Genomic DNA, 141,435 nt, shown 5'->3' on the forward strand with positions numbered 1-141,435 from the left:
CTCTCTCTCTCTCTCTCTCTCTCTATCCTTTAATCACAAAATCCACAGAGATAAGCCTGGAGTTCGCCGGTGAATTTCACAATACTCGTGCTTCTTGGCACCAGCTTCGTGAGAAACCCAACCCCGGGTGGGGCCAGGCCACGGGGCGGGGAGCCGGGAGCACTATTTGTGGGGCCCCGGCCCCTTGCCCCAGGTGCGGTGAAAGCCCGCAAGCCCAGGGCGCCACATGGGGCATCAGGAGCCAGGCCTGGCCTCTGGCAGCTCCAGTGGGCTCCGAAGGCTCCAAAAGGGAGACGGACACCCACAGGACACCCACAGGAAGGGGGGAAGCACTGGTCCCCGGAGACCGAAGGTTCTCAGTGGGGTCGATGCCGCCCTGAATCAAAGCCCCCGGGCAAACGGATCACACCCGCGAGCGTTGGCCCGGGCCCTTTCTGCCGCTGCGGGAGGACTCCCATCGCCATGGTTACCCACATGTTTATTTTGCTGAGCTGATGGCAACTTGTGCTACCGCCCAGAGAGGATCCATAGACACTTCCGGGAACGTGTCAAGCACGAGGCAGCCAAAACGCCCGAGGGAAGCTCTTCCCGACTCCTCAGCCGGTGCCGGCTGTCTTCCGCGGCTGGGCAGGGGCCGGGGCCGAGCCCCACACTCACCCCTGTGGTCCACTCTGCCCGGGTTTGGGGCGACCCCCCCCCCGCTCTGGTCTCTCCGGGACGCCTCCCTGGGCCTCTCCTTTGCCGATTGCCCAATGCATCCTTGTGTTATGAGATATTAAACCTCTTTAGTCTTTCTAATAGCTCACTGAGCCTAAAGATGGTCTTGGGGCCCCTGGCACATCCTCCTCCCCCCAGAAATGTCCCCGACTGGAGCCTCCGCTGAAACAGGATTGAGACGATTCCTGCCCTTTATGGGAGAAAGGGATTTGCCTTTCAGCCTTCCCACAACAGGGCCGGGATGGGTGGGAGGGGAATGACCCACAGGGTCCCGTCTCCCTGACCTTCCTGTTGCGATGCACAGGAGCCCCCCGATGGGGACTGGTCCGTGCAGGCAGGCGCAGACTGGGAAGCCCTGGGAGCTGAGGGCCAAGACACTGCACAGAGCAGGACAGTGGACACGCCCCGGGACAGCGACCTTCGGCATCACCTCCTTCCAGGCGTGGGGTAGCAAGTGGGGGAGCTCTGTGCAAACCTGAAAAGCTGGGCCACCCCAGCACCCGGGGCTGCCCAGAGAGAGTCCCGGTCCTGCTGCCCCGAGGAGGACACTGAGGGACCAGCTTATGGGTCAGCAGCCTCTGTGAAGGGACAGGCTGCTGAGAAGGCTCCTGCGGGGTGTGGGTCCTGCCCTTGAGGGGCTGAAGAATCACACCAGGCTCCCCGGGAAGGACAAAGGGTGCTGGGGGGCTGTCCCCCTGTCCTGAGCAGCCAGGCCCCCAGAGAGGCCGGTTTATGTGGGTCTGAGCATGGGCGGAGGGCGCGGGGACCTACTGGGGACATCAGGTCACCGTGGCCCTGCTCAAGTGCAGGCGAGAGCGTGAGGGAGGCCGCCTCGGACAAGGAGCTGATGGCTCTGAGTGCGGCCCTCACGCTCGAGGGTGTTGGGTGAGCCAATTCCTCCCCAAGGGGAGGCCGAGCCAGCCAGTCCACGGGAGTGGAAGGCCACACGGGCCACGTGGACGCAGCTTCCTGCACGGCGTGAGCAGCGAGGTGCCCCCTTCGCCTGTCCCCAGGGCTCCACGGCCAGGTTCCTCGCCGGGCCGCCCCCTTCCCAGACCAGGGGTCCCCACTGTGGCCAGGTGACGGGGCAGGGGGGCCAGGAGGACGAAGTCTCACAGGCCCCGCTCAGAGGGAGGCCGGGAATTGTTGTTTTGTGGGTCCTGCCCCCCAGTTCCAGCTCCTGTGGGTCATGCCAGGTGGTGAGCCTCCCACTCTGCCCAGGTGCCCCTAAGGGAGGAAGGTTCTGGAACAAAGGGAGGTGTGGGGTGGGGCTGATGTTTACCCAACCCCTCCTGGGGGGACCAGGCTCTTGTGCTCGCCCCTGCATCGTCTTAAATATTCTCCTCTGCTGGACAGAGAGTGAAGGTCAAGGTCAGGGCCTGGCCAGGGCTGGGATGGAGACCGCAGCCCCCATGCACTCAGGCAGCTAAGAGATCCTGCCCCAAACCGGCAGGGTGGCCTCGTGCAGCCAGGCTTCCCAATGTTTATTGGAACATAAACCCTCCTCCCTCTTTCCAAGGGTGCTCCTGGGCGCTGACCCTGGGACCCTGGGTCCTGGGTGGGACCCATGTGTGGCAGTCCACACTCTGGGAGGTCTGGCCCAGCTCCTGCACCTGCTGCTTGATCGGGGGCAGCTCACCGATGCCTTGGGGCCGCCTCTGTTCTCTTCCTACAGCTTCGGGGTGCCAGCGCTGGCCTCCCAAGTTAGCAGCAGCAAGAAACGGGCCATGTGTGTGTCCAGTGCCAGCCATCGGTGCCTCTTGGTGAGTGTTCTGGAGTCATCATTGCCCAGAGCCCCTCCTGGCCTGAGTGACTGGCTCAGGATTGGGGACACGATCCAGGATGTTTCAACCAAGACATAACTTCAGCCCCTTCAATCAGCAGTTGGGGGAGACACGATCTTTCTTGACCGTGAACAAAGGCGCACCTAGTCCTGATCACTTCTTGTAGTTATCGGGGGCCTAAGAGGGAACCATTGGTTGAGGCTGAAGCCATGGAAGGAGAGCAAAAAAGGTCCGTCCTTGAGGGCTGCAGGAGCGAGCCTCACCTGAAGCCCACCCTGCCCTGGACTTTTAATCTGCAGGAGGCCTTGAATCGTCTTTATCGTTAAAGCCTGTTGGGTAGAGGTCTCCACTGCCTATAGCCCAAAGCTCCCTGACCCTTGCAACCACCATCCCCACTTCTCAGGTGAAGATACAGGCTCAGAGAGGTTAGGTGACATGTGGGAGAGTCAGTGCCTATAACCCCCACACCACCCTGACTCCCACAATTCCACGCTACCCTGTGGGGTGACAACTCTCAGGAACTCCCCTGCTAAGTCCTTACCATCAATTTCTTTCCATCAGAATCACTGTGGCTCCCAGGCCTCAACAAGCAAGACTGTCCAGTCCCTGGTGTTGGGAAGGATCCCTCCCCATGCGGCCGAGACGCAGTGTCCTGAGCGCTGGGACCAGCCCAGGGCACCCTGGTTTCCCTCCACGCTGGGCAACCCCTGCCCTGCCTGACCATAACCCGCCCCCCCCCCCAGGGAACTTAAACCCAGAAAGATGCCCACGCAGCGTCCAGGCTGGAAGGACTTCTACCCTGTGGCACACACGCTGTCCTCCTCCAGCCCGCCAGCTCTCAGGCTTTGCTGGAGGCCCCAGGTCCCCGGGGCAAGCGGGCATCGGAGGTCCCCCCTGGGGTGTCCCCCTTTAGGGACGCAGGACGCTGGCTCATCCCCAGCGGTTCTGCGGCACATAGAGACTGTCTCCCGGTGGGGCTGCCCTTTCCGCCCCAGACACGGGGTGAGAGGAAGGGGTGAGGAGGCGTCTCCCTCCCCTGGGCAGTCCTGGCGGGAAGGCAGGGTCCACTCGGGTCACCGCATGGAAATAACTCACTTCTCCAGGCGCCACGGCCACCCTGGAAGACGGGCATCCTTTCCTGAGCGGTTTCCAGGACCCCTAGGGCCGCACCCCAGCAGATTCGTGCTCTAGGACCTCAAAGCCCTGAGGGACAATTCCAGATTCCCCTCGTTTGCAGGCAAATGGTTCAAAGGGAGCAAAAAAAGAACCAACCGGAGAAGCAGGGCTGTGGCTGTGCGGGAACGAGGACCTCCAGCCCTGGTCTGCATCGCCATCTACTGGCCGAGCGACCCAGTGCAGTTCGGGTGCAGGGTGCACCGGAGCGGGGACGACTCTCGCCTCCACCTTCACCTCCACCGGACCCTCCAGCTCAGAGGGAATCAGCCTGGAAAATCCTGGGCCAGGAAGGACGCTGGGCTCCTGGTGGCTTCTGGACGTGAGAACCGCTAGCGAGCCAGAGCCTCAACCAATCGAAGCCCACCACCTGGCGGAGACCTCCTGGGTGGCCTCTCCACACTCCGGGGGACTCTGGGTTCTCCTTAGAGCCCTGGAAGGTTCCCATTCCTCACCAGTGAGCCAATCAGGTCTTCTCCGGAATCGCAGGAAGAGCCTGCACTAGGAGGGACAAGATCAGGGTGTCCGTGGTGAGCTGCCGACTGCAGTAACTTAGAGTTTTAGCCCCAAGTTTGCTCATCTGTGAAATGGGACCAGTGACTTCTAACTCATAGGGCTGTTGTAACAGTTAGATGAGCACCGGGAGGACGTTCGTGGTCGTGCTCACGTCCCACCCCAGCCTGCTGCGGGAGCACGGACCTTACAACCAGCCAGGCTTGGGTCTAAGTCCAGCTCTGTCCACTGATTCGTTGTCCCCCTGTGGGAACGTTGCACGGTGTCTCCATTCCTGCGGCGGTAAAGTGAGGATAATCATGTGGGACCCACACGGTCATGGGTCTTGAAACCTGGATTTACTGAACATGTCGCCTTCATTCAAGAAAGGTGAGTGACAGGTACTGAGCCAATTATCAGAACAGATGGAAGCAAAACACACACACACACACACACACACACACACACACAAAGCTAACAAATAAACAAATGGATGCAGCTCATGAAGAGCCAGAAACACATGTTACCTGCCCTCCGTGGACGCAGGTAGGCATGGGATGTGCCTGAACCAAACAGAGCAGCCAGCCCAGTCACATTTCAGCATCACATGAGATTTATTCTACTTGCCCAAAACCAGTTTAGCCACACACGTTACATATTGTAATTCTTTACTGACTCTGAGAATATCCGCTAAATCAAAATAGTCACATTCTCCAACTGTCCTGTATTCATGGCAGTTAGTTACATTCAACAAAATTAATCTCATTAATTAAAAGCTATGACCGCATTCCAATTCTAAGTTCGTCAAGGAAAAACACTATACTTTCAGGCATTTTGCTATCACATACAATTCAACTTACTTTAAATAAAGTAAAAAGCACTACTTGTCAGTAGGGTGTCATGGAAAACATTTTAAAATAGAAGTTTAGATTCTACACCCGATTCCTCTTTAATTCATTTTGTGACCTTATGTAAGTGACTCACCTATTTCTTCTCTGGTTTCCCATTGTGTAATGGGTAAATAGTACCTTCCCTGGGGTAAAATTATATTTTTAAATGGGTGTGAAAATGCTTGGAAAAATATTAAAATAATGAGTATATATATATATATGTTGTTTCTACTTTTTTCATATTAATAGAGTGTCTTTTGAGTCACTGTTGTGTAAAAATGATATCCTGGTAATGCAGGAGAAAAGGTAAAGAGCATATATACCCGCTAGAAATAATATTAGCAACATATTTATGATGGATCTATTATTAAAAGAACTTCAAGGATAGAGTCAAATATACTTAGAAATGTGAAATATTAAATATTTAACAGTGTTGGATGAGTGGATGGAAAGGTGGATGGATGGGTAGGTCTGTAAATGTATGGATGAATAGAAAGGTGAAGGATGGATGGATGGATGAGTGGACAGTTGGATGGAATGGATGGATGATGGATGGATGGATGGATGAGTGGACAGTTGGATGGGATGGATGGATGATGGATGGATGGATGGATGGATGGATGGTGGATGGATGGATGGGTAATAGGTGACAGATGTCAATGGTGAGCAAAACCAAAAAGGGCCACTTGGACCAGTCAGGATGGTAAAAAAGAGTCTGGGAACTGGGGGCCTGTGGGAGTGATATGCGTGATGGCAGAGCTGCATTCATGCTTGGTTTGAATATCCCCATGTCTGGGCATCCCCCTCACCCTGCCTCCCTCTCCAACAGCTCCGCTCAGCCTCCTGGAGGGCACTGCTTATCTGGGACCTATACAGATGACGGGTCTCCTGGGTCAGTCAGAGGCTGTGTTTTCACCTCTGGGACTCATCCAAGCTCTGGATGTGGGACAGAGCAGGCTTCCGTCAATGCTCGATGAATTAAGAACTGAGTTGGAATCACAGCTACCTGCATGGAGAAGGAGGAGGTCACCAGGGTCAGTGTGCAGGAAAGGAGAGGTTCATGCAGGAATACTCCCAGAGCGTGGGTAGTGAAGGGGTCCCATCACCCCAAGGACAGGACTTCTATGCTTCCTGGACAGAGAGAGACTGGGCCCAAACAAAAGGGCTCCCAGGAGGCACAGAGGAATAGGAACCACGGTGGCTGAGGCCCGGTCTCCAATGAATGAAGCTCTAGCTTCCCACCAGCATACAGGTGTGTCTGGCTCAGACACCTGAGCCAGGTGACCACACCCTGGGGGCCTTGGCCTTTGTACTATCCGCAGAGAACACACCGAGACACGGTGCTTGCAGGGCAGCAGGGCTGAGCCAAGTGCCACCCTGGTGGGGATGGTGTGGTGTTTGCCAAAGAACAGATTTTTGCAGGAACTTGAGAACCAGTTGCAGATGTTTTTCACTTTGGAAACGGAAGCCACTGGAGAAGATGAAAAAGACGAGAGGCCAATTTCCCCCCCAGTGTTTTCATTTTCAGGAGGGAGGACACTCAGGGTGACCTTGGCACCAACATACCAGATTTCCTCAGAAAGTTAGCAGGACATGCACTGACATCATCATCGTTGGGGTTCATGTTGCAAGTATTAAGTAAAATTCACTAAATTCCTCCTTGTAACTCTGTCTAGGGCGGTGACTGGCCTTCAGTGCTGGCCCTCGTCTAGTCTTTCCCATCTGAACTGTGACAGTTCTAAGAACCCAGGGAATGCGCACCTAAGCTATCAGGTGTCCCGGGAGCCAAGGGGGCTGAGACAAAGCAAAGGCATGGACCCCCGGTGTCTGCAGAACCAGCTCCTGGAGCTTCTCTAAAAATGAGAAGTCACAGGGAAAAGGACATCGCCTTGTGGACAAGTGTGCTGATCTGGCCTCTGCTGTGTGACTCGGAGGATTCCCTTGAGCTCTCTGGGCCCCATTTCCTGATTTAAGGATGGGACTTATCGACCACACTTTGCTGGGTTGTTTCGAAGCTCTGTTATCTCAAGAAAATAAAGAGCTGAATGTGGGGAAGGCAGCCTTGGCTAGGGGAAGACCCTGAGACGGAGGCCTGTCTACTGGACAGTGTCCCCTCCCGGGCAATAGGATGCAACAGGTCGGTAAATAGGAAGGCCTCCATGACTCAGACCTCATGGGCCCCAAACCAGAGACCAGAAGGCACCACGCTCAGGAGTCTTATTTATAGTTAGTGTTAAGTTGAACGGGAACTTACTGCCAGTCCCCCACCTGTCTGGGGCCCTCAGGCTGGCAGAGAACCCTGAGCAGTGGGAACAGCACCTGCCTCCCCAGGGGCTTCAGGGTCCCAGGAGGGGCCTCACTTCTGACCCAGGAGCTGCTGCCCACACTGCTGGGTGCCCGTGCCCCACCGAGAGAATTGTGGGTTTCTTACATCATTGCTAACATGCAACTTCTCCGGGTCTCCAGTGAAGGAAGAGCCCGGGAGCCTCGTTCTAAATGCCTGCCGGTCAGGCGCACGCTGGTCTAGGGAGGGCCAGCCGGTCGCGTCCAGGCTAAGGCACTGTGGCTCAGCAGCTAGGACAACGGACGCCAGACCTGAATCCCAGCTCTGGCCCTTCCTAGCTGCGTTCCAGGGCACCCCTTCACCTCCCTGCCCCAGGTCCTCATCTGAAGAAGTGGTAATAACACAACCCCACACGGTTGTGGGGAACCTGGATGAGTTAACCCGTGCCCAGTGGATGAGTTAACTCATATGCAGCAGAGGAGTTAGTTCATGCTCAGCGGGTGAGTTAACCCGTGCACAGTGGATGAGTCACCTCATCGTCCCTAATGACGGATGGTCCATTTCCCCTCCTGCGACTGCTCCTGTGGCTTCCCACTGACGGACGTCAAACCTGACAGCCCCCACCTACCCTCTCCCAAAGCCACCAGGACACACTGTCAGGTCTCCACCAGCAGCAAGGGTAGGACGCGCGCACCGGAGGCTTCTTGTTCCTCACCCACCTTCGTGCCAGCTGCGACCTCCTACTCAGAGAACACCTGGTAGCTGAAGTCATCCGGGCGGGCTCTGAAGTCGTATTTGCCCGTCATTCTCTGGTACTGCACGATGACAAGCGCAGCTGCCCCTGCCACCGAGGCAAAGACGGCCACCGCGATGAGGACGAGGTAACCGGCCGCCAGGCCTGCCTGGGCACCTGGATGCTCACCTGCAGGGAACGAGACGGGCACAGGTGGGAGGCCCACCCGAACCAGGAGGGACGCGTCTCCTGTGACCCCAGCACTCCGACCTTGCCGGTGCAGGTGGAGCGGAGGTCTTAGGACAGAAGGGGACCAAGCTGTCCACCGGTGTCCACTGCCTTGTGACATTATTATCTGTATCTGATGGGCCTGGAGTACATGTGGGTTCCCAAAGGTGACCGAGCGGGTGTCCCGACCCCGAGAGAGCAGCGCATCAGCCTGCCCCACGTTCTAGATTATCACTAGCCAGGGGGTAGGCCGTGTGGGAGCAGCAGGGGCCACCGGAGCCTCGGCTGGGCTCTGCACGTGGCCACGAGGCCTTCCCCAGACCCAGAGGCCCAGCGACCATCCAGGAAAGCACAGACCCAAACAAGCTGGAAATTGGGACTCGAACACCCAGACGCCCACGTTCATAGTATCCCAACAGCCCAAGTGTCCACCAAAGGATGCTCAGATGGGCAAGTTGTGTTCCGTCCACACAGCGGAATGTCGTCGGGCCTCGAAAAGGAGCAGAGTCCTGATGCGTGCTACAGCACGGAGGAACCTCCAGAACATCCGGCCCAGCGAGAGGGCCCGGTCTCAAAGGACCACACGCAGTATGACCCTGCTTGTAGAACTATCCAGAATGGGCAAAACCATAGGCAGAAAGCACACTGGTGTCAGGTTCTGAGGGAAGGGGGCCGGGAGGGACCCCCAACTGGTGCAGAGCCGCCTTTGGGGGCAATGAAAACGTTTTATAACCGGGGAGAGGTGGTGGTTGTACGTCGTGGTGAGTGTGTGAAGGGCCCCTTGGGTTGTTGATTGGTTCCCTGTTTGGTGTGTGAATTTCCCCTGGTTTCATGGCAGATGAAAACCGAAGGGCCAGAGAAGGAAGCAGGCCCTCCCCCCCCGCCCCCCGCCACCAAGGAGAGAGACCCACCCCCCTGTGAGGAAGTCGGGCGTCCTGAAGCACAGTGCGAGTGGCTGTGAGCCCTGACAGGGCGTCTGCAGCAGGTGCCAGAGCCACCCCAGCATCACGCTCACCTCCATCCATCCTCCTACATCGTGTCCGCCCGGGTGACGGGGAGCATACTTGCTCCAAGTAGACGCTGCACCAGGTCTCCCAGGGCATGGCACAGGTGTGCACAGTCGGCAAAGTGGTCCGACAACAGCACTAGGAACACCACCACCACCACCCCTCCCCCCTGGCTGCCTGGAACACTGGTCATCCCCTCCTCCAGAGGGAGGAAGGCCCTGGGGACAGCTGCTCGAGCAGCTAACCCTCCCAAGTCATCCAGACTCTGGGCAGCCTGGTTCCCCACCAACGTTGGCATGGCTGGTCCCTAGACCCAGCCTCTGGGGGGTGGGGGTGCAATAATCGGGCCGCTGCCCTCCTCCCGGGGCTCAGGTGCAGGCCATCTTGCTAGGACAAGCAGGGTGGACCACCCCGGGGACATAGGGTCCACAGTGGAGTCCAGTGCCAGCCCCATACTGCCAGCTCCGGGGACAAATGAGCTGGTTTGGTTGCTGCCCTGCCCCGCTGTGTTTCTGTTACCTGCTGCCAAATGCTCCTAACTGACCCCCTGACCCAGAGCGGCGCCAGGTGGGGTCCACAAGCCTGCACTGTCCACTGGTTCTGTGGCCCAGGATGGTCACCTGAGTCCACGTGAGATAGCTAGGAATGGGGAGTGAGTGCGTCCTGCAGCATGACCCTCACCATCGGGGAGCGGGGAGGTGACCACCCGTCCAGGTGAGACCAGTCATGTGGCGTGAGCTCCATGAGGGTCACACAGTTGGACCACCTGCCTGTCTTTTAATAAAAAAAAAAAAAAAAACTGGTCGTCCACCCTGGATAGCTCAAGCAGCCTGCACCCATGTGCAGGACGGTCGCCATGGTCACTGGGCGTAGCTCACACAATCAGTCATTTTGCAAAGACACTGAGCTGTCAGAGCTTTGGTAAAGGAGACACATGCCCTGTGAGGGATGTGACAGAGAATCTTCTAGTACAGGTACGACCCCAGGGAAAACAGCCCCTTCCAAAGGTCTGCATTCCAGCTCAGCCAACTGGGGACCCCCGTCTCCTCACTTCAGAGTGGCCTCAATGACGGCTCCAGACCCTTCCTGCTGAGACGTGTGAGCCTCTGGCAGACATCACCTAAACGTTCCCTTCCTCTCGGTACGAAGAAACTCTAGTGCGTGAGAAGTCACGAGTCATCTAGCGAAGCAAATGGCCATGGAAGAGTTCCAAAAATTAAATCAGAAATTGTGATGCTGATATAAGATATGTTGGCAGCACACATTCAGGGACGATGCCCAAATGGATTCTCCCTTAATATTGCACGACGTGCGGGACGCCGGGGTGGCTCAGCGGTTAAGCATCTGCCTTCAGCTCAGATCGTGATCCTGGAGTCCCGGAATCAAGTCCCACATCAGACTCCCTGCATGGGGCCTGCTTCTCCCTCTGCCTGTGTCTCTGCCCCATCTGTGTCTCTCATGAATAGATAAACGAAATCTTTAAATATATATATATATATATATAGCACGACGTGCAACATGCGGTGCTGTGTGTGTCCTCCATAGAGATGTGTTGGGGTCCCAGCCCCTAGTACCACAGCATGTGATGTTATTTGGAGCCAGGGTCACTGCAGATGTAATAGAGTCGGTGCAGGTTCAGATGCGGTCACACTCAGCAGGAGAAGCCCCTGATCCAGTTGGGGCCCACGCCCATCCAATCATTTGGGGGCCTTCTAAGGCCCACGCCCTTAGAAGAAGACGGCCGTTTTGAAGACACAGAGGACAGGGACGCCATGTGAGGACAGAGGCAGAGATCCGGTGACGAGATCCCACAAGGCAAGGGGAGCCAGAGCAGCAAATGCCAGAAGCTGGGAGAGCCTGGAATGATTCTCCTTCACTGCCCTGGTGGGAATCAGCCCGGCTGACACGTTGCTTTCGAATTTCTGGCTTCCCGAACGGTGAGAGAATATTTTCTCCCGTTTTAAGCACCTCCTCAGTCTGTGCACTTAGTTTCCTGGAGCAACAGCCCCAGAAAACTAACACAGGTGGTGTGAGGGCTGGAGTGCGGGGGTGGGGTGGGGGTGGGGGAGCGGGGTAGAGAAGGAAGCCCCAGGAAAGGAAGGCAAGGGGTCTAGGAGAAGCCAGGAACCGCTCTGAGAGGCCTCACCTGTCCTGTGAGCTTGGCCACGTTCCCTGAAATCTTCAAATACTCTCATTCTTCCCAACAGTGGAAGTGATGGTGATTGCAGAGCCAGAGTGTGGGTGTGCATTGAGGGGGAAGACTGTGGGTGCATATTGCAGGGGCAGAGCATGGACACACATGGGGGGCAGGGCGTGGGTGAACACGGGAACAGAGTGTGGGCACAGGATAGGAGGGGGCAATCCTGAAGGATGTGTCTGCCAGTCTATCTCACCCCTGCACTCTCCAGCAATATTTCTGTTCACGTACACAATCAAAACGTCAAGTTTCCCCCAACTGGGAGATGCCATGTTTCTAAATGCTTTTTCTGCATATCCGTGTGGCACAGTCATGGAGCAAAGAAAAGCTAAGAAAACCCTGAGAAAGAATGATGAACAAAATGAATAATAATAATCCTTGGTTTTGAGCCCGACAATTTATACCCTTATTACACTTGGTGTTGTCTGGAATGGTTGTTAGTGTGTGTTCTACTGATTTCAAATGATGACAACTAACTCTTATTCAGTAATTTCTATGGACAAGGCACTGTATGAACTAGAAGTTATTATTGTTCCCATTTTGTAGATGAAGGAAATGAGGCACAATGTAGTCACCCATGTTGCAGAGATAAAGGAGAGTGCTGGACACTTAGTAGAGATGTATGTCTACCATGTAGACAGATGAAATAATGAATGAGTGGGTGGGTGAATGGAGAGATGGATGGAAGCTGAGTGGATGGATGGATGAATGGATGGATGGATGAATGCTGCATCAGTGGATGGATGGATGGATGGATGAATGCTGCATCAGTGGATGGATGGATGAAGGAATGATGGATGAGTGATGGATGGATGGATATATAGATGAATGGATGGGTGGATGGATAGAGGAATAATGGATGGGTTGGTGGAAGGGTAAGTGGATAGATGGATGGATAGATGAATGGATGGATGGATAGATGGATGGATGGATAAAGGAATGCTGGATGGGTGAATGGATGGGTAAGATAGATAAATAATTGGATGAGTGGATGGAGGAATGATGGATGAGTGAATGGATGGATGGATAGATAGATGAATGGATGGGTGGATAGAGGAATGATGCTTGGGTGGGTGGAAGGGTAGGTGGATAGATGAATGGATGGATGGATGGATAGAGGAATGATGGATGGGTTGGTGGAAGGGTAAGCGGATAGATGGATGGATGGATAAAGGAATGCTGGATGAGTGAATGGATGGGTAAGATAGATAAATAATTGGATGGGTGGATGGAGGAATGATGGATGAGTGAATGGATGGATGGATAGATAGATGAATGGATGGGTGGATAGAGGAATGATGCTTGGGTGGGTGGAAGGGTAGGTGGATAGATGAATGGATGGATGGATGGATAGAGGAATGATGGATGGGTTGGTGGAAGGGTAAGCGGATAGATGGATGGATGGATAAAGGAATGCTGGATGAGTGAATGGATGGGTAAGATAGATAAATGATTGGATGGGTGGATGGAGAAATGATGGATGAGTGAATGGATGGATGGATAGATAGATGAATGGATGGGTGGATAGAGGAATGATGCATGGGTGGGTGGAAGGGTAGGTGGATAGATGAATGGATGGATGGATGGATGGATGGATGGATGAATGATGGATGGGTTGGTGGAAGGGTAACTGGATAGATGGATGGATAGATGGATGGGTGAATAGATGGATGGATGGATAGATGAATGGATGGGTGGATGGAGGAATGATGCATGGGTGGATGGAAGTGTGTGGATGAATAGATAAATAAGTGAATGGATGGGTGGATGGGTGGATGGGTGGATGGGTGGATGGATAGAGGAAAGATGGAAGGACAGATTGAATCCAGAAGACTCAGCAATTTTCCCAAGACCATGCAACTAGAAGCATGAGAGTCTATATTCAAATTCAGGCCCCCAGCTCAAAGCCTAGTGCTTTTTCCACTCCAGTAGTTTTGACATTACCTGGAATATCCATAAATAAACATAAGTTCTATTTCTATAAATGAAAATGCATATTAGGGCCCCTGGTCAGCCAGTTCTCCTAAGCAATCTGAGAAAGTGAAAAAAGTAGAAGTATGTGGTCCTTGGGTGGGTCCTGCAACTGCCTGATGACCAGTGCAGACACCGGAGCCTGGAGCCCAGCTGGGGTGCACCCCCCAAACCTTTTAAACTTCACAAGCACATTGGATGAGAACCAGCAGTTGAGGATCACGGGGCAGGAGGCCCTCCCTCCTCCTCCTGCCCCCTCAGCTTCCTTCCCAAGCCCTGATCAGCACTCGGACCCTGGCTCACACCCCACAACCAAAACCCCAAAGTTCTTGTGCAGGAAGATACAGAGAGGCCAGGAGGGCCCTCAAAGTTGGGGGAAAAAACAACAAAAAAGGAAAACTAACTAGGATTACGTGTAGCTACAGAAGGAGAAAAAGCCAAAATAGCAGTGACCAAGAAACGTGGAAGTTTCTTTCTTTCTGGCACAAAACTCAGAGGTCAGAGGCCAAGCCTGGCCTGGCACACTTGCTCTGCGGTGTCCTTGGGAATGGGACTCCCTCCAGCTCCTGTCCTCAAGGCCCGCAGGGTCCACCAGGCAGCTGGCCACACCCCCCGCGCCCCCCTACCAGGCAGCCAGAAGGGACATGATCAAGAAGAGAGGGACACATGATGGGCACCCCTTCGGGAGCTGTCACTTGACCTCCCATTTGCATCTCATTGGCCAGAACTTACTCCTATGGCCACATGTAGCTGCCAGGTCAGCTGGAAATCACAGTTCTTATTCCCAGGAGCCACGTGCCAGCAAAACACTGGGGATTCTATGACTATGAAGGGGAAGAGAACAGCTCCTGGGGGACAGCTAGTGATGTCTTTTTTTTTTAAGTTTTTTTAAATTTTTTTATTTATTTATGATAGTCACACAGAGAGACAGAGAGAGAGAGGCAGAGACACAGGCAGAGGGAGAAGCAGGCTCCATGCAGGGAGCCCGACGTGGGATTCGATCCCGGGTCTCCAGGATCGCGCCCTGGGCCAAAGGCTGGCGCTAAACCACTGTGCCACCCAGGGATCCCTCTGTCTTTTTTTTAATTTATTTATTTTAGAGAGAGAGGGAGAGAGAGCGTGAGTGCACGCAAGGGTGGGGAGGGGCAGAGGGAACCTCCAGCAGACTCTCCGAGCAGTGCGGAGCCCGACGTGGGGCTCGATCTCCTGATCCCGAGATCATGACCCGAGCCGAGACCACGAGTCAGATGCTCAACCCATGAGCCACCCAGGTGCCCCGAGGTTTCTGTCTTAATACCCAAATCACACAATTTCCCCCAACCAATTTAAAAACAACAACAACAATAACAATAAAATCGATCTCAAAAGGAATAAAATGTTTTTCTGGAGAAGTGACGGCGGCCTTTGAAATCACATGGAATGTAAGCAGCTGGTGGAATATTATACCATGGAGGAAGCCATGCCTTTTTTCTCTTTCTTTTTCTTTCTTTTTTTTTTTTTTTTTTTTTGCATCTTCTAGTTTAGCCAAGCCCAAAATAAACAGCATTCTCATGTGTGCACACACAAACACACGCATGCACACACGTGTGCCTACACGGACTCCGCCCTGGCGTAGCCTGAGTTCCTCCCTCCCAGCAACCAACCCACGTGGTATATTTATTCCAGGTCAGGAAGCTTGACTGGTCTCGGTGACACAGCCCAACATACTGCTTTATCTAACTAAGCGTGTGCTGACTTCCCGAAGCCCCAGCCTTCTCTTCTGCAGCGTTGGGACGGCAGAGCTCCTACCCCCAGGCCTGCCGGGTGGGGTGGGGGGCAGCCCCACTCTGCACCAGAAGGATTTGACTGCAGGCTGGAATCAGGGGTCTCCACGCTCGCCAGCTGCTGCGTCCCCTGTGGCGAGGCTGCAGGACCGTCCCGGGTCCCCCGGTTCCTGGTAGCAGCACCCTGGTTCACGCACTGGGGAGACGGAACCAGCGGCATCTGTTCCTTAGCTGACTAATCCAAGTCACCAACTCACCTTCAGACCGAATGAGGGGTCCCCAGGACGTCTGGTGTGTCGCAGATGCTTCACCGCTCCTGGGGGACCGGATGCCATCGCAATTCTGTTGTTTTCGGAATGAAAGAAACGTTCAGATGAGTTGGATGGAAACTAATCAGAGCCGGGAAGTGGGGACGATGAAGGCTTGGGGACGAGGTGGGAACTGCTCGCTATGTACCTGCCACCAGCTGCATTATTCCCCCTAAGAGATGTTGACGCCCTAGCCCCCAGGACCTGTGGATGGGACCTTATCTACAGACAGGGTCTTTGTGGATGAAGGCAAGGTGAGGTCACTCAGGTGCATCCTACGTGACTGTGTCCTTATGAAAAGGGGACGTTGGACACAGACAGGCACAGGGGAGAGCAGTGAAGACACGGAGAGGAGCCGTGTCTACAGGCCAAGGACAGAGCCTGGATGCGTCTCCTGCACAGCCCCAGGGGGAGCCGGCCCTGCCCGCGCCCTGAGCTTGGACGTCCAGCCGTCAGCCCCTCAGAGGATGTGGGCCTGCTATCTCGGGTGCCCTGTGGTCCTTGCAGCCACAGGACACCAAAACAACACCGGCCCTAAGAGAACCTGGAGAGGAATCTATAAAGCCATATTATAAAGAATCCGGGAATTGGCAGCTCCTTGCCGAAGTGGTTGGGGCTACAAACACTCTGTATTTCTGAGGGGCTTTTGGAACAGGTGCAGGCGCATGTGCACCCTTAGCTTCCAGTCATCGGGCAGGGGGGTGGAGGGGAGGCTGTGTTCCTCTCAATCCTTTTTTTTTTCTTTCTGGAAGATCTACTGTGTGAGAAAAAGTGCCATCAACAAAATCAGTTCATCTCCTATGCACGTTCTGGGGGTGCCGGGGGCGGGTCACCCAGGGAGCCCACAGGTCTGTGAGCAGCGCAGAGGAGCGACAAACACGCAGGAGCTGGGCCCGAGGCCAGCAGAGCTCTGCACACCGTCCTCGGCGCAGACAGCGCGTGACAGCTCACGCACCTGTCTGGTATGAAGAACAGCTTTCAAACCCTAGACTGCAAAGCATATCTCACATTCAAAGGTCTCAGGAAATGAGAATGTAAAATTATTCAAGATCCCAACACGAAGGATGAACATGGGCGGGGGGACCCCGTCTTATTAAATATCACAGTGGTGGGATTCAGGAGCGTTCCATCAATGTTGCTAAAAATAACACGAAATTCAAGTGATGTTTTTACACCTGAATATGCATTAAAGCACCTGGAGGAGCACCGCAGCGTCGCGGCCAGGGATGGGATGCGATGCGACAGCCAGCAGACGGCGCGGCCTCCAGGATGCAGCTTAGCCATCCGACCACAAGGGTCGCCCACCCCGTGGGCCCACACCATCCACACCTCACGTTGCCCCTTTTCGGGGGCTCGGTGTGTGGGGCCTCGTGTCTCCTCCAGGAGTCAGGCCCCCAGAGCTGCCCAAGCCCTGGGCTTCAGACAACGGAGCAACCCTCCTCAGAGCAATAAGGTGCGCGAGTCCAGACACGCGTTCAGAAAAGCGAAACACCTACTATTTTGCACGTGGTTCCGGGGGAGTCCATGCAAATGCGAAGTCTGCAGTGCAGATAGACGATGGAGTTGTTGATGAAAGAGAAGATTTTCAGCTTGAACTGGGCCTTGCTGGAATCCCCGTTCTCGATCACGTTCGTGTGCGTGTTGGGGATGGGGCAGCTGGGAAGGAAGGGACGGTGACTCCTTAGTCGGGAGCCGGCCTCCTGTCCCCTGGCCGGGTGGGCTTCCCGGCAGCGCCTCTGTCTGCACACACCAAGTCCACCTGCTGCCCGTGGGACGCAAGGCCCGTCAGCTCTCCCGTTCCTCAGAGACTCGGGCGTTTCTGCAAACCCAAGCCCGTAGATCCGGGCGTCTGGGAACCCAAAGGCCCCGCCGAGCGGGCTACCCGCGAGCCCTACCTGTTGTTGATGAAGCCGAACGTGACCGGGTCCCTGGCGTTGCTGGACGGCGTCGCCCAGCACTCGGTCAGCACCACCTTGAGGTTGCTCTTCTGCTTATAGAGCCCCACTTCAATCTTGACGTCGTCGCTGGCAGACACGCTGTAGTTTCGAGGTATTGGGGAGTCCCCGATAAATAACTGCATTTCGGTGACAAAATTGCCAGCGCCGTGGAGGTCCTCGATGATGGTGTAGACCCTGCAAGAGTGAGTGGTTTCGGGGGCTGCGCTTCTGTGACCCACCCCCTGCCCGTTCCTCCCCGAGAAGCAACTCCAAAGAAGTATGGAAGTAAAGGAAAACCACTCGAAGGAGAAGAGGCAAAGAAAGTCCACCTATTCTGAGCTGGCTGGAGTGGTGTGTTAGCGCCACCACTGGGGTTTGGAGGGGACTCAGGGACAGGCAGGGGCGGGGGTCAGCTTCACAGTGGGACTGGGCGGCCCCAGGCAGCCCCAATGGAGGCCTCGTCATGGGGAAGCCAAGGGCATCCTATGTGGTTGGCTAGGGGTGCATATCTGGCTTTCTTTGGTTGCTCCTATTTTGGAAGGAAAGACAAAAATTAGGGGAGCCGGCAGTTACCAACCAAGCCCTGGCCACTGTGCGCCTCACAAAAGGGTCCTCGAGTGGTTGAACCCTCCAGAAATCCAATGTGAAGGCACGAGAGAGGAGAGTGAGCTGGGGAGGGATGGGCAGAGACGGCTCCACTCACCCCCACTCTGGGGTGTAGCCCGACGACGTTAGGAGGTCGTTCTGGAAGGCACAGTGGATGGGGCTCAGGATCTTCAGGTGGTGGATGATGCCCTCGGGGGACAGGTCATTCCTCAGCATGGTCCTCACCACCGTATTTGTCACATTCTGGACACAAACAGGGCGTCAGCGTGCTCCCGGGCCCCTCGGCACACGTGCGGACTGTGCTTCTGGGTGCCCGGGGCCAGGAGGGATGGCTCTTCTCTAAAGCTTGTCCCCCAAATACCAAAACCCTGATGAGCTTTTCCTAACATCAAATGCCAAAGAGGGCGTGAAGTCCTGACCCCTGGTTTATGTAGCCTGTGTTGTTTGCCCATTTTCCTCATTGGAAGAGAACCGGAGACAAACTGGATCATCGGCTGACACCCCCCAGATAATAGATCCGATTCCTCCCCAAATCATCCCCCAGAACATTTTTGAAAACGAGAGACGACTGGGAAACGAACTAGGGGTGGTGGAAGGGGAGGAGGGTGGGGGGTGGGGTGACTGGGTGACGGGCACTGAGCGGGGCACTTGACGGGATGAGCACTGGGTGTTATTCTGTATGTTGGCAAATTGAACCCCAATAAAAATAAATTTATTATTAAAAAAAAAACGAGAGACGAGAGCACAAGACCCTCCCACAAAGAAATCGAGGTAAAATCAGTTGATTGAAGTCTACACTAGACCACCAGCATTCTCTCCAGGCGCCATCGTCTTGGGGGGCAAAGCAGGAGCTCAGGGACCCAGAGGACAACCTCCAGAGAGCAGAGGTCATCGTGACCTTCACCTGAGCCCCCAGGGAACAATGCTGAGCCTGCCCCTGTCATGGAGTGAAGCCCCCTAGACCCAGGGGCAGAGCAGACCGGTTTGGACCTACAGAAACCACGTTAGAGTCCACCGGGATTGAGGACTGGTTGCTCGCCTGTGAACGTTTAGCAGGAGAGGCTCCCCAGACAGCTGTGCAGGGTGATGCTCCTTCCGAAGCGCACGAGGGTTCTGGAATTTCTCCAGAGCCCACCACGGGGACGGAGAGCCCGAGGTGGGCAGGTGCGCGATGTGCTTCAGTGGCGGGCATATAGGAGGAGACGGATATTTCTGTGAAAATCTCCGTCCTCATACTGGAGCCGAACCAAGTCTTCTGTTTGACGAGATGCCTGAAGTTTCATTCGTTTGCGGTGCTCGTGGCTTGGAGTCTGATCACCACGGGGGTGGGCTTCCCGAGGCCAGCGCCCCTTTACGGACACCTGCTACGCTGTCACCAGAACAGGGCACAGCGCCAGCCAAGGACGCCTGCGGATTGTTGGTGGACGCCTAGTGGCGAGCGTGGCACCTCTTCGGCTGAAGTCACGGCCTAACCAGCTTGGGAGTCGACACGAGGCAGGGGAAACTGTGAGAAACGGACGACCCAGACCACCGACGAGGAGGAAGCCGGGGGCCTGGCTGAAAAGTAAGCCGATGGGGACCCATCGGGAGCGTCCACGGAAACTCAACCACCGAAGCAGGACATGATGGGCAGCAGGGTGGCGCCCACGACGGCGGCACAGCGGAGGGCCTGGTCGCGGTGAGCCTGCCAGGCAGCGATGGCTGAAACTAGACACCTGGACAGCAGCCCTGATGGCACCCCCGAGTCTGACAGAGACGCGGAGTCCAGCGGCCAACCAGGTTCTGGCACGAATGGGTCACAGGTGGTGCAACGCTTGCAGGAGCGTGACAGGGAGCGGCTGCTTTTGGACGGTTCTGGACTGAAGAGTCGCCGCGGGGAAGACGTTTTGAATGCTCCTCTGCCTCTCCAGCTCCCACACCTACTCCTTACTGGCCACTCGCTTATGAGAAATTACGGCAGGTGTATGACCGTGAAACAGACCCGGTAAGCACAGGTGAGTTGACTACATCAGAGAGTCATTGGCTTATATTGGAAGCTACTGGATTTGACCGGGGGGGGGGGGGGGGGGTCTCTAGGTTTTTATATACATAGTGAAATTTGGATTTTGGAAAACCCGGTTAATTCTTGGAATTCGTTTGCCTTAGTAGAGACTGGTGATGCTTTAGCTTCTAGGGAACACACCTGCCCAGGTTCCTCACCGAAAATGGAAGCACTGAAACACTTTTGAACGTGCACCTGTCTCTGCGTCTGCTTGTATGGGCATCTCCCTACATTGCGATACTTATCTACGTGATGTTTGGGGGTCCGGTGGCTTCTTCCCGCTGAGGAGCAGAGGCTCCCGTACACGTAGGGTCATAACAGACAGGGCGTCAAGTCTCTGATGCCCCCCGCCCCCGTCCGGAGCGCATGCTCACCATGGTGCACATTCGGTGCCTTTGAAAATCGCTTTGAAAAGTGTCTCAGACAAATTGGACGGACCCCTGCCACCCCCACAAGAATCTTGGAAGTGTTTGTGAAGATGAGTCCGTACGCTGGCGAATCCCCTGGGGTGTGTGCATCACTTTGGGTCTCTTAGAGCATCCTCTGCACAATCTGTATGCGGCCTATCCGACTTATGGGGGAGCCTTAAAGCCTTAGATTTAACATCTAAAACATTAAGGGGTCAGTAACATTGAAAGTGCTGAACCAAAAAAGGAAAAAAAGAAAGAAAAGGAGGAAGCAGATCCTGCTAACTCTATCTATCCCGTTGTATTTGTATAAATAGTCCTTGGGAAATCTTAGGTTTGGGCAAATGTCAAAAAAGATCAAGAACTTCCAGGACGCCTGGGTGGCTCAGGGGCTGAGCATCTGCCTGTGGCTCAGGGCGTGATCCTGGGGTCCTGGGATCGAGTCCTATATCAGGCTCCTTGCATGGAGCCTGCTTCTCCCTCTCCCTGGGTCTCTGCCTCTCTCTATGTCTCTCATGAATAACTAAATAAAATCCTTAAAAAAAGAAACTAAAAAAAAAAAAAAAAAAGATGGAGAACTGTTGATTCCAGGGCTGGGATGGCTCGTTAGAGACGCATTTCCCTCTGCTCTGAACGGGCTCTGAACCCTACTGAACGTGACAGCTGTACCAGGTGTGTGTGTGGCTCAGGGAAACAAAGGCAGCGAGCCAGTGCGCCGGCTGGCCCCCGGGGCCCCCCCACCCGTACGAGGCTCCCCCCGAACAGCTGCCCACATCATCTCCTGCATCGTTCAGTTCGCTTCTGCAAGCCTGCAGGCTGCTACCTTGGACCTGAGACCCTCGGGGGCAGCTCTGCCCGGGCCCACCCTCCAGCCCAGGGCCCGCGGGCCCTGGGGCTCAGAACCGCAGGCTGCTGAGAAGCTGCTACCACCCCCCCCAACCCCCCCACCCCCTCAGTGCGGCCCGCCTCCAGGGAGCCCGAGGAATCCTTAAGAAAGAGAAGCAAGCCCCCAGGGTCATGTTTAAGCTGTGCTGGTTGGACGGTGGGAGGGGGGCTGATGAAGGCTCTGGGTCCCTGGGGACATCCTGGTGGCTCCTCCCACCCACAGCCCCCGAGGAGGCTGGAGTCACACTCGAGAGAGGCAAGCAGGCTGACTGTGCAAGTGCACTGCTCGGCCATGGTCCCCCGCACGCCCACGTGCACGCGCAGACCCCGCAGCGGCCTGCCCCCCCACGTCCTCTTGCACCTGACCCTGCAGCGCCAGCGCCTGGCCCCCAGCACACCTGCACCTGAGGGCCATCTTTGCCCCCACGTCCCATCTCTCCTCCGGCAGGAGACTCTTCCCCAGAAGCCTCCCACCGAGTCCCTCGCCAGCCTTTGGAGCCCCTGCCTCCTCTCGGCGGGGCTGCTCCCCGCGTGGGCCCACTGTCCACGTCCAGGCCTCCTGCTCGGGGCGCCCATCCAGCTCTGCTCCTCTCAACCCCTGATCTTGCCTCCCTGTGCCTGTGGCCCCAGCATCACCTATTGACTGAGCCCAGCCCGTGCCCGGAGCCCACGTGTCTCCACTGTGGTGCATGGACTGGGCCCCAATCAGAAGCCTCTGAGTACGAGGCCTTTGCCCCCCTTGTACCCCTGAGGGCCCCTGGAAAGGCAGAGTCACAGAGGCCTTAGGGCTGGTCCTTGCAGGCAGGGCAACCTTGCCCCCTTGACCGCCAGGTCCCACTGAAACCTAGACACAGGGACCTAACCATCACCATGCAAGTAGGGCACCCAGCCCGCGGCCCCATGGGGCCACCCTTCCCCACCCCGTTCTGGGAAACAAGGCCTCGGATTGCCCTCAGGAGGTTCTTAGGGGCAGAAGTCCAGGCCCCTGGGCCCCTGCCATGTGGACCAACCTCCCGACTGAGGACAACCTCCCCATCTCCACTGCCACGCAGCCCCCTGGCTGAGACCATCTCCTGGGGCACGGCCACCACCAGACCCTTCCATGTACACCCTCAACCCAGGGCCCAGCTGCCCTGCCTCCCAGAACTGCTCCTTCTAGCACCTTCCACCTGGTCACTCCCGCCCACCACCCCCTGCTCTCCGCCCCCCTCACTCAGCCTCTGCCACATGTCCCCTGGCTGCACACACAGGCCTCCCCGCAAGCATCTAGGGACTGTGTCAGTGTCCACAGGTCCTGTCCCAGGGTAGCACATTTCTCAGGGGGCCACCCTGTCCTCCCGTGGCCAGTGAGGGGGCCTCATGGAGGATGCTGGTGGCCTCGAGGCTGCTCAGTGTGGGGAGGAGGGAGGCGACAGCAACACAGGAGCCTTAACTGTGACCCAGAGCCAACCCGGGAAGAACCAGGGCCTGGAGCCGGTCAGCCCGGCACCCGGGGTGCAGGGGTGCTGCCCCCAGAGGAGCTCCCATGGGCCGGGCTCCCGTCTGTGTCGCCTGTCACCCTGTCAACTGACTCTGCAGTGAAGCGGACCTCAGTCCCTCTGGCTGGGTCCCTGTGATCACACCAGCCCCTTGCCCAGCGTGCACAAATGTGTGCACACTCACGCAGTCACACACGTCTACAATCACACACACTCACCTACACGCATGCATGTTCTCACACGTGTGCACGTCTGGACGCTCACGGTCACACACTGAGCTCTCCTGCCTGTTTCCTCGCTAGCCGCCGCCCATCCTGCCTTTGCTTTAGAATCCCTAGAAGTATCTTTAAACCCCGAGGCCGACCCCAGGCCTTTTGCACAGGATCCCGCAGGGCAGAGCCTGAAACTCCCTCCTGAATCTAGGACGCAGTCTGGTCCCTGGTGAGAACCTGCCCTAACGTGTCCCCCTTTCTTGGGTCCCCCACTTCAAGTCGGAGACCCTGGGGTGCAGTCTTCCCCGGTCCCCCTCCGCACCCCACCCCTCCCTCCCTGTGTGCCTCCCGCGCCTGGCCCCCCAGCCCTTACACTTTGCACGACGGTTCCGCACTCGCTCCACCCGGCCACCAGGAGAACGTGGGTGCTGTTGTGGTAGCTCACGTTGCAGGAGGGGTGTCCCAGGTACAGGGAAGACTCGGGGATGGACTCCTGCCGCAGGAAGCGCCTCTGGATGGCGATGGCCACCTTCTCGATCTCACAGAGCACCCTGACCGCCTCGGTCAGGCTCAGCCGCGGGGGCGGGTCCTGGGGCCCCTGGCTGGCCGCTGGCACCGAGGCAGCCCTGGTTCCTGCAGGGGTGGGGAGGCCCCCAGGGGCCCCGGGAGCCTGGGCCGCGTGGCCAGGAGGGTCACCTGCAAGGCACAAGGAGATGAAACCAAGACTGGGTCTGTGTTTCGGGAGGGTCCCCTGAGCCTGGCCTGCGAGCCCGCGTGCAGGGGGCAGGGGCTGAGTTCCCACACACCCGGGCTGCACATTCTGGCCACGATCACACACACGCACCTGTTGCACGTTCCTGCTCAATGGCGGGGCCTGGCCTGGTGGGCCGGGGGCTCCCGTGGGCCAGGGGACCATGGTGCCCTCTGCCCCCCACCCCCCAGACTCTCCCGGGCTGACGCTAGGTACGGGCTGAGCCCGAGGGCTGGCTGTGACACCCCCGTAATCTCTAAGGTGGGCTGCTCTAAGGTGGGTGTTTAGTCTCAGCATCCTGAGTCCCCAGCTCCTCCCCCCGCTTCCCGCTTCCCCCAAAGCATGGCCTCAACCTCCACAGGGACACGGAGGCTCCGCAGAGACATCCAGGGTCCCCCCAGGGCTCCAGGCCTCGTCTGCGCCAACCCGACCCAGGAAACGTGTCAGCCCGCTCCCTGGGCCCGGCTCCATCACCTGCCACCCCAGCACCCGTCTTCTCTTCTGTCAGGGTGGGGCTCGCCCTCGGCTCCGACCCCTCACCTAGCTCCCAAGATGCAGTGAACCCCCGCTCGTGGCGCTCACCGCCTTCTCCACTGGCCTCCCCCGCTCGCTCCCGCCCCCTCCACATTTCAGCCGGGCAACTGCGCCGGCACCGTGCGCCCGTCAGGAGCTCTGTGCTCACTGCTGCACCGACCCGGGGCACCCTGCTCCACTGGAGCCCCCTCTGCCCAGTGCTGTCCTAGCGGGCCTTTAAGACCACCTCTTCCAGGAAGCCCTCCCTGACCCCGCTCTTGGGGCTGCAAGCCTAGCCCCTCTGAGCCTCCTGCTTCTACTGCAAGCAAGAACACACTCCATACTCCCGGTGACAAGTGTTTACTTGCATAAGTGTCCGTCTCGCTCCACCTGACCACAGATCCTTGCATGGCAGGGGTCACCTCAGGGCCAACGCTGAATCCACTGAGGCCCCATTTAATGGTTAAAGTATGGGGTGGAAGGAGGGGCCGAGCAGAAACATCTCCCGCGTGCTGCTTATCACATGGGCTGCAGGCTCCGGAGGTCACTTCTAGAATCTGAGAGGACGCAGACCTTACGTGCATAGTCTCTCATCGGGGGCACTTGGAGACGCGAGGTGCCCCCAGGAGGCTGGAGATGCATGGCACAGTGTGAAGGGGCACGTACGTGTGCACAGACACGCACGCACATGCACACACACGTAGGAAAAAGCATCCAGGACATAAAAATATGCTGACCCCGTTTGGAAAAGAAGGACTTTGTGAACGGACGTCCTTAAAAGAACAGATGACCTGACGGTATCTCAGAGAAGGGATTAGGGAAATCTCACCTTCACAGGGTCTTCCAGAATATTCCAGAGGGACGTGGGGGCGTGCCGCCCACGCAGCTGCAGGTGAAGGAGCCCAGAGTGTTGCGGCAGGACGCGCCCGGCTCGCAGTCGTGCTCCTGGCTCTCACACTCGTCGTAATCTGTGCGACATCGGAAACAAGACGGACACGGTCACGGTCACCGGGCCCCCGAGGGCTGCGGGCGAGAGGCGCTCCCACGCCGGCTGTTCACACGGCCTTGTGGGGTGGGGGGCAGGTGTGCGTCTCAGGCCGCGGAGTTGAATCCGGAGGGACGACAAAGCTGGCCAGTTCTGGGGAGTTGAGGGGACAGGCGGCACCTGCTTCTCGGCTGGGATGGGGGCAAGAGCCGGTGTCCGGACGTCTGCAGGGGCTGCTGGTGGGGGGAGGGCTCCTGATCCTGGGGGGGCTGGGGGGGAGCAGCTCATCGGGGCGCCAACAGTACCCCAGCCCCGGCCCTTGGCCTCAGGCCCATGCACCCCACAAGCCTGTCCCCGTAGAAGGCCCTCGGCGCACTTGCCTGCCTTGGTCTCTGCACCCAGTCACTCTAACTCACAGGAAGAGGGTTTACTGCAGGAAATGGGTAAAAATCAGGCCATCTGAGCAGAGAGCATGTCCACACCTAAGGCCGCCTCCCGCATAGCACAGTTTGCTCGGTGACATGTCCCCCTGGTCCTTTCAAACACGGATGGCGGGACGCCTGGGGGTGGCTCCATCGGTCGGGCGTCTGCCTTTGGCTCCGGTCATGATCCCAGGGGTCCTGGGATCGAGTCCGGCATCGGGCTCCCCGCTCAGTGAGAAGCCTGCTTCTCCCTCTGCCTCTGCCTGCCGCTCCCCCCGCTTGTACTCGCTCTCTCTTGCTCTCTCCCTCTCAAATAAATAAATAAAACCTTTTTTTAAAAGATGATTGAAACTATGTTTTGGGGTGTTGCCTTCTTCAGCAGGGTGCCTTTATTTTGTTTAATATAAAAAGCTTACACTTTTATAGAGTCAAATACTTCAGCCTTTGCCTCTGGGGGCTCCTTTGCCTTCAATTTTCAAGTTAGAAAACCCTCCTCTTTCCAAAAACCGGAAAGATGCTTGTATGGCCTCTGAGTGACGTCATACATGAAATTTTTTCATCATTTATTTTCAAGTACGACACACGCTGTGAACCGAAATGTGCCCCCAAAATAGATACGTTGAAGCCCCAACCCCTCGTGGGACTGTGTCTGCAGAGGGGGCGTTTAGGAGGTAATTAAGGCTAATGGAGCCCATAAAGGTGGGACTGTCACCCAAGAGGGTTGGCGTCCTTATAAGAAGTGGCGCCAGAGCTCGGCACACACACGGGGAAAGAAAGGCCTTGGAAGCTCTGTCCACACGGCAGGGAGAGGGTCCGCCCCAGAAAACGAACCAGCGGGCCCCTGGATCTGGGCCGTCCAGCCTCCAGAACTGTGAGAACGTGCAGTCGTGTTGTTGAAGCCGCCCCGTCCGTGGTATTTGGTTACGACAGCTCGCGATGACAAATGGGACTTGAAAGAAGAATCTAAATGGCTTTTTCTCCCTGCTTGTCTTTTCAATTATTTTTACCAGGATCTCCTTGGAAACCATGCTTGGGAGGAAGCGTGGGCTGCAGAGAGGGGCAGGTGCACCCCCGGCCCGGTTACGTGGGTGGCAGAGGAGGCCCAGGGCGGGACGCGGTCCCCGGAAAGGGAGCAGCATCTCTGGGCATCTGCGCAGCTTCACACCAGGATGGTTCCGGCCCCTAAACCTTCAGAAACCAACACAGTAGCAATAAGAGAGATGGGGCACCGGGCGGGGGGCTCAGTCGGTGAAGCGTCTGCCTTCGGCTCAGGTCATGATCCCAGGGTCCTGGGATCGAGTCCCACATCGGGCTCCCTGCTCAGCGAGGAGTCTGCTTCTCCCTCTGCCTCTGCCCCTGCTTGTGTTCTCTCTCATGTTATATCTCTCTCTCTCTTTCAAATAAATAAATAAAATCTTTTAAAAAAAAAAAGAAAAATAAATAAATTAAATTTAAAAAATAATGATAAAAAAAATAAAAAAAGATGAGGGTCCTATCTGTTCCCCATGTTGACCTCCTGCCTGGGAGCCCCTAGGAGGAGACACATGGAGTGACGTCTTCCAAACAAGGGCAGAAGCTGGGGTCTCCCCACCTCTCTTGCAGACACAGTGAGCCTCCGGGGGCGGGGGGAACCCGGCCTCCACCTACCCTGGATGACGGTGTCCTCTCCCACCACCTCCAGCAGAGACGCGTTCTGAAAGGCCACGAGGAACGCGGCAGACACCTCGCGGACACCCACGTCTGCGGTGATCAGCAGGTTAAACTCCACCACGACGCTGCCATTGGTGATGCGGGTCACCTCCACCTGGACCCCACCGGAGTCCAGGAGCCGAAGCATGGCAGCTGGCAAGGAACCCCGCACCTTTGGAGAGATGGCACGTGAAAAGAATGAGAGGAAGCGGGGTATCCGACCAAGGGGGCACCTCCTGGGATTCGGGCCAGCGGCAAAAAGGCCAAGGTCCCGTGTGCCGTGTCCCAACCCCAAGTCCCAAGAAGAGCCCTGTTCCCCCAGAGCACGTCTGCGGGCCGGTGTGGGTGACATGCAAGGGCCCTGCCTGGGGGTGAGGGGACACGTCACCCAAGGGGGCGCACGTGATGGCATTTAGAACCTACTGCTCTCGGCGCAGAGCTGTGGAGGGTGGGGGCTGGATGGGTGGACATGGGGGGGGGTCATCTCTCTCTCACTGTGCATTTTCTAGAACATTCCCCCTACTGATGCTGCAGACCAGCTCCCCTGCCTTTCTTCCCGCCTTCCCCAAAACCGCTTCCCTGCAAGCCTTCCCACCAGGACACGCAGCTCCTGCCTCGCTTTTCCCTCTACCACCTTGGAGGGAATCCTTCCTCGCAGGCCATCCTGGCACCTCACAGCCAAAACGCCACCGGGTAGTGGCTCTAAGCGGTCCATACAGCACTAGACTTCTATGGGAACGTGTGCTTCCGGGGTCTGGCCTCCCAGGAAATCTCGTCTTCATCAGGACCCCGTGAGGGGTGGTGGCTCAAGGCACAGGCTCATGGATTCACTTCTCAGCGTTGGGACATCCAAGGTGACAAATCTGCTGTCACCTCAGTCACCGGGCCACCATCACTACCACTGGAAGAGCTAGCTCTTGTCTCTTTCTCCCTCTCTCTCTCTCTCATCTGGGACTTCCAGAGATGCGGTTGGATTAAAGGCCCTCGGGGCTGCCTTTCAAATCCGTCTCAAAGCAAAGTTCCAGCCTCCACGCTAGGCAGTGACGGGAACAAGGTGCCACGTTAACCCACAACCTCCCAAAAGCTGTCCTACATGAGTGACAAGCTGCACAATCATCTGCTATCCTGAAACTCTAGACAAACCAACAACGGTCCCCAGAAAGAGGCGAGCGAAGACGTGGTTGGGGGAGGAAGGATGCGTGCAGACATGTGTGCGGATCTGGGCTGCCACACGTGGCCGCCGGAGCCCTGTGGCCCGATGGTCAGCGCTGTTGCTTAGTATTACGTGCAAACATCACGGAACCTAAAGAAGACCATTGACAACTCTTGAATCCACGCACAGGGACACTGGGCCGGGCGCTGGGGACCCAGGACAAATAAGGCAGGATCCCAGATCCCCGAGGAGCCCCAGTGGGACCCATTTCCTCCACCCTAGAGAGGAGAACGGAACCAAGTCATCGGGCTACGGGGCGAGCACCCTCCGCCTCGAGGTGGCACTTCCAAACCCTCTCTCCTGGGTCTTAAACCCGGCGGGGAGGGAAAGCTAACAGGGACCCGACGTCCACCGCGTCCAGGAGACCACGGGATCGGGACCAGTGCATCCTCTCTTCGTCAAAGGGGAATCAAGCTGCAGCAAATCCCGGCCACCACCGTCCCTGGGAGTGTGAATGGGGCAGCGGGGGGTGGGGGCAGCGGGGGAGGCACCGGCGAGATTAGGAAAAAGGAACAGCAGCTTCATTCAAGCTCCCCAGAAAGTGCAAGCACCGCCACGCGCATCAGCGGATGAAGGGGCGCGTGGACCGTGGTCTCTCCGTGTGGCCGCCCGGGGCCCCGGGGAGCAAGCCAGACGCCGCAGGCCATGCGTGTAATGATTCTGTGCACGCATGACATCCGGGGCAGGCAGACGGCAGGTTAGCGGGTGGCAGGGGTAGCAGGGCCGGGGCGGGGGGGGGAGTCACCGCAAATGGGCACAGGCGGGGCCTCTTTTGGGGGGATGATGGGAATGTTCTGGAACTGGCGGTGTCTGTTGTACAGTTTCGCAGAAAAAGCCGAGAGCGCTGCACGGAGCCCTTGTAAAGTGTGGATTTTAGGGACCGTGAAATTAGATCTCAATTTTTTATAAAAGGTTTTCTTCGCCAGGCTTCCTGCTCCACGGGGTCCCACCGCCGTAAAGGAGCTGGCCCAACAGCTAACAGCGCCGAGCGAGGACACAGCAGGGGCCCAGGTGTGTCCCCCACCTGCCGATGGGTCTAGCAGCGGGACCGGGCACCGCACCGGACGGAGCTTCCCTCGGAGGTGGGGGGGTCCCGGCACCTACACGTCCGCGTCCCGCGAGGCTGTGCCTGGGCTTCTGTCCGCCCCCCTGTGCACGTCCCGAAAAGGAAGGGACAGTCCCCCCCAACTCACCATCGTAAGGAACTGCTCCCGGAAGTCCTGATACTCCTCGCTGCTTGCATTGCCGAAGGACTCTACGTACCTGACGTTGGCTATTCTGACTTTGCCTCTGAGCTTCTGGGCCGCTGCGGACAGAGAACAAACCCGTCTGGAGCATTAGGAACAGTGACAGCGTCAGCTCTGGCTTCACGTCGGCCAGAAAGGACGGCACCGGAGGCTGGCGGTGCCCTGCACGCGCACACGCAGCCCAGCCACCCCAGAGGACGCCGGCATGCAGCCGGGGCACAGACAGAGAAGCTTCTGGGCCCCCTGCCCCCCTCTTCCCGGCCCCCGTGTGGCTCTCCACGCACACGCTGCCCAGGTGGTTTACCAGCAGGGACAACTTCGAGAAGGAAAGGCCCCAGGGGCCCACCTGGATGTCCTGGGCAAATCAAGTCGTGGGGCGGCCTTGCCCCACCCCTGCCAGAGCCCACAGCCCACGGCACAATGCCCAGGGGTCCTGACCCTCTTCTCCCTCCCCCTAGAGCACCGTCTCTCCGTGGCTTAAGGGTGGTCCCTGCTTTTGCACCAAGTCTGTTTCATGGGAATCTGTTCCCTCCACGTGGGGCTTCCAGGAGGCCTTGGTACAAAAACGCGGTCCAGGAACATCGCCTGGCTACACCCTGGCGTCCGGCACGTGGCATCCAGCACGGCAGCCACGTCGTTCGCTCCTTCACTAGACATCTGTGATGCACCTGCCAGGTGCCTGCTGTTCCGGGCGCTGGAGGAAAGGCCAAGGTTCTCCCGGCGGGGCTGAGAGTGCTGCCCCCACGGCTTATTGCCCAGGCCTAGCACAAACCACAAAGCCATCCCAGGACGCATGGCCTGATGACCCCCAAATCCATGTCCTTGGGGTCACGGCTATCGCTGCACCAGAGGACCACGGGTCCAGACACCACAACTGGGGCGTGCAGCTTGATCTAAAAGCCTCAGGAGCAGGACAGGTGCACAGGTGAGAAGGGACAGGGACCTGCCCCTGCACAGGTCACATGCCCGTGGTGGGGGCTCCTCCTTCCAGCAGGTGAGGCCTTCCGGCAGTGACCGTCCCTCCTCCAGCCCACCATGATCCTGCCGGAGGACGCCCTCGCACACCGACTTCCCTCTGATTTCCCAGTCCACAGCTCATCGGTACCCTAAAGGACGCACACGGAAGCTGAAAGCTCCTCTTACTGGCACCCCCAAGGGCTGTGCACCCCACCTTGGAGCACTCTGCCCGTCAGCCCTTACACAGCTGCCCAAGACCTGAGGACCCATCTGCAACGTCAGCCAGCCCTTGGCTGTTTGAGCAACTTAGGCATTCAGGGAAGTATCTGGACGACGGGTGCAAAGGGGGAGAAACAAGATTTGTCTGAACACGTAACTATCACCAGCACCAACGCCACCTCACCAGGGCCCCGGCCGGGAGGAGACAGACAAGCTGTCCAACTGTCTCATGTCCCCTGTCTATCCGTCCTTCCTAGAAGCCAAGTCCAGGTCCGCTGAGAGCGGGAGCAGTCAGAGGGAGGGCGTGACGCTCGGCACACCAGCACCACACGTGTTTTCCTGCCACGTACCCTCGAGGACACGGGGCAGCCAGCGGCCACCACCTCTGCAGGCAGAGTCCTGAGCACTTTGCGCCTCCGCATGGCCTACGGTCTGCCCCTTGCTGCATTCCTGGGCCCGCGAGAGGCAGAAACCCAGCTGCTCGCAAATGATTCTGGCTCTTTTGAACCTGAACTCGCTGAAAATCTCTCACGTACTTGTTCCCTCCCTTTGAGCACAAGTGGCCACGAGCGTCCCTGAAGCCCATTCATTACCTGTCCTCACTCTGAGGCGGGCCCCGGCACCTCCTTCCCCGCACGCTCCGGCCGCTATCTCCACCAGGTGTAGGACGCCGGGCTCCAGGCCCGACAGCGTCAGGCTCACGTTCCGGGTCTCCAGGTGCACCGCGGGGCTCCGCGTGGAGGTGACGGTGAGCTGGAAGGTGGGGTGCCGGGCGAGGTCCGCCGCCCATGCCACGTGGAAGCTGGTGCTGGTCACATTGGAGACGGTGACCCTCTCGATGGGGACAGGATCTGGCAAGTGGACATAAGCATCGAGCAAATGAAAAGCAATCCAATGATCCAAGGAGAGAGGACCGGAGAAGCCTCACCAAACCCTAAAATCAAATACACTGCTTGGGGACAGGAGAGGGCATCGGGGGAAGGAAGCCCCAGCCCAAGGAAGTCGTACAAAGTTCCCCCCCTCCCCCGCTAGCCCTGCATGTGGTACAGGGTCCCCGGACGGCCCCCTGAGCCCCAGGCCCCCTCGGACAGCACTCCCGCCCCTTCCGGTTTGGTTTTCTCTCTGCCACTGGGGTCCCTGGTCTTCCCTAGAGCAAACCTCTTGAGCAGATGCTGGGTGGCTCCTCCAGAGGGGGTACCCCGCCACCCCTGAGCGGACTCATAGAGGGGCCAACACAGGTGGCCATGGCTGGCTTCGGAGCCATTCCCGCAGGGTGATCCCGGGGGCGCTCGACGGTACTGACTTACGGGGCCTGCCGTGTAGTCTCGGAACGTGCAACACTCAGCAGAGGAGATGCCCCGATGGAGCTACGTTTAGGTTCTGTTTGGCGGCAAGCCGGGGTCGGGCTAGCACAGTGAGCTCACAGGGATGCCGCGTGGGAGCTTCACGGCCGGGGCTGCCGCCCATCTACGGTGCTGCCCCAGGACCTTGGCAATGGCCAAGCCCTCTGTGTGCTGTCAGTAGAACTGCCAGGGGGTCTGCACGGTGCAAGGGACTGCACTAGGGCTCAGGGCTTCTGCACTGCTGGGGAGGCGTGGAAATGCTGGGGTGTCCAGCACTCCTGGGTGGGGCGGCTCTGCAGTGCTTAAGGGGACACATGCACCTCACAGGCTCCTCCTGGGCCCGACCTCCTGCTCCTGATGGGCGACCAGAAGGCTTGGGGACAGGCATGGGAGGACTGGAGAAAGCACAGGGACCAGGTTTCAGTCCTAACAAGACAGAGGCCACCCCCAGGGACAGGGCTGTGCTGTGCCCCACTTGGTGCAGCCATACGATGAGCAAGACACCTGACTTTTCTCAAAAGTCTTTGATTCAATGACCGTGTGAGCCTTTACCAACTGGAACGCAAGGGTTCCCCGGTGTGCCCGGGGTCTCAGGGCACAGGCCCCCTAGCACATGCCATCCGAGGCACTCACCACAGGCCGGAAGCTTCAGAGACTCAGGGGTGAGGGCTGAGGGCAGGTCCAGGGAGCTGGAGGGCCCAGGGTGCATGTTCTGTGGCCCTGTGGGGTCCAGGGGCGCTGGTGGTGTTCTCCAAGTGGGGAGACTGGCGTGCCACTCGATGTGGTCTGCGGGGCCCTCAGTAGGTGTGGGCCAGACGGGCGGCTCCGTGCTGGAGTTTCTTGACAACCATCCAGGGGTGTCCAGCAGGACATTCATGGCCCCAGGAGGGGAGCCATGGGGGTTCCCGGGAGCCCTGCTGGCTGTCGGTGGGCCTGTCACCAAGCCTGGGGCCATGCTGGGCACCTCCTCCTCCATGCCCTGGCCTGTGCCGTTCCCGTCCTGCTTGGCCACGTCGCTGCCCCCTCTCCTGGGTGGCAGGCCTGGAGTCTGGGCCTGGCCTGCTGCGGGCGTGCCCCATGGGTGCCCAGCGCTGGGCCACAAGGCGGGAGTCTCCCGGTCAAGGGCTGCTGTTTCTGTGCCGAGAACTGGGGCTGTTACTCCTGTTGCCGGAGCCAGGACACCTCCCGTGGGGCTCACCGTGTCACCTACCGAGACACACATCCACTGTCAGAGGGGACACCTGGTCCAAAGACGCTAAGCAAAACCCACCAGATGCCACCCATGAGCGAGAGCCTCCCGGGGGGCCCCCAAAAGTGGGGACAAAGGCTGTCTCATTGGGGGTGGCAGGATCACGAATGTTTAGTGGGGCTCGTGTCTGCAGCTCTCCGAGGGGGTGGCAGGGCCTCTCCACTGGATAAATGGGAGCTCTCAGGTGCCACAAGCGGGGCTCCAGCTGGGGGGCTGCAGAGCCAGGACATAAGCGCAGGGCCCGGTTCTTGCAGCTGAATCCACCTGGCCCTTGCAGAAATGGGGCAACTTCTCTAGATCTGGGCTCAGCGCAGGGCTCGGTGCTGATGACCGGCGTCAGTGTGCCCTACGTTACACGAATAAGAGAAGGATGCGGGACAGTGGCCCGTGAGTGCTAGAGAGGCTATGGGATAGGAGGTCCCGGGGGTGGGGGTGGGAGGCGCACCCTCACAGGCCCGGCCCGCTCGGGAGGGGTTGGCGTCCCTGGCCGTCCGGCACCGACAGGTGTAGGAGCCCTCGAGGTTGATGCACTGGGCAGCGGGGGAGCAGTCGTGCCCCAGACTGTCTGCACACTCGTCCCAGTCTGCGGGGCGGGAGAGAAACGGGACGGAGCTGCTGAGACACGGCCGGAGGCTGCTCACAAGGCAAAACAGCAACGGAGCGGAGTTCTCCGCAAGCACCTCCGCAGCCAGCAGTCGAGGGGCGAAGGCCGGGGTCGGAGGTGGGCCCCCCGCCTCCCGGAAGCCTGTCCCTGACCCAAGACCGCAGGCCCCGCATCTCCCTGCGACAACCTTCACCGCCGGCTGGCTGCTTTGGGGGCAAAGATTAGCGACTGTCCGTTCCCTTTGGAGCCCTTGGCACCCACTGGTGTGAATATATTCTTCTCCTGTGTATTCTTTGTTTCCAGACCCCAAAACCAGGATGCTTCCCCTCCTCACCAATGGGCCAACATCCCCCTAATATTTAGCCCTTCAGCAAAGAAAACTAGCCAAGCCAGGAGGCACCTGGGTAAATCTAACCGGAACTCTTAGAGACGCACGGAGGAACGGTCCTGAACACCTCCTCCCCGGCCTGGGAGACTAAGAAGCCCGAAGAGCCCATGTCACTGGGAAGCGCTGACCCTTGTGGGCCGAAGGAAGAGCGTCAGGTAAGGGGCCCCCAGCCCCTGCTCACCACCACACCCGACACAGCTGGCACTTTCCAGCCAGCGGCAGCCTGGACCCGCACTAGCCAACCCGTGAAACAAGGCTCCTGGGGCCCCCGCTGCCCTCTCCAACCCCCTCTTCCCGCCCCCCCGGGGGACTGCCACCCCCACTCTCGCAAGGAAACATCTGATGGTCTCGTGCACTTTGACATGTGACTGATAAAGTGCTACATGTGACACGCATGATAAACCTGAAGGAGTAAATATCTCAAGCTGCATCCCAGGCGAGGAGGAGCCGGGCTAGGGGAGGGGGGACAGCTTTCCCCACACCCCTGAATCCATCCTTCCCATCACTGCCTGCCTGTCCCTCCCGCCCCAGGGGAGAAGGTGGCTCAGAACGGAGTGGCCTCTGCTGGGGGGACCGAGCCGGGGGCCCACCTGGGGGTGCTGGGCTGGGCTGGGCTGGGCTGGGCGACAACCTGTGTCCGGCCCGGTCACAGGCCCCCCTCGATCCACCATGCTCGCTGGGCCAGAGGAGCCCAGACTCGCCCATATTTAAGTCATGACACAGGACGCACGCTCGGTTTTATGCGGAGAAAACTCTGCAGCCAAGGGCTGTTCTCGTGCTGTGGTTTTCAATTTCGCTTCATATGATCTTCACGGAAGCTCACGGAACAGCTCCCTGAGACCCGAGGGCTCATCAGCTGATGCAACAGTCACCTCCCACCGCCCCCTCTCCTCCCCGCACCCCCCCAGACAGGGCCCTGTGTCCCCGCCCCCCGGGTCTTCCTGGAGCCCTGCCCCACTTCCTCCACAGCCTGCAGGCAGCTCGAGGGGTTTTGGGGGGTGGAGGGGGCTGGGGACCTGGGATGAGAGAGCAGAGCCCCACAGTCCAGAACGGGGCTCGCACCCCTGAACACCTGGCGGCTATTTTTAGCCACAGTGATTCACCGGCCTCCCCCCGGCCGGCCAGAGCAGCTGGCGAGCAAGCCCGAGTGAGGCAGGACACTGTCTCGTCTTGCGTTAGAGCCCCGGGCCAGGTGGTTCTCCAGTCCAGAGGGAGGAGGCAGGTCTGGAGTGAGAGTGCCCAGGGGGCCTCGGCACCTTCTGGATCCAGCAGACACCTCGGGGGTGCGGGGGGAGGGCTCGCTCCTGGGGGCCCTGCAGCTGCGGGAAGGCGAGCGGGCCCGGAGGGCGCGGCTCGGAGCAGCAGGGTGCTGCTCAGCGAGGGGCACGCCCTCCTGGAGGCAGACCAAGGACACGTGGCCACCCACTGACCCCCCCCACGACAGATGGGCCTCAGGGAGAAGCTGAGGTCATGACAACGTGACCCCCCGCGCTGCTGGGACATGTTGACTCATGGAGGCGAGAGCCCCCGAGCCACCCAGGAATGCTCCGAGGGCGCCAACAATAGCATTTCTGTGCAGCCGCGAGCAGAGCAGCCCTCCTGCTGCGGTTTGCTGGCGTTCCGCAGGACGGCCACGCGTGCGCTTCTCGGGTCCCCGCCCGGGGCCTGGGCTGCCTGCCCGAGGGGGGCTGGGCCCGGGGCTCTGGTGACACAAGCCAGCGGTCGCTGGGTCAGAAGACCCTGCATGGGGCCGGGCGCCCCCACCCCAGTCACCCAGCAGGAAGGGGGTGCCGGCACGGGGAGGCCTCCAGGGAGCCTGCAGGGCGAGAAGGGGCGTCTGGGACCTCATGGGGACGCTTCACGGGACCTGCTGACACCCTGAGAACATGAGCGACGAAGGCGCCTCTTCTTCCTCTGCCTCTTCTTCCCCTCCCAGATCCTCACGAGCTCCCAAGCTGGCTCGAAACAACAGGATTCATTCTCGCACTTGCACAGGCCGAAGTCCAGGATCCAGGGGCGGCGGGGCCCCATCTGGGGCTCGGGGCGGAGGGGGGAGCGTCCTCCCTGCCTCCTCCGGCCTCTGGGGCTCCCGGTGCTCCTGGGCTCGTGGCCCCCAGCCTCGGCCTCGGTCTCCCTGCGGCCGTCCTCCCTGTGTCTGGGTCTCTCCTCCCCTGCGTCTTCTCCTGTAGGGCCCTCCCCCGATCCGGGGCGATCTCCGATCCTGACCTTAATTTTGTCTACAAAGACGCTTCCTCCAAACTAAATCTGCAGTTCTAGGTGGACATTTCTTGGGGGGCAGGGGGAGGCCACCCCTTCAACCCGCGGGCAAGGAGCAAGAGTAACCCAACGCCTGGTGCACAGGGCCGGGGCCGGGAAGCAGCACTCGGGGCCGCTGGCTCCCCTGAGGGATGCTCGGGTCTGGCCTCGGGTGGAACTGAGGGAGCAACTGAGGACCCCCCGCCGGGGAATGTCATCCCTCGCACAGCAGCCTGTTCTCTGCTCTCTCCCTATCTCTGTCTCTGTCTATCTCTGTCTTCCTGTCTCCCTCTCTAGCTCTGTCTCTCCCTACGCCTGTATCCCCGTTTCTGTATCTCTGTGTCTCTGTCTCTCTCTTCTCTACCTCTACATCTGACTGTCTCTCTCCTCTCCGTCTCCCCACCACCCTCCTCTGTCTGTCCCGAGGTGTCTCCCCCTCCCCTGATCTACGACTTCCTGCCTCAAGGCAACATGAAGTGAAATTACATAACATTGAGGCCAAGGAACTAGAGGCCGTTTGGCAGGTGGCGCAGGGGACGGCGGCCCCCAGGGCCCTTCCCCTCCCTCCCGGGTCCTCCAGCCCCGTCCCACCTCGTGTTCTGGGCCACCTGCAGGAGTGAGCTCCCCGGGCTCTGGGGTCCCTCTCCCACTGAAGCAAGAAGCGTGGGATGCAGGTGGGCCCCCACGCAGGAACACAGGATAAGGATTCGAATTTCATGCGCTTGATCGATCTTTCACGATAAATACGCGTGGACCTGAAATCGCGTGGCCGGGCCTCTGAGGGGCCTGGCGGCAGTGGGCTCGGGTACAGAGGAGAACCGACCTTGCACGCGTGTGCCCCGCGGGTCGATCTGGAACACCCGGCTCGCCCACAGAGGCGGGAGCATGGGCGCCAGCGTGGAGAGTCCCACTGGGAACTCAGGGTCCTGAAGCAGCAGCCTGAGCGTCACCACCACGCTTCCGGCCTGGAGAGACACGACGCGCACCTTCAGCTTGCCTCTCCTGTACAGGGCGGACAGCGCGGGCGGGAAGGCGTTTGCAACCTAGCGGAGAAGAGGCAACGGTCACTCAGAGCAGATGCTTCCACCAGCGTCTTCAAAACCATTGGGCAGGGCCCGTGGGACCCCCCAAAATGGTGCACAGAATGTGTCCCCTTGGTGACCAAGAGGAGGTGTCCGGCGACCAGCCTCTAGGGGCCAAGAAGAGACAGGAGCCCTGGCCCCCCGCACCTCCCCCAGGGCCCCCCTCCAGCGACAGCCGCGGTCCCCACTACAATTGTGAGACTCCACGGGCACCGCGACAGTTGGGCTCCCCGTCACGGAGCACAAGACGCACAAACCACTGTGTGCCCTGGAAATCGGTGTGCAGGTGACGTGTGTGTGACACAGATGGAGAGATGCAGTGGCTACTTGCAGCTGCGCCCCTCACTGGCTGTATCCCCCCCGGAAACACCGGGGCCACCGGTGTGCGGGGCCAGCGTGCCGAGCCAGGGAGGCCAGCCTTGCCCCCACACACACCATGCCCCGCACACACGCGAGAATCACCGGGCACGTGAATGAGCACGGACACCCTCCTTCCATCTGTCCCATGTCTACACCCCTCCTTCGACCTGTCCCGTGCCTACACCCCCCCTTTGACCTGTCCCGTGTCTACACCCCGCCTTCGACCTGTCCCGTGTCTACACCCCTCCTTCGATCTGTCCCGTGTCTACACCCCGCCTTCGACCTGTCCCATGTCTACACCCCCCCTTCGACTTGTCCCGTGTCTATACCTCTGCTTCGACCTGTCTCGTGGCTACACCCCTCCTTCGACTTTTCCCATGCCTACACCCCTCCTTCAACCTGTCCCGTGTCTACACTCCTCATTCCATCTGTCCCGTGTCTATACATTTTGCAACCAGAAGCACTAACAGCCCTTTTGCTCCAGAGCCTCCTTCCAAGACGTTTATAGGGTGAACAGCCTCAGGAGAGGGCAGATTTGTCCCCGTCTCCCACCATGAAGATAGTGTCCCCTTCCGGAACCACGTCTAGGCAGATTTGCTTTTGGCCCTTTGCAAGATCCGGTTTCCCTAAGCTCGGGGCTCCTCGGCGGTGACGCAGACACACTGTGTGTGTGTGTGTCCCACCCACCCGGGCCCCCCACACCCCCCTCCCTTGTGGGACTTGCAGGCCAGAGGGAACTGTCAGCAATGGTGCCTATGCTGCCTGTCAGCTGTACAGCAGACAGTCCTCGGTCACTGACCCCAGAATCCCACGTCTCCTGCCAGCGCCCCATGACAGGAACAGGCTAACTTATCAGTTTGAGGGCAGGATAAAATCTTGGGCCATTCATGGTTCTCGGTGGTTTAGCAAGTCACTTGCGTCCCAGGTTCATCTGTCACCCAAGGGGAGACAGCCCTGGCCGCTGGCCTGGTTCCCCTGGGCTGCATACTGCTGCCCCCTCATTAGCCACGGGGAGGGTGGATGCCGTGACCCCTGGTAAACAACCCCCCCCCCCCAGTGAAGCCCCAGCACTAAAGCAGGGAGACAGATGCTCCGGGCTACCTGGATGGAAGGTTCCGCAGAAAACCCGGCTGCACCATCAGGGGCGCACTTGAACCAGAGCGTGGTTTTCACAGACTGTTTGGCCCCGTATCCAGATTAAGGGGAGCCCCCCTAAGGGGTGGCGCTTGGGTAATCAGTGCCCAGGATCTGGGCTGGGGTGACGCGTGCTCGTGCATAGTCACAGAGAAGGGGCTGGCGCGCACGGGTGTCTGGCTCAGACACCCCTCCACAACCCCCGCCCCGGGCACCGTGTCTGCACTTCGGCTTTACCTCGCGGAGCAGCAGTCGGGAAAAGTCCTGGTACTCGGGGCTGCTGGGGTTGAGCAGCTCCTCCGTCACGTTGTGGTCCAGGACCCTGATGGTGACTCCGAACACGCGGGCGTCTGCAACAGCGATAATGCAAATTGGCCAAAATCGGTGATGAACCGTGACACACGCCTTGCTGTCACTGTTCCCCAGAAAGTCTCCTCTTCTGAGGGGACGTTTGTTTGCTGATAGATGGAGGGAGGAGTCCTGGATCGGGGAGCTGCGGCGGGGGACGCGGATAGGAGGGCGCTTTACCTCTGCAACGGAGGAAGGAGCGGCCCGAGACACACACACACACACACACACACACACACACACACACACACACGCTTCCACCGCCAGGGCAGGGACGGGTGGGACAGGAGCAGATGTCACATGTGGCCCCCGCCGGCAGGAACCGGGACTCAGCCGGCACACGTACGGTCCGCAGGCCCCTCCCGCCATCCCTCACCCCGCGTGGCTGCGGCTTTCCCGCGTCCACGCATACAGCCGGCCGGGATCCTCACGCCGGATGCCCCCAGGCCCCGGTACCCAATGCACCCTGTCCGCCCAGGACTTTCCAAGCGTGTGCACCCAGAGTCCCATCCCAGGAACCGACTGTCCCCAGCAAACCGGGAGGGGCGGTCGCCCGGCAAGGGAGGCACCCCTTCTCTTTGGCCATAAGCGAAGCCGGGGAGAAGTAGGATGGGACGGGGAGCGCGTGTCTCTTTCATCGCCGAGAGTAAAACCAACACCCAAGCAGGTCCCGCTGCGTCTCCGTGTGCTTCTCCACGACCTAACAGCCGTGGGCCGGATGTGCCCTCTATCCCTGCTGGGTGCTCGCGCCACGAGGGCCGCAGAACTGTCACCGGGTTGTACCCCGTGCGTTTCTAGATCAGGGCCTCTCTGGCCCTTCTCCCGTCCTCGGGGCACCAAGTGTCCCTGTGATGTCAGCCTCGGCCCTGCCCACAGCGAGAGCCTCCTGGGAAGGGGGGATCAGGGTCCACCTGAGCCCCCGAAATCCAGACTCTCTGTGAGGCTCTGCAGCCACTGTGACCGGAACGCCCACCGCCTCCTAACACGAATTACCTCGATAGAGCCTTTAACGTGAACCAAGCTCCTTAAGGGAGCAGCGTGCTCACAACAGGCATTTTTACAACATGGAGAAGGAGAGAAAAGGCTGGTGGTTCAGGAGTCTTCTGGAACTTTCCTGAGGGCACGGGTTGCTGAGCGCCCCGTGCACATCTAGACATGCTCAGAATGTCCCATGGGAGAGGAGTTGGGGAGGGAGCAGAGGGAGGGTCAGCAGAAGCAGGGGATGGGGAGAGCTGGGGTCTGCCCTCACTCCCCCACGACCTAGGGAACCGAGTGCTCCCTCACTTACTCCCTAGGGAACCGAGTGCTCCCTCACTTACTCCCGGCAGTACTTGGACCCTAGAATGAGAAGATGATGTGGGTCCTGCTCTGAAGTCGGAAGCCTCGTCGCCAAGGGCTGCCCATTTCGTGGGGGGCCGCTGCATGCCCATTCTATGTGTTGTGACAATTCAGCAAGGGCCGGCCCCAAATCGGCTTCCAAATGCTGCAGGACCGTGTCCTCAAAGGCCTGCTCATTCCATCCCTCGTCATTCACTGCCCCCATCCCTGGCACTGGCCCTCATCTCCGCACAAGGCCTCCCACGCAGAGATTTCTGTGCTCTGTCCCCAGACCGGCCTGGGAGCTCCTCTGTCCCCACCCAGGTACACCCGGGCCAGGCAGGGAGGAGATGCAGTCATGGGGAGGGGCGGTGAGGTCGGCCACCTGCGGAGCCCCCATCCCCGCCCCACCCCACCCCCACCGCTCAGGCCACACCAGCCACCCTCTCCAGAGCTGAATCCCTGGTTCACACCTACAACCTGTTTGGGTGAAAGAAAGCATCTTCACGGGCCGATCTAGGGGGCACCACGTTAGCTTTTTAAGGGCCTCATGCGGGAAATGAAGCAGGTCCGGGAGGATGCCCCGTGATGCTCGGCTCCAGGTTTGGGGAACGCATAGACGCAGCCCTGTGAAGTCGGTGCTGCAAAAAGGCCTTTCAGGACATGCCCATCGCTGCCGTTTTTGCTTAATCACACTGTTTGCTCTGCCCTCTCGGACTGCGGAGGCCTTCAAACCGGGAAGGTGGGCTCCTCACCTCGTCACCTCAGGTGTGAGCATGGGCCCCCGCACCTCCCGCGGAACAGGATGAGATGTAGTGGCGTGAGAGGAGCCGTGGAGACCACAGACGGCCACCGTGGCACTGCTCAGAGGACACGGAGCCCCTACAGCCCCTCCCAGAAGGACTGCCCCTGCCCTGAGAAGAGGGCGAAAGAGGATGGGAATCTCGGGGCCAACAGAGGTGGAGCCGCAGACCCTCAGGTAAGACGCAGGGCTCGTGTGGGTGTCCTTACCTGTTCTGACGGTCAGCGTGGCGGTGACATTGCTCCCGCACGCCTGGTAGCTGGTCTTCACCCCATACAGCTCTCCGGCCTCCAGCCCCGCCACCTCCAGCGTCCTCCCCGTGGTGCTGGCGCTCTGCAGGAGCTCCTCCCCCTTGTAGACCTGCACGTGGAAAGTGCGGAGCCGGGAAGAATTCAAACGCCAGGACACTCGAAAGCTGCTGCTGGTGACGTTGAGGGTCACGTAGTCCCGGATGGGAGGGCAGTCTGCGGAGGCACAGGGTGAATGAGGTCGGAGACACCATAGACAAGCAACCAAAGCAACATCCCTCCGTGGGCCCACAGGAAACTCAAACAAAAACACTTCGGCGTCGAGGGAAACCGTCCGCGAAAGGAAAGGACAAGCTGCAGAACGGGAGAAAATAGTCACAAATCAAATACCTGCTAAGGGGCTAATATCCAAGATGTGTAAAGAGCTCATCCGACTCCATAGCAATCACACGCGTGCACACACACACACACACATACACACACTCGATCCAATTAGAATATGGGCAAAGGATCTGAACAGACATTTCTCTGAAGAAGACATCCAGGTGGCCAGCAGACACACGAAAAGGCGCTCACCGTCACTGGTCATCAGGGAGGTGCCCCCGCACACCTGTCAGAACGGCTGACAACACCACGGGAGATAACGCGCTGGCGGGAACGCGGTGCAGCCGCTCTCGAAACAGCGTGGAGGCTCCTCCAAATGTTAAAACTAGGGTGACCGTCGCATCCAGCAATCCCACCACTGGACGTGTATCCACGGGAATCGAGACCACACCGTCAAGGATGCACCTGCGCGACACGGATTCCCCCGGGACCTCCGGAGGGACACCTGCCGCCGCCTCCGTGGGCCCGGGACCCCTCACTCCAGATGTGTGCCCTGCAGAGCTGTGACAGGGTCAGGTGCTGTGCTTCTCGGCACCTGGTCTGCGCTCCGGGAACTGGGCCCTTCTCCAACTAGTTTTCGGGGCAGCTACTTGTGGGACGGTGCCACATGTCGCGAGGTCTTTCCAATGCTGCCCATCAGCCGCCCTCTAATGTTCAAGGGCGGATCCACCTCTGCGGGACAGGCCCGGAGACGTTTTCAATGCAAATTGTCCTTCTACTCCTTCCCTCTGTCCTCCTGTGACACGGATTTGCATCCTCCGGTTGCAGGACGCCTTCTCGTTGCCCGCTGGGACACTCCTCTTAAAATGCGGTCCCGGAAAAGAATGTTCGGGATGCAGGACGCCTGCATGATCTGAGGGCACCGCTGCCTGAGGCCTTCCCCCATCCTGCGGCCGTGAACCAGATCCAGGACCTGACATTGGTGTGGGTGACACGCATCACATTCCCTGCGTCCACGGGTCTGGGCCCTCGTTTGCTCTGGGCAACCCTGACCCGTCTCTGGCGAAGCAGTTCGGGTGCTCCTGGGGGTCCTGCCTCTCCCATGATCTCTCAGCTCAGCCTCTGCTCCCGGACCCGTCAGCGTGGCACCTGAACCTTAGAAAGGTAGAGATGCTGAGGACTCCTGCCATAGATCCGGAGCACCCCGTGTTCAGAAGCCTGACGGCGGGTGAGGAGCGCCAGCACGGGCGAAGCTGCACGGCCGCATCTCACCGGCCCCGACGGCCCCGACCGCCCCGACCGCCCACGGCCCTGCCCTCGCCCACCCCCAGGTTCGGGAGACGAGGCCAGTGGTTATTAGGTCCCAGCTGGGAAGGAAACCGCGTCGGAGGAAGAGAGGGCGACCTGGAATCCAGTTCCACCTGATGCTAAAAGCAGACCGTGGTCCTGGAAGAGCAAGCGGGAACCGTGAGGTATTTCTGACGGCTTTTGTTTTGTGCAAGAATCCAGCTGCCCTGCATGTCGCTAAGCGGATGACTAATTTCACAAGAAAAGCATCTGAAACTTGCGCTGTATTTTCCACGGGTTCTGTACCTCTCAACCATTCCAGCAGATTGCTCATGTACATTAGCCTCTAAATGCAAAACACATGCTGCTGCCCTTAGCGCTGCGCGGCTGGGATCCACTCTGACATTCTGATCTGGAAGCTTCGCTGGTCTTTTCTGCCTAAGAGAAGTGAGGGCGGTGGGGGAGGACAGGGTGCAGCTTTTCCTAGTGATGTTTCGCCCTCGAGAGACCCTTTATCTTGAAGGAAACTTGCAACTCGTGACTTCGAGTAGCATGGCACAGTGTGGCTGGCAACGTCCCTAACTGCAAATAGAGCCTGATAGCATATCAGATTGCTCGCCAGAGTATTCTCAGGTACTGTATTCCCACTTTCCACGCTCGCTGATGGGACAGGACTCTCCCCCGGAGGCCACGGGACAGGAGAGGTAGGATGGTTGGCAGGGGGTTCTCTGCGTAGCTCTGTGGGCACATTTGTGCGTGGAGGGTGGTGCTGGTGTCTGGTCCGACTCCAGTGTCATGAAGCACAACAGAGGAGTGTTTTGTTACCAGAAGTGGGGCTGGCAGGTGCATTTCTTCAACATCCAGGGACCCTCAAACATGCCTTTTCATGCATTGACAATAAATACCATTTTGAGTGCCTGCTGTTTGCCAAGTACAGAGACTCATTGGCAGAGACCAGGAGACAAGCTTCCTCCCTCCAAGGAGCTTCATCTGCTGTGAGATGGAAGATTCCAGTGGGAGAGGACGGACCCTGGACACCTCCCATTCCTCGAGGGACGCTGGGGACCAGCCCGCACGTCCCAGCATCAGCTCACAGCCTCCACCCCATCAGCGGGAAGAGGCAGCGAATAAGAACCTGATATCGTCACCCCCGTCACGCTCTGCACCAGCAAAGAGAAAGCCCCACTGCTCCAGAGCGCTGGTCAACCCCAGCCCGGCACACGGATGTGGGAAAGAAGGGGCATGGCCACGAGGGAGTCCCCGCAGGAGGCCCCGTGCCGGCTCTGGATCAGGAACAGATAATCTAGAATCTGAGGTGCCCTCCAGCCAGAGGAGGCTGGGAAAGGTCGCCTCCGGTGATGGACAGGGACCGGGCTGTCTCATAGAATCAGCTTGGGGACCTCGTACCGACAAGTGACCTTCCTTTACCTGGACTTTCTCTTTTGAAAATGAGCACAGTAAGGGCAGATGCCTCCTGGGGGCGTTTGGTTTTTTTTTTTTTTCTTTTTTTGAGATTTTGAGATTTTATTTATTATTCACAGGCAGAGACACAGGCCGAGGGAGAGGCAAGCTCCCTGTGGGGAGCCCGATGTGGGTGGGACCCTGGGATCACGACCTGAGCCGAAGGCAGACGCTCAACCACTGAGCCACCCAGGCGCTCCCCGTCCTGGGGGTGTTCTAAGGGTTAAATAAGGTAAGACTGTAAACTGCTCATTCAAAGCCCAGGAGAGTTAAGTGCTGAGCGGCTCTTGGCTGAGTTATTGTTATGAACAAAGGGAGGGTCCTCGCCATTCTGTCCCCTTATAAACATCTAGTTCACACTCAGTGATAACAATAAGCTCTATAGGGATCCCTGGGTGGCTCAGCAGTTTAGCACCTGCCTTTGGCCCAGGGTGCGATCCTGGAGTCCCAGGATCGCATCCCACGTCGGGCTCCCGGCATGGAGCCTGCTTCTCCCTCCTCCTGTGTCTCTGCCTCTCTCTCTCTCTATGTCTATCGTGAAAAAATTTTTTAAAAAATTAAAAAAAAACAATAAGCTCTATAACCACTTCATAATGTTAGTGAAAGTTCTAGTTTTCATGGCAAAATGTTGGGAGAAAGCTAACTGCCCCCATCCCTTGGGAAAAGTAGCTAAGAGCATCGTATCATTGCTGTAGCCGGTCATGACAGAGGTCACCCTTACCCGTGGGGGGATACATCGCAAGGCCCCCAGCAGATGCCCGAGCCACGGAGAGCACCGCACCCTCATACATCATGTGTTTCCCCACATAGATTCCTAAGATAAAATTTAACTTCTAAACCAGGCACAGTAAGAGATTAGCAACGGCAAATGATAATAAAAGAACAATTCTAACAATATACTGTAATGCAAGTTACGTGAATGTGGTCTCTCTCTCTCTCTCTCTCAAAATATCTTATTGCGCTGTCCTCACCCTTCTTATGATGACAGGAGATAACAAAAATACCGATGTGACAAGGTGAGGCGCCGCTGTGACACAGCGTGAGGCTGCTGTCGACATCCGGACCGCACATCAGAAGCAGGATCATCTGCTTCCAGGACGCGGTTGACCGCAGGTGAGTGACCCCACGGAACGCAAGCCTGCCTCTGAGGGGGACCACTCTATGACTCAACCATCGGAAATCCTTATCATGAAGCCCAATTCGCTCCCACAGAAAACTTTATGTGACATAATGGCGAGTAAAGAAAGCAGGATGCGAAGTTGTAACGGTAGCAGGATTTAAATAACATTTAAAAACCTAGCAAGAATAAATAAATAAATAAATAAATAAATAAATAAATAAATAAATAAATAACTACCTAGCAAAAATAAAAATAATAAAATAATAAAAATAAAAACAGTCTTCTGGGGCACCAGGACGGGCATTCACCTTCCTCTGTCGGTAGAAGTTGTTAGAGTAATAAACCAGGTTCCAGAATGACGAGACCAAGTTTTTGTGGCCACAAGGAGTGGGCTGTCTCTGATCTCGGCCGGGCCATTGGAGAGCAGGTGCCGAGGCCGTCCACACCTCCTCTCCTGCCCAACCTGTTCATGCCCTGCTGTCCTGCCGGTGCCTGTCCGCACCACACCCACTGTCACATCACCAGCCGCTGCTCCGGGCCCCCTGCCTGAACTGTTGCCTCCCTGCTTTGTGCCCTGCCCCAACTCAGAGTGGGATCGGCTGCTGCACATGGAGCAGGCCGGACCCCACAGGTGAACCCCTCACGTGGAGAACGTCTATGGCACCTGGGGCCCAGCTCCTTCTCTGCTCTGTCTTTGTTCCTCCATCCCTAGGGTCTAACCTCAAGGCCACCATGGGGCTCGGATGGTGATCGGGGCCTTGGCCATCGTAGCAACGTGCCCACCCTGATCTCAGCAGACCCTCACGCAGTCTTCTCACCTCCCATGGAAATGTCCACTATATCTCACCGGCTAAGGTGAGTCCCACGGCCACCCTACCTGCAAAGAGGGAGAGAAACATAACCTTTGCAGCTGGGCACATCTTCACAGAAAACTCCACATTCCATCACCAAGGAAGGAGAGATGGGATTTGGTCCTCTGGTCCGTTCCCCACCCAGGAGCAGAGCGCACCTGAGCACAGGTGCGTCGGGTCACCCCATGTGCCCTCCAGAGCCCTGTCTTACTCAGAGGGCAGTCCCAGCAAAGCCCTGCTTGCTCATCTCCTGCCACGAAGGCCGCAGGAGCAGAGACAACACCGTATTGTGGAAAAATAGGACGCGCAACCTATGGCGTATGAAGGAGCCTTGCCAAAAAAAGGCCACATCTGAATCTGAATCTGAATCTGAATCTGAATCTGAATCTGAATCTGAATCTGAATCTGAAGGTGCCTCTACGTTAGGGGTTATTAACCTGGATGGAGACCAAAGGCAGACGTCAGGGGTCCACGCATATAGATGAGAAGAAGAATCTTTATTTTCATGCACATCTAATATAATGTAACCTTTGCTTCATTCGTGACCCGGGTACTGGCGGAAACCACAGAAGTCCCGTATCACAGGACGATGTGGCACCCCTCTGAGCATCATCTGTGCTCATCACTCCAACTGCTGAACTGCATGATTGAATCAATGCGTGAAGATGTGCAGAGTGTACAAACTCAGGTTGGCCTCTCCAGAAACAGGCCCTGAGACGAGGACTTGCAAGCAGGTACTCTGGGAAATTGGGGCCATTAAGGGGAGGCGCACAGGGAAAGGAAGGTGACAGGGAAAGGCCTTCTATGAAGATGGTGCCGGAGTAGGCAACTGGACCCGGTTCCAGCAGGAGTCTCTGGGACATGATGCCACCTGCATGCCCTTTTCTGAAGGCTTCTGACAGGCAGACAGAGCAGCCACGTCAGCAATGGACAGTTGACCTAAGGGATGGGAGGGGACAGTGTGGCTTCGGACAGTTGTGTCATCATTTGGGGCCGTGAGATTTTGACAACTGTGTCTTGATATGGTCAAATTGCTCTGTCGTCCCATATACTTGATACACTTGGGAACATTTTGTGAAGGGATCCATTGGCTTCATCAGATGCGTAGGATCCAGCACCATTAAAGGAAGAGCTAACTATGGGTTAGAGAATCCAGAGAATGGGGACAGGTATTAGGGCCCCTGGATGCAGGTATTAGGGCCCCTAGATGCCCATAGGCAGATCCCAGCTTATGGGAAACCCCACTGGGCGAAGGGGCACCAACTCCTCCAGCCATTACAAGGAGAACCAGAGAGGTGTAGGGAAACCCCAGATTTCCACTCAAACAAACTGTCAAAAACTTAGGATGATGATGGGAAAATGAGAGATTTCAAAAGACTGGATGTTTGATGAGTTTAAGGAACTGTGGTTTGGGGTTTTTAAGGGATGATATGATCTGATACTCGGGTTTTTTAAAATCTCTCTCTCTCATCTCCTAGAGTCACATCCTGGAGTGTGACAGATGGGGTGATACATTGAAGGGGGTTCAGAATGATGGGGCAGGGGGCGGGCAGCAGATGGGGACAGAGATGGAGCAAAAGGGGTCCCCAGGGGGTCAGCGGACCTTCATCACACTCCTCTCTAGGCTTTGATCTGTCTATAAGTTTCCGGAATAAAGACTTAAGAATCCCCGTGGCCTTATCACCTCTGCGCCGGGCGGGTTGTGCCTGGCCCTGCCCCCTGTCCCCAACCCCCAACCCCCTCCTCGACACGCCGTCCCCACCGCCTCCTGGCTTCTGGACTCCATCACGCACGCGCCTCTGCTGGGGCCTGACCTCACTCTGTGTGCGAGTTTTCCGAAGCTTCTGTAACCAATGACCCCAAAACAAGAGAAATTCACTCTTAGGGCTCTGGACGTGAGAGGTTGAAGACGCAGGTGTGGGCAGGCCTGTGCTCCTTCTGGAGACTTCTGGGGAGAATTCAGGCTCTGCCCTGCACAGTCTCCGTGGCCGGTGGTCCCTTCACCTTCAAAGCCCTGCCCAGAGCCTGTGCCCCCTCCGCTCCCCTCAAATAAGCCACCACTGTCCCCCCAGCTCAGGCCCCTTGGCTAATCCCATCCGCAAAGTGCCTTCTGCCTGGTGAGGGACAACCACAGGCCCTGGGTTAGCAGGTGGGCCGCTGCGGGGCGTGTTATTCAGACCAGACTGTACTCTGGTCTCCACCCAAAGGTCACCATGTCCCGGGGCCTCCCCTAGTCACCACCTCTGAGGCCACACCCCCAGCCCCCACCCCCAGCCCATCACTCTCCTTTGTCTTGCACCTGAACCGCTGCCCCACATTTGGTGTTCACCCACATGTGCGTCCTCTTCCTCACTGAAATGGGAACCAAGGGAGCAAGGGCTCCTGGACACGGAGGAACATAGCAGATACTCATTAAAGTGTGTTGTATATGGGAATGGATGCACGAATGAATGAATGAATGAATGAATGAATGAAGGCTAACCTGACCCTCACTGCTCCCTCCGTCAACTGCTCATCTTCCATTCAGCATCCCAGCTGCACCCGCGGCCTGGCTGCCTACAGACAGGCAGCCCTGCAGGCTGAGCCGTACACCCCAACAACTGCAGGCGACCGTCATCCCCAGCTGGGGCAGGGGGGACATGGGGGAGGCGGAGAGGACTTTCCAAGGGCAGCCTCTCGGAGGACCGCCAGCACATGAATGTGCTTTGGCAACTCCCGTCTTTGCAAAAGGCCCTCCCGGGGGTCCAGGCCTCCTGGGGCTCAGCCTCATTCTCCTGAGCCTCCTTGGGGTTCACGTCTGAGAAGGATGGTTCCTCCTTGACCGCTGGATGCTCTTTCCTGCCATGCTTGCTGCCTCGCCCGGCAGTTTGTCAGCACCCCAACCTGCACGGAGTCCCAGCCAAGGCCCCCTCCCTTCTCCCAGTCATGCCCTTGTCCAAGTGCCATCCCGGGATGCAGACACCCCCCGAGTTAGGCGTGTAGCGCAGCCCTCTCGGGGCTCCAGAACCAAATGTCCAACTTGGTCTGCACCTGGCACGGACCCTCAATTCCACCTCCACCTCAGTTTAAACTATTATCATCCAAGACGAGGCTAACAACCCTCGCCAGCCCCGACTCACCCGCGAATCACCACGTATTCACGGTTCAACCAGGACGGGGGCGAGCTGCCCCTTCCCCCTCTTCCTCTCCTGCATCCAATTGATCAGTAAGTCCTCAGGGCTCTCATCTCCAACAGATGCCTTGATTCCACCCCTCCACACCACCCTCCGGCCCCCAGACTCCAGCCCCCCGCGGACCGACGCTGCAGCACTTTCACAACGCAGCCACTGCTCAGTAGAAGCCCATCACACACACACACACACACACACACACACACACCCCACACCTGGTATACACCTGTCACCTCCCCTGACCCACCTGGGCCAGAGCCAGGCACTTGCTCGTCGGTGTCGTCTAGGTTGACTGTGGGATCACAGGGACAGACCAGGTCACTACTGTGGTCCCGGTCTAAGTATTGATCACATCCCCTTCACTCTCGGAAGGGTCCAGACATAAGCAGTGAGCTATACAGGCATCTTCCTTGCACGTCACGCCTGGCAAGCGTCTGTTGTGTTCTCTACTGAGTTTCCCAAGAGCAAAGGTTGCCTATTTGCACGTATTTCTATTACCAGCATCCAGCACCGTGGACGGCACATAAACATTCACTAGGATGTTCCCAAGGACGAACCCAAGAACAGCCCACTAGGGGATCCAGGATACTGGAAAGAAGGAAGTGACTCTCCTCTGAACACGAGCCAGTCACACCCTCTTTGCAAGACATGATGGCCTGTGGACCATTTAGGCTGAGAAGGTTCCCTCAGCCATGCCTCCCCACCAGGGGGGCCCCGATCTCTCACCTCCACATGTGCGGTTCAGCTTCTGGGGAGTCGAGGCCGGCAGCTCGGGGTGGCAGGTGCACTGGGATGAGCCCTCCATGTGCAAACACTGCTCCCCTCCGGAGCAGGCACTGAGATCATCCAGGAAGCATTCGCCAACATCTATTGACAAGAGGAGTGGGTGAGACACTTGTCACAGCCCTAAGCACCTGGTCATTCCCATTAGCCTCCAGGCTGATGTCCCAAGGGCTGAAGAAGTGGCTTGGGCAGTGATCCCAGGGTAACTTCTGTCTCAGAGAGCCCCTGGGCCAGCGGGTGCCTTCATCCACGCAGATGGCCCACGTCCCAGACACGTGGCGCACTCATCTTGCAGTGCCATGGGCACCCGGCGGCAGTGGCAGGGGTTGGCTGCTGCCACCAGCAAGAACTGCTTAGGGGCTGTGCTGAGTCTGAAGGGTCATGGAATGAGGAGGTCCGAAACTCCTGCCCAGGAATAGAGCCTGTGGACGGGCAGTCTTCTGGACCAGAAAGAGAATGGAGCCGCCCCTTGGCGTTCAGAAGAGACCTGTCACTCTCCCGCCAGCCGGACGGTCTAGCAGAACCCCAGCCCAGACAAGGCTGCTCCGCAACCGGGATGAAGGGGGACAAAGCAAGGCCATGTCACAAACCTACCCAGGCCAGGCAGGAAACACAGACACCGAGTCACCTGCAAAGCAGCACCCCCCGTCCTGGCTGAAATGAGAGACTTAGCTCTTCACCAGCTATGGCTTCTCCTCGTGCTAGCCTCCCCCTCCTTCTAGGCGAGATTACCGAGACACCCAGTCTCAGCATTGCACATGCTCACTGGGGTGTCTAACCTGGAATAGAGGCCCCCTTCCTTAGACTCCCCACACAGTCCTGCAGTAAGACTCTCCAACACCCCCACCAGATGGCCCGGGCTCCCCTGCTGGTCCATTCTCTCTCTCTCTCTCTCTCTCTCTCTCTCTCTCTCTCTCATGGCCTTGAGTCATAAACTGGACTTGCTCACTACTGGTGCATTCTCATGGTCTCTGACCGGGGTGGGGGTGGGGGGAGCCTCATCAGAACAGACAGGACAGCCCCTTCGGTTGTTGGCACGGCTCAGTCTGGTCTTCAGGAACAGCTGCGGATCTGAAGGCAGTGGCATGCAATCCCCGGAGCTTTCGCTGGTCTCCAGACCCTGGCACATCCTTTTTTATGCATGACCTTTGGGGTCACAGACTCTCCAGCAGCAAGAGAGACCAGCTGTCCCTCAGCCCAGGAGGCAGCAGGTGCCTCCCGCCATGGGCAAGAACGTTCCATGGATGGAGCCCAGCCTTTGCTCCCACGCCATCCACGGCTGCTCTCAGGCCACAAGGGCACAGCCGAGCTGTTGAGACAGAGGCCGTGCAGCCGGCAGCCAAAAATATTTACTGTGTGGCCCATTTCAGAAAACGTTTGCTGACCCCCGGCAAAGACCCCCCCACTCCCACCCCAAAGAAGAAGACCAGGTGATTTCTTCTAGAAACAAGACTACTTCTGTGTGTTTAGCACAATTTTGTGGCTGTGCTACTAACTGGGCCTCCTAGGGCCAAGGGTGTCCTTGGCAAAGGTGCAAAATGGCAAGAGGGAAGGTTAGGGAGCCAAGAACTGAAGAAACAGGCTGCGGTTCAGTTGTTCTGGGACCTGCTCACCAGCACTTGGGTGGAAGGGGAATCCGGGGTGGAAGGGTGTGGAGGAGACACCAGGGGGCCAGCGGAGGGAAGGGCGATGTGGGTGCAAAACCCTTCTGGGGGCACCTGGGGTCATGTAAGCATCCGACTCTTGGTTTCAGCTCAGGTCATGATCTTGGGGTCGTGAGATCGAGCCCCAGGTCAGGCTACACGCTCTGCGGGGAGTCGGCCTAAAGAATCTCTCCTCTGCCCTTCCCCCTATTCGTGCACCTGCTCGCTTTAAGATAAATAAATAAATCTCTTTTAAAAAAAAATCCTTCACCTTGGAGCTCAGAGTTTAAACTTGGTTTGGGCCAGAATGAGCTAAAGACAGGTCAGGCCTCCCCTCACCCGCTGGACCGTCCGTCCTGCAGCCCCCCCATGCCCTCCACCCAAGGGAGGATGGAGGGAAGGAGCAGTACCTTGCACTTGGATGTTGATCACTTCATAGACGCGCTTCACGACCTCGTCCAGCATGACGGAGACGGTGGCCACGGGCACCAGCCGCGGCAGGCCCAGCAGCAGCCATGACACGGTGGTGGCGGCGTCCCCGCTGGCTGACTGCACGGGGTGGACGGCGGGGCGCAGCGGCTGCAAGGCGCTGGTGACCTGCAAAGCCAGAGTCAGAGCGTCCCTCGGTGGACGGGCACCCGTCACACGGACGGGGAGACTGCGGTCCAGAGGAGTAAGGACTGCGCACACGCGTGCACACACACGCCGCCCCGCTCCGCAGAAAAGACCTTCTGCAATGGTCTCTATCTGTCGTCATCCCGGTAAAAGCGCTGCCAACCAGATCCTAAATACTTTTGCCGACAGGTGTCGGGTGTTAAACGGGGGTCCCTCAAAAAAAAAAAAAAAAACTGTGTCCAAGTCCTAATCCCCAGAACGCCGGAATGTGACCTTGTTTGGACATAGGTCGTTAGTTATGATGCGGTCATTGGGGTGGGCCCGGGACTGGGACGACCATTGTCCTTCCACAAAGAACTCTGGACACACAGACACGACAGGTCCGGGACAGGGGCCTGGGACGGACCCTTCCCTTGCGGCCGTCGGCTGGGGTGGCCCTGCCCGCACCTCGCGTCCAGACTCGCGGCCTCCAGAAGGGGCGGTGCGAGCCTCCCGCCTGCGGGGCTGCATCAGGGCCGCCCCAGGACCCCGGGTCCCCCTCACCCGGAGGTAGACGTAGATGGGGTCAGGCACCGTCTCCTATTGGGCACCCAGGTTTGCTTCCCGTGGTGCTTTTGAGGCTTAAAGATCCCTTTTCTCATTTCCTGCACGTTTGCTTTCCTGGTCCTCCAGTCTCTAAACCCTGGGACCACGTTGGTCACACGATCGCCGGGAAGATGGGTGGCACGGGAGCAGGCCCTGCCAGCAAAGCCCTGGGGGCGCAGAAGGGCAGTTTGGGGGGGGGGCGCCCAAGCAGCCCCAACGCCCTCACGGGGGACACAGGGCTCGTCAGGCGGGAGCCAGAACAGGGCACCACGTGGGGATCCCTGAGTCACCCCTGGGAGACAGGACCCCTGTGGGTGGTAACAGTCTGCCTAGAGCACCCGACGGGGAAAGGGGTGACCCGGGACAGTAATATTTAAAACACCAACGACCACCTCTGGGAACCTGCATTGTCAGCACGGCCGTAAGCTCGCGACGTGAACTGCCGAGCCCTCAAAGCCCTGTCCCAGGTGGGACGACAATTTTACTCCTATTTACCGGAGGTAACTGAGGCACAGAGAGGTAACTCGCCCAAAGTCACACGGGGATGAGTGGCAGTGTCGGGATTTGCCAGGCAGCCTGGCTTCCCCTGGCCAACTGGGCCGCCCCAGCCCCTCAAGAAGCCACAAAGAGACAAAAATCACTTGCAGTTGGGACAGTTAAGGAGGCTTCCTGGTGGAGGTGACGCCTTGGAATAGCTGTCTAGGTGGGCAGCCCAGAGCAAGGTGAGTGGGAGTGCCCTCCGTCCTGGGGCTGCCCCTGCCGGCTGGTCCAAACGCCAGCAAGGGACCCCATTCGGTGACCGACACCGTGAGCCCCAGCTACAGATGGGGCGTGTCAATGGGCCCTAAAGGTCAGGTGGGACCGGCCACGTCATGGGCCTGGCTCGATGCAGAAGGGAGACGTGGGGCCCCTTGTTCAAAAATTATTGCACGTTTCAAGAGGCAGCAGCTGAGCATTAAGCCGAGGGTGAGGCCCTTGTATACATGGGGTGGCTGCACGGGTCGCTCGCCCAGGAAGTGACCCTGACCTGGGACTGTCACCCTGGGAAAGCCGCCCTGCGGTGACCAGGAGCCATGCCCGGGCCACCCCAAGGCTCCCAGGTCGGTGGCGCCAGCAGCTGCGGGCGAGGGTTCCCGGTGAGGAGGCTCCGCAGGTGGCAGCAAGGACGAGCTGTGCCCCCCATGGGGGCCTCTTCACCAGGACCCGGGTCGCCCCTCAGGGGACATGTGGCCACATCTAGACACATTTTTGGTTATCACAGTGGGGTGTGTTCCTGGCTTTGTGTGCGTGGAAGGCAGGACCCTGGGGGAACCCTGTGATGACACGTGAATCGTGCGGAGGCCGAGGACCCTCATCGACCCGTCCCCGCCCAGCGCTTACCAGGATGCCTGCAGAATTCCACCGAGCGGGAGCGAGGACCTCAGCGACCCTGAGTGAGGTTAGTGAGGGCACAGCTCTGGAGCTGAGGCGTCTACACTGGGGCACGCTTTGATTTAAGCTAAAAGATCGAGGGTTCCGTGCTCTAAGCGGTGAGGGGGTAGCTGACATCGCTTCTGCCTCAGAACAAGCTGCATACTGTCGGGTGTGCATTTTATTGCACATAAATCACACCTCTTTAGAGCTGTCTCTTTTTTTTTAATTAAGAATTCACATTTGGGGGACACCAGTGGCTTGGTGGTTGAGTGTCTGACTTTGGCTCAGGCTGTGACCCCGGGGTCCTGGGATCGAGTCCCACATCGGGCTCCCTGCATGGAGCCTGCTTCTCCCTCTGCCTGTGTCTCTGCCTCTCTGTGTGTCTCTCATGAATAAATAAAAATCATTAAAAAAAAAAAAAAGAATTCACATTTGGTTCAGAGTCAGGCATTTTGGGGTCACTTGTGGAACTTCCCCCACTCTGGATCCCCACCCAGGGTCTGCACCTGTACCAGCTCTGGGGGACCTGCCCTGGAAAGGAGGCCGGACCAGGCTCCCCACATCCCCCACCCCCTGCCTCACCTACCATGGAGTGCAGAAGCCGCATGTGATCCAGGAGTCGGGGGTCCACTTCCTTGAGCACCTTGAAGTCCATTTTCACCAGGACAGTCACATTGTACCAGAAGGTCACCGGGTTCCTCTCTGGAGCTGCACGAGGGCACATCCTGATGAGCTACAGGCCCGGGACAGGCTGGGGCCCACGGAGGCCCACATAAATCTGCCACCAGGGACAGCGTGGGACACCCCTCACTTCTCTTACACCCCGAAGTATATAACCCTACATACACTGTATAGCATATTATCGTGTATAATGTCCCTAAATAATACTGGATACGTTATAAATAACTTAGACGACAATGTATATAGTGTAGGAGTATAATTGATTCACGTTATACGTAATGTGATATTTTGCAGATATTTTGCACCGTGAATCCTGTTACTTCACCCTGTATTAATACGATATATACTATACGGATGCTGTAACATTGTGACATAGATCCCATATGATATATGTACATTATTTATCATATATTTCCCTAGTTCTGAACCTTGACCGACCCGTTCTCCTGGAGGCAGCCCATGGTCAAGAGCAGAACTTTTCAGGGGCACCCGGGTGGCTCAGTGGTTGAGAGTCTGCCTTTGGCCCAGGGTGTGACCCCGGGGTCCCAGGACGGAGTCCCACATCGGCTCCCTGCGTGGAGCCTGCCTCTCCCTCTGCCTGGGTCTCTGCCTCTCTCTCTGTCTCTTGTGAATAAATAAATAAAATCTCTAAAAAAAAAAAAAGAGCAGAACTTTTCAGACCTATCAGGTATGTCGTGAGGGCCAGGCCACAGACCTGCCAAACCCGTGCCCTGAGAATGACCTTGGTCCCTGTGGTCCTGCAGGGCCACCGGTCACCAACTTCACATCTCCCCGCCGTGACGCAGCTCAGCTTCCAACCAGCACTAGCCGGAGCCCCTGGACTTCCCCGGGCACACTTGGGAGGTTGGAGTCCCTGCTCTTCCAAGACTCTCTTCCTTCCTTGGGGCACTTGGGAGCTCTCCGCCCCCCTGAGATTTCAGGGGCCAGATTCGGACAAAGACATTGCCCAGGAGTGGAAGGCGCCCATGCACACGGCTGCAGGCTCTCTGTGACACGGAGCTGCTGCTGCTTCTGGAAACCCACTCCGCCCCAACCTTCACTCAGACCGGGGCTTCGACCCTACCTCGGGGAGCAGGAGCCACGCAGTGGTGGCCCCGGGATGAGGGGCAGCACTTCCGAAGCCCGGAGCAGTCGGTGTCCAGCATGCATGGTGACACAGGTGCTTCTGACCCCACCTCCGGGCAGACCCCAGGTCTCGAGGCAAACTCCCTGGACCGATTCAGGGCTGGGGGGAAAGGGATCGACGGTCAGAGATGCTGGCCACAAGCACTGCTTCGGGTACTCCCGACACTGGATGCCATCTGTGGTTCCTGGAGACACGCAGCATGACCTGCCCAAGGGCCATGTCCGGGCTGGGCATTGCCTCACCACGTCCTACACAGCAACCATCCAGAGCCATTTGCTCTGACTTTAATATAGTCTGACCATCTTTCCTGGGAGGAGACAGTGTGAGCTGGGGGCTGGGTGTCCCCTTCTTTCTAGGCCAGGTGCAGGGGCTCCACCCCCCAGAGACCCCCTTGCTGCTCCATGTCCCACTCATTCATTCACTCACTCATTCAATATTTACAGAGCAGCTACTATGCATCAGGCATGTGCCAGACGCCCAGGATTCAGCAGCAGGCCAGAGGCAAAGTCCCTGCCTTCAGGACACTTAGATTCCAGGGGGCAGAGCCAGTATGCACATAGACCTACAGAACTAGCCCCAGGAGTGGGAGGGACATGGGGGGCTTTTGAAGAAAAGGGCTTTTGGAGACTGAGATGCAGCAAAGCTACCAGAAGAATCCATGCCCTCAAGGGGACCTAGCCAGGAGTCTTGGTGCTGACGCTTAGGGTGATGGAAAGCTGGAAAGCAGGGAGAACTTGACCCTGGGGAAGCCAGGATGCCACCCTCAAGGAGGAGGCACTCTGCTGGGGGTGCTCCTGCGGCAGGACCTGCGGCAGCCTGAGCGGTTGCACACCCAGAGGGCTCAGGGCAGCCGGGGACGAAGGGAGCCCGGCAGCTGAGATCTGGAGGCAGCTGGGGGGCAGCAGGGAGGGACCCAAGGAAGGTGAGGCGTCCGAGGAAGCGCCTGTGTCATCCGCAGCCATCCTGTCACCCACCCTGGAGACGAGCCCTCCAGCTACCTTGGGTGTCAGGCAAGCCCGGGTGCAGCTCTGTCTAGATTCATCTAAAGCCCCACACCCCCCGGGACCTCTGGAAGTGCAGTTCCGGGCCCTCCAGACTCCAGGGAATGCAGAAGAGGCCAGCAGGTGACCACCCTCTGCAAACATCCCTCGAGGATGGGGAAGGAGATGCGTGGGGTCCCATGTGGAAGGGAAGTGGAGGAGCTGCAATCCTGGGGACAGTCTGGGTCCCCCCACGGTCTCCACAGAATGCTCCACAGACAGAAAGAAGGCGGGGAGGTCCTTGTGCGGGAGCACATCACCCAGGGCAGCTGTGCCAGCCAAGGAGGGGAAGAGAAAGCCGGAAGTGCCCCGAGGGGGAGAGTCTGCATCGCTCTTCTGGGGGAGCCAGGCCACCAACCGCTCGCTGCCTGACCCACACTGCTGAGCGAGGACTTGAAAGTCCCCCTGGCTACCGCTGTCCTTTCCACGCTGTCTGTGGCTCCCCTGCCACGTCCCAGACATGCAGGTGCCCATTCTGGAGTCTGAGGTCCCAGGGACGTTGCCACGCTGGGCCTGGCTCTGGGGACATGGAGCATGGGCCTGCGGTGCAGCCCGAGACCGTCGCTGGGGTGCAGACACCAGCATCCCTGCAGGGCCACCGCTCAACGACCTCCAGCTCGTTGCCTTCCCTCCCATCCTAAAAACCAGGGTCTCGAGGCTAAGGAGACATGAGACCAGATGTCACCTGGGCTCCCGGGACAGAACAAAATGACACTTGGGGGGAAAAAATGACACTTGTGGAAAAAAATGACACTTGGGAGGAAAAAAAATAGTGAACTCTAAATGAAGCGTGAAGTCGGTTCCTCCGTGGGGACCAAGGCGCCAGGGTAACCGAAGGCGCTCCCCTCGGGGGAGCCGGGGAGGGAGAATGGGACCCACCTCTCTACAAATCTACAGCCAGGCCAACCAGGCCAAACCGAGAGGTTCCCTTAGATGCGAAGCAAAACCAGGCCACGGAGAAAAAGTGGCTCCTCGAGAAACGATTGCTCGATCGCAACGGGTCACGTTTCAAGGTCGCGTTCATCTGAGTGCGGCTGCTGCCCGCGCCCCCCCGTCCGTCCTCCCGCGCTACTTACTCTCTGAGGGCCCAGGGGAGCAGTCAACAGTTCCAACCGGGTGGAAACTCAAAAAGCCGCTTCTCCTTCCACGAACTCGGCACCGACAGCGCAACAGGCCTGCCCAGTGCCTGGCAACCCACGATTGGTCACAGGCCAACCAGACAGCAGGGAGGTTTCCATCGCGACAGTGGCACCGAAGTGTCCCCGGGGCAGGGAATCTGATGGGGGCCCTGGAATAATCGTTTCCACCCTGCCTCCTTCCCCCCATAGGGGTCCTGGTCATCCCTAGGGGGAGAGGGGGGAGGGGGGAGCCTCCCGGCCCCGTGGGGTCTCGTGCTCGCCCAGAATGATGAGCCTGCAGAAACCAGGGGTGTCACCCCTGCGGGTGGGCATCGGCCAAGACCCTCCCCACCCAGAGAATCCATCGCCAGTGAATCATCCACCCATGCACAGCCGTGTTTGTGCCACCCGAGAAGTTGGGAGCAACTAGATGCCCTGGGGGGGGCGGGGGGGCTTGCTTCATGGATGCCGCTACCTCCATGCCCACGACACGGCGCCACGTGGCCGCTAAGTCACATCTATGGACGGGAAGGATGTTCCAGGGGAATTGCTAAGTGGTAAGAGGATGGTACAAAGAATCCCAACCGGGGCGACCGGGCTTTTCTAGAATGCCTGCCCTGAGCAGGGGCCACGGGAAAATATGGACCGCGGGTATACGCGGGCAGCGGGCGACCGGCTAATTTCTCTTCGTTCTCTTCTAGGTTTCCAGCTGTTCGGCAAGGCTCGCGCGTTCACTTCTGTGATTATGTTGACGATACATTTAAATAAAGTCGTGGGTGACTTATCATTGTTTCCCCAACGCTGGACTTGAAAAAAAAATAAATGGAAAAAGTCATCTAGAGCGCAGAGGACATCACATGGGTACCCAAACTGCCTTCCCTTTCTCAGAAGGCCCGTTGCTGAGTGGGTGGGGACAGAAGCCAGCCCGTCTGAGGGGTTCGCGGTGGCCCCGGCCCAGAAAACCCGTCACCGAGAGGCAGGTCACCCCACACTAGGAGGGAAGGGAACCTGCTGCCCTCCTGCCCCCACCTCATTCCTAGGCTTGTCCCCGCTGCTACTGCAGGGTCCCAGCCCTGCCTCGTTCTGTGCAAATCGACCCGCAGGTGTCACGGGGCACCCCAGAGACTTCCCACTTCCCTTCCAGCCTGTCACCAGGCACCTCTGAACGGGCTCTGATCAGACGCTCGAGCTTTGATCAAAGGAGGCGAGCAAGCGTGAAGAGGGCGGTGCTGCCACCCGCTCGGCCCGGTGGCAGCTGCGTGTCACCCCAGCCCTGGCATCGGGCAGGGGCCCTCCTGGGGAAGAGGCCCCGGCTCTGTGCCCCTGCTGCTGCACCGCTGCTCCTCCCCACCGCCCCCACCCCCTTCCTCAGATGCCACAAACTGAATCCGGCCGGGGGTGGCAGAGACGCGGCCCAAGTCGGTGCCACGTTGGTCGAGGCACCTGACACCCCTGCCCCCCACTCCGCGCCACTGTCTGTGACCCCATCTGCATTAGGGCGATGCTCCGGGCCGGCCGGCGGCAACCAGACACCCACTGCCTCCTCTTCTCCTTCCTGCCGGGCTCCCACACAGCTGCTAGAACGACCCCCCAAGACCCAGGGGGGACCCCTGCCCCGCTCAGCCGCCTCAAAGGGGCCTCTGATGAGAGCTCCAGGGGACTCCTCCCTTTCTCGCTCCCGGTGTGTCCCCCTTCCACAGCCTCACCATTCCCTGCAGGTCCCCCAGAAAGCCCTGCCCATGGGACTCTCAGATCTAGAACATTCTGGGCCTCCCCACACCTGCTGAGTCCCTAATTAAAGGTGCCAACGCTTCAGAAGTGGGGCTGAGGTCCCACAGGAGGCACTTCCTGGGAGCTGGCTTGTGGAGGGCAAGAAAGATGAGGAGCAGGTGACAAGGAGGGGACGTCAGCCCTCGTCTCCCAGGAGAATTAGCTTGTTGAGCCCCGCAGGGCAGCCGCCCGACAGAAAAGCACCAGTCAGCGCCGGTGGGGCTGGTGGGGCTGGTGGGGCTCAGACCCTGTGGGGGGGCTCCTCCGACGCTCTGGACAGGTGGCCTCCCTGGTCAAGTGATGTCACAGCAGCAGCGAGCAGGTGGGAAGAGAGGATGGATGGGACAGGGTGGCGCCCACCTCTGCCACCAAATCCTGAACCCCCAGACCAAGGTGCTACGGCCTGAGGCCTCCCTGACACGGGGACCCCCACACTCCCCAGGAAGAGACGTGCTGCTGCTGCCAGGCAGGGCTTCCTGTGCACATGTGGCCCTTAGAGACTGGGGGGGGACCAGTGTCAGCACAGGAAGGGGGTCCCCAGACCCAGCCCCTGACACGGCCCCACCCTGCAAGAGCCTCCAAGGGCACCAGTGGGGATGCCCCCACCCCGAGCTGAGACCAGGCCCTGAGGTCAGCCAGAGCCACCTGGTCTTTATTGGTGGCGCCGATGGCCTTGGCGATAGTGGTGTCGTTTCACCCGTCATCTCCATGTGTGGCCGTCCCAACAGGGTCAATGGGAAGGGTCAGCCATCCCTGTCCCCTGTGAGGTGGCTTCGGGGCCCTGAGAAGGACACACTCAGGATGACTCTGTGTGCCAAGCCCACATGGCCTTTCTGCAGAGTCTGCACCAAACTCTGGGAGGGGTGGGCGCCGACCCCCCAGGTGTGCAGCATCCTGGCCTTGGGCCCCGGGGATGCCCCCACCAGACCCCCAGATTGCTGCTCTGTGCACTCTGGAGATAGCACCCTCCTGTCTAGGGGCGGCCCCTGGAAACTCAGGGGAGCCACACCCTCCCCACTTCCCCTGCACGGCAGGGTGGGGTCAGGGACACCTTCTGACAGCTCCGAAACTCATTTTAGATCTGGTGTTGACTCAACTTTAACCACCACCGCCCCACCCACACGCACACACATGCATCCTTTCCCCTGGAAGAGGTCTTCTGGAAAGTTCTCTCTAGGTCAAGAGGGTGAGCCCTGAATGTTCCAAAGCCCAGCCCCCCTGGCCTCTCACGCTTCCCCGGGCACAGCCACCCTGGCTGCCCGGGGAACTGCCTCAAGCATCCTCCAAACAGCCCCGAGGAAGGAAGGGGACCTGGGGGCCCCTGGGCAGTTAGGGGGTGCCGAGAGGAGGGTTTTCCTTCCTTTCACACAGTGGGGACTCAGATTAGGATTTCGGGTGAAGGAAATACTCATTCCACTACAGCTTTAAAAGGAAACGGTCGGCTGCCAATATAGAAGAGGTTGCAGTGCTGGTTCTCAGCCTCAGCTACATGTTCAAATCACTCAAGAGCTTAAAAAAAAAAAAAAGTCCCAATGCCCCAGCTGGGCCCCAGACCAATTCTATCACCTTCTCTGAGGATGGGATCCAGGCATTAGCATTTTTAAAGCTGCCCAGGGGCCTTGAGGGTGCAGGCAGGCCTGAGAGCGGCCTGCTCACTCGAGAGTGGAGGTTCTCAAAGGGGGGCCCCCAGAGCATCAGCACCGGCGGGGAACTTGTACTCCTCCTGGACCCGCTGGTTCCGAGACCAGGGGGAGGGCCGGTGGCCTGTGCTTGGACAGGCCCTCCTGACCTTCCTCGTGCACGCTCTAGCCTGTTGCAGGAGGGCTAAGGGGTGCGAACAGAGCCTGTGCTGAGTCCCTTCAGGGGTCCCGGGGAGAGGGCAGGGGAGGGCCCCCCCCCACCTACCCGCCGGCCGCCCCGGACTCACGCAGGACGCAGTAGAGGCCCAGCTGCTCGTAACCCGCACAGCAGTCGGTCACGTTCCTGGACACGGGGACCTCCACGGCCAGGTACTGGGTTCTGTACACAGTCTTGGGGCATCGCCTCCACGGGATCCACCCGCCGCAGGGAGCGTGGGTCACGTGCGACGTCTGGACGGCCTCCACCTTCTGGATGGTTCGGGTCACGCTGTAGTTGCACAGTTGGAAGCTGAGCAAGGAAAGGCCTTTTTCTACAGGGTGGTTGGGGTGCAGGGAGGAGAGATGGAGGAAACAACCAAGGAGAAAAAGCCGAAATCAAATGGATAGAAGGGGTTCTGGACCAGGCCTCCACTTCTGCAAGAGCAGGGGAGACAAGACCTCCTGCCCCTGTACCCCCTGCACCCCCTGCACCCCCTGCACCCCGGGAGGCTTCCCACCAGCCCACAGAGAAGTCAGGTGATTGTGTGAACTCAGGCAAGTCAGGTGTAAACAGGGACCCTGCACGCTCAAAAGTGCTCTCCGCAGACACAGACGGTAGGGACCAGAGATCTGGGGCTCAGGTCCCCGCTCCCTGACCCGTGTCCCCCAATTCTGCAGGCTGGAGAATCCTGTGCTCGCCTCTGAATCTCCACGAGCCTTGAGGGCCTCACGTGAAACGAGTACGCCACCGTCCCTCCATAAGGGCTGCTGCGTGCCAGGCTCAGATCGCAAGGGCGGCCTTTTTCGGAATGAGGTGCAACGTAAATAAGCAGCGGCCCAAGCACACAGGAGACGTTCCCAGGTGGTGAAGCTCAGCGTGGGACACCCACCTGCCCGCTCCGTCTCTGCGTCTCTCACCTGGAGCCCGGTTGCTGTGCACAGACGCCCACGGCCCCCGTCCCTTCGTTATACGATCACTGGGTTCTCAGGACCCCTGGGCACCCCCTCCCTTCACCAGCCTGGGTCCTGGGGCATCCCATCTGCCCATGGAGCCTCTGTTGCCTCATGTAGCAGGGACTGCTATGGGCTGAATCGTGTCCCACCCACCCCTCCAAAATCCACCTGCTCAAGTCCTGGGAAGGGGTGTCTGCAGACCTAATTGGTTAAGATGGGGCTACGCCGCACTGGGTGGCTCCAATCCATCATGACAGGTGTCCTTACAAAGGGGGAATCTGGACACAGAGACAGACAGACACGCACACACGCGGAGGAGGTCACGGGAAGACGCAGGCGGACGTCGGAGAGATAAGTCTACTAGCCAAGGAGTGCCGAGCCCGTCCGCAGACCCCCAGAAGCGGGGGCAGAGGATGGAGCAGATGCCCCGCGGGGGGAGCCAGCCCTGCTCACACCCTGACCTCCGGCTCCTGGCCCCAGAGCTGGGAGGAGGAAAATCTCCAGGGCTTGGAGCTTCGTCGAGGCAGCCCCAGGGAGCCAAGGCTCCGCACCGGCCTGGGGCCCCGCGCTGTGGGCTCTCGGGGCAGGATGAAGGGGCGGCCTGACTGCCCTTTACGCTCTCAGATGCCTGACCTGTGAGCTGAAGCTTTAGGAAACTGTCCCGAGTGCGTACCCCTCGGGGACAGGAGCTTTGTGTCAGCAGCAGAAATCATCGGCATTGCCAGCACCAGGGCAGCGCCCCCAGACTCCCTCCTTGGGCTTCACGGCATCCCACGAGGGTGCAGAAAGCGAGACTCTGGGGGCTGGAGACCCCCAGGGAGAAGCGGAGCTGAGCCAGCCCTCCAGCCCAGGTTGAGGAGGGGGCCCGCAGCCTTGCTCTGGGCAGAACCCGGGGCTGAACCCCAGCACCCAGAGCGAGCCCAGTCCAGAGCTACACCCACGGTGCTGACTGGGAGGCAGCCACGCAGCAGCCTGCTGCCCCCTCTCCCCAAAGGGGAGCCAGGGTCAGGAGTGGGGAGGCCCTCGTGCTTGGGGTGGGGCAGCAGAAAGCAGCTTCCCAGCCCAGGGAAACAGCCCGGAGCTTGGATATCCCTTGGGTGAGGGACAGGAGATGTGGCGTGTGACAGCGTCCAACAGCCTTGTCCAAGCCAAGGCTTCCGGCACTGAGAATTTGGCAAGGTGGCTCCAGATTTTGTTTTGCGTCATATCCTAAGAGGAGATGCTAACCACTAGCGAAGGTACATTTCCCAGGCTCTAGAGAACCGCTGTCTCCACCCAATCATGACCAGGTCCCAGCGGAGCATCAGCAGAGCCCTCTTGCATCAAAAGTGCATGCACGCTGCACACACACACACACACACACACACACACACACACTTCCTCTGAAACTCTGGGATGTTCGCCTCGTTTTGATTTCTGCGTTCCTCCAGAAGCCACCGGGTCCTCTCCACGCCTGGCTTCTTAGCAGAGCCCAGAGGAGAAACCTTGCAGCAGAACCTCCCATCCTGCAAATCCTTCCAAGAGCCATCAGCGCGGGAGCCGGGGCTCCTGGGTTCTGGTCTCAGACGCGGGAGAGAAAGCCCTGCAGTGAGCGTGGTCCTGGGGTCAGAAGATCCTCATTCACACCAGCTTCCCCCAATCCCAGCTCTGTGACTCTGAGCATGTTTCATGCCCTCCCGATGACCCCATTTTGTCATCTGTCTTTTTTTTTTTTCTAAGATTTTATTTATTTATTCATGAGGGACACAGAGAGAGAGAGAGGCAGAGACACAAGCAGAGGGAGAAGCAGGCTCCATGCAGGGAGCCTGACGTGGGACTTGATCCCAGGACTCTAAGATCACGCTCTGGGCCGAAGATTGTGCTAAACCACTGAGCCACCCAGGGATCCCCTTTTTTTTCTTTTTTAAAGATTTTATTTATTGATAAGAGACACAGAGAGAGAGAGAGAGAGAGTTGTCATCTGTCAAATACTAACTATGCCCTGGAATTAAGGAAATGAAGCTCTGCCTGCAAAAGCAACACCTAGTCCACGAGGGCAAGGAGCTGTGTAACCCTGACACAACCCCGACCCTCTGCCCCCGAGTCCCCACGGCACGGCGAGGGGTTCCTGCCAGCTCCAGCTTCTCGATGCTCCCGTCCTCTCTGCCACTGAGCTCTGGGGTTCACACGTTACCCATCTTGCAGGTAAAATCGAGCAAAAGAAATCACGAACCAAAATTTGGCAGCGGGTGATAAAACTTTAAACCAGTGCCAAAACGAAGTCGAGCGTAGAAACCAAGTGGATGTGTTTGAATTCCCAACTGAATAAGACAGAGTTCAGAGGGAAATGATTGTTTGTGAAGGTTTGCAACCTCCATTCTCCGCAATCCGGGGCTTCGGAAACCGGACATGCTCTCAGCAGGAACAGGTGCCCGGCAAAGGCTTTGGGCAGGTGCCCTCGCTGGGTCCCTCACCACCCTGCCGGCCACTTTTCACCTTCATTTACCAAGGAGGATGCTGGGGCTGGTGGACCCCAAGGGGGGGAGGGTAGCTGGCCGTGAGAGCCCACTTCCATCCCCAGCCTGCCTGGCAGGGGGAGAAGGTTCGAGCCAGGGGCCCTGGCAAGGATCATCAGGGTGGAAATTCGGGCTGCTGCCGGCCGTGTGGCCAGACGGGGGCCTCCCTGACCGCTCTGGGTCCCCCTCCAAGGCTCTGAGACTCGGGGCAGTCTGCAAGGCCTGCGGGCCTGCCGCACCCACACCACGGGCAGAAATGCAGAGTTGCAGGCCCCTCCGCCTCAGAACCTGCACTCGAACTCCCCCGGCCCCCAGCTGACCCAGAGGCGCACACACACCACCTCTTTGGTGGCTGCCAGAAAGTCTGGCAAGACGGAACAGATGTCGCCTCTCAAAGCAGACGCTCCTTTGCAGGCCCACCGTCCTCCGGAGACCTGCTCCCCGGGAGCTCCCCGCTCCTCCGGCATCACCCACGTGAGCCCCGAGCCCTCACCTGTGAAGCCGCTGGCCTGGCTCGGGCCCGCCACACTGACCAGAGCCAGCAGCGCCAGCCTCAGCGTCCTGAGCATGGTCGGCGGAGGCGGCGAGGCTCTGGGCCTCTCCCGAGCAGCTGCACCGAGGGGCCTGGGCCGCCGAGCCTGGAGAAAGGGCCCTTCTGTTCCCAGTGCCGCCGCCAGTGGTGGCGATGGCTTCAGCGAGCGCGCTCCGAGGGACCAAGTCCCTTATGCCAGCTCGTTAACACCTGCCACCGCCACGGCCGCGTCCCTCGGGGAACCCGCGTGGCCCAGCCCATTCTCGCTCCAGACAGATGGCATCTTTCAGGAAAGGTGAGTACCCGACCACCAGGCGGCATCGCCAGGTCCCATCTCGCCGTTACGCAGAAAACCCATTTCAGGCCCAAATCTGACTCCCTCCATCAAGCGCAAAGTATTCTCTTACCTTATCGGCGCGAAAACAGCACCACATCAAAGTGGTGCATCGGGTTCAGAAAAGCGTCCTTCACACAGTCGGACAATGCAGATCAAAGCCATTAAAATGTTCGCAGCCCTCGGCCCCGCGACCTTTTTCTCGGGGGCTGGGGGCGGGGAGGGTGGCGTGAGGGCCGCATGGAGCTACTGCCCCAGAGATGCCCGCTCCTCGTCAGCGCCTACGATGGCAAGGCGTCGAAGCGAGCCACGGCGGGAGAATGGGAGCGTAAATCAGTACAGAGCACCCAAATGCAACATCACGCAGACGCTGCTGCTCGCCGTGCAGACAGGGAAACGAAATACAGCCAAAACCGTCCCTCGGCATTGAACTCCAATAAAAATATATATATATATGTGTAGAAAATATATATATATATATGTATATAAAAACATAGAAAAAATATATATATAAAACATACAAAAATAAATTTATATATATATAAAAAACAAAAAACAACACAACAACCAAAAAAAAAAAAAATCTCTTGGAAAGACCCATCTCTGCGTGCACTTCTGCGAACGCGGGCACAATCCGGAGAGAGCCCCAGAGCTCCAAGAGGAATGGTGTGGGTGATGGGACGACAGCTGGGGCATGTGGTCCCCCCCGTGGCTGTCCCGGGTGGCGTGGATTTGGACACTTTGCACCAGATGCTTTCTAGCCGGCCCTGCCGTCCGGCTCCTCTGCTGGAACCGAAAGCTGGAAGCGCATTTTTAACGCCAGAGCTCCCTGGTTCTACCAAGGAAACGTTCAGACGAGGTAACGAAGATCCATGTTGGCTGTGGGGCTCACGAGGGCTATTCCCTCGCGCCCCAACCCCAGAAGGGCTCCCCCAGAAGGGACCTTCAGCCTCGCCGCGCCCGACGTTGCTACGTCGTTTATCCTCAGCAGACCAACCTGTGGGACGATTAGCGGCTGCACCTGCGTGCAGATGCCAGGGCACGAGGCATAAACAAAGGAGTGGAAACAATCCCGCTGCCGCCGAGGGGCTCGGGGCCAGGGTCCTGGAGGGCAGCACCCCTGGGGGAAAGCCAGTAGCGCAGGATGGACTGGGGAGCTGTGCTGAGGTTTAAAAAAAAAAGGTTCAATAAGAAAATACATTTTAAAGCTGTAACAGTCTTCAACAAAGGAGACTTTAATGGGCACTAACAATAAATAGGAAAAGTATTATAATTTAGGGAAGTCTGGACATTTAAAGATGTGAGGTGAGGGGCGCCTGGCGGGGCTCAGCGGTGGAGCATCTGCCTTTGACTCAGGATGTGACCCTGGGGTCCTGGGATCGAGTCCCGCATCAGGGCCCCGCAGGGAGCCTGCTTCTCCCTCTGCCTGTGTCTCCACCTCTGTGTGTGTGTGTGTGTGTGTGTGTGTGTGTCTCAGAATAAATAAATAAAATCTTTTTTAAAAATTAAAAGATAATTTTTTTAAAAAATGTGAGTTGAATCTGAATTGCAACATTCTATTCTATTCTGTCTTGGAACCTTTGCTCCTATAAGGTACAAATGCTTCTATAAAGCATGAAGGTGCAGCCGAGGATAATACCACCCTCGGTTGAAGCTGGTTCGTGAGCTTTCTCTCCTCTTTAGAGCCACTGGAGGAAGCCGATCCCTTATCCCCATTGCACAGATAAAGATGCTGAGGGTCAGAGAGGCCGCGTAGCCGGTGACCTGGGAGATTCGATCCTGAAGCCCAGATTCTTTGCGCTCCCCTCTACCCGCTGTCTGGTTGGACGCAGCCAGGAGAACGTCCAGCCAGACCGCCCGGGAGAGCAGAGCCAGGTCAAGGCATCCTTCCAGCCGAGCACTTCATGCTAACTTGCAACTGTCCATAAAATGTTGTCATGACGCGCTTTCCCTTTATAGTAAAACTCATATTTTTCAAAAAGAAAAACTCTCAAGATTGACCGTCTGTCGCTAGCTTTACGCTCCCTCCACCTCCTTCTCTTCCAAGCCCAGAAAGACACCCAGCTGTGTTGTTCTCCTTCCACCCGCGGTGAGGTAGTCCCCTCCCGTCACCACGCGGGCATGGTCTTCCGTTCGGCGGCCGCGGCGTTTTTCCACGTTTCTCCTCCATGTGAACACTCTGAGGAGCAAACAGCCCTGCACTGAAACCCAGCAGCGAGAGGGGCGTCCGTCCAGGATGCCATGCTCGTCACTTCCAAGAAGTGTCCGGTCACATGTCCATCCGGCCAGGACCCCCCCCCCCCCCGCCGCCTCCGCCCCAGGCTCCCTCTCCTTGGGCGGCACCTCCGTGCAGAAAACAGCGTCTCGCCCAACACGGTGTCCGAGATCCCGGAATCTGGGAAAAACTGCCAGCGTGCAATGCTACTCACACGCACCCGCTCACCCACGTGTGCATGCACACACTCAGGAGTGTTTGTAGCTCACAGTCTGACGTGTGCAAGTACAGACGTGCTCAGCTGCTGGCTGGCTCACACGCTCACGTGCAGACCCATGCCCACACGCTCACACACACACACAGGATGAGGATGGGCTTCCTGTCCCTGGAACATGTGTCCGAGGACGTGAACTGTGTGTCTGGTTTCAGTGTCGGTGTCCGAGCTGGGCTCTGTGTGCCCCGACCGCCTGCAGGAGGGAAGTGAGCTGACCTCAGCAGGGCTCTGAGTTCTGGGGTCCTGCGCACAGCAGACTCCACCACAAAATCCGTCAGGACCCTACAGGTCAAAAGGTACGTGCCTCCAGCACTGTCCTGGGATGTGGCGATCAGGGCCGAGGGGCGCGCAACGGTGGCCTAGGGCAGGGATGACACGGGGGGCGTCGCTCACTGCTCACTGCCCCCTTCCTGGAATCCTGCTCCACATGCAGTCCTGGCCATGACCATCAACCGGGTGGAGTGGGCCGGGAGTGGTTCCCCGCCTCACCTGGGCTCAGGTTGGGGGTGAGGGTGGTGAGCGCAGGGAGAGGCATAGGTGGCAGGGCCATCCTAGGGGCCTGAGGACCCGGGGTAAGACCTCTAGCCGGGGTCCCAGCTGCAGGGGCAGGTCCCTGTGGGAAGGGGGGGCTCTGGGCAAGGGCGGCATGGGGTCTGTGATGTTCATTGCTGAGGGTGGGTTGGGAGGTGCTTCATCTCTAAGGGGCGCTGGGTGGGAGCTGCGTCCAGGGAACACGGGCGGTGGTGGGTGCTTGGGACCTTCCACATTGGCAACTGTTGCCTGCAGAGCGGGGTTGGTTGGAAAGTGAGGGTACAGCGCATATGCGGACGTCGTCTCCAAGCCCCAGGGAACGTGCCAGACATTCGGCGTCCTCGGCTCCGAGCCAGAGCAGGTTGGACTGAGGAGAAGCAGGAGCCCTCCCCTAAGGTGCCCCGGGCGCCAGAGGTGCACCTGCTACCACAAGCTGGGGGCCCTGGGGGCAGGGCTGCGAGGGCCCAGGTGCCCGCTGTCAGGGGTGCACAGAAGACCGGGAAGGACGATGACCACGCACGAGTTCTACAGGCGGCACCACCTGCAGTGACCTGCTGAGGGAAGGCCCGCACGGGCGGCTGGACGACCTCGGTCTGTCCTTGTTTTCCCGACAGCCAGACGGCTCACCATCGCCAAACCTTTCCGTGCCTCAGCTTCCCCAATCTACAGAACGGGAATCACTGCGCCTTCCAATTTAGGAGGGCGTTCACACCTGCTGATTTTGTGAGTACCCACATGTGGGAAGGCAGCGCACAGAAAAACAATGCATAGAAAAGCATTCTAGAACCCCGATCTGATCCTGAAGTTCTGACACCGGGAGAGACAAGGATGGAATTTCGATCCAAAGCCCTGCAGGCTCCAGACCCAGGAAAATCCAACTTCTCGGTTTGACTCCAGAGACAGGAGAAACCAATGTCTAAGTCCAAACGTAGTCAAGCGGTGGGGGGTGGGGTGGTGTCAGCCTTTGTTCCGATTCCAACCTTCAATTGATTGGATGAGGCCCACCCCCACGGGGAAGGACGATCTGCTTTACTCAGGCTACTGATTCCTTTTTTTTTTTTTTTTTAATTTTTTTTTTTAATTTTTATTTATTTATGATAGTCACAGAGAGAGAGAGAGAGAGGCAGAGACACAGGCAGAGGGAGAAGCAGGCTCCATGCACCGGGAGCCCGATGTGGGATTCGATCCTGGGCCTCCAGGATCGCGCCCTGGGCTAAAGGCAGGTGCCAAACCGCTGCGCCACCCAGGGATCCCAGGCTACTGATTCCTATGTTAATCTCACCCCAAGGCCTCCTCACAGACACACCAAGACAATGTTTGACCAATTATCTGAGCACCCCCTGACCCAGTCAATTACCCATCCCATACGTGCCCATTTGCATTTCTTCATTTTAGCTTTGAGCAGCTCGTAGAATCTTTTAGAAAAGATGCTGAAATTTAAATGAAGGGAAAAGCAGTAGGAGTTTTGGGTCATGGTTCTTTTCTGAACCAAAAATTGTTCGAAAATAATTGATAAGCATATAGGCCCTAGGAAGGAGAGTTGAAAATAGATGTTGGAAATCTAGAGTGCCGGGGGCGGGGGCAGGGGGGCGCTGCATCAGATGGGGCGAGGGTCCTGCCTCTCCCAAGCCCACTGGCTTCTTGTCCCTGTTGCCAGTCCTCGTGCTGGGGCTGCTGTAGGGACAGCAAGGCCCAGGGTCACAATTCTATTGGTTAAATCTGACTTTCTTTTCTTTCTTTTTTCTCTTTCTTTCTTTCTTTCTTTCTTTGTTTCTTTCTTTCTTTCTTTAAGATTTTATCTATTTATTCATGAGAAACCCAGAGAGAGAGAGAGGCAGAGACACAGGCAGAGGGAGAAGTAGGCTCCATGCAGGGAGCCCGACGTCGGACTCCGTCCCGGGGCTCCAAGATTACGCCCTGAGCCGAGGGCAGATGCTCAACCCCTGAGCCACCCAGGCGTCCCTAAATCTGATTTTCCCAGGGAACTAACCTTATCATTGACCCCATCTGTAGTGTCAGAGGATGGGAAATAGGGGTGTGCCCCGCTCCCGTTAGAGATACGGCCACAGGCATGATCTCTAATCCACTCTACCTGCAGGATGGTCTGTTAGGGCTGCTCGGCTCCGGGCAGGGATGGCGGCTCCGGGATGCCGAGATCTTGAAGGAAGAGGTTGTGAAGCAGATGAACACCCCGAGGTCTGGCCTGGAGGCGGTGCCTCCCTCCCCACGCCCCACGCCCCACGCGCCGGAGGGTGGGAAGGGCGGCCTCTGCTCCCGCAGCGAGAAGCGTCCTCTGCTCAGGACGCCCTTCTGGTTCAGGCCTGAATCAAGCTGGGATGGCCTCGCGGTGGCCTTGGGAAGACCCCTGCGGCCCAGGGAATAAGGCTGCCCCGCTGGGCTCTGGTGCCGCAGAGGTCACGTGGGGAGGCAGGTGAGGACGCTGCTTCTGCACAGCACGTCCCAGCCAGGTGCACAGGCTGACCCCGCCTCCCAGACGTGCCGGCCTTCATCGCCCTTGTTGCATCACTCTGGAGTGCTCCTGGGTGTTCCCTTCCTCCCGTGGGCTGTGACCTGGCCGTGTCACCCCTTACCCCCCTCCCACTCCTTGTCCCCCTCCGGGGTCGGTGCTGGGGGAGCGAGGCCCAGAGACCACAGCTTTGGGCAGCCTGATGGATGTGACCTCGCTGCTGTGCCCGGCTTGACAGGCTGTGGCTGGCAGCTGCCCTTGGCCGAGCTCTAAAGATGCTCCATGGGGAAGAGTCTGAGCCATCCTCAGATCCCAGTCAGAAAGAAGGGGACTCTGCAGAATTAGAACAAGGGACCCAGAAACCCAGCAAGAGGAGGGGATGCCGGATAAAGGATGGCCTGGGTAGCAGGTGTCCTGTGCCCTGGGGGTAGAGTCGGCTTCTCAAAGACTGCAGCTCCCATTACAGCGCTGCGCACAGGTATCTCCCACCTGGGGCAAAGCAGCCCCTGGGGTCGGAGAGACTGAGTCTCAGAAGCAGAGGGGCCCCACCAGGGGCGTCAGGTCTGTGGCTTTCACCCCACCTCATCCCACGGATAGTGTGACCAACATGCCTGGTTCCCCTGGGGATGAGGCACTTCTCGGGTTGTAGGATGTCACGAGAGACACCAGGGCGCCCATGAAAACCAGGATGAGTGTGTCGAGTACTGGGAAGCTCTTTAAGAAATACCAGCATTGGTATTGCTGCATTGGCTCAGCGGTTTAGTGCTGCCTTCAGCCCAGGGCGTGATCCTGGAGACCCGGGATCTAGTCCCACGTCGGGCTCCTTGCATGGAGCCTGATTCTCCCTCTGCCTGTGTCTCTGCCTCTCTCTCTCTCTCTCTGTCTCATGAATAAATAAAATCTTAAAAAAAAAAAAAAAAGCAATACCAGCATCTTCGTTCCCAGATTTGGACACGAAAAGAAAAAGAAAAGGAAGAAAGGAAAGGAAAGAAAGGAGAGAACGAAAAAGAAGGAAAGAAAAAGAAAGAAAGAAAGAAAGAAAGAAAGAAAGAAAGAAAGAAAGAAAGAAAGAAAGAAAGAAAACAATCGGCATCCACCCCCAACCCAGGAAAGGGGCTCAGAATCTCTGGAGGAGGGATGGGACCCCCTTTCTTTAGGAAATTCCCTTGGGGGAATTTCAAGGGGCAGCAAGGGTGACAGCCCCTGAGTCAGCCCAGACTCCGGACAGTTTGCCAATAATGAGACAGACACGAGGTGCCCTTCGTAACGAGACATGGCAGGTGTGTCCAAGTTCTAACCTCTGGCGCCTATGAATGTGCACGTGGAGAGAGAGAGTCTTTGCAGATGTGGTCCACATCGGGCTCTTGGGACGGGGTCACCCTGGGTTCAGGGTGAGTCCTAATCCTGGTGCCTGGCGTCCTCCGAAGAGAAGGGCGGGGAACTGGAGATGCACGGGGGTCGGGGCAGGCCGTGGGAGGACGGCGGCGGAGGACGGAGGGATGCGTCTGCAGGCTGAGGTTGGCGGCAACGTCAGGGACTGGACGAGGCAAGGAAGGACAGTCACCCCCCCCCACCCCGCCCCGAGCCTCCAGGAGGAACCGCCCCTGCACCCACCCTGGTTTCAGGCTTCTGCCCCCAGACTTCGGGAGAACAGCCGTCTGCGGGGTTAGGTCCCCAGTCCGTGGGGCTTGGTCCTAGCAGCTTGCAGATGCTCGTCCGCCCCCCTGGGCAGAGGCAGAGCTTCACCCACCCCTCATCGCACCCCCAGAAGACCCCCTTTGCCCTCGGCCCCATCCCCCTCTTCCTCACCCCCTCCAGCCTCCCCCCTCCAAGTTCCGGCAGAGATTTTTGGGGGTGAACAGTAAGACACGGTACACGTGGATCTGTGGGTGGATAATCACATCAGCGCTTCGAGAAGTGTGTCCATCGCTCTGAAATAACACGGCCAGGTTTCCGCCTTCCACACTCAGGGTGGGGGGGGGTCTCCACCCTCTGCGGGGGCCCCAGGAGAACCTTCGGGAAACACCTCCAGGGGGATTGCTAATTCGGATCCTTTGGTGCCTCCCGCTGACTGCCCAGCCCGCCCGCCTTCCGTGCCAGCCACACCAGGAGAAGCCGCTGCCCCCGGTCTAATGGGTCGTAAGGCCTTCATCCCCGGGTCGGTGGCTTTGCCCTCCTCTGGCACGAGGGCGTCAGGCTCAGGTTAGGCTGCGTTATCTCAGCCGCGTCTGGGAGGCTTCTTCCCACGGGGTCACAGGGCACTGGGCCTGCCCTCAAGGCTCCTCTGCAAACCCTCCCCGCTTTCACCGACAAGACCTCTCACCTTCTCTGGTTCTTGCACCGTCTAGAGTGAGCGGTTTTCTAGAATGCTGTGTCCTGCACCCTAATCCCAGCTGGAGGCACCTGGTTCAGCTTTGCAGCCTGAGGAGGGCCGAGGGGAAGGTACCAGAACTCCCAGCATCAGGGACAGCCAGGCCCCAACCCGGCCCCAGCCCTCCCTGCCTCCCCACCTGCCGCAGCCTCCGAGGGTTGTGTGCAACAGCATTTCTTTCAAGAGATTTGGAAAAAACTAGCGTGCACGCACAGGGCTGGACGTCTGTGTCCTTTAAATGCACACGCAAGTGGAAGCCCTAAGCCCCAGTGTGTATTTGCAGTAAGGAAGTCGTGGGGTCGCAAGGTGGGGCCCTGACCCCACAGGAGTGGTGTCCTCATGAGAGGGGACACCAGAGCTCACTTGCTGTCTCCCCCTTTCTCTGTCACATCGGGACACAGCCAGAAGGGGGCCATCTGCCAGCCAAGAGGAGTCCTTACCCACCCTGCTGGACCCTGATCTCGGGTGTCCAGGCTCCGGACCCGTGAGACGGCACATTTCTGTTGCTTGAGTCCCGAAGTCCATGGCCTTGTGTCACGGCAGCTGAGTGAGACAGGGCTAGGGACAGTGGTGACGGGCGCAGCCAACGCCATCTGACTTGCTGGTTTTGCGAGATGCTGCCAGAGGTGGGCTCAGAGCCTCTGGGGAGGAGGAGAATGTTCTCGAGGTCTAAGCCAGAGCCAGCCTCGGAGGGGCCGTGAGCTCGCACTGCCAGGCTCTGCGGGTCCACCCCACTCTCGCCCTCCCTGCAAGCAGCTCAGAGCCACGTCCCTGGAGGCTCTGCGGGGACACAGTGGGGGCCGGGGTGCAGGAGGAAGCACGGTCACTGCTCTTTCTGGGACAGACGTGTGCCTTCTCCTGGGGCACGTCCAGCCCCGACGGGTGGGCTTCTGGAATGAGGACGGGGCGGGGTGGGGGGGGGGCGCTGCGGTCCATACAGTGAAGCCACGTTGGAGAAGGATCAAAGCGACAAGAAAGGGGAGGACAAGAGAAGGAAGTGGACAGCACAAATCGCACCGTCCTGGGTGTTGGTTCTTTTCACCAACCACCCGTTTGCAAAGTCGACTCTCCACCTGTTCGCTCACTCACTCGCAGGCCCGCCCACACGCCCCCTACCCCCCGCCCGGGGTCTCCCCAGGACCACAGCCGTGGCCGGGGCTGACCCGGACCCGGAAAGCCTTCCAGTTTGCCCCGTGGGTTTTGGTGTGTCCCCAAGAAGAAACGCTCAGGCCTCCCCGGGTACAGGTGACATAAGGTCTCTGCAGACGTCCTTGGGTTCAGGTGAGGTGATGCTGCTGTAGAGGACCGGGTCCTCATGAAATGGACACAGAGAGGGAAGGCCGTGTCACCACCGAGGTACAGACTGCAATGGTGACGGCGGCGGGCCCGGGGACACCTGGATCTGGGGCGGGGACACAAGGCATTGCTGTCGGTTTAGAGCGCCGAGCCCGTGGCGCTTTCCCGGGCAGCCCTGGGGATCTACTGCGGAGCGCAGGGCAGAGCATAAGGGCTGAGCAAGCTCACAACCAGTCCTGTCACCACAGCAGTTATGTCGCCAGGACGCCAGGACAAGAGCTCAGACCCGCGGGGAAGGGCACAGCCTTCAAAGGCCTGCGAGGAACCTGCCGAGGGGGCGCGGTCCCTGAGGCGCAGAGGGGGCAGGTGCGTCCCCGCCCCGTCCTGCCAGTCGCCTCCCAGGACCTCCCTTGAAGTGAGCATCACCTCCTGCACCTGTGACCCCTCGGGGGTACGAGACGGGGCCTCAGCGTCCCTCAGGGCCGGGTCCGTTTCAGGAGGTATCTGGGTCAGATAATGAGGCCTGTTAAGCCCCGGAATGCCTTATCTAGAGCGCTGTGACGATGAACGGCTGGCACGGGGTGAGCCTGCCCGAGCAGCCGGGGCACCCCCCGCCTCGCCCCTGCGGCCCTGCCACGGGTGCACCCGCGGGACCCCACGGCACCACCCCACCAGACTCCGTGTCTGAGATTACAGCCTCACCAGGCAGTGGCTTCAGCTCTGGGCAGCAGGATCCAGAGCCAGAGGGGCCAGGGGCCACCCGGGAAGAAAAGGGGGGAGACTCTGCTGTGGGCCTTTGGGCCTCGTGGGTCCAGCTCCAGCCCTGACCCTCGGCTCGCTTTCTAGCAGCTCAGGAGGCCCCTGGGCTGTGTCCTCATCTGTCCGTCTGCATGCAAGGAGAGCTGCCCCCTCGCAGGTGGCCCTGGGCACGCCATCGGTGCTGTCAAGGCTGCTGTCCTCGCTACCCCCTTATGAAGGTTAGGGAGAGGAGTGACCGTGAGATGACCTTGTACATGCAGTGTTAACTACAGTCACTGTCCATGTGGGGGACCCGCCGGCCAAACGGACTCCTTGCCGCAGGTCATCTGGGGACAGGCAGGCGGGCAGCAAGGACCCAGATGGGGGCTGGCGGGTGCTAGGAAGCCGTCCCCACGAGGGGGCCGGTGGGGGTTCCAGCAGCAGCTGGTAGGGGCGGACGCAATCAGGTGACAGTGCGGCAGCCAGGACGGTGTGAATCATGAGCGCACAGAGGGGACACCGGCAGGGACCCAGGGCAGGAGGGGAGGGGGCCGGCCCTAGGGAGGCCCGCTGGGGTGTCAGGGCTGGCCCTGGGCCCAGAAACTGCTGATCCTGGAAGGGAAATGGCAATGGCTGTTGCAGGACGGCACGGGGCCCTCAAGCGGGTCATCTCAACCAGAGCACGGAGGCGGCGCTGAGCAGCAGGAACCACGTCCAGGGTCAAGCCAGCCCGAGGTCGGAGGCCAAGGTCAGGTGTCACAGTTGGGGCTAATGCTTGTGAGGACACCGGGGCCATCAGGTCAGTGTCGGACCAACAAGGAAACAAACATGGGTCCAACTGGCCCCCGCTCAAATCCTAATTCCTGCTGCGCCTTCCTGCCCTGCCCCCAAGCGTCCCTCTCCCGTTTATCCTTGTGTCCATGGGAGGATTCTTTATATCTGCCCTTAGAGACGGGGGCCAACACCATGGGGAGGTCATGCAAGACCACCTCCTCCTGGCGCCCAGCCGGGCATCTAGCAGACGGTCGCACCCCGTAAGAGCTGGTCCAGCGAGCAGCCTTGGGTCAGCCCTCCTGAGCATTAGGGGACCCACCAGGAGAGTCATGGCCTTCCCCCACCCTCTGTTCCGAGGACACCTTGTTTTCGGATGCACGGACAGCCTCGCAGAGCCACGGCCACGCTTCCCAGGAGAAACCCGACCACCCTGATGCGCGGGCCGTCAGGAAAATGCGTTGCTCTGGCTCGCAGGGTGTCCCCTTCTTCCTGGGAGATCCCGGAGGGGGAAAGTCCCCTTCTCAGCAGTGTTCTTCACCCACTTCCTGCCCAAGGGGTCCCGGAGTGAGGGGAAGTCACTCCCAGCTGAGAAACCGAGCCTCCGTGCTGCACCCATCTTAGAAATATACTTAAATTGAGGGACGCCTCGGTGGCTCAGCTGTTGAGCATCTGCCTTTAGCTCAGGTCCTGATCCCGGGGTCCTGGGATCGAGTCCCGCAGGGAGCCTGCTTCTCCCTCTGCCTGTGTCTCTGCCTCTCTCTCTGGGTCTCTCATGAACAAATAAATTAATTAAAGAATAAAAGAAAGATACTTAAATTGAATATTATTATTTATTTTCCATTCTGACGGGGCGTTCCCGCTACACCACCTTGCAGTCCCCTCTACCACGTGGCGATCCCTGACCCAGAAGCCAGGGCCGCTCCCCTCCATCACCCCAGCTGCTGGGCTCAGCCGAGCGCGGCGGGCCAGCCCGGGGAGGACCTGACTCAGGGTTGGCACCACAAGGCAGCGCTCTCTGGCAAGCGAGAAGACCCCCCGGAAAGCCGGGGGTGGACAGGCAAGCCGCGCAGAAATCACTGGAGACTCAGCCCCGCGGCAGGGCGACGCCTTCCCAGGGACGGGAAAGCAAGGCGGCCGCAGTCGCCCCTGAAGGATTTGGTAACGGGCCCTCAAAACTGGGAACTTCCTTCCAGATGACTAAGTCCTCGTGTATTTTCCGAGGGCTCCAGCGCTCCAGCGCTTTGCCGGGGCTTTTCCAGGGGAGGGAGGGCCTGGGGTTCCAATCCCAGCATTTGCACAGCAAATAACCCAGTGTTTACCGAGCAGTGTTCCGTGGCTTGGGGCTTGTATAAATAAAAGATAGACAGATGAGAAAGTCCAAATGGAAAGACCGGCTTGGAATGCCCCCCTGGCGGGCGGCGGGCCGCAGAGGGCAGCTTTCCATCCCAGAAGGAGCAAGATTCGCCGCCTTCCCAGCACGGCCCCCAGCGCCTCTGCTGAAGCGGCGCCTGCCTCCTGTAAGCATCTCCGCGGAGGGTTCGGGCAAGTCGGGGTCCCCTGAGAAGGCAGGGATGACAACCAAGGAAAGGAGATGTCGTGGCTGGGCAGTACCCCCCTAAATCCATGTCCACGCAGAAGCTTAGAATGTGGGGCACCCGGGTGGCTCAGTGGTTGAGCATATGCTTTCGGCTCAGGTCATGACCCCGGGGTCCTGGGATCGAGTCCCGCATCGGGGTCCCTTCATGGAGCCTGCTTCTCCCTCTGCCTGTGTCTCTGCCTCTCTCTGTGTCTCTCAGGAATAAATAAATAAGATCTAAAAAAAAAAAAGAAGAAGAAGAAGCAGCTTAGAACGTCACTTTTTGGACACGGGGTCTTGGCAGATGTAATGAAGGTGAAGCTCCAGTATGAGACCATCCTGGGTCGGGGTGAGCCCCGAATCCAGCGCCAGCCCCCTAACACACGGAGGAGGCAGAGACTGAACAGAGGTGTCTACGAGCCAAAGAACACCAGGGACAGCCCGGTTCACCAGCCGCCGGAAAGGGCAGGAAAGACACCCCCGCACCCCCGCCGATGCCCCGGGAGCCCCCCCCTGCCCCCCCCCCGAGGGAGCCAGCCCTGCTCTCATCTTCATCTCAGACTTGTGGCCTCCAGACTACGAGACAATAAATGTCTGTTGTTTTAAGCCGCAAATTTGGTGGTAATTTGTTGCAGCAGCCGCAGGACACTGTTACAAATGGAAAGGAAAGGATCACATGGGGTTCAGACAGGCTCCTTGCCCAAGTCTGCTTCTTCTTGATCTGCTGACGTCTTTTTAATTTTTATTTATTTATTTATTTTGGGAGAGAGAGCATGAGCACAAGTCGGGGAGAGGCAGAGGGAGAGCGAGAATCCTGAAGCAGCAGACGCCCCACTGAGCGTGGAGCCAGACACTAGGCTCGATCCCACGACCCCGAGATCGTGATCTGAGCCCAGACCAAGAGTCGGACACTCAGCCCACCCAGCCGCCCAGGGGCCTCTGCAGCGTCCTAGCATAGTACACTTGGTTTAATGCTTGCTCAGGGGCCAACTGCAGAGCAGAGAATTATCCCCGTCCTGAGATCTGTTTGCTCACCAAAGAGGATGCCTCTGGATGTGAGAACCGGTGCAGATTATTTAAGTGATTTGCCACCAAGATTTCCAAACTATTTGAAAAGATTAGATGCAGAGGCTGTGGGGTAGGCCCGCGAGCCTCCCAGTCACACGGGGAAGGTGGCATTCGCTCGAGATGCGCCCAGGAAGGGTCGGGTGGCCTGGGGACCAGGTGCAGCCCAGGCCAGGCCTCGTCGTGCCACACCAAGGGGACTTCTGCCAGCGACACAACCACAGTGGGCCCACCTCCTGTCCACCCATCAGGCCAGGGATTGGGCCACAGCCCCCGGGGCTTTCCTCCCAGAGCTGACACCCAGCAATGCACAGTAATTTCAAAGTTCTTTTCTCAGATTTTATACAATCGAATCAGATGGCCTTTGGGTCATCCAATTAAGCCTCCTGGAAATGCCCCCTCTTAGACGAATGGAAGGGAGGAAGCAGAGGGGGGATCCCCCAGAGAGTAGGTCATTTCCTCACAGTCAGGGTCTTCTTCCTCCACTGGGCCCTGGGAGGGGGTCTAGCTCTGGCCTTGGACCTGCAGGCATGTCACAGACTCTGAGGTACTCAGAGGAGAAGGTCGGTGGCTGCCCCAGTGCCATCTCCGTCTACAGGGAGGAACTGCAAGGATAACTCCCTCCCCCTGGGCCCCCTGGAGCCTTGGAGATGAAGGAGAGGAGATGAAGGAGAGGTGCAGAGGGGCTGCATCTGGCCCCCTCGGCCCTCTGTTCCCCACACAGAAAGTCCCGAGTAGTAGGACTTCCTGTCCTCGTGATTCCACCTGCACCTGTGGCCTGTCCAGGGCGGTGCTGGGACAAAGAAACAGCCACTAAGGCTTCACTCTGGCTTTCTTGGGGGTCCTCTCCCCAATCCTGAACTCTCCAGCACCCTCCTGCCTGTCCTACGACTCCCACCACCCTCACCCTCCACTCCATCTGCAGGGTGCCTGGGTGGCTCAGTGGTTGAGCGTCAGCCTTCAGCTCAGGGTGTGACCCCGGGGGTCCCGAGATCAAGTTCTGCATCGGGTCCCCACAGGGAGCCTGCTTCTCCCTCTGCCTGCGTCTCTGTCTCTCTCTGTGTGTCTCTCACGAATGAATAAATAAAATATTTTTTTTAAAAAGGGGAGCTGAGTCCACCTCTAAGGCCACCCATCAAAAAAATGAATAGGTGACCCAAACCAGGCTTAATTAACTTACAAGTGTTTCCTAGTTACCTATAAAGCCCCTGGGCCCTTTTGCTGTGAGATAAAAGGGGGCCCACCTCCTGTCCACCCATCAGCCCCTGGGCCCTGTGTTTGTTTGCTTGGTTTGGTTTGGTTTGATTTTTTTCCAGATAAAACACATCTCCGTTTTGCTGGTGGTCCTTAGCTAGAGGACCTGACACAGGAGCTCTTAGCCTGAGGTCAAGCAGGGCGCTCTGGTCTAAATCCTCCCCTGGCTCGGGGCCCAGAGAGTGTGGCCAGGACATCCCTACCTCACGGGCCCTGTCCGCCCCATGCTGGTCTGCAGGAGCCCCCCACAAAGGGTGCCAAGGTTGGGGGTAACCGGTATGGCTCTGCACAAAGAATTACTATCCAGTTGTGGGAAGGGAGGCTGGCCCAGTCAAACCTGACTTTAATTTAGCTGGGAAGCTTTCACTCCTCCTCAGCTAGGGCAAGATCTGTAATTGAATTCACAGTCGAAGAGCACGGCCAAAAATCTGCCTTTTAACACACGTGCACAGGGCCTGAACCCCGATGGGGGAGCAGAGCACCCGGCGAGGGCGCAGGCTGGGGTCAGGACAGCAGTAGTTCATAAACCACATACACTTCCTACGTGCGGCCCCAAAAGCAGCCCCTGGCAGCCCGGCCCCGGACCCCAGCCACACGCCGTTCACCCCAAGTCACTTGGGTTTGGATTCTGTTCGCTAATGGAAAGAAGCTGCGGATTCCAAGTCTGTAAATGTTCATGCCAGTGGTTGGTTCTAGTTTTATACTTTACTAAGAAAAGTGAAAAGGACGCCTTCCCTGCATATCATGACGGTCGTGACAACTGAGTGCCGTGTTCCTGGAAAGGGTCCTGGGCTGGGAAACGAGGCAGCCGTAAAGGGCATGATTTTATAATCAACAAGAAAGTCCTGCTCATTTGTAGGCTTTATTTTGACTCATCATCGGGGGCTGCGTCCTCCTTCCCCCACCCCTCAAAATGTCCTTCTGTTCCCCAAAGGAAGTCATCTCTGGACGAGTAATTATTTTGAAGTTTTTCAGACCTTCCAGAGCTTTTCAAAGGAGGGGACACAGGCGAAGAGCCTCCCACATTTGTCTTGGGAAGGGAATTCGTGAGGACAGTGACAGTGGGCCCAACGACCCAGCAGCACTGAGGCGCCAGGCAGGATGGTGGCGAACCTGGCCCACTTCATGTCCTCCTGTTCTCCGGACTCTCCACCATCATTTTTATTTGAGCAAATTCACTGATGGTGGAAGTGGTAACTGAAATGTGTCAGAGACACGCTAGATGTTAACCACATCTCCCTGCTTTATAAAGGGGAGTGAAGGGGCGCCCAGGTGGCTCAGTCAGGTGAGTGTCTACCTTGGGCTCAGGTCATGATCCCAGGGTCCTGGAATCCAGTCCCGCATCGGGCTCCCTGCTCAGTGGGGAGTCTGCTTCTCCCTCTCCCTCTGCCCCTCCACCCTGACTGACACTCTGTCTCTCAAATGAATAATTAAAATCTTTAAAAAATTTTTAAAAATTTCAAAGGGTGTGAACTTTGCATTTGGATGGTGGATTAGAGACTAATATAATAATTTAAGCCTCTTGATTTTGATGAACGTGCGATGGTGAAGTAAGAGAATGAGGACATAGAGATACATAGACATATCACATACTGAAGATGTCTACACAGAAAGAGACGTGTGTGTACACAGATAGATATACAAAGGCTGTATGTAGGCTGATGTAACAGAATGCCACAGACCGGCTCATAAGCAATAGAAATGCATCTCTCACTGTTCTGGAGGCTCCGGATCAAGGTGCCGGCAGGATGGATGTCCACTGAGAGCCCGCTTCCTGCTCCATAGGAAGCCGCCCCCTCCCTGTGTCCTCATGTGGGGCCCGGGAGCAACATGAGATCTCTTTCACTAGGGCGCCAATCCCCTACAGAGGGGCTCCACCCATCTGACCTACTCACCTCCCAACAGCCCCATCTCCAAACACCATCACGTGGGGCATTAGGTTTCTTTTTTTTTTAAATAAATTTTATTTATTTATTCATGAGAGACACAGAGAGAGGCAGAGACACAGGCAAAGGGAGAACCAGGCTCCATGCAGGGAGCCCAACATGGGACTCAATCCCAGGTCTCCAGGATCACGCCCTAGGCTGAAGGTGGCACCGCTGAGCCACCGGGGCTGCCCGGCATTAGGTTTCAACATAGGAATTTGGGGAGGTCAGAAATATTCAAACCACAGCAAGAGGCCATACCACACATGTGGATACATGCATGCACATATACTAGACATATTGCAAGAGGCCATACCATACATATAGTATATATACTATATGTATAGTATGTATATATAGTATATATACTATATATATAGTATATTATATACATATATATTATATACAATATATAATATACATACATATACATACATACAATATACATGCATATACTATACATAGTATATAATATACATATATAATATAATATACAAACATATAATATACTATACAGTATATATAGTATATAATATACATATAATATGTTGTATACATACAATATAATATACATATAATATACATATGTATATGACATACATACTATATATACATACTGTACATAGAGGTCATGCTATTCACATATATACATGCTACACATACCATACATATACACATTATACATAGAGGTCGTACTAGACATACTACATATACATACACATTCTATACGTACTGTCTATGTGTATACGTGCTGTACTTGCTATACATACACATGAAAAGATATAAAGACATATCACTCTTTCTATATGTGGTTATATACATAGAGATTATACTGTAAGTGTATAATATATGTAGAAACAGAGACACACACACATTATACAGCATATCTAAGAAAAGACATATATAGACATATATGCATAGATGGAGATTATACTATATATGTATATATGTGTGTGTACATATATATGTGTGTATACATGTGTGTATATATGTGTATGCGTATATGTGTGTGCGTGTATATATGCATGTGTATATGTGTGTATATGTGTGTGTGCATATGCATGTGTATATATATATATGAGTGAATATATATGTGCATGTGTATGTGTGTATGTGTATATATATGTGTGTATATATGTGCGTGCATATGTGCGTGTGTATATGTGTGTATATGTGCGTGTGTATATGTGCGTGTGTATATATGTATGTGTGCATGTATATATGTGCGTGTGTGTATGCATGTGTATATGTGTGTATATATGTGTGTGTGCATATGCATGTGTATATATATATATATATGAGTGAATATATATGTGCATGTGTGTGTATATGTGTGTATGTGTATATATGTGTGTATATATGTGCGTGCGTATGTGCGTGTGTATATGTGTGTGTATATGTGCGTGTGTATATGTGCGTGTGTATATATGTGTGTGTGCATGTATATATGTGCGTGTGTGTATGCATGTGTATATGTGTGTATATGTGTGTGTATGTGTATGCGTATATGTGTGCATGTGTGTGCGTGTATATATGCATGTGTATATGTGTGTATATATGTGTGTGTGCATATGCATGTGTATATATATATGAGTGAATATATATGTGCATGTGTATATGCGTGTGTATGTGTGTGTATGTGTATATATGTGTGTATATATGTGCATGCGTATGTGCATGTGTATATGTGTGTATATGTGCGTGTGTATATGTGTGTGTGCATGTATATATGTGCGTGTGTGTATGCATGTGTGTATATGTGCATGTGTATATGTGCGTGTGTATGTGTGTATATGTGTGTACATATCTGAAAAGACATACAGAGAGACAAAGGTTATTCCGTATCTATAAGATACATACGAAGGTAGGGATCCTACGAAATATGTAGGAAAAAGTGTCTACACAGAGATTATGGAGAGAGAGATGATGCCAGAGAGAAAAAGGTGTTAAGCAAATGGGACGAAACTCTGACCACTGGCGAGTCACGTGAAGGGCACGGGATCCCTTTGTGCTCTTCCTCGCACTTTTCCCCGAGGCTGAAATCAGATACCGCAATAAGACGGTTCCCGTCCTCCTGATGGTGCCTGGGTTTATGAAGTTTCCGGGGTACGCAGTGCCCTGGCTCACCCCAGCAGCTGCTCGGACCAAGCATCTGGAGTCGCACGCCCAGGCGGGGCCTGGCACCCAGGTCAGAGCCCAGCGCAGCCCAACCCCCCAAAACCGTGGTAAGCTCCTGGGTTCCACAGCTGAGAACCCCCAGCATCTGCGCCAGCCCCCCCATTGCTCCCCCAGAGACCCAGACTCTGAGCCCACCTTCCACACTCCTCCCCAGCAGGTATCCTACAAATGCCCCGCTTGGGAGCAGAACTGCAGCGTGAGGAAAGCCACGAGGCCCTCCGCCAGGCACGGGCGCCCGCTCGCCACCCCGGTGGCCTGAGCTTCGTGCGCTGATGGGCACTGCTCGCGTCCTAGTCCTGCCCTGCCTCCTCTCCGCTCGTTCAAGACGCCTCGACTGAGAACCTTCCGTGCGCCACCAGCCCCTGGGTCACAGAGCTGAGCGCTCACGTGGGGACTCCCAGAGTCCCCAGGGAAGCAGGGTCCTCCCTGCCTGGTTCTCCAGGGCTCAGCCTTGAGTCGGTCCAGGCCCCACGCAGCGCCCCGAGCATCTTCCTCCTCCACCCTCCGTGCACAGCGCTCCTCGCTCTGCCTTCTGAGGCTCAGTTTCCCTTCGTGGCTTCTCTCCTCCAGATGTCACAGCCTCCTATCCCACCTTCCCAGCTGATGGGCCAGTTGATCTTTCCTTCCCTTCTGGCAAATAGGACCTTGCTGTCCATCCATGTCTCTGCTGAGACAGGGAAACAGAGGGACTCCGTAAAAATCTGCTTTTTGCTCCTTTTCCTGCTTTACTCTTGCAAGGACCTGCAGCCCCACTTTACACATGCTCATAATATAAATACTGTCCTCCTTGCAAGGGACCAGGACTGAATGAATTCTTTAGAGTCTTCTAACGCAGTAGACATCTAAGGAAGGGTCAGGGGAGAGTGACCAGACGAAGCCATCGTATGCTTATTGCAGACCACCGGTGTGACACGTCCCTATGCCAAGACCCCTGGCTCCAAGGAATAAGTGACTTAGGAAGGACACCTGGACCCTTGCCCCTGTTCTACCCAGTTCCTGGATGCCTGAGAGGACACGCACACCAGACACATCCTCAATAAAAACCCCAGACCCCCAGCAAAGGGGAGACTCTCTCTCCTTTTCCTTTCTGAGTCTCCCAGACCATCTATCTGTGTCTGGTCTCTCTCTGTAGCTTCAAGAACCTCTGCGCTCATTCCCTCCCGGCTTGAGCTTGATTTCTACCCTGCACAGAGCCAGGGACCCTCTTTGCTGGTCCTGTGGGGCCCCCACTGCGTCCTCGGACCTGGCCCTCCTGCATCACTGCTGTTGCCTGGGCCAGGTGGTCATGTCTATACGCCGACCTGTCAGGTCGTGGGAAGTGCTTCCCAGAATGCAGGATGGGCTCAGCATGATGGAAATAATGCCAGGAGCCAGTTCTAGAAGTTTCCTGCAGTCAAAGGAGGTTTGGGGCCTGGCTACTTAAAGCGTGGTCGCGGCAGCAGCAGCACTGGGAGCACATCGGTGGCTCGGACTCCTGGGCCTGCTGTGGTTGTGCAGGACCTCCAGGTGTCTCATGCACAGTGAGTGCTGGAGGAGAAATGGGTTCAGGGCATGCGTGCTACAGGGCAGCGAGACAATGAAAGTTTTAATGGAGGATGACAGCCTGGGAGCAAGCAGGGGGGCAGCTGCAAGTCCCAACGCTGGGGTTCCTCTGCAAACTCCCACCGCTGCCCCTCGGACATGGGAGCCCTGACAAGCAGCCAGCTGGTGCCCTGGGTGCCCTCAAGCAGGTCACCAGAGCAGATGGACCCCCGGGGTCACTGTGGAAGAAAGAAAGCAATGAGGTGGTTTTCCTGAACCCCCAGGACTCTGTGTGGCGGTTTTCATAGCTCTGTCCCCTGGACGTCACCTCCTCATAGCCCAGCACCTGCTGCGCTGAGAGCATCCTCGCGAGACCCAGGAGGACGGCAATGCTGACGGGTGACAGATCTGCATCAAGGGGCCCCCTCGGGGGCTATAAATCCAACTCTGGCAGCCGCCAGCCAATGACCTCACACCTGGCTTTCGTCTGGGCTTTGTGGTGGTGGCCCGAGCTGCAGTGAGATGTCCTCTGTCTCCAAGTCAGGACACGCTGCTCAGAAAGCAAAGGACAGCACTGATGAATTCAGAGGCTTAAAATAAATTGCTTCGACCACAATAAATTTCCCAAGGTCTAGTATTGCATCTCAATATTGCTTTCTTTACCTTCTAAATTCCAAGATGCACAGCGGGTATCTTCCCTGCGGACAAGGGAATGGTGACCCTTGGTCCCCCTGCTGCACGGTCACACGGTGAGGTCACGCAGTCCCCGACAGACGCCCAAACCAATGGCTCCCCAGCTGTTTGGACTGGAGATGCCTCAACCCAACTTTGGTTTCCCAGAATTTTCCCCTCTCACAGCACAGTCCCTGGTAAACCAAAAAAAAAAAAAATTTTTTTTTTGCACCAAAACAGGTCTTGAATAAGTTCTGCATTAAAAATCCCGCCATGCCGCAAATGAACAGGGAATGGTGAGCTGCCAATTCCCAAATCCTGCCTCAGTGTTTGAAAAACAAATGTTCTGGGGCGCCTGGGTGGCTCAGCCCGTGAAGCGTCTGCCTTTGGTTCAGGACAGGATCCCGGGGTCCTGCTCAGCGAGGAGCCTGCTTCTCCCTCTCCATCTCCTGCTGCTCCCCCCGCATGTGCTCTTTCTCTCTTTCTTGTCAAATAAATGACATCTTAAAAAAAAATAAGACAAGAAAAGAAAAACAAGTGTTCAAGACTGTGATTTCCACCCCTACCCCCACCCCCACCTTTGCCCAGAATCGGCCGAAATGCCCGGTCCCTTTTCCTTTGCACTTTGAGACACAGAGAGAGGAAGAGTCGTAGATGATGATCTTTGCCCTAAAACGGTGATGAAATCAAGGAAGCGCTGCGTCTTCCTGAGTCACCCGTCCGGCCCCCGGCGGGGAGAAGGGGTGGACGCCGAGCCGAGGTCCACACTCGGTTCTAGGAGGATGGGCAGGGGCCTCACAAGACCGCGTCTCGGGCGGGCTGGGCAGCCGGCCTCCGTGTGGTTCGGGCGAAGGTGGATCTGGAGGCCGCAGTCGGGGATGAGGAAAGGGGCCCTGCACCTCCCCAAGGTCACCTCCTACAGCCGCTGGCCTTGCAAATGGGGTCACCCCAAATCCTCTGGAAAACTAGGGCGGGAGCAGGGACTGTGCACTGAGTGTCATCAGGTTCTACGCGGAAAGCACACGCCCCCAATCCTCCTTGGTGTGTTTTAGCTCACTTATACCCACCAGCTCCCCTACTTCTTCCCTCACGGGAAGGGCCACTCCCGATGCTCCGGGAAGCTGGTGGTTGTCACATTCGCTCACTCATAACCTGTGGGAGGTAGCTCTCGCCCCGTCCGCTGCCAAGCCCACTCACGACGCCCCGTGTCCCCGTGTCCCATGCTGAACTGACGGCCTCCCTGCCTCCGTCTCCCTCATCACGCCTCTGTCTTCCAACCGGATCCTCTCAGGGGTGTTCCGGAGGCCAGATGGGCTCGTCCTACCCAGGGCAGATGCAGTCGGCCATGCGCAGCCACTGGGGACAAAGGCTGCAACGCACTCATGGACTGTCCCCTCACTGTGCACTACTCTCTGCCATCAACCTAAATAATGGAAAAGCTCTGGCTGGATTAGAATTCCATTTTCAACTCCCACTAAGCTGATTTTGCCTTCTCGGCCATTCTCCTTGTCTGGGCCTGTGTTCCCACCAAGCCTAGGGCTCTTTCTGCTCCCTGACAGGTGCCAGCACTCGTGGGCGGACACCAGGGACCGCAGGGATTTCGATGTTTGAAGCCAACATTTGGGAAAGAGGAGTTTGCCAAGGTGGGCCCGGGGGCGTTGGAGCGGGTTGGGTGGTCATGTCCAGGCCACCTGGGATCCATGGCTCTTGAAAGTCTAAAGGTGGGAAAATTCATGGAATTGCCCCTGCATACACACACACACACACACACACACATCATGTAGGGTCACCTGCTTCTGGAGAAGCTACAGGAGCTGAAGGTGATGAGTGTGTGTCCGGCGGACCAGTCCCCGGGACCAGAGGACGGAGGGGCCTGCTTCCTGGGTGTGTCCATAGCCGCCTCCCACTGCCTTGCGTGCAGGACAGTAGGGAGAAGAGCCACTGTCACCGCACTGAGCCGGGCCAAGGCCTGGAGGCTCGGAGGTCCAACCGAGCCCAGCTTCATGGTTTACCACCTGGTTCACTTCCGGGGGCAGCTTGCCAGCTACATCGCAGGCAAGATGAGGCTGCAGGGTGATACCTCGCTGCCACGATGTCATTGTCAGCATCCAGGATGTGAGAAGACTTTATAAAATGCAAGTGCCGGGCGCCTGGGTGGCTCAGGTGGTGAAGCACCTGCCTTCGGCTTGCGTCATGATCTCAGGGTCCTGGGATTGAGCCCCGCACCGGGCTCCCTGCTCAGAGGGGCGTCCGCTTCTCCCTCTCCCTCTGCCCCTCTGCCCGCTTGTGCTCTCACATGAGCTCTTTCTCAAATAAATAAAATATTTGAAAAAAATAAAATAAAATGTAAGTGCTTTTAATGATTGCCATCGTTCTCAATGTTCTCGGGTATGCGACTCATGATATAACTAGATACCTCGGTGCCAACCGGTTGCCAGGGGTGAGACCACCCCTTAGGCCTCATGCCCCCCATGCAAGGTTTCCTGCGGAGACCACACGATGCACACTTTCCAGCGCACACTGGTCACGACCGTGCTCTTCCGACACCAAAGACCATGGCAGGTTAGGGGCATCCGAGGGGAGGGATCTGTCCCGGGGCGGGGGGAGGGGTGGTCAGTCTCTAACGAAGGGACAGACAGACACTCTGAGATACTATGTCACTCTGGAGGCCCTGCAGTCCCCTCACTCTAGTGCCACCCCTTGCGCCCCATGCAGAACTCCACGGGGGGGTGGAGAGGGTGGGGAGGTCCTCCGTCCTCATCAACGAGGACAAGCAGGCCAGCAGGGCCCCACCTGCCGCCTGCCAGAGCAGCCACACAAGCCAGCACCGATCAACAGGTACGTCAGGCAAAGCCTAATGAATTATGTCGTGTCCCAGGGCCCACGGTTAATCCTGCTCTTGGCTGCCATCTCGTCACAACTTGGAACGTCAACGGGAAGCCTGGCTCAGAGCTAAGAATAGAGCCTCTGCCCGCCCTTGGCTCTGAGCTGGGTCACAGCAAAGCATCTGCCTTCTTCCTTCACCGCCGCTGTGGATGTGAAAATCTCCGAGGCCCGACATGCTTGCACTGCCAGCCTCAGGCCCCAGGGAACAGGGGACTTGCAGGCACCTGCTTTCCCCCACCCGCAGCTCCCTGCGTGTTTTAACCCGTTTCAGATCTCACCCTGCGGGAGATGCCAGCCAGGTGTAACAGAGGGAAGGGTCATGTGCATGCCCAGGACCAGAGCTGCTCTGGGGCAAGTACAGCCTGCCGGCACCCCCTCACTGGGATTCAAACACATTAGGGAGGTCACCCCACCTCAAACAGATGGGGCTGGGCTGAGCCCCTCCTTCCACCCACCCTCCGTCAGAGCAGGATGGCAATATGAGCTTTGCATCTGTTGCATGGGGCAAATTAGCTCGGAAACAGAGTTTTCAAGTGTCAGGAAAACCTTGCTCCAGACATATTGCTGTCATCCAAAGACCACAACGAGTACGTTGGACTCTGCGATGGAATGAAATACGTCACACAGCCTTGCTGCTGCAATAACATTTTCTCATTCTAAAAAAATAATGTGCCCTTGTTAATTTTTCAGGTAAATGGACATAAAACATATGATAATGTGTCCTTATCCATTGGAAATAAGTGACTCTAATATGCAAGGAGAACTTTCCTCTACAGCTGAGCTTTGTTTTCCTCGGAACAGACCCCGAGACAAGGATCTGTGTGCAAACAGGTGGTTTGGGTGGAGGGCCCAGGAAGCGCAGGGGAGGAGGGAGGACAGGGACTCTTGTGGGAGGTCAGTCCTCCGGGGTCCCACTGGGACACCAAGCAGGACACACCTGGGAGTTGTCCCAACCAGGCAAGAGGGAGCTGAAGCATTTCTCCACCGACCCCTTTCCCCCTGGTTGGAGGGGTCACTCCTCCTGGGAGCCTCAACTCATCATCCTCAGCCCATCCTGTGAGCAGGACCGACTCACGCCTGAGAGCAGAGAACGTGCTTATCAGCAGAGAGACACCAGCAGGACCCTGCAGGCGTGCACCTGAACCCCCCCCCCACCGCCCACCAGCAGCACCCAGGCTCCTCTGGGGGAGGAGGGGCCCCAGGGTCTGGCTGGGCCCCCACAGCCTCCAAGGTTGGAGCATGCCTGGTTCCGTCCTCTGCAGACTCCAGAGCTTTCATCTGTGTGTGGGTTTAAGAACATTGCTGCTGGAGCACCCGGGCGGCTCAGCAGTTGAGCATCTGCCTTCGGCTCAGAGCATGATCCCGGGGTCCTGGGATCGAGTCCCGCATCAGGCTCCCCGCAGGGAGCCCATTTCTCCCTCCGCCTGTGTCTCTGCCTCTCTCTCTGTGTCTCTTATGAATAAATAAATCAAATCTTTAAGAAAAAAAAAGAGCACTGCTGCTGCCAAACGATCCCATCAGGGTTCTCCAGGAAGGCTTGCCTTCTCTCTGCTGCCTCCCCTTCCTCCCCAGGTACCCTCATCCCACCTCTGCAGCCGTGTGCACAGACAGGTGTGCATGTGCCCGAAGAGGAGCCACGGTTGCCCACCCCTTACGACTTCCTCTCTGTGCCCACCCCACCATCCAGCGGTTGTTCATGCCAGCAGCGGGGGTCACCGTGTCCCTCCCCAGGCCCTCATTCCTCATCTTCCATCAGTCCTTGGAATGCAGCCTCCTGAATCCTCCTCTGGCCAGCCTCTGTTCCTCCTACTGCCTCTCTGGCCCAAGTTACTGCCTTCCCTCCAGTCTGGACGCGAGCGGCCAGTTGTCTGCGTCCGCAGCCCCTATGGTCCGTGAGGCACATGGCGATCCATGCAGCAGACACCCTATCCTCCAGTCCATAGGCACGCGCTCTGTGTTTTCCAAGTGAATAAATCAATGAACAAGGGAATGAATGCCATTCCTTTCAAACACATCTGGGGTCCACCGTGCAGAGACTGGGTGCATGTGCTCATGCACGCATGCGCACACACACACACACACACACACACTCACAGCTCTTTGCTGACACTCAACTTGCAACTCTCTTGGTTCCTGCTCTGTCACCTACAGGCCAGGGAGGGTGGCTTTGCCAAGACAACAGCTTAGGACAAATGACAGAGCTGAGCCTCAGCTAAGGAAATGGCCCCCCTCCTTATGCACACGGCTGATAAGGAAACCCAGGCAGACTGAAGCGTGGGGAGGAAGGGACCCTCTCAGAGGCCAGAGCCGCAGGTCACAGCAGAGCAGCCTGAAACCAACAGAGGAGGAAATCCAGGGGCCCGGGAAGGCGTGGGGGGACGCCAGGGTCTCAGGATGGGGCTCGGCCAGCGGTGGGGGGGGGGGTCATGCTGAGGCCAGCTACCTGCAAAGTGTGAGAATCTCTTCAGAGGAAGCGGTGAGGCCACCCCAGCTCCGGCTGCAGTGCAGTCGAGTCGGGGTCACCGGGGTTCGGCGCGGCTGGCCCCTCTGCAGGAATTGGGAACGCCCACCCCGGTTGGCCTGTACCACAGAGTCGGAGAAGGGGCCGTGGAAGGCAGCCCCGGGCCTGCTGACACTGGGCGAGGCCTAGTGTTACTAGAAGCTGTAACTTAGGATTTCTTACAGCGCCCCTCCTTGCCCGCTTCCTGCCTTGGCCGATGGTAACACCGGGCATTGGTTTCCTGTCGCTTCTTCAGCAATTCCCACAAACTTGGTGGATTCAAACTGCGCCAATGGGCTAGCTCAGAGTTCTGGAGGTCCGAAGTTTAAAATCAGAGTGTCAGTGGGGACGCGTTCGTTCCAGAAGCTCTAGGGGACAAGCTGTTTCCTCGCCCCCTCCAGCATCTGGGGGCAGCTGCCCTCTGAGGCTCACGGCCCGTCCATCCATCCTCAAGGCCTATGCACAGGACCTTCCCTCCTCTCCGACCTCTGCTCTGTCACCACCACTCCTCTGATCCTCCTTCCTCTGATCCTCTTTCCTTGAACGGACCCTTGTGATCACATTTAGGGCTCACCTGGATGATCCAGGATCCTCTCCTCCTCTGAAGAGCCTTAACCGAATCATGCGATGCCAACAAAGTCCCTTTTGCCATGTAAGGGAACGTATTCACAGGCTCCAGGGATCGGGAGGTGGGCCTCTCTGGGGGGGACATGAGTCTGTCTACCTTAGTCGTTCAGCATGAAAAGGGGTTGATGTCCCCATTGCCGAGAGAGCAAAACAGAGAAAGCAGCGGGAGCTTGCATGAGTCCCAGGACCCGGGAGCTGAGGGCAGGCGAGGCGGGCAAACCCAAGGGGATGTAGTCATCATGGCCAGAACAGAGCCCCAAGCTGGGGGAAGCGTCAGGCCACGGACACAGGGGAGGGGACAGTGGGTGGGGAGCTCCGCAGAACTGAGCGATGGCTCAGCGTTCAGCCAGCAAGTAGCCTCCGTTTTCCATCCTGGATATAAGCCAGGATTTTGGAGGCACATTCTGGAAGGTCGTCTCAACCTACTGGCCCATCGTCTCTCCAAATGTCATCGTGAAAGGATTGACACCCTGTTTGAGGGGGAGGTTAGAATCCTTCCAGCGTCGAGCGCCATCACGCCTGTTTCCACCCTCCGAGATCCAGGACCCGTGGCTCCGAACAGAAAGATCGCGATTCGTGCCGAGCGTTGCCACGATCAGTGAAGCCGAACGTCTGTTCCAGATGAGCTCCTTGGCACAGGGATCCACACTCCTGAGCAGCCCTGGTGCTGAGATGGGGCACCTGCTTACACTCCCGTTCCTTGTTTATTCCACTGGGCAGGATGCAAGGACCTGGCACCGGCTCTGGCACCGACCTTCGGTCTGCCCCTTGCCCCCCAGGACCTCTTCTCCCACCACTTCCAGTAAGAAGAACTGTTGCAACAGGGCGTCGCAGCCATGGCCCCAGGACCAAAGGACAGTGCAAGAATTTAACCAGTGGGGTAAGGGGTTCCACAGTAGGACAGGTGGGTGGGGAGAGAGGGCCGCACTGGCAGGTCCAGGAAGCCCGGCGACCTTGGTGACACCTGGCCAGGCCACCTGAGCCAGCCCACTTTTGTTGTTGTTGTTGTAAAAGCTTTGCTGGGATGCCAGCCCCATGCCGTACAATTCACCCGCCTGGAGCGTGACGTTCAGTCCTTCCTAGTGCACTAACAGAGCTGTGCAACCCTCGCCACGGTCGTGTCTAGAACACGCTCATCACCCTGAAGGACACCCCCTTCCACCATCGGCTGCCCACTCCTCCCAGTCTCCCCCGTGCCCTCCAGCCCTGGGCCATCACTAATCCACTTCTTGCCTCCATGGATTTGCCACTTCTGGACATTTTGTGCAAAGATCTCACACCCTGTGGCCTTTTGTGTCTGGCTTCTTTGACCTAACAGAAGCTTCCAAGGCTCGTTTGTGTTGTGGTAGGTGTGTATTCGTTCCCTTTACGGCTGGCACCATTCCACTGTAGGCACAGCACACTGTGCCTCCCAGCCCTCTGCACACGGCCATGTGGGTGTCCCCGTCCCTTGGCTGTTGTGCAGAGAGCTACAGTCCATATTTCTTCAGTTGTGCTTTCTCACAAAGGAGTGGTGTTTGGTTTGGCAGCAGGGAAAGCACGTCTGCCCCCTACAACCAGCTCCAGGGAGATGCCAGTTGCTCCCTTCTCTGTCTCTCTCGGCCAGAGCTGCAGGGAGCACCCTGGTTCCCCGTGAAGCACCCCAAGCCTTGCATTTCTTGGAAAAGCAGGTCATCATTGTCCTGCTCAGTGTGTGGTCGGAGGACAGGCGGGCCTGCACATCAGCCCATATCCTGGGCAGGCCCACTCTTCCTAGGGGGCCTAACCGTGAACCCTGTCTCGCTGGCCCTGAGGGTCCTCGGGTAAGTGCACCCAGCTCACCTCACCACCAGCTCCCAGCCCAGGGGCCTGCAGGATGGAGTGTTAGCGTCTGTAAGCTCAAAACTGGTTTTGTAACCCCATCAAAACATCATGATTTATGTTGCTGAGTGCAATGCCCACACCCAAATGCTATCGTTATAAAATTCTTGGAGGAAATCTCCCCCCTCCCTTGGAGCAGAGTAATGTAAAATTCTCACTCGTGTTTTCTTGACTTGGACCAAATCCAATGAAATCAATGTATTACTTCTTCTGTTCACTTGCTGGGAAATCAGTGGGAGTCTTAACCTAAAACCGGGCCATATCCAGCCCATTGGGCATGAACACTGGCAGGTGAAAGGGGAGAAGCAGGTCCGGTGTGCACATTACAGACTGCAGCATACATGTGCGTACACACATGCACACAGGTGCACACATGCATGGCACAGGCTTGTCCCCATGCCAGCCGGTCCCCCTAAGATCCCCTGGGGTGATGACAGAAGGAAGGGACGGTGGGTGGCCAGGACCATTCTGGGAAGTGACCCACCAGGTCACGACCACGAGCATATTTAGCTCCATGATGGAACCACGCAGGGAAAAAAAACCAAAGTCACATAAGCCAGAAGTTTGGAAGTGGGGGGAGGCCAGGGTCTAGTGAGCAGAGAATAGTCTGGAAGGAAACAGTGAAGAAGCAGGTAATTAAAACGAGCCGGCCGCTGCAGCAGGACAGGAGCACAGACTAGGGAAAGCCCCTGCAAGAAAGAAAATCCAAGTTCACGAAATGTGAAATGTCAGAGGGGAGAAAAGGCAGAGAAGGAGAGAGTGGAGACACCTGCCGCCACATCTCAGGGGCACCCAGGGAGGTGGCCGTGCCCGCAGGGAGGAGCACAGCCCTCAGAGACAGCGACCCGAGGGAGCGCAAACGGTGCTCCCAGGAGCCAGGAGTCCACGGAAAGACCAGAAGATAAAAGGGGGAGGGGGCCTTGGGGCCGTCACCCTCCGGGGGCACCTGCTATTCACCCAGAAGCCAGAGCAGGCCTCCCTCGCCGTCCGAGGGTCCACCAGCTTCCCCTTCACAGTAAGCCTGCGAGGGGGCCTGTCCTATCACCTGGGGGACAGGTGAGGACCCCAGCTCAGAACCAGGATTTTCCCAGGTTTGCTCATAAGCGGAGACCCCAGATTGGCCCGGGGTCTCCTGATTGCGGCACCCGGACCATTGCGGTCTACTGGGAGCTGCCAGTGAGGCGGCCCCCCCCGACCCACCTGCCCCCAGCTGGACCATGTCCCGCCATCCAGCAGGGAACCCAGCCCTGGGGTCACAGGGAGCTGCAGCCCACAGTGAAGACTGGTCTCCAGTGAGGTCTGGGCATCGGGTTCTGGGAAAGCTCCCCGGGCCATCCTGTCCGCCGCCCCCACGGGGCTGAGAACTGCTGTTTTGAGGGCGCCGCTCCCACATTCCCAGGGCAGGGCGGGTTCTGGACGCTGCTCCGCAGGCTGCTGGCCAGCTGCGCATTCATTTTCTTTAAATGTTTGACCTCTGCAAACCAGTGACATCTGGCCATTTATAGGACTCTGTGTTTTAAAGTGAGCTTTGAAACCGAAGGCCCAGGTGGTTAGTCTGAAGCAGGGTAGGTGAGTACACAGAAGAGAGGAGGCCAGGCCCGGGGGAAGGGCCCCCGCCAGCCACCCTGCTGGAGACCGGGCAGGTTCAGGTGAGCCACTCCCTCGAAGGCACGGCACCTGCCTGTCAGGTTATGCCAGTCCTGGGAATGCCCAAGAGCCGAGAGCTCCTCACCCGGGGCCTGCTGGGCCAGCTCTGAGGTCTAATTTGTTATGGGCTGAATGGGATGGCGGGAGATGGAGCCAGCCCCCCAGCGCTAAGCCGCCACCAGGACAGGGATCCCCAGAGGAAAGCCTGAGGCCAGGGGCCAGGGCTCTGGACCTCATCTCTCAAACCCCGGCCCCTGGGGCACGGCCAGACCAGAGCAGCCCCTGGAAATCCCCCGATTCACTCAGCCTCCGAGTCCCTAGGAGAGTCCCTGGGATCCGTGAGAATTTTAATCCCTCAGAGGGTGCAAAGCAGAGCCTTTCTGAGGATGAAAAGCCCAGCTGGATCTGGTCAGATTCCTGTTGGGACGGTCATCCAGGGGCACCTGGGGGGCTCAGTCGGGAAGCCTCTGCCTTCGGCTCAGGGCCCTGGGATGGAGCCCCACTTCAGGCCCTCTGCTTGTCAGGGAGCCTGCTTCTCCCTCTGCCTTCCACTCACCCTGCTTGTGCGCTCTCTCTCAAATAAATAACTAAAATCTCAAAAAAAAAAAAAAAAAAAAACAAGTCATCCAATTTGCCCAGAAACACCATCAGTCAATCAACAGTGCTTCACTGAGTGCCCACTGGGCTCCAGGCTCCGTCCCCACTATTATTTGTAGCCAAGTAGCCCCTCCTACTTGTAAGTGGGCCAGATTTCTCATTTTTACCACCAGCAAGCCTCTGTACAGTGGCCCAGAAGTGGCACTGCCAACCCTCTGGATGCTCCTGGGGTCTCTCTACCCCCCCACGCCTGGGCTTGCATGTGCCTAGGGGCAGGAGCCAGCACCCAAGAGGCCAGCCCCGGACCCCTCACAGGTCTGGTGTGAGCCCCGGCTCACCTCCTCCTTCTTCCAACTCCTCCAAACTGCCCAGCTGCAACCAACTTCCAAAGTCACTCATTTTGCAGAGAAAACACACAGAAACGCCAACATGGATTAGGATGGAGATGAAAGCCAAGAAAAGAGAACATAAGGAAAAGAAAAGTTACTTGTCGTGTCGCCGAGAACAGCAGCTCTTACTGCGTCGGTGGGACTTGGGGCTGCCTGGAATCCTGAGGGCTTCTCTGTCCACCAGGAACCAAGAAAAAGTCCAGTCATGAACACGCGACACGAAGGGCACCCCACCGATCTGAGCTCACCGGACCCGTATGATCCAATGGTTCTCAGGTCCCACAGAGCTAGCAGAAAAGGAGGTATTTCGAGTCACCAAGTGTATACTCAGGTGCCCTTTCCAACCTCTCCATCAGGGTGTCTTCATTTGATCTTGAACCCCAGAAGACGTTAGCATCAGGTTCAGCTGATGGTAACGAAGATCCAACAACAGAAAAGTCTAATTCTTGTGCATAAAAGAAGTCTGAACGCAAGCATTCTGGGGCAGAGATGGCAGCTTCATGAGGTCACCTGAACGTCACCTGAACGCCACCCTGCTTCTGTTTTCCTCTTCTGCCACATGTGGCTTCTCTTCTCAGAGTCAACTCTTGGAGCACGATGGCTGCCAGTGCTCCAGCCCCCCACATCCACATTGCAGATGGAAAGAAAGAGGCAGGGGAACACGAGACAAGCGCCCCCTCCCTTCAGCGGAGACTTCTCAGAATTCCCGACACCTATTTGCATGGATTTCTCTTGGCAGGTCCTCATGTGAGGGCCAGAGAGTCAAGAGGCTGGAAAAGGTGGTCCCTTAACTGGGTACCCCAAATAAAATCAAACTTCCGGGGATGCCTGGGTGTCTCAGCGGTTGAGCGTCTGCATGACCCCGGGGTCCTGAGATCAAGTCTCACATCAGGCTCCCCGCAGGGAGCCTACTTCTCCTTCTGCCTCTGTCTCTGCCTCTCTGTGCCTCTCATGAATAAATACATAAAATCTTAAAAAAAAAAAATCAGACTTTGTTACTCAGAAGGAAGGCAAGGGTGGATGTCGAGGTGGGTCCCAGCATTCTCTCTCATAGGCACCCACTGTCCTCTAGAAAGGAAGGTCTTTCTAGGTGGTCATCAGAGTTTCTCCCCCTCTATTGGCAGAGCTAACCGAGGAGGAGAGCCCATGACGGCAGCGCCGATTCTGAGGGAGATGAGGGCATTCGTAAGACCAAGAGTAGGTGGGGAGGAGCCTTGGGACGGGTGACTTCTCAGTTTCTGCCTCCACAGCCCCATCTGCGGACCAGTTGGCAATCGAGCAGGTGCTCCGCAGTGCCTACTTGGTGCGCGCAGCCCTGGGATAGAAGGTCACGGGGTGGCAGGATTTTCATTGAAGTCAAATACTTGGGGCCACGTGGCACAGAGACCAGTGTCTGCAGAGACATCCAGAGCAGGGGAAGAAGCCAGGTTGAGAAGGAGTTTAGCCCACGCCCTCAGACCTGGCATCGCGACCTCTCACTCTGAATCACCTTCCCACGAGAAGGCCCTGCTTCAGACCTGTCACTAACGGCCTCACCGCAGGGCAGGAGAGGGCTCTTCCCAGAAGATGGGAGGCGTGGGCAGCGCTCTCTTCTGACCCTTGGAGCAGAGAGAGAGCCCTGGAACCGACGGCCTGACGGCTGATTCTCACGGCTGCCCTGGGAGGCCGCACTCCTGCACTCGGCTCCCCCCAGCTCCCCATCTGAACCGTGAGCAAATTGCACCAGGAGCTCTCAAGTCCTCTCCATCTCCAAAGTCCCACGACCTTTTTTTTCCCTGAGAACCAGATTTGCTAACCAGCCTTGCAGGGCGCAGTGGTGCCCTTTGACCCTGGAGTCCCAAAGCCACGGTGCTCCACCCAGCACACCCTGTCCCCAGTACACCCATGGCAGCGAAGAAAGCCAAGACACACACAGCTCTGGCCTTGACCAAAGCGAGTGGAGGCAGCACCGTGCATCATCTTCCTTAGCCATCTGTAGACCCTCAGGTAGCCAAATGTGAGCCACAGTGAGAGTGAGAGGGGAGGACTCTTCTCCTGCCTCTTCTTAAAATGTATATAAATACGTACGCTTTTGGGGTGCCCGGGTGCCTCAGTGGTTGAGCGTCTGCTTTTGGCTCAGGTAGTGATCCCGGGGTCCTGGGATTGAGTCCTGCATGGGGTTCCCCGCAGGGAGCCTGCTTCTCCCTCTGCCTGTATCTCTGCCTCTCTCTATGTGTCTCTCATGAGTAAATAAATAAAATCTTTTTTAAAAAAGTACATACGGCTTAGAAAAAGTCTTCATCTATCTTTCTTTGGAAGACGCTAAGACATACGTGTGTCCTCCACTTGCTGGTTGATTAAAGAACAGCTTGACCCGATCCATGGAAATTTTAAGGCGCTTACAGGGCCTGGAAAGAAATGCAGAAGCCAATTTGAGCACAGAATAAAAATACCATCTGGGTTTCGGTGGCAATGAGTAACACCACTGGCTCTTCTGAGCTCAGACAATTATTACATGAAAAAGGATTTTAAGTCTGCACACAGTTAAAATGGTAAAAGATGTTTAACAATGAATAAGGAGACAGAAATAACCCAAGTAGTCATGCACTCCACGCCCTTGCGCACAGGGCGCGCGTCACGTCTGGAAACGGGGAATGAGAAGAGAGGATGTCACCAAGGACACCGTCCACCTGTAAAAGGATAAAACAGGATCACCCGGGTGCCCAGAGACTAAGGTCACCCCGGCCGCTCAGCAGCCGAAGAGCTGGGGCTGGGGGTGGACGTGGGGAGGAAGTCCATGCTCTAGAAACTTCGGGCGCTTTCTCAAGATGTTTGAATTCTCGACTCAAACCAGCGAGCATCCGCGGCAGGCACCCGCGTCTCCTGAGCCCCATGGTTTAGTCTTTCCGGAAGACGCCCGCTGTCAGACAGCCCGAGTCCTCAGGCCACCCACCTGACAGTTCTGGGACCTGTGCCTCCCTCAACCCGTCCTAGGCCAGCTCCGCACGAACAAAGGTTTCTCTCCTCAACGCTAGAAGCCACATGCCGTGGCTGTCGGCCAAAGGGAAGACCGGCTGGCCACCGGCCATGCCACCCGTCGTTAATGAGCCAGAGACGGGGGGAGCGTCAGGGAGCGCCTTGATGGCTGTGGCGCATAGGCCAAAGGACGCCGCCAACATTTCTGTTGCTGTGGTTGTAATAATAGCAGCTCACGTCAACAAAGCCTTCACACGTGCCAAGCACGGGGCCAAGTGCTTTCCCATGTGTTGTAAAAATATTAAAAATAATCACCCGGAGCACCTGGGTGGCTCAGTCTGTGAAGCGTCTGACTTCGGCTCAGGTCATGATCTCAGAATCCTCCAATGGAGCCCCACGTCGGGCTCCTCCCTCAGCGGGGAGTCTGCTCGTCCCTCTCTCTCTCTGCCGCTCCCCCTCTTTGCTGTCTCCCTCACTCTCTCTCAAATAAATAAATAAATAAAATCTAGGACGCCGGGTGGCTCTGCGGTTGAGCGTCTGCCTTCGGCTCAGGGCATGATCCCGGGGTCCTGGGATCAAGCCCCTCATCGGGCTCCCTGCATGGAGCCTGCTTTTCCCTCTGCCTGTATCTCTGCTTCTCTCATGAATAAATTAATAAAGTCTTTTTTAAAATAAAATTAAGTAAATAAATAAAATATTTTAAAAAATAAAAATAATGACCCAACAGTTAGACTCTTGCCCCCATGTGAAACCACCAAATCCTTGACCTTCTCATATCACCTGGACACCATCCTGCCTTCTCTGCTCCCCAGCCACACCCCCACATGCACACATGCGCACAAGCACGTGTGTGTACATGAGCGTGCTCACGTGCACACGCACACACAGTCTTACCATCCTACTTTCTTTCCTGGAATTCTTGAACCAATTGTAATGAGACTGCCACCTCCATCACGCCCCCAGAACAAATCTTCAGATCACCCACGACAACTCCGAGATCAAGAGTTGTGTATTCTACTGACTGAGCCATCCCGGCCCCCCAGCTGGCCTCTTTTTGACTCTCCAGCACCGGACACTGTGGATCACCCCCACCTTCAGAGAACTCTATTACGGATCACTTCTGGCCCATGTGATGACTTATTGTGAGGGAAACCCACCGCTCCGGGCAGAGGCGGCTCCATGAGCCCCCGAGCAGAGTGCGGCAGCCCCCTTCATCCGGAGCCTTTATGCAGTGCACAGACTGCCCAACAGCACCGGGCAGTTCTGCAGGGCTACAGGCTGAGGAGCCATCCAGTTGTGACGACGCAGACGCACAGAACAGGGACCGGGATAGATCCCAGAAAAGGTAGCTGGGAATGAGATGAGGTTCCTGGAGGCAAGCAGCAGAACGAGGAGAGGGACGCGTCCTCCAACGGGTTTGGAGCGTTCCACTGACCTGTCCGAGAGAAGCTCACCCAGGGCTTACGGGAGAGCATATTGTTATTTTTAGGAAACCCTCACGAGGCCCATGATGTGGGTGATTTACTGTCGTATGGTTCCGATGCACATAGGTGTATACGTGCAGAGCAGCGGAGGGAAAGCTCACAACAGGGCACACCTGACGGCCCGGTGGTCCGGCCTCGGAGCTACGTGGGTGGCACCGTGCGCTTCCTGCTACGCCCAACCTTCCTCTTAGGTTCAAGCGATTCCCCTCTCCAGTGCTATTTTAGAGTGGGAGCTAGAGGCAAAACCATGGAGACGGTAGAAAGATCAGTGGTTGCTAGGGTTTGGGGGAGGGAGGGATGAAGAGTGAAGCACAGAGGCGTTCTAAGGCCCTGAAGCCACCCTGTGGGATGCTGCCGCGCTGGGTGCCCGCATTTCACACTCGCCCAGACCCACAGAGTGAGCAGCGCCGAGGGCACCCCGCCGTCCGCCGTGGGCTCTGGGTGCCGATGGCGCCGCAGCGCAGGTTCGGGCACGGTGACAGGTGCACGGCTCGGAGGGGATGCTGAGAGCAGCGGCAAGGCAGTGGGGGGGCGGGTGTGGGAGCTCCCCGAACGTTCCCCTCGATTTCACTGTGAACCTAAAACTGTTCTAAAAAAATAATAAGAGTAAGAAAGTCTTTAAAATAAAAAAGAGGAGCAGCGGCTGAGCGTGTGCCACCGCAAGCTGACAGTCTGAGGAGCCCACCTCCGCGCAGCCAGCCCGGGCGGGCGGTCCAGCACTCGCCGTCTCCCTCGGTCGGTTCTGCACCAGCACCTCAGCCTCTCGGGGTGCTCCCTGCAAACCCCTGCGGGCCTGCCCCAGCCTCGGCCTGAGGTCGTGTGGTGGGGAGGCGCTCTGATGGGTAGGACCCCCCCCCCGGGGGCTGAGAGCTGTGTGCAGGGACCCGAAGCTCCCTGTGGTGCTGTGTCAGCGTCATCCACTTGAGGAAAGGTGCTGCTGCACGCAGGGTGCTCTGGAGAAACCGGGTTCCGAGCTGGGGCTGAGACGCCCCCCACCCCCTCCCAGACTCGAACCTCAGACGTGCTTGTTCGAGAGCTTCTGCAAGTAAAGGGAGCCCACCAGCCCCCAGGACGGCGTCTCCTGACCCGAGCAAGGAGAACAGCCTGGCTCCAGCCCCCCAAAGAGAGATCCAGAAGGCGGCAGGGGTGGTGTCTGGGTCAGTGCAAGGGGCAAGCCCTGCAATGTGAACTCTGCTCAGAAGCAGGCTCGAGGCTCCCGGACGGCCCTTCAGAGCCAGCGCCCCGTCCCCTCGAAGGCTGCACTGGTGACCCCAGTGGGCCGTTCCTGCCACGTGATGGGGGGGCCTGGGCAGCCGCAAGGAGCGCTGGCAAAAGGGCAAACCCACGGGGGTGGGGAGCAAGAGGCACAGCGTCCGCCCTGCGCCCCCATACAACTACAGCCACCTCGCACCCCGCACACCCCGTCTGGGGGCTCCCAAAGGATACGGTTCTCCGACTGATGTTTTATTTCAAGGTGTATAAATATCACAGCCTCGGCCCAAGTCCGGACTCTTCACTCCAAACACACTCACCCAAACCCCTGACTGATTTCACCATTCACACTCCTGCTTAGAGACGTTCCAAAGAGGGGCAGCCCGGGGGGCTCAGCGGTTTAGTGCTGCCTTCGGACGGGGGCGTGATGCTGGGGCCCTGGGATGGAGTCCCACGCCGGGCTCCCTGCATGCAGCCTGCTTCTCCCTCTGCCTATGTCTCTGCCTCTCTCTCTCCTCTCTGTGTATTCTCATGAATAAATAAATAAAATCTTTTTTAAAAATGAAAAAAAAAAGAGATTTTAAAAAAAGAGATGTTCCAAAGAAAACAAGTCTCCATAAGCAATGCTTGCTCAAAATATTGTTTCCTAATATCTTTGTTTGGAGGAAAATAAAGTGTCCTGCACGACAGGTTCAGCAAAGGGCCGGAGTAATCCTTGCATGAAGGAAGCCAGCCGGGCACGGCAAGCCTTATGGCCTCTTATTTTTAAAGAGAACGCACGGGTTATGTCCCAAGCCTAAAATCCAGAAATAAAAAGATTCAGAGGGGATTGCTCTGAAATGAAATTCTTTTTTTTTTTTTTTTTAAGATTTCATCCATTCATTCATGAGACACACAGAGAGAGAGGCAGGGACGCAGGCAGAGGGAGAAGCAGGCTCCCTGCAGGGAGCCCCATGTGGGAGTCGATCCTGGTACCTCGGGGTCACCCCCTGAGCCGAAGGCAGACGCTCAACCGCTCAACCGCTGAGCCCCCCCCAGGTGCCCCAATTGCTCTGAAGTTCTGTCCTTCTTTGCATTTTCCTGGGAAGCATAGCAAGGTTTCAGAGACTTCAGGTCTGCGAACTTCAGCTTTCAACCATTTACAAGGAGGGATTGTTTTCCCTTGTCTGGGTTTCTCCTTAAGACGGATTTATTGAAGGGACGCCCGGGTGGCTCAACGGTTGAGTGTCAGCCTTCAGCCCAGGGCGTGATTCCAGGGTCCTGGGATCGAGTCCCACATCGGGTTCCCCGTGGGGACCCTGCTTCTCCCTCTGCCTGTGTCTCTGCCTCTCTCTCTGTGTCTTTCATGAATAAATTTCAAAAAATCTTCTTCAAAAAGAGACAGGTTTATTAAGAGAACGCGTACACAGGATGAAATTCACTCTCATTTCACAATACAAACACTTGTCACATCGTCGCTGTCCACCTAAAATCAACACACTGTGATGTGCCGATTATACCTTCAAAAATGTCACCCTTTTCAGGTGTGCGGCTCCCAGGTGTTGGCAAAGCAGGCAGCCCCGTGACCACTGCCACCGTCGAGACACAGAGCACCCCGTCCCCCCAAAAGCCCCAGCCTGGCCCCTGCTGTCAATCACCTCGTCCTGCCCCCAGCACCCCTGACTTCCATCCTTTTCATGTCCCTTTCATGTCGCCTTTTCCAGGATGTCATATGAGCAGCATCATACAGTCTACAGCGTTCGGCGTTGGGCTTCTCGGGCCTAGCGGGCAGTGTCCCCCCCTGCGGATGGGGCCCTGTCACCCAAGCACCTGCCGACAGCCATTTGGGTTGTTTCCGGTTTGGGTGACAAAGCTGTTAGACATTTTCTCTCCTCTTGGGTGAATCCCTGGGAGCGACACTGCCGGGCGGCAGAGGAAATCTGTCCGTTTGCACAGGAAACAGGCCGCTGCCGTCCCTGTGGCTGCACCACTTCACACCAGCCGCGCACGAGCCTCCCAGCCACTGCACACCTTGGGTCGTGGCCAACTCACCTCATCACGTGGCCTCCTGGCCCCTGTGTCTCTGTGTTGTCCCCTTCCAGGGACACCAGTCATCGGATTGCGGGCCCACCCTGTCCCAGCGTGACCCCACTGTAACCTAAGCTGCGATGACCCCATTTCCAAATCAGGCCACAGGCACAGGTTCAGAGGGATAGGAAGTAGACCTATTTGGGGACACAATTCAACCCACTAGGGGCTCAGACCTGTCTCTGGGAATGCTGTGTCCTCTAGGCCCCTCCAGGGCCCCCCGCCCCAGGACCAAGCTGGGGCTCCCTGGCCGGGGGACCTGAGAAAACTGCCTACAAGCATGAGCGATGGGAACGGAGAGCTCTGGTGACCCGGGACCTCGGGGAAGCAGGTGGCAGGCCTCTGCGCCGCTCTGGGTGCAGCTTCCCAGTCCCGCACCCGAGCCTCTGTTTCTGGAAGCATCCTCTCTCTCGGCAGCTCTAGTTTCGTTCGGAGGCTCAGGTTATTCCCCACGAGGCAGTCTGCTGCCCAGCACCAGGCGAGCACTGGGAATGAGCTGTTCAGTGAGCACCTACTGTGTGCCAGTCACCACGCAGGACCGTGAGATGACACAACCGCTCAGCCCTTCCCTCTGCGCCTGACCATTCCCTCGTCCCAGCCCAGTCTCCAGGCCCCCACAGCTCCCGGCCCTGCCACCGGGGACCTGTGGCTGCACCCCTGGCCCGATCCGGCCACACCCGAAGCTTGTGACAGTCTCCCAGGAGGAATTCAGACCCATGCCGCCCTGCCTCCTCCTTGCTCTTCCTCCCCCTTCTAGAAGGCCACTCAGCCAGCAGCAGATGTTAAATCCTGGGGCTACAGGCAGGAAGAGGTACGGGACAGTGAGAGCACCTGTCATTGCCCCGGAGTCGACGTAAGGGCTGTGCCAGGAAAACACGGACGTCCCAAGGGAACAGCAGGGGAAAACGCTGTCGTGCTGTCTGCAGAGGTCAAGGAGGGCTCCCTAGAGGAGGTGAGGCCCAGGCTCTTCCTGAAGGAAGAGGAGGAGCTAGCTGAGCATCAGTGGAAGAGGGCCTGACCGGTAGAATGTGCCAGTAACCTTGCTGCAGGCAGCTCTACCTGGCGGCAAGCGGGCCTCCCTGGAGGGAGCCTGGAGTCAGGCCTGAGTGCCTCAGCCCCCCTGCGTGTCCCACTAAGGCGGAGTGATCTGGGGGCGCTGGGACGTTCCCAATGCACCCCCTTTAGGCTCTGCGCCAATGCCACTTGTTGAGGCTGATGGTTCCCCGGTGCTTCCCCAACCACCTCGGTGACTCCCCCCACAGCTCCCCGCTGGGATCCACCTCCCCAAGTCCTCATGGGGTTACCGCAAGGTGGACCCCTTACATGCAGGCTGAATCCCACAGCTCAAGCCTGAATCAGCCACCCCCCCTCACCGGGGACAGGTTGCCTGGCAACACCAGGCCCTCCCCTGCCCCAGCCGTGCCCATTGTGACCTATCCTTCACTCCTGCCTCCTGAGGGACAAATGCACTTGGTTGTAACCCTGCCCTGGCCCTGGGTCCCCTTCCCCACCATTGCCCATGACCCTAGAGGGTCTTCTCCATCCTTTGAGAGCCAGCTCCCCATCCCAGGGTCCTGGACCCTGACTCCTGCCTGCCACGCTGCCTCGTACATGGCCCTAAATCCCATCTGGATTGGTGGAGGCTGGTCACCAGCCTCGCTGCTGCTCCCCTTTTGCCGGCTCAGCGTGGCCATCTCATTCTCCGACTGCACAAGGTCTCTAACCCGGGGTCTTCCCCGGATGCAGGAGCCTCCACACACGGCCCTGGCTTCCAGAATGCTCAGGCCTTCACACGGCCACCCTGCGCTTTTAGATGTCACATTCCCCAAAATGCATCTCCCGACCTCCTGTTTGCAGGGACGCTGCCCCCCACCCCGGACCTCACGTGGCCAAGGATGAAGAAGCCCTCCTCAGCGTGTGTAATAAAACCCGCTCCCCCCCCCCCCCGCCCCGGCCCCCAGACAGAGCCGCGTACGGCCGGAGGGTGCCAGGCCCACCAGGGAGTGTTCCTCCCACGGCTGACTCGAGGCCGAGCCAGGCCCGCAGCCAGGACCCGCCGGCGGGGACCGAGGGGTGGGCCATGTGCAGGCAGCGGACAGCTGGGCCCGGGCCCCAAGTGCACCTGCTCCAGGCTGGAGGGGTCCCGGCTCCCCTGTCCCTCTCTGACCCACAACAGTGGGGCCCCGTGAGAACCTCCAGAGACAAAGGACCGAGAGACCCAAGAAAAAGACCCCACGGGTCCAGCTTGACAAGACGCGGCGGTTAAGGGGACCCGCGGTCAGAAGTGCGTCCTGGCGGTGCTACCTCCCCTGACACGTGCCTCCGAGGGCTCTGGAGCCCCCAGGAGACCCAGTGGGGTGGCGGGCTATGCCCCAGAGGATCCAGGATCCGGCTGCGGCGACAAGAGGTGAGGGGCTGTGCGCTCAGGGAGGCCTCAGGCCGCAAGGCATAAGGTCCCAATCCACCAAGCCTTGCCCTAGAATCTCCCTGCCGGGCCCTGCGCCACCCGCGCCCCTGCCACACCGCACTCGCACTTCCCACCGCTCGCCCTGCAGACGCCGGCAGCCCCCCCCACCTCCGCTCCCCTGTCACAGTGCTCCCACAGGGGAGTGTCCCCTCCCCCAGCACAGTGTCCCCTCCTCCAGCACCGTGTCCCCTAGCACAGCGTCTCCAGCACCATGTCCCCCAGCGCAGTGTCCCCAGCAGTGTCTCCCAACACAGTGTCCCCAGCAGTGTCCCCAGCACTATGTCCCCTAGCACAGCATCTCCAGCACCGTGTTCTCCAGCACTGTGTCCCCCAGCACTGTGTCCCCTGGCACAGCATCTCCAGTACCATGTTCCCCAGCAGTGTCCCCAGCACAGTATCTCCCAGCACAGCGTCCCCAGCACCGTGTCCACCAGCAGTGTCCCCAGCACCATAATCCCCCAGCACTGTGTCCCCAGCAGTGTCCCCAGCAGTGCCTCCCAGCACAGCAGCTCCATCACTGTGTCCCCAGCACAGTGTCCCCCAGGACTATGTCCCCTCGCACAGTGTCCCCAGCACCACATCCCCCAGAACAGTGTCCCCTCAACACTGTGTCCCTCGGCACAGTATCCCCAACACTGTGTACCCAGCACCATGTCCCCCAGAACAGTGTCCCCCAGCACAATGTCAACCCCAGCACAGTGCCCCCCACCACTTGGCACAAGTACAAGATAAATGCTCAGTTGTTGAATAAAGTTGCTGACCAAGCAGAAGGTGACAAACATCACCTTTGCTCAGAACCCACCATCTATCACGGAGTCACGGGTGTCACCTAATCATGGGGCCCTGGGGGTAGGGCAGGCAAGACCTGCAGTTCTTTGAGCACCAGGGGCATACTGGGGCCCAGCACAGGCCGCCCCAAGAGGGGCCACTTGGGCCTGAAGATTATTTTTAGTTGAAAGAGCTCAAAACCCAGCAGCTTCAGGAAAAGCTCTTCACCTCCCCTCCCCCGCCTAGATTTACATCAGAAAGGAGAGCCGCGGCAGCGGCAACCTGGCAGCTGTTCGCAGAGATTCCCCGGTACCTCGGGAGCTCATCTGCATCACAGGGCAGCATTTGTTTCCCAAACACCTCCTCTCCCCGCCTGCTAATGGTCTTCCTCCCCCCAGGGCCCCCACGCCCAGCCCCTATCCTGAGCTCCGGAAGTCCCATTGATGTAGGAAAGATGTTGGGATTCAGAGCTGACCCGTGGGCAGGAAGAGCTGTCCTGGGGTGGTGAGGAGTGGCCCTTGATATAGTTTCAAGTTGGGAGGGGGTGAGGGAGCGCGTAAGTCTCCAAGGGATTTTGGAAGCAAGGTTTCCAGGACCTCGAGGGGGTTCCCTGTTGTTGGGAAAGGCTCATTTATTACTGTTTACTGAAAACCCAGTTATGAGAACCTCCAGATGTATATCAGTGGGTTATATGCTTGGGGGACGATTGCTAGCCTAGATCTTGGGGGCAGAGATAAAGGAAGTTTCCAAAGGAATGTTTGTATGTTAAGGTAGACTCACGGGGTCCTGGGGGTCGGGATGACGTTAAGCTAAGATTGCCTTATGCTCTTAGCAAAGTCTTGGCATCGAGGCAGGTGACTCCCTAGAGGAAAGTCACTCTGCCTGTTTCACGGACTTGTCAGTGGGCTCTAAGTAGTAAGGGGATGTAATTTTTTTCTTTTGACTTTGTTTCCCATGTGCCTTTGTTCCCATTGGCCTCCTGTTGCCGGACAGTCCTTGGAAGCTCCGTGTCTGGCTGGATTCCCCGTATGCAGCAAACTAAATCTGATTTTCTCCAGTTACTCTGTCTCATGTCCGTTTGATTCTTCGTCCAGCTACAAGGACCTTGAAAGGCGGAGAAAATTTCTTCCTCTTCAACAGGTGGAAGGGAAGGAGACTCAGAAGGAAGCACAGAGCTGCTACTCTATAAAAGGAGGATCCAACTCGATCCACAAACACCAGTGGAGCCCTGCCCAGGGCCAAGGGCCCACCTGCCTGGCGTCTTCCAGTTAAGAAATGAGTCGTGGGCTCCGCCCCTGCAGGGTGGAGTCGGACATATAAACCAACACTCCCATCTGACCTTTGGGAGATGCATGTCCCAGCCCCCGGGGCTGCTCCATGGAAAGGACCAGAGAAACTGAAGGAGGGTTTGGCTGCTTCCACTCTGACCTCAAACTTTCTCGATGGGTTCTTCTTTCCAGGAGGTCTCCAGGCTTGGGCAAAAGACCCTGAGGGCAAAGCATCCCCCGCTGGGAATCGAAACCATCCCCTCAAGCAATAAGGACTGCCCTGTGTCCCGGAGACCCTCCCAAGACTGACCCCACGACTGTGATCAACCCGACCTGCACTGCTCACCTGCAAGGACCCCTCCACCTTTGTCCCACTTTTCCTGCCATAAACCTGGAGTCTTCCCAGCACTCCGGAGACAGGCCTTGGGACACCTGTCTGCTGTCTTCCCAGCGTCGGCCTCCCTGAAATAAATCCCTTTCTTCTTTCATGGCCACTCGTGTCTCTACCTTTGGGTTTTGTCTGCGGCTCATGGTCTGTTTGGGACCCCCAGGGCCGGGTGCTCGTGGGTCCCTTCGCACCAGCTGCAAAGCAACACCCAACCTGGCCTTTGAAAGACGGACTAGAGTCCTCCAGCTAGGCTTTTCGGGAGAAGTCGACGCTGTCCTCACAGAGCCTGACGGGAAGGCCAGTCTCAGGCACCAGGAGATTGTTCACAGAGCTCTCCTTCTCCCACCTAAAAACATCTGAGTCTCTGGTGTGCTGCCAGACTCTACAGGTTAATTTAGAATATTCGGGTGATCAATAAATCTGTATTTCTCCCATGGTCAATGTGATAATTCCCACATCAGTAAGACATTCTCTACCAAAAATAACATTGAGGTGATGTTTGGCGAGCCAGTGTCAGGGCGGACTCGGCGAGGCGTTAGAGGAGCATGTCCACCTGCCGCCGAGCCTGCACCGAGATGCCCCTCGAGCCGACCCGCGCCACCCACCTGGCGTTCGGATTCTGCAACTGGTTCCCTGGTACAGCTTTGCTCAGAACACGTTTTGAAACTTTCCATCTTGCCCAAATTTAGCATCTCCTTAATTAGCAACCTTTCCCAACAGCCTATTTTTAAACTCTCGTAGATGTGTATGGAATTTCTTTGCATCTTGCTGTTTAAACAGAACCAATAGTCACTTTCCCCGGTTCCCATACTGCTAAATTCTATTCACAATGTGATCCGATGAGGGGTTTTTTTTTCTATAATTTTATTTATCTATTCATGAGAGACACAGGCAGAGGGAGAAGCAGGCTCCCCGAGGGGAGCCCGATGTGGGACTCGATCCCAGGACCCCGGGATCACGTCCTGAGCTGAAGGCAGACGCTCAATCACTGAGCCACCCAGGTGCCCCCACCCCATGAGATTTTTGAGCAAGTTCTTTCTCCCAGCGTGTCATCACATAAGTCATATCGCGTGAAGGATTCGGTCTTAATGTTATGACCTCTTCTGTGCATCCGCATGATATTTTCAGCTCGTACTCAGGATCGTCCAAACAGCATCTCCGCACATTGGATGCGGTTACACTCCAGGACCACTGCTGGCTGCACTTATTCCAGACCTGATTATTTTCCTCTGGGATGGCTTTCCATTGCAAAGTGGTTATTTAAGCAAGGGGTAGAAATAACAATACCCTCCAGCTCTCGTTGAATGCCTACTCTGTGCCAGGTACTGCTAGGCGATCGGCCTTTACCTCACTTGCTCCCCACGCGGGCCCTACGGGGTGGAAATTCCCGGGGTTCCCACTCTGGGTGAGGAAACTGCAGGCGGTGGAGGTGATACAACTTGGCTGAGGTCGCCCAGTCACTAAGCTGAAGGTCTGGCACTTGAACCCGGGACTGGCAGTCCCCACCGTCCTGCTCTCACCATCGAATCTTCTGCATCGCACAAAATGCACCTTCACAAAATGACAAAAGTGAACACCACGTGCATTTTTGTGGTTGCGTCCCACGGTCGCGGTCACTGCCGCTAAGGCGCTTTCTCGGTTTATCTTTCTTAACTTCGGAATCAGACCATGGTTTCTCAGGCACTGAGTGATGCTTCTTCATTTACTGCACGGTTCGCATCGAGTCTCAGACTTGAAGGCATTTCCATTTCGATTAACATTCTCCAATAATAGCCCAACTTTGTGACATTTTGTTCTTATATTTGGTGACAAATCGCTGGCATAATTTCTGCTTATTGTCTCTTTACAGCGTTGTACGTATTTGGCCTCATTTAAAACATTATCTGGGGGACGCCTGGGTGGCTCAGTGGTTGAGCATCTCCCTTGGGCTCAGGGCATGATCCCGGGGCCCTGGGATCCAGTCCCACATTGGGCTCCCTGCATGGAGCCTGCTTCTCCCTCTGCATGTGTCTCTGCCTCTCTCTGTGTCTCTCATGAATAAATAAATAAAATCTTTAAAAAAAAATTATCTGAGCAATGCTATCTCGAACGTTAGTTTATACCTGCGAAACAATTGACTTTTTTGTGTTTGGCTTTTTTTTTTTTTTTTAAGATTTTATTTATTTATTTGACAGAGCACACGCTGGGGGATCAGGAGAGGGAGAAGCAGGCTCCCCACTGAGCAGGGAGCCCAATGCAGGGCTCAATTCCAGGACCCGGAGATCATGACCTAAGCTGAAGGCAGGCAGATGCCTCCCCGACTGAGCCACCCAGGCGCCCCAAACGATTGGCTTTTATTAACATGTTACTGTCTCGGTGGCCACTTAGATTTTTTTTTAGTGCTTGAGCCTAAGGTAGGCCACTCAGCTACAGGCCAGTAAAAGACAGTGAAAGCAGTGAGGGTCCCTGTAGAGAGCAAGATGGAGTGTCTGATGTCAAGCAGTGAGGGTCCTGCAGCTACGAGATATCACCAGGACCAGCATCAGCTGACACCCCCAGAACTGATAACCAGCAAAACACAGGAGGTCTGCAGGGGCCCGAGATCAATTCAATTAAATCCCTTTATAAAGGGGGAAGATTTGGAGCACCCGGGTGGCTCAGTCGGTTAAGCGACCGGCTCTTGGTTTTGGCTCAGGTTATGATCTCAGGGTCATGGGACCGAACCCCAAGACAGACTCCACAACTGAGTGTGGAGCCTGCCTAAGACTTTCTCCTTCTCCCTCTCCCCTCCACCACCAAAACAGAGGGTGGGGGAGGATTTTTGCAGCAAACCATCAGACTTCCCAGACACTGACCCCTCCTCATCTGACCACTTCAAAAAGGCACCTGCTGCGGAAGGCCCTGCCCGAATGAGGCCCAGGAGCAACAGAGATCCTTCCCCGCTGGAACCTAAGAAGCAGCGAGTGGCAAGAGCGGACCCGGAGGGGCCAGAGGCCTTATCTCCACTGTGCGCCCACAGACTGGCTTTGTGCTTGGTTCCTTAACTTCCTACACCCTTCTGTTATCGTGTTTGCTGTGTGGCTCGTCTCATGTTCTGCTCTGTGTACCGTGTAAGAAGCCAAGTTAATCATGTGGTGAAATGTCATCGAGTTTGGAATCCTGAATCTGCTTCATAATTATGATTAACTTTGCTTTATGATTGAATGAAGCAGGAATTGTGGAAAGATACAACTCGGGGGTGGCTTCACCGTGTGCTCATGACAGTCCCTTTCCTGCTTCCTTTTATTTATTTGCTTTAAGATTTTATTATTGAGCAATCTCTACACCCAGTGTGGGGCTTGAAGTAAGTCACCCGGAGATCAAGAGTCGCATGCTCCTGACTGAGCCAGCCAGGCGCCCCCCCTTTTCCTGCTTCCTTTTAAAACAGGATTCTGATTAGCTAACTTCAATCCCAGAAGCAAGAGCGCAACACTTAATTTGAGGATAATTACCCTGCTGACAACACAGTGGTAGTGTCACATGACCTTGAAAGCCCATACCTTCCTGATGAAACCAATCACTCCAGGCCATTGATCTCAAGGGAAGAGCCGGAAAGGAAATCGGATTTCAGAGGGAGGCCCAAACATTTTTTTTCCCCACCATTGCCTCCCTGTCACATATTCCAAACATCTTAGTTTCTAAATTCAGGTGATATTTTCTTTTTTTAATTTTTAAATAGACTTACTTGGGATCCCTGGGTGGCGCAGCGGTTTAGCGCCTGCCTTTGGCCCAGGGCGTGATCCTGGAAACCCGGGATCAAATCCCACGTCAGGTTCCCGGTGCATGGAGCCTGCTTCTCCCTCTGCCTGTGTCTCTGCCTATCTCTCTCTCTCTCTCTCTCTCTCTCTCTCTCTCTCCTCTATGTCTATCATAAATAAATCTTAAAATAAATAAATATATAAATTAATTAATTAATTAATTAAGATTTACTTGTTTATTTGAGAGAGAGAGAAAGCATGAGCAGGACAGATAGAGGGAGAGGAAGAAAGAATCCAAAGGAGACCCCATGCTCAGCATGGAGCCTGACACGGGGCTCAATCTCATGACCCTAGGTTCACGACCTGAGCTAAAACCAACAGTTGGATGGTTAATTGACTGCCACCCAGTTGCCCCTAGTTGATTTTTATAAATCATAATCCTTGGGAATATTTTCAAGCAATATTTGAAAATTCTAGACTTATAATACCAATGATATGTCAGAAGGGTTAAATGTACAGACTTGGCAAAAGCTCAGATGACATCATGATGGTTCTTGGTCGCTGGTGATGATTTTGATTTTCAGTGTTAGAACCCTGACAATAATTTGTCTACCTTAGAAAGAAAGAATGCTTAAGAGGAACAGGGCATCTATTTTTAGAAGTAGCAATTTCACAGATATCAGGGAACCAGACAGTGTACCAAATCAATTGAGTCACATTTAAGGCGCAGGGTGGGGGGGAGGGGGTGGGGGGGAGGCTGCTCCCTAATGGAGAAAACAGATTAAAACACTTGACCCAGTTTTTATGAGAGTGCTTCATAAGCAAACTTCTAGTTCTAGAATGTTTTATCAAGTCTGGTTCTAAGATCGATATTTCAACATAAATTGGGGTGGAAATATTTATCTGGACGTTTAAACGTGTCCGATTTCTAGCACAAAACATGCCAAATATCCAAGCGAATCTTGGAGATGATTTTAACCAGGCGAGTACTTTTCAAATCAAGTTTAAGTGCACGTTCATATTTCTCTTTCCTCAGTAGGGTGATTCATGTTCTGGACCAAGGTCAACAAGGCTGACTCTTACCAAAGGAGAAGGGGCGAAGCTCTAATGTGTCCAAGATTTAAAAAACAAAAAACCAAATCAAAAACCCAGTCAGATCTCTAGTCGTTTAAAAGGAGTTTCGGGGTCAGATTAATGGAGTCAACTGGCTATTCATCATGTGCACAGGACCACATGAAGCTTGATGTCAAGTAGGACAAATGTGCTCAGCTGTCTTGGAATGTCATAAGAAACAGCGCCGTTTTGCTTGTAGATACAGAGAATAAGCTGCTGTTTGGAAAGGGCCACCCGGCCTAATGCCCTTTGGTGAGTTCATTGTTAGCTCTCACAATGCAATGGCTCCATCTAGAAATCTGGAATGACCGTCAGCTCCCTCTTGCCTATCCCAGAATCAGCACAGTCAACGTCAGGGGTAAAGCCGGGTCCTCTTGCCGTGTGGCCCTTGTATGAGAGGGGGTTACAGCTTGATCCCAGGGCTCAACTTCATGGCACCGGGAGGACAGAGGCTGGCACGGCCACCTCCACCCTTGGGCCTGCCCCACGTCTGGGTCCCTGGAAGAGGGCGGAACCGCCTCCCCTCACAGTCCTGAGCATGAATGAGTCTTGTAGCGTTGAACCACTTGGATTGATGGTTCCTGTTTCCCCAGACAGGATGCCAGTTCCTTGAGGGCGGGGACCATCCAGCATTCATCTTCACGGTGCCAAAGCGTGGGCCACGACAGGCACATTCATCGTAATGCTGAGGGCAGGGCAGGAGGAAAGGAGGGCTGGCTGAGACTCAGACCTCATCCACACCCCATGTACCTCCACTCTTCATAGAGTATGTAGGTCATCAAACACAGGCCACGGAGTATGAATCCCTCTGCCTTCTGCCACCTGCCAGCTTATCCCCATCCACACACAGCTTCTCCCCCCCGGACCAAATCATCTATCAGAAGCCCTGGGCTCTGGATTCACCTCTTCCCATTACTAGAAAAAGAGGATATAGGGCTGTCCAGCTGTCGAGTTCCACCCTAAACATCTGTAGTATGTTTCGGAGCTGCTTATGAAAGGTCTTGGACTTCACCGTCAAACCTGGATCCAACCCCCTTCCTCCACCTCCTGGCCTCATGAACCTCCCTTTCCTGGTGTGGAGGACTTTATCATTCCTCCAGAGGAAGGTGGCTGCACAGATCAGATCACAGCGGAGGACACTGGTTCAACAGAGGTTGTCATTCTTCACCCCAGTGTGAGGCTTTAGGGGTACAGATCCATCTTTATTTACCCAAAGAATCCCATAGTGCAGATACTAAAGCATTTGTATTCCTCACCTCCTTTCGTGATGGCAATTTATGGAGCAGCACAGAAGAAATCCCACCCAGGGATGCCTGGGTGGCTCAGGGGTTGAGCATCTGTCTTTGGCTCAGAGTGTGATCCTGGGGTCCCGGGATCGAGTCCCACATCAGACTCCCCACAGGGAGCCTGCTTCTCCCTCTGCCTGTGTCTCTGCCTCTCTCTCTGTGTCTCTCATGAATAAATAAATAAAATTTTTATTTTTTTTTAAATTTATGATAGTCACAGAGAGAGAGAGAGAGAGAGAGAGAGGCAGAGACATAGGCAGAGGGAGAAGCAGGCTCCATGCACCGGGAGCCCGACGTGGGATTCGATCCCGGGTCTCCAGGATCGTGCCCTGGGCCAAAGGCAGGCGCCAAACCACTGCGCCACCCAGCGATCCCTAAATAAAATCTTTAAAAAAAAAAGAAATCCCACCCAAATCAGTTTTCTCATTGTACGCAATAATGTTTAAAGACGAGGCTTCTCGATTGTGAGCACCCAGTGGGATTGGCACTTAGCCTGATGCAATTTCCACCCTGTTGACAAGACAGCGATGGCCCACTCCAGTTCTGGGCCTACTTGAGCCTGTGACGCGGTGTCGGCAGGGAAGGGGCTGTCATACACCATTTACACCACCATCAGACTCCTCTCTGTTTCCCAGTCCCATTCTCTTTCTCTGTCATGTGCTCTTCAAAACCTTCCCCCTGTTGCCAACATGGATCCAGGAATCCTCACCTGTAGTGGATTGAGGATCTCCAGAGGTCTCCTCCAAAGGTATCAATGCAGGTCCTAATCTCTGAAATCTGTAATTCGGGCTTTTCTGGAAAAAGGGTCTTTGAAGTTATGATTACATTAAAGATCCTGAGATGGGGAGATAAATCCTGATTATCCGAGTGGGCCCTAGACGCCATTGCGAGTGTCCTTATAAGAGGGAGATGTGACACACAGAGAGGCCATGTGACTGCAGGGACAGAGGGTGGAGGGATGTGACCACAGCCAATGACATCAGTAGCCACCAGCAGCTGGCAGGGGCAAGGAAATTATTCTCCCCTGTACCCTCCAGAGGGAGCGTGGTCTTTGATTTCGGCCCAGTGGTATGGATTTGGGACTTGGTGGTTTCCAGAACCGTGCAACAATAAATGGCAGCTCTCTTGAGCCACCAAGATTGTGGTAATTTGTTACAGCGGCAATAGGAAATGAGTATATTGCTCTCTACTCCAATCTAATTTTTTATTCTTCATTTATTTATTTAAAAGATTTCATTTATCTATTTGAGAGAGAGAGAGAGAGAAAGAGAGCAGGAGCAGGGGGAGAGACAGAGGGAGAGAGGGAAGCAGGCTCCCTGCTGAGCAGAGAGCCAAATGTGGGGCCCCACCCCAGGACCCCGGGATCATGACCTGAGCTGAAGGCAGACACTTAACCAGCTGAGTCACCCAGGCGCCCCCAACCTAATTTTACGAAGGGACAACTCCTCAACCTGCAGTTGGGGCAGATTTGGACATCTAGATGCATGCTCAAAATGAAATGGTTAAGAGAATCACAGCTGATTGAAACTTCCCATTTCTAAATATGTAGAGCCTTCTGCTATCAAACCATACAGACCTTCCTCCCCCAGTTTACGAAAGGATTGTGTTCATTTGGTGCAAGAAATGCAAAGACACCAAGTTATATTGCTAATTACTAAAGCCCCAGAAGCAGACACCACCAGAACACAGTTTCTGGCCAATGGGAGCAGATGTCCCGGGACACAGCCCTAGCAACGGGCCCCGAACTCTGGGAATACACAGGTTAACAGATGCCGTCTCTGCATCAAAGGAGCCCACAAGCTCGGGGAGAAGCTGGCCTGCAAGCAGCCCGTAACTAAGGGATGACTAGATGTTACAGCAGAGCGATGGGAGCACAGAGGCGGGCAGCTGGCTCTCAGAGGAGAAATGGGATCTGCCGGCAGAGAAGGAAAGAGACGTCCCCCAAAGTACCTTAACCAGCTGTGCATGGCTGTGGATGTGCCAAGTGGAGGAACAGAGGGCAGTCACCTCTGTACCTTTTTGTAGGCCATGCCCACCCTGGGGCCGCACCCGCTGCTCTGCAGTTAGAGATGTGGGACTGACACGGACTGGCCTGGGAATGGAGGAAGCAAAAAGGAATGTTAGCTACAAGCTTGCAGGGTGGCATAGCTGTGGGTCACCCAGATGGAGATGTCTGACAAGAGGCTGGCTATATAGACGGTGTGAACTCTATATTAACAAATACACATGCATGTGGTACAAGAAATCCTGTTAGGTTGCATCAGGGCATGGGTAATACAAAAAAAAAAAAAGGTTGTGCTCCCACTATAGGCCAGGCACAGTGATAGGCTCCAGGCAGGAAGAGGTGAGGGACCCACTGGGGGCTGAGAGGGTCCCGGCAGGCAAATCCAAGAGAGTATGCCCAAGTGGTATAACAAGCTGCATGAGGCACTATGGGAGCACAGTGGGGGAGAACCAAACCCCAAATGAGGCTGAACAGGTGAGGGATGGGGGAGTGGAATCCTGGGGTGGGAGGACGGGAGGGGGGGCGGTAGGGGGGGGGAACTAACATGAGCCAGCAGGATGAAACATCAATGGTGGTGGTGGTGCTGGTGGTGTGGGAGGGGAGAGGACAACACACAAGACACCCAGAGGCAAGAGACGGAGCGTGACTTGTTTGGGGGTGGGTTGGGGAGCAGACGGGGATTCTAGGTGGGCCAGGTCGTCAGTCTGGTGGGTGACATCACATACGTGGTTTGAATGTTCGCCTTAGAGCAAGTGAGGGCCATCAAAAACTTAAGCACGGGAGTGGCGTGATACCTTTGGCTTTTTATTTTTAAAGACTTTATTTACTTATTCATGAAAGACACAGAGAGAGGCCGAGACACAGGCAGAGGGAGAAGCAGGCTCCATGCAGGGAGCCTGACTCCATCCCAGAACTGCGGGATCACACCCTGGGCTGAAGGCAGATGCTCAACCGCTGAGCACCACCACCCCCACCCCCCCACCCCCGGTGCCCTGACCTTTGGCTTTTAAAAAAGAGCGCCTGGATTGCAAAGTGAGGGTGGATTAAAAGGGAAAAATCGGGAAGCTGAGAGAGCCATCAGGAAGCTTTTGGGGTGAAAAGTGGTTATAGTCTCAGAGGCACCTTCAGGGGGTGGACAGACCGGATTTGGTGATAGGCTGCACCTGAGGAAGGAGCAGACACGGTGCCCAAGTTCTGAGCTCAGCCACCCGAGCTCATGTCTCGGGGGTGGAGGGGACTGCAGTGGGGGAGCGTAACTAAGGGCTAAGTTCGGAGCCTCAGGAGACCCCACGTGTGAGGCTGACACAGGCCTTGAGCAAAGGCGGTGGAGGAGGGAAGGTCAGACCAGAGCTAGAGGAGCCAGGGCAATGAGGCATCCGTGAAACAAGCGGGTTCGAAGAAGGAATTGGTAGAGACCAAAAACCCAACAGGTCAACTGAAAGCCTGAGGTTTCTCCTGGACCTGCGGGTCAGGTCTGGGGCAGGGACGTGTGAGGGCAAAAGCCTGACGGCGGCGTGGCTGGAAGTGGAGACACCAACGTGCATCTTCCCGAGTCAGCTGGTGAGGAAGGTAAATTGAGAGACACGGCCCTTGGCCCTAGAACAGTAACGAAGAAAACCTGGCTCCTGCCACACCCTTCCTGGCTTCCCACCTGTAAAGTGGAAATAACAATGTGCACTGGCCCAGACTAATCTGGGGGGGGGGGACCTAAACCTCAAGGCCCTGGGAAAGTCTTGCAATCCCATCGGATCCTGCCTTCTTTTAAGTACAAAACCACTTTTCGCTCTCCTACCAACTCAGTCCAAAATGCCAAGACCCTTCTTAAAGTTCTTCCTCAGGGGTAGAAGGAAATTTTCAGGTGCGAGATTCTTCCTTAGAGATTAGGAGTCCTCCTAAAATTAGTGAAACGAAAACAACTGGCAGTAAGGCTGTTATATTGGAACAAGTCAATTCTTATCCATCTAATGCATTTTTTTTTTAAAGATTGTATTTATTTATTCTTGAGAGACACAGGCAGAGGGAGAAGCAGGCTCCATGCAGGGAGCCCGATATGGGACAGGATCCCGGGTCTCCAGGATCCCCAGCTGGGCTGAAGGCTGCACTAAACCACTAAGCCACCCAGGCTGCCCAAGATTTTTTTTCTTTTTTAAAGATTTTATTTCTTTATTTGACAGAGAAAGAGAGACAGCGAGTGAGCACAAGCAGGGGGAATAGCCAAGGGAGAGGGAGAAGTAGGTTCTCCTCTGAGCAGAGAGCCTGACATGGGGCTCCATCGCAGACCCCAGGACCATGACCTGAGCCACCCAGACACCCTAAATCTATTGCAAGATTATTTGTTAAACACACTCCCCAGGGATGCCCGGGGGGCGGGGGGGGGGCTCAACGGTTGAGCCCCTGCCTGCCTTCAGCCCAGGGCGTGACCCTGGAGTCCCGGGATCGAGTCCCACCTCGGGCTCCCTGCACGGAGCCTGCTTTTCCCTCTGCCTGTGTCTCTCATGAATAAATAAATACAATCTTAAAAAAAAAAAAAATCAAGTGATTAAAAACACACACACACACACACACACTCTGCAAACATTTCATCAATTCTCTTAACCGGGGTCATGTGCATCAACTCAGGTTTAAAAGATTCAATTAGGGGCCACCTGGCTGGCTCCGTCTGCAGAGCCTGTGACTCCATCTCAGGACTCTGAGTTCCAGCTCCCGGTTGGGTGTAGATTCTGATCAAGAATAAAACCTTTTTTTTTTTTAAAAAAAAAAAATTTTTTTTTTAAGATCACACTACAAAAATTAATAAGGGCATTTGGAAAGTATCCACCACGGCTTAAAACCCTGAACTTAGGGACGCCTGGGGTGGCTCAGCGGTTGAGCGTCTGCAGTGCGCTGGGGTCGTGATCCTGGGGGTCGGGGATGGGGATGGGGACCCTCGTGGGGCTCCCTGCACGGAGCCTGCTTCTCCCGCCGCCTGGGCCAGGGCGTGTCCTAAAACCCTCGCTTTAGGGGGCGACCTGGCGCCCCTGCAGCGCCCTGGCAGCGGCGGTCCCGGGCCGGCCCGCGGGGTGCAGAGGGCTGGCGCTGCTCGTGCAGGAGCTCCCGCAGCCCGCGGGCCATCGCAGCAACAAAGTTAGGGACCCGGGGCCCATCCCGGGGCTCGGCCCCGCGGCGGGAGCACAGGTGCGCGCGCCAGGTCCGCTCCGCACGAGCCGCGCCGCCCGCGGGCAGCCGGAGCCCCGCCTCGGGCCGGCCGGGGGCGCGCGGGGCGCGGAAGGGCGCGGGCGGCCGCCGCGCTCCCCGCGGCCCCGCCCCCGCCCGCCCCCCGGGCGCGGCGCGCCTCCCTCGCCCCGCCCCCCGGCGCCCGGCGCCCAATCACAGCGCCGCGCACGTGACGAGCGCTGCCTGCGATGACCTCATCCCTGGTGTGGGATGACGTCAAATTCAAGATGGATGGAATCACAGCGGCAGCGGCGGCTGCGGCGCGCGCGAGCCGAGTGTGAGCGGAAAGGGGCCCGGCGTCTGCCTCGGGGCTGGAGACCGGTGAGTAACCGTCACGCCCCTCGCCCCGGGAGAACTGCGGGGCCCCGTGGGAGGCCACAGCCTCCTCGCAGAGCGCGGCCTTTCCTGACGTAACTCTGAGGTGATTTCTCTCCTCTTTTTTCTCTCCACCAGCGGGTTGCGGGCTCCGGGCGCTTCTGCGCGTGCGCGGGGTCCCGGCGCTCACCGAGCATGCCCCGGGCTCCCACGTAGCCGCTTGTGCCTTCACACTGCGCATGCTCCTTGCCCGCACTTGGCCTCGCCCTCGCCAGTGCGCATGCTCGGCCCCCGGCGGCTCTTCCTCGCGCGGCCAGGTGCCCCCCTGGGCCGGACGTGCCCGGCCTCGGCGCGCGCACCTGCGCCCAGCGGTTGGGACGCCTTCCGGCCGGCGGAGGGCGCGTGCGCCCGTCGGGTGCCCGCGCGGGGGGCCCGGCACCTGCAGCGGCCTGCGCCCCGCGGCCCGTCGGTCCGGCTCGGGGGCCGCCGCACCCGCCTCCCTGGCCGGCCCGCTGCGGGACGCGTGGAGCCCGGGGCGCGCCCCTGCCCCTCCAGGACCCCTGCAGGACCCGGCTCCCGGCGCTCCCGGCGCTCCCGGGGCTCCCGGCGCTGGCCGCAGGCCTCGGGGCTGCAGAGGGCTCCTTGCCGGGATTCCGCGGCCGGAGGCGCAGGGGGACGGGGCGGGGCGGGAGCAGCGGCCCTGGGCGCTCCCCGCAGGGACCCCCGCTGGCCTGCGGATGGCGAAGGAGTTGAGCAGCGTCCTGTGAAGGATCGCAGCGCAGGGGAGCCCTCGGCACTAGCGCTGCAGCCCGGTGGCCATGCCCTCCCTGCAAGCCCCGGGCTGCGTGCGCGTGGACCGTGCGCTTCAGCAGCACGCTTGGAGGTGGGGTGTTTGCAGAGGCTGTGGAGGCTGTGGCTCTCTCCGGGGGCTGCCGGCAGGCGTCCCCCAGACCCCATACAGTGCTGCATCCTGGGGTCCTTTTAGTGCGGGAGCTGCCCGCCCCCCCCTCCCCCCGCTCCCACCTCTGGCCTGGGGGCATCAGCGTATTACAGCATAGACCAGTGATTGTTCATCACCGTGACCCTGAGTCATCCCCAAGGAGCCTGCGTTATGCTCTGTGCACCTTGCTCAAGAGGACCAAGTGGGTTCGTCGGTTTGGGGTTTCTTGTTGGCAGTAACTCTTAAATCCAGCTCTCCCTTCTGACGCTTGGAGTAAACTGCCCCCCCCCCCTTTCCACCTCTAATGTCTCATTGTCATTCCTTTTAAATTTAAGTATTCCTAAATGCCGGTGTTAAAAAAGTACAAATTTGGGAGGTAGGTTTGCGTAAAAAAAAAAAAAAAAAAAAGAGCATTCTGTTCAATTCATTCATTCAACGCTGTTTACTGAACGTGGGGTGAAAGAGAACCCCAGTCTTCAAGGAACTTACCAGGGTTTTATGGCAGAGGATCCCCCCCCCCCCGGGTGTGTAAACAAAGAGGAGTTATTGGGAGTCTCTGGGTGAGCAGATCCCTGAAGGGACAGCTGTCCCCACAGCCAACAGGGATGAGAAGAGCTGATTCTAGGGCTGTTTACAAGCGAGGTTTGCCAGGTTGTGGTGATGGGCTAGAGAGGAAAGAGGTTTCCGGGTTGGGAGAGCTGCTGGTTGGCAGCACACCTAACCAAATAAGGAATGTGTGAGGACAAGCAGATGTGGAGTAGGGGCGAGGGAAGTGGGCCGCAAGTGCTGTCCTGGGCATGCGGAGTATGCCGTGCTGGTAGTGTTGAGCAGGCACCTGCCGTCCCCCGGAGAAGTCTGAGCAGAGGTACGGACTTGGGAGTCCGCGTCCCCGTAACTGAGCCCCAAGAGCTCCTACAGAAAGCGCAGCTGCCACATGCTAAGCTCTTGAGACAGATGTTGGAGCAGTGAGGGTGAGCAGGTGCAGGTCTTGGACCTTGGGTGTGACGATTTCTCTTTACCCAGCAGATACTTTCCAGGCCCGTGCTAAGCACTGGGGATACACAGACGGAAATAAGCGGTCTTCCTTTTATGGTCTCTCGTGAGGGAAGTAGAAAAGCAGGTCACTCAGAGTACTTGTGCTGTTACTACAGACAGGTAGATGGGGTGTTGTGCTAGTTCAGATCGGACTGAGCCATTGGCTGGGGGCACGGTAACTAGAGCTTTGTAGATACAGTGACATTTGAGCTGGATCTGGCTGACAAAGTTGGCCAAGGGAGGGTAAGAAAGGTATGTTAGGTGGTGGGCATGGGGTGTACAGGTTTGTAGGGTAGATGGCAAGGAGTGTCCAGAGAGGGCGGAAAGATAAATTATGACCAGAAGTGTTCAGTCTGGAGAGTTTGGATTTTATCTAGGAAGTAATAGGAAGATCAATTAGTATTCCAAAAGGCAGTGATGAGACCAGCTTTACTTTAGGAAAACAAGTGAAAGGCACAATTTCTACTCCTGCGTTAAATTGGGTTACCAGGGTACAGAAGAATCAACAAATACTTATTGTCGTGCAAGGTAACCATGCAGGACATTGTGAAGAGCGTCAAAACATATTAAATAGATTTTTCATCCTTAAACAGCTCACAGTTCTGTCGAGAAGACACACAACTAACAATATCTGGCACCGTACACACGTTATGTGAATGATCCCACTCTGTAACACAGGAGTTGAAAGGTGCTTTTCCTCATTATGAATTGAAGTAGCTAAGGAAAGTGTGTTGGTCAGCTAAGGGCTGCCAAAACAAAGCACCACGGACGGGGGCGGGGGTGCGGGGGGGCTAAACAGGGATGTATTTTCTCACAGTTCTGGAGCCTGGAAGCCCAGGATCAGGGTGTGGACGGGTTGATTTCTCCTGAGGCCTCCTTCCTTGGTGTGTAGGCAACTGTCTTTTCTGTCTTCATGTGCTTGTCCCTCTGTGTGTGTGTCCTTATCTCCTCCCGCCGTAGGGACACCAGTCAGATTGGATTAGGGCCCACGTTAAAGTTCTCATTAAAACTTGATCTCTTTAAAGACTGTCTAAATATGCTTGTGTCCTTATTTTTTTTACCGCCCCCCCCAAAAATAAATTTATTTGAGATAGAGCAAGAGAGAGAACACGAGCAGGAGAGAGGTGCAGAGGGAGAGGGAGATGCAGACTCTGCTGAGCAGGGAGCCTGACAACGGGGCTGAATCCCAGGACCCTAAGATCATGACCTGAGTCGAAGGCAGATGCTTCACTGGGTTAGCTACCCAGACGCCCCTAAATATGCTTGCATTCTGAGGTGCATGGGCGGGGTCAGGGCTTCAGTGTGTGGTGTGGCCCCCGGGAGGGGGTCACAGTCCAGCCCATGGCAGCAGGCTTAACAGAGCAATTGGATTTGAGCTGAGCTTTGAAAGATGATCAGCATCCAGGAGAGAGTGCTGGGGAAGGGTAGATGAGATCTTAGACGTTCAAAGTCTGGTGGTGGGAGAAGCGGGATGCTCGGGTTATGTCCCAGAGACACAGCATCTGAAGCAGGAAGTTATCACAAGGGAATGACAAAGGGAAAGTAAATTTAAAAAGTAGTTTGTCACCAGATTCACAGAGCCACAGAGTCTGTGCTTTTAAAATTATACATTTAATGCAAGGGAGAACCATGTATTCTTTTTTTTTTTAAGACTTTATTTACTCATGAGAGACACAGAGAGGGGCAGAGACACAGGCAGAGGGAGAAGCAGGCTCCCTGCGGGGAGGCCTCCGCGGGACTCCATCCCAGGACCCCATCCCAGGACCATCCCAGGACGGACGCTGGGATCAAAGGCAGCAGCTCGACCACTGAGCCACCCAGGTGCCCCGAGAACCATGTTTTCATTATTTTATTATTTCTTGTCGCTCAGCTAAAATGTCACATTGAGGCATTTCCTAACCATTCTTTTCAAACCCCCTAGTTCCTCCACCTGGTTGTAGCACCCTGTTTACTTCCATTATAGCGTGATCTGAAGCTACCTTTTTCACTTGTTTCCTTGTTCATTATCTGATTTACCCCACTAGAATTTGAGGGCTTTGTCTGTGTTGGGCACCCCTGCATTTCAGGTGTGTCTAACCATGCCTTGCACATAATGAGCTCAATAAAGAAGTTGAAATCATAATAGTCTGTATGTCCAGTGAGTGTTTGAAGCTTTGTTTTAGGAAGCCCCATCTAGCAGCAGGATTGTAAAGGATGGACTTGGAGAGCCGGGCAGGAAGAATGAGTAACACTTGGAAATGTATCAGTTAGGGTCCTTTAATAACGAGACCAGAAACAGGCTAGCTTGACTAGAACAAGGAATTTATTGTAAAGACCCAGGGCTGCTCCCGAGGTTTAAGGAAGAGCTAAAGAATTGGGCCGGGAAGTACGGAAACCAAGGTAACTGGCAGGAATCGGTGTGGTGGGCACTGGCCCACTGCATTTCCAGGCCCATCTTCCGGGGAGAAAGTTTGTGGTCTGCGTGGCTTTGGTTGTGTGCCTGCCCGTTTGCCTGGGGAGAGCCGCTCATCAGACTCCTGGGACGGGGTGCTTCTTCCCCGGCCAAACCCAGGCCTCCTCCAGCAGGACTCCAGAGCAGGACTAGAGAGGCTGCACTGCTAATCCCCGTGCACGTGAGGGGCACACCCCGAAGTGCGAGAGACTGAAACCCTGGGTGAGATGGGACCTTCTGGAGGGACACTCCTGCCCCTCCTGCCCCGGAAGGATGCGCTGAGGAAAACTAGCTTTGAAATCTGAGAAGCTTTAGACAATTTCTGCATATCTGCATTGTCACCAAGTGAGTGAAAAGCCAACTCAGCACTTCTTGTCTCCTTTGCATAGTAATAGTAAAATCAAGTGGGGAGTCCGGCCTCCGTCCAGACGTGAGGGATTGGGGCTGAGCTGCATGTATGTTTATGCTCCAAAGTCACATGTAGGTGCTTTGTTTTCCTGACTGGCTGTTTGCTTCCTGACGGGTTCTTTTTTCTGGTGGCGTGGTTGGGACTATGTGAGCAGTCCCCAACATTCCAAAGGGTCGTGTGGGCCGAGTTCAGTTTCAGGTTGATGTTTTGGTTGTAAACAGACACTTTCCTATGCAAGTGGTACCATGGGCTAGTCTTGGAGCAGGTTTGGTGTATAATGTACCTTAGCTCTGACACCACCCGACTGTCAGTCTCCAGAACCAGAGAGGCCCTGAGGTTATCTTGGTCCCTCCCATCTCCCTCTCTGGGCCCCCCATTCACCCGCTGGGGCCCTTTTATCCAAGTGCTTAGCCATGCTTTGCTTTCTTCTGTGCATGTCACCAGAATGCTCCGTATTCCAGAATTGTCTGCCTTTTCCTCCGTTCCCCTTAAAAATCTTAACTCCTTGATGTAATATTTTTGTAAAGAGGAAATTTGCGTGGAATTGGTTTCTATAAGACACGGATCCCTGCTTCTCTTGGCATTTAGTACCTGAGGAATTTGAGCTGTGGGTATACAATAATTTTCTGTGGTTCAGTTGTGAAGGGCTTCGTAGCCGTGCTGGGGAATTGGAACTTGAGGCCAGGGCAAGCCTTCGGGAATTTTTAAGTCCTGGCACAATCGGATGTGGGTCTGAAGACTCTGTGCAGTAGAAATGTGAAGATTGGAGCCTTCACTGTTGTACATAGTCCAGTGAGCGGGGAGTCCCAAGTCCTCCCTGAGGTCCCCACGGTGCGCTCATCCACCCTCCCACCGCCCAGCCGAATTCACTGCTTCCTGAAATCAGTATTCTCATAGCATCGTTTGTATCCTTCATCCTATTGGGGTTTTATGTGTCTCTGCCCTGTCACGGGAATGTGTGCGACTGGACAACAGGCAGCCGGCCAGCTCACTCCTCTCCTGTCACCGGCCTCTCTCAGGATTTATAGCATCCGGAACTATAAACATTGAGGAGAGGAAGGCCGCAAGGACATAAAACGTGTGCTTGCCATATACGAAGCACTACATACACGAGGACCTGGCGGACAGCCTGCGCCTTTGTTCTCCATAAAGGTCCGATCGGTAGGTAGGGCTAGCCCCATTTAACGGGGACGGGCACTACCACTCAGAGAGGCAGAGTGACCTTTAGCAGGTCACGTACCTGACAGGGGACAGAGCCAGGACTGGAGACAAATATTGATTTGAAGGTCTTTTCCATGGAGCTGTGAGTTCCATGAACTGTTAACTGTAAAGATTCTCATTTTGAAATTCCAGGAAACAACATGAAATAGGAACAATTCAGGCAGAGTTCTGGAAGATTTGCATGTGCAAGGATCCAAGCCGTGGCACGCCAGCCCTGTTTCAGAGTCTGGCTTTCCCAGGGGGTTTCCGCTCAGCTCTTTCTGTCCATCGTAAATGACTCTTCGGTCCACATTTCACCCACTTTCCTTTTAAGAGCGCCAAGGCTTTTCACTATGACTACAGTGATAGCAGGAACTCTGCAGTGATGAGTCAGGTGGAGACGAGCAGGGGAAAAGGAGTGGGGGGTGGACTCGGTGGCAGTGTGCTTTTACATGTAAGGGCTTTGCAATTTGTGATGCGCTGTCTTCTGTAAGTCAGAGCTCCTGGTTATTCACCATTGAAACATTCATGAGAAGTTGGAGTTTGATGAGCCAGCGGATTTGTGGAGGAGGAGGTACACTGGGCCACAGGGTCGGCCTTACCTGAGGGCTGAGGAGCAGAAAAAGCAAAGGGCCTGGGCGTTGAGTCCACACACCCCGCCGCCCCAAGGGTTCTGCTGAATTAGTTTGTGAAATGCGGTGGTTGTGATTTCCACCCCTCTTTGGGCCTGCATCTTTTCTTTTTATTTCTTTTATTTTTTTTGGATTTTATTTATTCATTCATGATAGACACACACAGAGAGAGAGAGAGAGAGAGAGAGAGAGGCAGAGACACAGGCAGAGGGAGAAGCAGGCTCCATGCAGGGAGCCCGACGTGAGACTCGATCCCAGGTCCCCAGGATCATGCCCTGGGCTGAAGGTGGCGCTAAACCGCTGAGCCACCCGGACTGCCCAAGGGCCTGCATCTTTAATGGAACATTTTATATTTTTTAGTTAAGTTGTTAAACTCAATAAATGCACCTACCGTCCTTAAAACACAAAACTCCAAAACGTTAGTTGTTTGCAGCCAGACCAAGAAAGGGCCCAGGGTTTTTGAGTTTTAATAATGAAAAAGGTATAAGCAAGGGCTTCAGGCGGAGAAGGGTGAGGAGCCTGCATGCCTTGCGCTCGCTTTCCTATCACTCCAGACGTCTCCAGACTTTGTCCCGGGCTGCCCAAGAGGACAGAGGAGGTCCATCTCCTCTGAGGGTCTTGGGGTGGCCTTAGCTCAGCCCGTAGCTCAGCCCTCCGGGCCCTCCTGGTGTCCGCCCTCCCGCGGCCCCATGGCCTGCCCTCCCCTCCGTGCAACCTGTGCTCCAGCCAACCAGTCACTGCTCCAGCCAGCTACTCCTCCTCCGCTCTGTGCTGTCGGACCCTGCCCCTCCCCTTGGAATGCCCTTCACCCTTCCTTCCTGACTCCTGCTTGTTCAGGCCGCGTCTTCTGTAGAAAGCCTCCCCTGACCTGCCTTGGAGCCACACCTGATGCCATCACCTGCGCTGCACTTGTCCCTCTGCACATGTCCCATCCGGGGCTCCATACCCTGGCGTGTGCTGACCAACCTGTCCTATTCTCACTGTACGAGTCTCTGAGAGCTGTAAGCCAGGCCCCTGCTTGGCAAGCTTCCATCCTCAGTGTCCCCGGGAGCCACCTCCCAGCTTGTCCCACCGCCATCCCACTACCGGTCACTCACTGGTGCGCACCCTCCCAGTCACCTCCATCTCCTTGTCTGTAAAACAGGCTTGTGGACAGCACCCAGCTCATATGTCTTTGTGTGGATTAGAGGACGAGGCTGGAGAAAGCATGGTGTGAGGGTTAGAGAGTGTGGCCTCTGGTGCTGCAGCCCCCAGTGTGAATCCTGCTGTGCCGCTGTTTGTGGGACCTTGAGCAGGTTACTTGACTCTCTCTGCCTGGGTTTCTCATCCCTTAAATAATCATGTTACCTGCCTGCTAGGGTTGCTGTAAATACTTAGTCAAGGTGTAAAAGTGTTGATGGTAGTATGTGGTCGAGGAAGCCCTCAAACAGTAACTGTCACTAGGTGTCCAGTTGGCGCTGGAGTGAGTGGAACGGGTGATTCCCTAGCATCGCCCACACCCGTGTGTCAGGAATTTGGTATGCGTGCCCACTTTTCACATAGGTAGTCTCGCTGATGACTAAATGGAGGGCCTAGCCAAATGAGTAGCATTTAAGCAGTTTTCAGGGACAGTGACTGTATCTCCTACAACCCACCTCTGAGTGACTTATTTTTCCTAATTCCCAAATGTCTTCATTCAAAGAGTATAGGAGCCTGGGGGTAGAAGTGGTGACTTGGAAGAAAAGCAGGGAGCGTGGTAATTTGAAGACCGCAAAAGAAGGAAGCTTTTCTGAACCATGTTTTTGGTATACAGCAAGGTGCAGACGGTGTGCAGTCGCCTTGCTTCATGTCCAGGGACTCGGAGATTCTCACGTGGTTTGGTCCTCACACAGCCCGATAGCCCACACCTGTGCTTCCTGGTGCCTTGGTTTGGATTCCCCCAAGAGCAGATCCTGAGCCTAGGATTCAGAGTAGCTGTTTATTTGGGACGTGATCCCAGGAAACACAGGAAAGGTTGTAGGGAGAATGAAGCAAGAAGAGATGCCCGTGAAGGGCATGTTAATGGGTAGGTGTCTGCACACAGACTATCGAATTCCTGAAAAAAATCTAAACCAATTTTTCTGTCCTTCCAGCGGTTTGCACAATTCTTGGAGCTCTTCTTAACTCCTCCCCTTCCTGTCCCCTCTCGCCAGCCCATTAGAAATCCCAGTAACTACCTTTACCCCCACTACCACCTTGGTCCAGGCACCATTGCCTCTCATCATGTCTCACCCGGATCGTTGCTGTAGGCCCTAGCTGGCCTCCCGGCTTCCACCTTCCCTGCCTGCTAGGGCCATTCTCGGCAGCATGGAGACAGAATGAATCTGACCGTCCATTCTGCTTCTGGTGGAAAGCTCCTGCGGTTCGGCGTCTCCTGCCTCTCCCCTGTCATCTCCCCCCATCTCCCCCACAGCTCCCTGCTCCAGCCCTGCTGTGACTTGGGCTCCTCCCTCTGCTTGCAGGGCTCCTTGCCTTCTTCAGACCTTCTCAAGTGGCAGTTTGTTGAATGAGTGAATGAATGAGTGACTTGCGAAATTCTGGTACAGTTTGTAGTGTGTCCTAGGTGCTCGGTAAATGGCAGCAATTTCTGTGTTCTCACTTAAAGTCTCTGGTGGCATTGTGTGGTAGCTGCTGTGGTCCCTGTCTTCCAGCGACAGAAACTGAGCCTCAGAGGTTGACTAGCCTACAGCACTGACTTTCACCATCTTGACCCAGACTCCAGGACGAGTGCATTGTGCATGCTCACACATGTGGATGTGTGCTGTGCTGACCCTGGGTCGCAGGAAGGAGTGCATCGTGCGTGCTCATGCGTGTGGACGTGTGCGCATGTAACTGAGACTGATGTTTCACGAGGTCTCAGCCTTCCTGTGTTTGAGGCATTCTGACTTTTTTTTTTTTTTTAAGATTTATTTATTTATTCATAAGAGACACAGAGAGGGAGGCAGAGACAGGCAGAGGGAGAAGCAGGCCCCATGCAGGGAGCCCGACGTGGGACTTGATCCTGGGTCTCCAGGATCACGCCCCGGGCTGAAGGTGGCGCTACACCACTGAGCCACCTGGGCTGCCCCAGTTTATGATTTTGATTACTAGTTTCAAACCACTAAGTTGATTGTCAGAAACCCTTTTAAAAATACTTGTCCATGCTTTTAATTTTGCATCTGTCACTTTTCCCTGTGGCAACATCTGAACTAGGTTTCTCAAAATTATTAGCACTAAAAACAGTGTTCAGTACACAGCTGAGTTGTAAATGTGGCATAACAAGTCATTTCTTTCTCTGCTGATCTTTGTGAAAGATGGCAAGAGGGTGCATAAATAAATGCATGATTGTTGAGATGTAGTAGGATTAAGGGGAAAATTAAAATGGCTAACAGAAAAGGAAGGGGAAAAGTCTCTATTAAGCAACTGCAAAGAGAGGAATTAAAATTTGCCACTGATACGAAATGACAGTGGGCAGCAATGAGCAGAACCTCGGGGCATGTGCTTGGGGCGTCATCCCTGGAAGCAGTCATGTCTCTGAGCCCATTAAATTGTGGTTGTTTTGTTTTTTGTTTGTTTGTTTGTTTTTTTGAGCCCATTAAATTGAATCGGCACCATAGCGGGGAATCAATAATAGGAAAGAAGTTTGTGTACCGTGCTTGATTATTCCAGGTTGGTGGCCTAGCAAACCCTCCTTTGTGGGCTGTTCTGAAGAGCCCGCCTGCTGGTTGACCAGCAGAGGCTGATCCTTTGAAACCAGAGGAGAACTTGCCAATGTCCTGGGTATCCAGTTGAGTGCATTTACAACCTGCCCTCTAGAGAAAGATAAAACTGTCACTGATAGTCTTAGTTACTTTGAATCCATTCAAAAGTAAACGTCATAACTGTTTTATTATTTTTCTAGAGGGAGGGAGAGGCAGAGGAAGAGAGAGAGAATCTCAAGCAGGCTCCCACCCTGTGCGGAACCTGACAGGAACCCACGACCCTGAGATCATGACCTGAGCCGAAATCAAGAGTCGGACGCTTAAATCAACTGAGCCACCAGGTGCCCCTAAATGTTGTAACTGTTTTAAAGGGATGAGGTGTTACAGTAATGGAAGCCCCAGGGAAGGGTCAGCTTTGAAGAGTCCAGCGTTGTCTCTGTGTGAGGTGGCTTTCTCCTCACTGAGAGCATGGATGGCATTAATATGGACCCTTTTCTTTGATACTGAATTACACGTTTGCCAGGTATGAGATGCTGGCTCATCCAGCCCTTGCAACAACCGCAAAAGGGAGGCACAGTCATCCCACCCATTTCAGGCGAGGGCCGTGGCACTCAGCCAGGACGGGAAGCAGCCTCTCACACCGGCGTCTCTGCCAGAGCCTGCACCCAGCCACCAGGCCTTCACATCTCAACCTCAGATTGGAACAGAATCGCAGTGAGATCTCAATGCAAACCCCTTAATTTACCATTAGTAATAAGTGAGTTTAGATCGGGACACAGTTTCCTCTGTGCTATTGTTGAAAACGTGATTTGGTAAGAAAATAGTATTCAGGAGATTATAAGGTGGTTAGCATAAGAAAGAAACCAAGCTCTTCTGTTGTTGAGCTTTCTAACTTTCACTAAACACTGTGACACAGTAGTGATCAGTGAAATTTTTCTCTTTGCAGATTCTTCCCTATTTTTTAAAGGTCTAGTGAGACACACATACCGGCCCCCCCCCCCCCCGCCCCGACACACACACCCTCTTTGCAACCCAGTGGTAACAGTTCACGTTGTGGATAAGTATGTCCAGTGATAAGATTGACTTCCTTTCAGAATTACAGACTCAGGAGCTTCGATTCTTCATGCTTCCTCTCTGAACCAAGAGAGATAGAACCAAGCATCAAACGGATAAGAACCCTAGATAGCAAACCTTTTGTTTCAAATCATGCTCTTCTGCACAGCTGCTGAGTTTCGGCGGCTCTCTGCTGGTGTGAGAATACCTGGGTCACGGTCTTCGGTCCTGAGACTCCCCCTCCGCCGCGGTGGGGACCAGTGCTCTCCAAGAGCCCCGGGACCGGCTGGCTGCTGTTTGCCATGTTGTTCAAATAAGATTGTTCGCCCACAGAGCTCGTGTCTGCCTATGGTCTGCTCAGGACCGGCACCCGAGAAAAGGCAGCGAGTGTTCCTGCCCTTGAGGAGTGCTCCGTCCCGTGGAGAGCTTTTCACCACACCTTTCGTAACAATCGTACGCTTTGTCTTTCAGGTAAGCCCTCGCGATGGAGGGGCTGCTGCATTACATCAACCCGGCACATGCCATCTCTCTGCTGAGTGCGCTCAATGAGGAGCGCCTCAAAGGACAGCTGTGTGACGTGCTTCTGATTGTTGGAGACCAGAAGTTTCGAGCTCATAAAAATGTCTTGGCTGCCAGCAGTGAATACTTCCAGAGTTTATTCACAAACAAGGAGAATGAGTCACAGACTGTCTTTCAGCTTGACTTTTGTGAACCCGATGCTTTTGATAACGTTTTGAACTACATTTACTCTTCTTCTTTATTTGTCGAGAAGAGCAGTCTCGCTGCTGTGCAAGAACTGGGCTACAGCCTTGGGATTTCCTTCCTGACTAACATCGTCTCTAAAACACCTCAGGCCCCCTTTCCAACGTGTCCCAACAGAAAAAAGATATTCATAGAAGATGATGAAAGCAGTTCTCAGAAGAGAAGCGTCATTGTTTGTCAAAGTAGAAACGAAGCACAGGGAAAAACTGTGAGTCAGAATCAACCCGACCTAAGCCATACTTCCCGGCCCTCACCTAGCGCCGCGGTCAAGACCAGCACCAGTAAGCCCCATGTCCCCAAAGCAGCCGAGCCGCTCCACAGTCTGCCACTAGCTGACAAGAGTTGGCCGAAAGATGGTTCGGTGGGCTATGCCAAGCCTCTGGAGCACTCTGGGCCTCTGGATGACCCTTCCCGAAGCAGTTTGGTGAAAAGGAGCGCGCCGCCGCCTTCCAAGCCTCCGCAGGACAGAGAGCCGATGGACGAGAAAGCGGGTCTGAGCGGCCAGCTCCCCAAAGGCAAAGCCATAGAGCTGGCTTTGAAGAGACCCCGGCCCCCGGTCCTGTCCCTCGGAGGCTCGACGGAGACCCCCTACGTGCTAAAGGAAACTCACCGAGGTGGCGGGCCGGGTGAGGACAGGAACTTGCTGTACTACTCGAAGCTGGGGCTGGTGGTCCCGTCCAGCGGCTCTGGCTCCGGGAAGCCGGGCATCGACAGGAGCGGCCCGCTCGTCAAGAGCCTGCTCAGACGGTCGCTGTCCATGGACAGCCAGGTGCCTGTCTACTCGCCCTCAATAGATCTGAAGCCGTCCCCGGGGCCCCCTTCAGCGGCGAGCGACGTGCCGGGGGCCGTGTTCTGTGCTGTGGCTCAGAAGGCACCTGTAAAGGATTGCGGGGAGAAGGCGGCCCCCGAGGAGCGGAGCCCTGCACCCCAGCCGCACCGCCTGAGATCCTTCAGTGCCTCGCAGTCCACGGAGAGGGAGGGGGAGCCGGCCGTGACCGAGGTTCGCATCAAGACGGAGCCCCGCAGTCCCCTGGCCGACCCCTCCGACATCATCCGTGTCACCGTGGGGGACCCGGCGGCCGCCACCAGGGACCTCCCCTTGAAAACCGAAGACGACCAGAAAGACGCGAGCAGGCTCCCGGCCAAACGGAGGCTCCGGACGGACCGCAGGCCGCCGCTGAAGAAGGTGAGGGAGGACGAGCCCGGGTCCCCAGTGTCCGCAGAGAGCTTCCAGGGGGGCCCGAGCCCCCCGCTCCCCGACGGCGAGTTTCCCGATTCTGACTTGAATAAAGATGAATTTGGTGAGTTGGAGGGAACAAGACCAAACAAAAAATTTAAATGCAAACATTGCCTTAAGATCTTTAGATCGACAGCAGGTCTTCACCGGCACGTTAACATGTACCATAACCCCGAGAAGCCCTACGCTTGCGACATCTGTCACAAGCGGTTTCACACAAACTTCAAAGTGTGGACACACTGTCAGACCCAGCACGGCATCGTGAAGAACCCGTCACCGGCCTCTAGTTCACATGCCGTTTTGGATGAGAAATTCCAAAGAAAGCTGATTGACATAGTGCGAGAGAGAGAGATTAAGAAGGCCCTGATCATTAAGCTGCGGCGCAGCAAGCCTGGGTTCCAGGGGCAGAGTAGCTCCCAGGCCCAGGCCATCAAGAGGAACTTGCGGTCGCGAGCCAAAGGAGCATACATTTGTACTTACTGTGGAAAAGCCTATCGCTTTCTCTCGCAGTTCAAGCAGCACATAAAAATGCACCCGGGAGAAAAGCCCATTGGCGTCCATAGAGCCGCCAAGCCCAAAGAGCATGTCGCTCTCGAGAGTCCGGTAGAGAACAAGGAGGTTTACCAGTGCCGCCTCTGTAATGCTAAGCTCTCTTCTCTTCTAGAGCAAGGAAACCACGAGCGCTTATGCAGGAACGCAACCGTTTGCCCCTACTGCAGCCTTAGGTTTTTCTCGCCGGAGCTCAAGCAGGAGCACGAGAGTAAGTGTGAGTACAAGAAGCTGACGTGTCTGGATTGCATGCGCACCTTCAAGTCCTCCTTCAGCATCTGGCGGCACCAGGTGGAAGTCCACAATCAGAACACCATGGCGCCGGCTGAGAACTTCTCCCTCCCCGTCCTGGACCACAACGGTGACGTGGCGGCCGCCTCCCGGCCCCAGGCCCAGCCTGAGCCTGGCAAAGCCAACCACGCGGTCACTGCGAAAGACGACACCGCGTTCAGTGACTGTTCAGAGCACGTGAACTTTGACTCGGAAGATTCCTCCTGTCTGCCCGAAGACCTGAGCCTCTCTAAGCAGCTGAAGATCCACGTCAAGGAGGAGCCCGCGGAGGAGGCCGAGGAAGAGGCGCCCGAGGCCCGTGCCGCCCCCAAGGAGGCAGGCTCCAGCAAGGACAGCAGCCTGTGGCCCTGCGAGAAATGTGGCAAGACGTTCACGGCGCACAAGCAGCTGGAGCGGCACCAGGAGCTCCTGTGCTCCGTGAAACCTTTCATCTGCCACGTGTGCAACAAAGCTTTTCGCACCAACTTCCGCCTCTGGAGTCACTTCCAGTCTCACATGTCTCAGGCTACGGAGGAGCCGGCGCATAAAGACTCGGAGGCCTGCCCTGCGCCCACAAACTCTCCGTCCCCGCCCCCGCTGCCCCCGCCCCCGCCGCTGCCCAAGATCCAGCCCCTGGAGCCTGACAGCCCCACGGGGTTGGCCGAGCACCCCGCTCCCGCCACGGAGAAGCTCTTTGTACCCCAGGAATCCGACACGCTTTTTTACCATGCCCCCCCGCTCTCTGCAATCACATTTAAGAGACAGTTCATGTGCAAACTGTGCCACAGGACATTCAAGACAGCCTTCAGCCTTTGGAGTCACGAACAGAGCCACAACTGAGAGACCGACCGTCCCTCTTCGCCCGCCACGGAAGGGGAGGTGGTCTCCAGAGTTCAGCCTCAGTTGTGAAGCGTCCATAAGAAACAAAATATTTTTTCAAAGAGAATAATAAAGGTTGGAGATTGTTCCGCTTGAATAGGAGCTTGAGGTAAATTGATACTAATTAGTAATGTCCTCACTCAGCTTAGGAAACCTAAAATTGGTTGTGCTTTGGGCCTACAGTCCTAGGATGATTTGACTTCATTCATGTTGAAATTGGACCGATTTTGGTTGTTTGCATGGTTCCTCATTCCACGGTGTCAGTATAATCTTTACCCAGAGGTGGTTTTGGGTTTTGGTTTGTTTTGGGGTTTTTTGTTTTGTTTTTCTTTTTGTTTTTTAATATACTGATTTGCAATCAGTGAAATACTCTTCAAGTATTTCTTTTGATTACATCAGACACCTAAGTTCTAGTTCAATCTCGGCCACGTTCTGAAGTCCACAGCGTACCCAGAGGAAGTGGAGTAGTTTGCAACATTGAGTTAGATCTTAGGATACTTTAGCAATAAAACAATGATAAGCCTCAACTTTAATAAGTTATCCTGACACTTGATAACAATAAATATTTGGTATTTTGTGGTCTTGTAGAAATTTTTTTGTATGAAAATTGTGAGAAATTTAAATCAGCAATAGTAATACTTAGATTTTTATAAAATAACAAAAGCTTGCTCTTGGGTCATTTAATATAATTAATGATGGAAGATTTGGGGAATAACGTGAGGGTTTCTGGAAGGCCTCCGAGCCCATTTACAAAAGTTTCCGTGGCGACAGGCATCGTAATCCAAACTGCTGTGCTGTGCACGCGTGCCTCAGGTCCCAGCCCTCCCCACCGTTGGAAGGACTGGACGTGTTTGGTCTCCTCCGATTTATGCTGTCACCGGTGGGAAATCCGAGTGCATTTGGGACAGGACACAAAGGTGGCATAAGGCACTCCTTCGTTTTGAATTTAGCAGCATTAGTGGAACAAGTAAGGTTGGGACAGACACTTAGGTACCCAGGTCCCACGCTCCCGGTCAGTACAGCCGCTGTAAGTCCCGGGTTGGCGTGGACTTCCCAGGATGGGAAGCAGGGGAAAATATCGCGCCGCGGTCCCCACGCACCCTCAAGAACAGTATTCGCAGCGTACCATTTCCTGCCTCTGTTTCTGTTAGAATCTGTTGGAGTTTATCGTGGTAAAATGTCCTTAGTGCAATCATTCTGCTTTAAGTCACTGCTTTAATGTTTCAAAAACCTGTATTAAAGCACTATCAAGGGTCCAGAGTTCATTTTTGCTACCTATTTTGGCCCATGGGGTTTGGGCTGCCTTTTTTTTTTCTTTCTTTCTATTTTGTATAAGTTATAATTAAAAGGCTTTTGTAGGTGTCACCCGAAGCTCAGCGGGTGTTTCTAAAGGGAAAACTTCTATTTCACTTGTGCAAACGAGGGGTTAGATATGAACAAGTGGAAATAATGGTTGAAACTACAGAATCCTTTTAAGGTAGTGCTATGGATGAAGATTCCCAACTTTCTTAAATTTTTTTTTTTTTTACAAGCTATTCTCTCAAATAAAAAAGAAAATTACTGTGACTGAGAAATAATTTGCTGAGTACTTAAGTGTGTACCGCTGCAGCAGAAAAGAGCTCGGTGCTCATCGATCTCGTCACCTACATTCCGTGCCAGTGGTAGGAAAGACATGCTAACTTTTTATTGAAACACAAGCATTTTCATAAAAGACTAATTGGCTTTGTGGATTACAGAAACTGCATGTGAAATTTTGCCTTTTATTTTTCCATTTGGAAACTATCGCAAGTCCCAAAACATTTGAGGGGTCCCTTCCTGTTTTTGTTCTTACTTAAATCTGATGCAGAAAGGAAAATAAAATGAAGTTGCAGTAACCAGTTATTGGCCATCTTTATATTTTCTTGAAGAAATCTATGCATTTTAAAGATAGAACTAAGGCGTATGATGTTACCTGAAACATCAGCGTGGATATATTGCTCATTGAATTAATTCCCTGTATAATGTGCTGTTTCTTACTCTGAACACCTTGGCAGCTGTCGCTTCCTCGAAAGACAGTCTCCCTCAGAGTAATCCTTGCTTCTGGCTGTTAGAGTGTGTGCGGTAATTCCACGCCACACCTTACCTTGGCATTGTAAATTCAGTATCCCAGGACTTGAACCTTTATGCTACGTTTTTGAAGATTTTTTAATGATGTTAATCAGTAAAAAAAAAAAAATATTTTTGATCTAAATATAGGCTCAGCGTATCTGTTAGACTTTGAAAATTGCCAGTGTTTTGTCTCGTTCACATTTTTGTCTAGGCAAGGAACATAAGATTTCGAATAAAATTTTGAACCAAAAAACATTTATAATGCAGTTCTGGTTTTTCTATTACTTTTTATACTGTTACCTTCAAAGCGTCAGGCTGAGAGAGTTTATTTTGGTGGTCAGAAAAATAAAATACGCTTCCAAACTCCTGTGACTATTTTAAATGTTAGGAAGTAAAATAACGAAAGACACGTGAATCGCTTCGTTTAAGAATGAATCTCAGACAGCGGGCAAGCAGTCTGTGGGACGGGTTGGTCTTTTCGTTGTTAGGACTCCAGCTGGTAAAGGTATTCTTAAAAATGTTTTTTTTCTGAGGAGAATTAATGTTTGAAAATATAGAAAGCTCAGTATTCTTTGTAAGGATTCAGGATGCCTTTTTTTTTTTATGCAGTTGTGGAAAGAATGTTAAGATGTTTTAATATATTCTTTGTTAATCTGAGAACTTGCTCTCGAATCATTTTCTCGATGTGGGAGAGGGAGAGAGGAACGCCCTAAAACGCCTTTTTATCAAGGTAGGCAATGGAGGTTGCAGATAGTGTGCATTTTCTTTTATGTAATATTTCAACTTAGCAGAATATTCACCTTTAAAACCAGTTACGGCTAGTGTGCATTTCCTGTTTTATCAAAATACACAACCACGAGTTCGACCATGACGTGGTTTTGCATTTGCCGGGGACACCTGTGTGGTTCTCGGTTTTCTGTTTCGGAGGGGATCGTTAACAGCCTTTAAAAAAAAAAAAAAAAAAAAAGGCTCCAGCCCTTACTAATCAGTGGGAGTCTTATCCACACGCAGCACCCATTGGCGCTGATGAGGGTGGAAGCTGTCAGACCCGAGCAAAGCGAGCCCTTTCTTGCAGGCAGGGGGCATCTCCCTCTGCAGGCCAGCAGCGGCCGGCCCTGGGCGGGGAGAGACAAGAAGCCACGGGCCTGGAGTCGGCCTCTGTCTCCGTGTGTGTGTGTGTGTGTGTGTGTGTGTGTGTGTGTGTGTGTGTGTGTGTGTGTACGTGTGTGTA

The 141,435-nt window shown here is 56.3% G+C and overlaps 2 protein-coding genes across 5 annotated transcripts in view; one reads left to right on the forward strand and one right to left on the reverse strand.

Moving 5' to 3' along the window:
* Positions 1-5,699: 5,699 nt before the first annotated feature.
* On the reverse strand, positions 5,700-67,104 carry UMODL1 (uromodulin like 1). Its single transcript, XM_041735114.1, is given in 24 exon segments — positions 5,700-6,062; positions 8,060-8,262; positions 15,497-15,581; positions 17,044-17,203; positions 17,443-17,679; positions 18,188-18,333; positions 23,487-23,809; positions 25,207-25,246; positions 25,248-25,345; positions 27,432-27,645; positions 29,880-29,992; positions 31,703-31,960; positions 33,086-33,291; positions 33,415-33,658; positions 34,147-34,284; positions 37,773-37,992; positions 39,763-39,875; positions 42,202-42,456; positions 51,180-51,320; positions 53,290-53,476; positions 56,079-56,200; positions 57,258-57,419; positions 63,176-63,418; positions 67,029-67,104. Coding segments are annotated over 23 exon segments (3,963 nt in total). The 3' UTR covers positions 5,700-6,062; positions 8,060-8,080.
* Positions 67,105-122,921: 55,817 nt separating this feature from the next.
* The window catches only part of ZBTB21 (zinc finger and BTB domain containing 21), a 19,434-nt gene continuing 920 nt past the window's right edge, over positions 122,922-141,435 (forward strand). Inside the window, exons 1-4 of one of the 4 annotated variants that reach the window (XM_041735129.1) lie at positions 123,807-123,904; positions 133,567-133,707; positions 134,891-136,482; positions 137,083-141,435. The exon at positions 137,083-141,435 is cut by the window's right edge and continues 920 nt beyond it. In XM_041735129.1, coding sequence (XP_041591063.1) covers positions 134,904-136,482; positions 137,083-138,077 — 2,574 coding nt within the window. In that variant the 5' untranslated portion in view covers positions 123,807-123,904; positions 133,567-133,707; positions 134,891-134,903 and the 3' untranslated portion in view covers positions 138,078-141,435. Of the gene's footprint in view, positions 123,028-123,806; positions 123,905-126,694; positions 126,818-133,566; positions 133,708-134,890 lie in introns of those variants that run through there. The other 3 variants (XM_041735126.1, XM_041735128.1, XM_041735127.1) reach the window with 3 other exon arrangements.

This window comes from Vulpes lagopus, chromosome 20, assembly GCF_018345385.1.
Source record: "Vulpes lagopus strain Blue_001 chromosome 20, ASM1834538v1, whole genome shotgun sequence".
Taxonomy (NCBI): Eukaryota; Metazoa; Chordata; class Mammalia; order Carnivora; family Canidae; genus Vulpes; species Vulpes lagopus.